At 45.7% G+C, this 106,796-nt stretch overlaps 1 protein-coding gene and 1 long non-coding RNA gene across 2 annotated transcripts; both read right to left on the reverse strand.

The window, feature by feature from the left end:
• Positions 1–210: 210 nt before the first annotated feature.
• FA2H (fatty acid 2-hydroxylase) lies at positions 211–53,438 on the reverse strand. The gene is made up of 7 exons (XM_008534110.2): positions 52,551–53,438; positions 23,406–23,498; positions 12,703–12,845; positions 11,999–12,105; positions 4,638–4,810; positions 2,935–3,187; positions 211–1,684 (listed from the first exon to the last, which is right to left on the reverse strand). The coding sequence occupies exons 1-7, from the start codon at positions 52,818–52,820 to the stop codon at positions 1,605–1,607; spliced, it is 1,119 nt and encodes a 372-aa protein (XP_008532332.2). The 5' UTR covers positions 52,821–53,438; the 3' UTR covers positions 211–1,604.
• A 10,616-nt stretch (positions 53,439–64,054) lies between these two features.
• LOC139082482 (uncharacterized) lies at positions 64,055–69,569 on the reverse strand. Its single transcript, XR_011538531.1, has 4 exons — positions 69,505–69,569; positions 68,908–69,131; positions 66,035–66,216; positions 64,055–65,379 (listed from the first exon to the last, which is right to left on the reverse strand). It is a non-coding gene; the product is annotated as an uncharacterized lncRNA (long non-coding RNA).
• Between the last annotated feature and the right edge of the window lie 37,227 nt (positions 69,570–106,796).

Here is a 106,796-nt window from a genome sequence, read left to right on the forward strand (position 1 = left end):
TTTTAAAACAGTAATAAAACCGAGTAAGAGGATGAGAGTTGGTCAGCTTTTTATCATCACCACGCCGCAGCCAGGCTACACAACCTGGCCAGTGATAAACACCCCTCTCTGCCGGACCGACCACCTCCCATCCCCCACCCTGCAGCCCCTCCCCAGCCATGATGACGTCTGGTGAGTCACCATCAACAAGTAGCAACTAATCTTTGTTGGTTTCTTTTTCAATGTTTTTATTTTTCAAAATATACAATTTATTTACACCTTTATTTCAAAACTGTAGTTTTTATATTTATTCCAAAATCTTTAAATAACTCCACAGTAAACAGTACAAATCACAGGATCGGTCAAACTGCTTCTCTTTAGCCTTTGCACACAGCGAGTTTTTAAAAAGTTTCAAGTAGTAGTGGTTTGTGGGTAAGAAGGGAACAAAAACAGGACAAAATTTTTTACATAAGCTCGACACGTAGAATTAGAAAGGACAATCTGAGCAGCTACTTGGTCTGGGGCCAGACTAAGGGCATTTATATAGTTTATAAATAAGACCCTCTTATGAGCAGTGAGGGTTTTGGTTACGAGGAAGAAAGGGCTGGAACCTCATCTGCCAGGGGGAGCAGGGAAGCAAAGAACGAGGAGATAAGGCACCGCATGAAGGCTCCTTCTTGGCCTAAGGAGGCTGGAAGGGTCTTCAGTGAGGGAGCAGGGGCCCACCTATGCCAGGTGGAGGTCAAGAATGGCCAGGGATGGAGAGGGGCTCCCACTCATGAAGAGGCCTCCAAAGCCTTGGGGAAAAGCTTTGTGGTTCTGGAGGCAGGGGAGAGATGGCTAGAGCAGCTGGTGTTTCCTAAAGAAAGAGGCCTGGGCTCCTGCCAGCCTTGAGGTGATGCCAGCTACCCTGCACTCAACTGCACAGGCAGGTGAGGGCTGGGCGTGTGGGTGCTGGATGTGTTGTAGCCTGAGGCACTTGGTGGTACATCTGGCATTTGTGATTGGCAATGGTCAAAGGCTCTGCTGTGGGATTTAGGGGTGGCCTGTGGGAGGCATCATGCTGTCCCTTCTTGTGAGAGCCCTTCATCCACCTCACTGTTCTCCATTCATTAGGAGAATAGCCGGAGCTACCCAATCCTCCCCAGGAAGGTGGGGAAGATGAGGGCCACAGGCCTTGCAGACCCCACTCTTCGCTGTGGACATCAGCAGCTCCACTGTAGGGGGTGGCTCCTAGGCATCCCAAGGTGCTAAGACACTGGTGGGACACAGGCCTGGCTCCAGGGGTCAGTTTCCTTCATTCCCCTTGAGAAATTCCCCATTGGCCAGGTCCTAAAGCAGTCCTGTGGGCTAAGGCTCTGCGCAGGGATGCTGGTGGAGAGGCCGGGATGCTCCAGGAAAGAGCTAGTCCCTGAGGGCCATTTGGCCACCAAGTGGATGTGACCCTCCTGTGGTGGGTCAGGAGGGCAGTCTCAGGGTCAGTCTCAGCCTTCAGGGTCTCCCTAGCACCCTCCACCAAGCCCGAGGGCCGGACAAAGCCCATCTTGCCTGGCCAAGCAAACCTTCTTTGCAGGGTCTAGATGGGGGTGGGGGTGGGGCAGGGGCCACAGCGGGGCTGGGAGTTGTCACTGCATCTTCGAGTGGGGTTCTTCCGGCATAAGGGTGTGGAAAAAGTAATCCCAAAATTTAGAGCTGATGCCAAATCCTAGAGAGGGAGACAAATGGGGAGAAGATGAGGCACTGTTGAAGGAGTGGGGGAAATTTGCTCAGGAAGGGAGTCTGGGTGGGGGACCGGAGCATGTGGGGAAGCTTTCAACATCTGTCCCTGCTGGCCTTCCCAACCCTCAGGGCCATTTTGGTAGAAGTCAAGAGCAGGGTACCTGTGCTTCTAGTCTTCCAAGAATGCCATTGGAATAAACCCAAATTCCTGATCTGGCCTAGTTCCTGGGAGATCCTGGCCCCTGCCTGCCTCTTCCTCCCTCTCTCTTACACTTCAGACTCTTCCTCCACTGTGAAGCTGTCAAGTTCATTCCCACTTCAAGGCTTTGCACCTGTTGCTCCTGGGATGCTCTTTCCCCAGACATTGGCTGCTGGCTTCTTTCAATTTAGGTCTCAGCTCTAATGACATCTCTGCAGCACACTTGCCTGGACCACTTTATCTAGCACTCTGCCCTCCAACATGGCAGCCACTAGCCCAAGTGATTACTGAGCACTGGGAATGTGGCTAGAGCTATGGAGGGGCTAAATTCCTAATTTCATTTAATTAACTTAAATTTCAGTTAAAAAACATACTTGATTCAGTTCCTGGAAAAACTTTAAGCACACTTGGAGCAACTCACATATGTGAATCTCCTTTTTTTGGCTGTAAATTTTATAAGTTCTAAATACAGATCAAGTATTTCCCAATGAAAATCTGACTTGAATTGAGATGTGCTGTAAGTGGAAAATATACACCAGATGTTGAAGACTTAGTACAAGGAAAAGAATGTAAAATACCTCATTAAAGAGTTTTTATATTGATTACATGTTGAAATGATAATATTTTGGTTATATTTGGCTTAATAAACTATATTATTAAAATTAATTTCATCTATTTATTTTTACCTGTAAGTGGGGCTACTAGACAATTTAAAATTACATCTGTGATTCGTATTATTTTATTAGACAGTGCTGGGCCCCTCTCCCCACTGAAATGGTTCCTCTAACATCATCTTGCTTTATTTTCTTTGTAGCACATATCACTGACTGAAATGGTATTTGCTATTTATGGATTTCCTTGTTTGTCGTCTCTGCACAGCCCCCGACACCAGTGAGTAGCATGGGAGGCTCAGGCTTGCCTTGCTGTCTATGTATCCCCAGTACCCAGAACTCTGCCTGGCCCTCACTAGGGGCTCAATAGTAGCTTCAAATAAATAAACGAACAAACAAGGGAGGCTGGGAGGAGCCGGTCCTCACCTGACTTCTGATGTGCAAAGTGATGCTTCACATGGTGGGCCTTCATCTTGTACAGGTAGGAGCCCTTGTGCGGCGAGCCGAAGTGCAAGTAGTAATGGGTCATGTCGTAGAGGACATAGCCCAGGAGGCCCCCAGCAAACACAGTGCCCCCCACCGCCTCAGGCAGGAGGAGCCGCAACACCATGTAGAAGAAGGCAATCATCAGAGAAGCTGGTACAGGGGGGAAGACCAGGCGGGACTCATCGAACGGTGCCTGCAGATGGAGAGGCTCACGTGTCAGAACACAGCCCAGGGCCCCTGGTCCCACCTGTAGTCACAGCATGCCAAGCCAGAAACGCTCCCCACAGAGGACGGGGCGGAGCAACCCAGACATTGCAGTGAGGGGGCAGCAACCTGTCCTGGGTAGGCTTGGCACTTTCAGTGGCTTTGGGGAGGGCAAGCCACCATACTTGAAAGCCCTAGAAAGACTATCCTGCTCTCAGTTTCCAAGCCAGGATGGAATCTGGGAAAACTGTCCAAGAACATGGGGATGGATGTGTTGTGGGCAGGATGCTCACGGTTCTGAGTTCTGCTTTATGTACAAGAGGCCACTTTGGCTCTGGAACTTGTTAGATGATAGAGGGGAGCCCCCCTGCCAAATACCACGTGGGGTACCTAGACTGAGGCCTGATGTTGTCCGGGAGGGCAACACATCAGTAAGCTGAGGTTAATGCAGACGCAAATGGTGGGACGATACTGGAAGTGTTAACAGATACATTCTCCCCAGACCCACGTGCTAATGGGAGTCATTCTTCCTTCCAAGGGGGTGTTGTCACAGCGAACTAGAAAACAAAAGAGCCAAGCCTTTGGCCCTGGAGCTTCAAAAGCCAAGGGCCTGCCATAGAGGTAAGATTTTAGAGACTGCTTGGTGAGTATTCTGAGAAGAGAGAGACCCTTTAAAGTCTGGAAGAGAAGAGAGAGAGAAAGCAGGTGATAGTCACAGAGCGATACGCTGGTGTGGGCTTCCCTCCTCTCAGACCCGGAGCACCTGGACCCATGGTGTGCCGGGAAACTGGCTCTTGGAAAAAGAAGACAGGAAGGGAGCGGGGAGGGATGCCCTGGGTCAGGCTAAGAACAGCCTGTGCAGGGACAGCGAAGCAGCCAGGGGATACAGCTTCCTCTGGGCAGACCTGGCTTCCAGTCCCAGCTGCTGGAACTGTCGTGCTGTCCTTAAAGAGCCCGGGGGGGTGGGTAGTTGAGAGCACAGACTCCGGAGACCACAGAACAGGGCACAACATCCTGGCTGTGCCAGCTGTGACCTTGGGCGAGTTCCTTAATTTTTCCGAGCCTGTTTGCGGCTCCACAGAATGGGGAGAGCTGCAGCACCATCTGCAGAGGAAGCTCCGTAAGGACCGGGTTCCTGACTGTTTTGTTCAGTGGTGTCTGGAACCGGACCTGGCACATAGGGCGCACTCAGTGAACATTTGTTGAATGAATGGAGGAGTTGTGAGGATTAAAGATGGCACGTGGAATGTACCTGCAGAGTGCCTGGTATTAACATGATGGCATACAGACACACAAGCTCACTCTGTCCATGCCCGGTTCAGACTAGGACCCAGTCCCCGCTCTGAGCAATATCAAATACCCTTGATTTCCCCTCAGTCCCAACCTGACTCCCACAAAGATGGGCAGCAAGGCCCTGGGTGGGAGCCCACCCTGCTCACCTTGTGGTGCTGGCCGTGCAAGACGAAGTGCAGCGTGATGAGGTAATAACTGTTGCTGGGGGGCTTCATGTGGAACAGGAAGCGGTGGAGGACGTACTCCACTAGGCTCCAGAGGAACAGGCCCAGCACGAAGAGGCCCGGGAACACGGACTCGGGCATGGCTACTGAGTACTCTGCAGGAGGGCAGGGGAGAGGCAGGGTCAGGGGGGATGGCCTGGGGTGCAACAATGCCTGCTGGCTCCAGACATCTCACCGCGCCGGTCACCGTGGGAGCTGCTGGACAGAGGGTCTCAGACAAAGGGGCCACTGGCCAGAGGTCTGAGCTCTTCCTGAGAGGGACTGTAAGAGGAGTACTGTGGCCGGTGTTGGACCTCTGCTTGGTGCTATGGTCTAAATGTGTCTCCCCAAATTCATACATTGAAACCTAACCCCCAAGGCGATGGGAGTGATTAGGTCATGAGGTGACTAGATCAGCGCCCTTTTTATAAAAGGGGCCCGAGAGAGCTCCTTTCCCCTTTCTGCTACATGAGGACACAACAGGGAGTCTGACCGGGAAGAGAGCCCTCACCCAACCATGCTAGTGCCCTGATCTTGGACTTCTGGTCTCCAGAACCGTGAGAAATAAATTCCTGCTGTTTATAAGCACCCAGTCTGTAGTGTTTTTTTATAGCAGCCTGAACGGACTAGGACACGGGTGAAGGGTGACCTTGCCTCAGTGGCGTGGGGGAGTGGGAGACGTGATCCCAACGATACCAGTAAAGCTGGGAGATTATGGATGGGGGCAGGGGAGACAGGAACCCCCAAGTAGAGAAATCTCAATGGGCAAGACTTGAGATCATAGACTATGAGGATGATGTGGAAAAATGGAAGATGATTAGTCTGGAGACCAGAAGACCGGAGAGATTAATGAGACCACGTGTGAGGTTCCCAACACCCAACTCTCGGGTGACAGCCTGCAGTCCTTGACGTTCTTGTTTCTTTTCTCCACTTCATTCATCTTTGACTTCACGGGACTTCAGCCCTTGTCACTGTTTACTCCATGTCTGTCCTCACCCTCTTAGCTTGACTTCTCTTTTCCATAAGCCATTGCTTTGGCCACGCTTTCTCGTTCTTTTTAAAAATAACAGCTTTATTGAAATATAACTCACATATCATACAATTCACTCATTTCAAGTGTACAATTCAATGCTTTTTAGTACACTCAGAGTTGAGCACGTCACCACGTCACCACAATTTTAGAGTATTTTACTTCCCTGTACCCATGAACAGTCACTCCCCATTTTCTCTGACCCCCAACATTTCTCAGACCCAGGGAACCACTAATCTACTTTCCCTCTATTGCATTTGTTTATTCTGGATATTTCAGATCAATGGAATGATACGATATGTGGTCTTTTATGACTGGCTTCTTTTAATTACATTATTTTCAAGGTTTATCCATGTTGTAGCACGTATCCAAACTTCATTCCTTTTTAGGGCTGGACAATATTCCACCATATCGACATACCCCATTATATTTATCCATTCATCAGCTGATGGACATCGGGGTTGTTTCTATTTGTGGCTATTGTGAATAATGCTGCTATGAACATTCATGTGCCAGTTTTTGTGTGGACCTATGTTTTCAGTTGCCTTTGGTATATGCCTAGGTGTGGGATTGTTGGGTCATATTTTAACTATGTTTAACCTTTTGAGGAACCACCAAACTGTTTTCCAAAGCCAGCCATTCTCTTTTGAACTTTATTCCATCTCCCTTGCCTGCCCCATGAACTCCTAACCCTGGATCAGGACAAGATGTACAAGCTGCTGAGCATTTGTGTAGCCATGGAGAGTTGTGTAGCCATGAGTCTGGTACCTTCAACCTCAGCTAGACCTCAAACACTGCCTGGTGATCCTTTTATGTCCCCAGGTCCAGCTGCCTCCTCACTGCCCTCAAACATCCCCCCCTTCTTCTAGCTAGCCTCCTATTTCACAGAGAAAAGAGGCCTTGGGAGGAAGAGAGGGAGAGGGAGAATGGCTTCCTTCACAGCCTCCCTTCCACCTTCAACCATATCCAATCCTGCCCCCACCCTGGAACTTCCTTCTTGCTCTTCAGGGAAGAGGCGTGCACCCAGGTACCTGGGCACTGGATGGTGGTGGTAATGTTAACAATAATCATTGCAGATGTGTATTGATCAGTACCTACATGCCAGGCACCATTCAACTGCTTTACATGGATTCTTTCATACTTCATCTCACTCCAACCTTACGAGGGAAGCACTAGCATTGCCCATATGAGTGAGGATGCAGAGGTACAGACAGCTTCTATTACTTGTCCAGCTCAGCCCACTAGGTGGTGCACAGCCCTCAGCCTGCCTCCCGCAGAGCCCCTCCATCCCAACCAACCCCTCTGGGCATCTTCAACTTCTTCTCCACCGGCTCTTCTGCTCATCTTTAAGACGTTCCTATCATAGACTCCGTCCCTTCATAGCCAAGCCTCCTGAAAAGGTAGGCTAGACTCAAGTCTCTACCACTTTCCGTTTGCTTCTCAAGCCCCTAAAGTCTATCTTCTGCAAAGAACTATGAAAGCCATTCATGATGCGTTTCTTGCCAAATCTAAGCAATTTTTTCAATTCATCTCTAACTTGGCTGTGGTATATGACCTTGGTAACTACTCTCTTCTTGAATCTGCAACTGGATAGGTTCCTAACCTGAGGTTTATGAACACCCAGAGGGTCCTCAGTTGGATTTCAGGGTGTCTGTGAACATGCTGAAATGATATCCCAAACGATACATCTGTGTGCATTTTCCTGAGGAGTGAGTCCACAATTTTTCAGATTCTCAAAGGACCTGAGACCAACAAGGTTAGAATACACACCTCCACTTCCTGCCTTCTGGGACACTTGACTTTTCTCCTCTTCTCTACATGCCCTTTGTCAGGCTCCACTGTAGAAACTCTGCCTCTGTTCCCAGGGTCAAAGCCTTGACCCTCCACTCTCACATGCTCTCTGCTCTGTCCAGGATGTCAGCCACACTCACCTGCTGATGACCCCCAGATCTATACCTCCAACCCAACCCTGGACAGCCACTTGCTACTGAGCATCTCCACACAGCTGCCCATGGGCCCCTCAAAGTCAACAGCTTCCAAACGAGGCCAGTCATCTTCCTCTTTCTTCCTGCCCACCCAATTACCCCAGGCTGCTCCTCTTGGGTTCCTTCCCCAGTGAGGGGTGTCGACATCCATACATTACCAAGGCTTAAGTTATCCCTCTCTCCTGCATCCAGTCACCAAGCTCTATCAGCTCCTCTCTTTACTATCTCTTGGCAAAGCAAAAGAAGCCAGACACAAAAGACCACATATTGTATGATTCCATTTGTATGGAATGTCCAGAATAGGCAAATGTATAGAGATAGAAAGTAGACTGGTGGTTGTCGGGGACCACGGGAGGAGGAAATGAAGAGTGACTGCTCAATGGGTATGGTGTTTCCTTTTGGAGTGATGAAAATGTTTTGCAACTAGACAGAGGTGGTGGTTGCACAGCATTGTGAAAGTACTAAATGCCACTGAATGTACTCAATGCCATTGTTCACTTTAAAATGGTTAATTTTATGTTATATATCTCACCTCAATTAAAAAAAATCTGTCTGTCTGTCTGTCTATCTATCTATGTCTTGGGTCAGTTCACTGCTCTTAATCCCCCACTGCCGTATCATCTTTTGCCCAATGACTGCTTCAGCCTCCCACCCCAACTCCTTGCCTCTACACTCTCTTAAAACCTTTCTATGATGCCTCTTTACCCTTAGACAAAGTCCAGACCCCTAGCATGACACTTATGGTCCCTTGAGACCCGGCCCTGCCAGCCACATCCCTGCCTTGTCTCCCCATCACCCTGTACGGGGTCAAAACAAACCACTGTGGCTTCTTAGAGCACCACGTTCCTCACCCTTCCCCACCCCTCCCCTGCATCCTCCTAATCTTGCTCATGCTTCCTTCACTGGAATTCCCTCCCTGCCTTCCTCATCCTTGGAGATTCAGCCCATGCGTCACCTCCTATGAGAAGCCTCTGCAGACGCCCTTCAGCCCCACCCAGGCTGGGTTCAAGGCTCCCACCCTGCCCTCCACATCACCTTTGTCACACTGAACTGTGGCTGCCGTTTTACTCATTTCTCTCCACTAAGTTATGAACATTTTATGGGCATAATTCATTTTATATCTCCAGTGCTTAGCCCAGCAGGTGCTCAGGCACATGTTGGGAGATGAATGGGTGGACACCAGCTTCTCTGAAGGGCTGTACACGGATGAGGTTTGATACGTGCTGTTCCGCGCAGAACCAGGTCCAGAAGGAGGGAGCTTCTGGTTCTGTTTAAGGAAGCACTTCTGAAGGGGTGTGCCCAGCGTGCATGACCACAGGTGGCTGCTGAGGAAGGAAGAAAGCCCAGGAAGGCAGGGAGGTGACCTCCAGCTCTTTGGACCAGATTCCAGGCCCAGTGCCATTCTGACAAATCGTTCCAAATGAGTCTGTGTGCAACGGAAAGATTTTTCATGCCTCACCTGGAAACTAACATGTGATGCGGCTAAGATTCAATCCCTAAAATGTCCATCTCTCTCAAATCAGGTGTTAAACTGGTCTGACATCTCCCATCAGTGGGACCTGCTGTGTCCACACCCGGTACAAGATGCTTGCCTAACAGCATTGTCTGCGAGTGGCCGTTTGGCCTTGGCTGGGCTGCTCTGGTTGGCCAGAGGCTCTGCTTCCAGGGAAGCCTTGACACCTCTGGGGTCCTTCAGAACAATCTGGTGAAGTGCAGACAGCACAGGCTTTGGATTTGCAGACCTGGGTTCAAATTCTGGCTCTGCAGCAGCTACGTGTTCTCTCCACAGTAAAGTATCCTACCCATTGTGAAGGACTGTTAGGGCGGAGGGAGTATAATCCTTGATCATAAGATAAGTATATATATCATCTTCTAAGAATATACTATTATGTATTAATACCTATCATAGTAATATAATACTCCTCATATATAACAAGTAGCTACTAAAATTTTTAAATATAACGAGTCAAATATATCTAAGTTCCAATCCACAGTCCTCCTGTGCCCACCTTCTCTTGTTTCTCCTTGTCGAGCTCTGGAGGGTGCCTGGTTGGGGGAGAAGGAGCTTCTCAGCCCCCTGCCTCCCCACTGCCCAGAGTGCAGGAGCCCGCCATTGCTCCTTAGCTCTCTTGTCGGCAGGGAAAGCACTGGACACACAGCAGCATTCCCTGGCCGCAGACTTTGGCTTGACCTTTGCTGGCGCTCCCACTACACAATCCCCTTGGAGGTCTGCATCCTCACCCAGGATGCAGCTCGGCAATAGTTGCAGCTTGGGAGTCACTCTAACCAGCTCCCAGGAACTTCTCTGGGGCCATCCTGAACATGCAGAAACTCTCTGCTTTTCAAGGCATTTTCACACATGCATCTAGGAATGCCAGCCTTGGACTGATCTCTCTGTTCAGCTTCCACTGCTTCTTGGCACCCTGACTCTCCTGCATTTATTCCAGTGAGCCTTTTGTCCAGCAGCTGCACTGGGACCCTGCTGAGGCCCCTCATCTTGCTTTGTGGCTCTTGTTTTCTCTGCCTGTGGCCAGTGCCTTGCCTGATGAGCTGGGGGCGAGGGAGGCCTGTGCATATTTCTCATGCCACCATCGCTGGCATCATGTCACAGGCCCACTAACCCTCTACACTCAACCTTTATTAGACAGCACGTCAGCTCTCTGAAGAGGCCTGTGGTTCTGACCAAGCCTCAAATCACTCTCCCTGCCATGCAGAAGAGTCTCCTCCTATAGGTCAAGTCTCCGCCCGCCCCCTCACCCCAGCATCACCCCTGTCGGCCCATCAGGCCGGAGCTGGTACCGAGTGGCATCTCTGGAGGAATCTGCAGAGGGACCTGGGCCAAAGCTCCGGCATCCCCTGCCCCCTCCAGCCGCCAGCCCTGGCGGCCCTGCCTCTGTTGGTGATTGTTAGGGGAGCACCAGGCAGACAGTAGGCAATTCAGTGAGCAGGCCTTCTGAGCAACAAGCCCTGTGCTGTGCCTGAGCTATTCAGCGTGGGCAGAAAAGGGTAACCTTGGCTCGTGGGGTACACACACATTAACCCTTGGTGACTGGGAGTAGCTCTGGGCTCTGGGGGACTTCCTGCAGTTTGCTTATCCCTGCCCCGTCCTGGATCAGGTGGGATAACCAGGGCTCCCATTGCCGTCACTGTGGCCCTTCTCATTTAAACCATTCAGCCTTCGATTGGCCACTCCCGGGAGAGGTGGGCAGGAGAGAGCCTCAGAGCGTGGAGAGGAGGAGCCTGCGTCTGGCAGAGGGAGGAGGGTTCAGAAGGCTCCAGTCAGGAACATGGTGTGTGACCAGGAGATGGAAGCCCACCTGAGCTCTCCCAGCACCCCTCTGCTGTCTGTCCCCTCAGCCTCTATCTGAGCCACCTGCCATGGGCCAGCACCTCCTTGAGGCAGGCTCAGCCAGGACGGACAGACCACCGGGCAGATGGTACGAACCTGGAGGCCCAAGGTAGGCGCTGAGCTTGGGAGGCAGGCTGGCAGAAGAGGCCACACCAAGCCCACGGCTGCCCTGAGAGACTCAGTCCTATAGGCTCTTTGGAAGTCACACATGTCAGCCCCTCTCTCTGTCCCCTGCCCCCTGAAGCTGAGGGGCACCTGGCCTCCTGGCCACGTGACCCTGAGGGGCACCTGGCCTCCTGGCCACGTGACCCTGAGTTGCTCACTTGACTTCTCTGAAGCTCCGTTTCCTCGTCTCTCAAAGGGCCTGATGACAGCACCTTTCTCGTGGGGCTGTTGGGGGGCTTCAGTGAGATGGTCCCCAGACAAGGCATGTGGTAAGGGCTCAGTAGAGGTTAGTGGGGTGGCTACTCTGAGTCAGGGCTTCTGCCGCATGGACCTTTGCCTAGGAGACACTGTAGGACACTCCTGGATCTTTCTTTCTCAAGTTCTAATCTGTGCTATGTTCACGGGCCATTCTGGGTCCAGCTCTCAGCTGTGCCACCTGCTGAAAGGATTTCATTTAGTTTCTTGACAAACAATCCCAGAGCTTACATTTCCTAGTATTAGACTCAGTAAGAAATCCCCTTCTCTATTGCTACGCCACCTGATAAAATGATTTCCTTCAGTTTCTGCTAACGTGTTGCTGGCTTTTTAAACCATTTTGTGGGGGAAGGATCTGACATTTCTCTTTGGAAGACTATTTCTACAGATAAGACTCCTTTGAAAATGTTTGTGATGTGGTTTGCAGTTCTGTGTTCTCAGAAACTCAGGACCAGGGTGAGCGCTGAGTTCTCCCGCCTCCAGGAGCCACGGGAGCAATTCAGGAAGGAACCGACATTACCTGTGGTGAAGGACGTGAAGAGTCGGACGTTGCCCTGGGCGAGGGTTCGGTAGTAGGACCAACTGAGGTACAGGATCAGGGGCATCCAGACGATGGGGACGCTGTACCTGCAGGAGGGCCATCAGGGTGAGAGAGATACAGGGCTTGACAGGGTCCGGCTTCCCTAGAGACACACCTCTCAGAGGGAGGATGACATGACACCAAAGCATGTGCAGAAACCATGTGGAGACCTGGGGATAAAGGGACACTGCTGTGGGGGTGGGGAGGGGAGGAGGAGAAAGAAGAGAGTCACTGTGAGTCCATTTGCCCCAGTCTCTGAGATGAGTTATTGGCAGAAAAGAAAGGTGTTCCTGTGGCTACTGACTCTGTGCAGCTGGATAGATGCTGACCTCTTGTGGCAGAGGTACTAATTGCAGGCAAAATTGTTCCCATGGGCGTTGGGGGCTACAAACCCCTCCTAGGCATCTGGAATACAACAGGAGTGACACTCAAAGTGGTTTCTGGCTACATGTTAGGTTGTCACTTACTCGGTAGACAAAACCATGCATAGGAATGGATTATGCCTATGGCCTGTTCCACTATCCCCAAGAGCTTACAGTACAGCTCTGGCCTCTTGGGAGGGACCCAATTGCCCTTCCTCTTCATATCTGGCTGGCACCATCAGGATGAGGGACAGCCCACCATAGGCTCAGGACAGGGCTCACCAGACAGTCTTGGTGAGGGACTCGATGAAGTCTGAATGGAAGAGGCGGATGGGCCTGGTCACCGGCTGGTGGACCCACTCATCGTACTTCTCACCCAAGTGGCCTACCTGCCACAGTATGGGCTTCCGCCAGTCCACCAGGTCCTGCAAGAGACAAAGTGAAGTGGACACTTGATATTCACACCTGTGCACAATCATTCTTCCATCTCCTAGTTACAGTATCCCCATCCCCACCCCCCACCTCAGCTCACATGGTCTGTATGGAGCTACCTACCCTCCTGCTTCAACGATCCAGAACTGATCAAGCTACTCATCTCAGCCTCCTGGCAACAGAAATGGGAACTAGGACAGGCTCATGCACCTAAGCTGATGCAATGAGCTGTCAGACACTCTCTCTTCCTACTGGAGTTGCTAAATTGGCAGGGCATGACCCTGGAGTTGCCAGCAGAACCCTCTGAGGACTCAGTCAACAGAGAGGATGGCCAAGCCAGGAACTAGAGACACCAAACCCTGGTGATAACATCTGAGCACCCAGATTCAGCAGTGCCTGAGGCTTAAAGTCTTCACTAGGACTCTTTAGGTACAGGAGCCAAAACACTCTGTACTAGGAATGAAGTAGGCCCTTTGCCTTCCACCATGGGCTTTCTTCTTAGTGTTGGCCTGGGCAATTCATTCAATCATCCACTCAAAAATTCATCCATTCAACACTTTTGCTTGAGATATATATATAATATATTTATATGCTAGGTGCGGGGAAGAATAAACAGGAATATAAGAGACAGTCTTTGCTTCATACAGCTTAGTGCTTAATCAGAGTTCAGACTCTGCAGTCAGGCTGGGTACAAATCCTGGCTCCGTCACTTACTGTGTGACCTTGGGCAAATTACTTGAATTTTCTGAGCCTCAGTTTCCCCAGCTATGAAATAGAAGTAATAATAATGGTACCTGCATAAAGTGCTCAGCAAGATGAGACATGTCAAGCAAGATAGTTTAATGGTGATGCAGGCAGGCTGAGGTCAGGAGGTAGAACGATCGGTACAAATGCCCGGGTCCAGGGTAGGAGACGAAGGCTTTGAAAAGAAGCTGACATTTGGGCTGGAGCTCATAAAACATGGAGGACTTGGAAGGGGGAGAGGGGAAAGGAGGTGGGGAGGGAGCGTGGGCATAGATGTGGAATTGAGAATGACTGTGGACTATTTGGTACCTTGACACTTGATCTGCACTTGATCTGCAGGGCAGCAGGAAGAAATCTGCTGAGGGCTTTAGATGACAGAACACCCAGTACCCAGCCCAGGAGCTGGCATTTCACCCTCTAGGCCTGCTCTCTCCAAGGTGGGGTGTATGTGTGCCCCAGGGGTACTCACAGGCTGATCCCCAGAGGTGGGGAGAAAATATTCGAGACTATTTTTGATGTATTTGTTGCATCTATAAACCATATCTGAATGTTTCCTAATGTACATAATACAAGAGCACATTAGCACATACAAATAATTTATAGATAATTAAAATGGACATAATGGAGAATGTGTTCAAAACCTTTTACTTAAAGGGATGCAAAGGTCAAAAAAGTTTGGAGGCTGCAGGTCTAGGCAATGGGAAGCCCTTGAAGATTTCTGATGAGTCAGCGTAGTGAAGAAGATTAATCTGGACCAAAATCAGTAAACCAAAACCAGTTAAGAACAACGACGTTACAGTCAGGGGACCATCTTCAAAGCCTGGCCCTGCCATTTATCAGCCATGAGATCCTAGGCAACTGTCTTCATTTCTTAGAGCCCCTTGGCTTTCCCATCTGTAAAGCCAGGTGTGCCAGGACCCACCACCCATGATATGCAGTGATGTGTCCAGTGTCTGGTGCATGGTGAGTGTCAATAAATCTCCAATACAAGGAGTTAGGCAGCCACTGTAGGTGAGAAAGGAGGTGGTGTCAGGAAAGGACAGGAGAGGAGAAAAAGATATATGTGGAAAGAGTCAACAGTAACTCAGAAACCTGCCTTCCTATAGCCCTGGCTAGAATCTCATCCTTGCACAGGCCTCCATACCAAAGCTGGCTCGGCCTCAGCAGGTCTTTCAGCTCTGCTGGAGATGAAGCTAGCCCCACCACCACAGCCTTGGAGCAGAGGTCTGGGGGTCACAGGGCAAGAGGGGAAGGTCACTGAGCATTCTCTCTATGTGTGCAACCCGGGGAAAGGCCCAAAGATGGTTGTGGTTCCAGCCATGTGAACTTGGCAGGTCCCAGGTGCTGGCTGCCTTCCTGTTTCTCAGGCTGGAAGATGATCCCGGTCAGCCTGGAGCTATCCCATCCAATACCAGTTAAACCAGGTAATCATCCAAACCTCACCTGGTCACTGTTCTCTTCCTGGCCCCAGTTGCCATGTCTCCTTGACTTCATCCCTTGGGTCTAGCAGCAAATGGATTCATTGGGTGCATGTTGACTCGTGCCTTACATTCCTCTGCCTTAGGTCTCTACACACACACACACACACACACACACGCACACGCACACACAGCATACCACCACCACCAGGAAAAAAAACTGGAGGAACAAGCTAGCGGCCTGTTTACATCTCATCTTTCAGCAGCCTGCAGAGCCCCACCTCAGAAGAAGCTAGGCCAGGGTCACAGAGAGATCTTGAGGCTTTGTCCCAATTACAACAACCTTGGGAGCTAACACTCATAGAGAATTTGTTATGTGCCACGCATGGTTCTAAAAACTTTACATGAATTCAATCATTTGATTCTTACCATACCCCTAACTAGGCAGGTACTATTATTATTGTCATCTCCTGCAGATGAGCAAATTGAAGCTAAGTAACTTGCCCAAGGTTGCCCAGTTATGTCTTTTTGACAAATTGGCCCTTTAGTCATTGGGAAATAGCCATTTTGGTCCCTGGTAATGCTCCTTGCCCTGACAGCCACTTTGACTGATGTTAATAGTGCCACACTGGGTTTCCTTATGCTTGGTGTTTGCATGGTCTATCTTTTCCCATCCTGTTGCTTTCTACTGTGTATGTCTTTACATTTCAAGTGCATCTCTTGCAGACAGCATATAGTTGGGTCTTGCTTTTCTATCTAGTCAGACAATCTTTGCCTTTTAATTGGAGTGTTTAGTCCATTTGCATTTAATGTTGGGGCAGGTCTACCATCTTGCTATATATTCATCCTTAACTTATCACCATCTATCTTGAATGAAACCCCTTGTTTTTATATGTTCCACTTTTGAACGTTGCACATCATGCTCTGTCACTGGTTTTCATTTGTACACTTAATTTGGACTTAGCTACCTTAGAGAATAAACATTTCCAACTATAGCATGGGGGTGTGGCCAGGTGGGCCTTTTTCTCAGCTAAGCAGTAGTTTGGGCAAATTTTTACCTGATGATCCATTTTGCCCTTATTTCATAAAGTGAGTAGAAAATAGCATAAGATTCATAATTAATTCAGTTAAGACCCAGGAAGAAATGTCTAGATGAGCAGCGAGCAGGGATTCCAGCCTGAATCTTATACCCTATTGCAAAGGGAACAGAACAAAAGGACAGAGGAGGTGTGGAGAGCTGGAACTAGATTGCTGAAGAGGTGTTTGTTTACAGCTATGGTGGGAACGTTGCCAGCCCCCCTCCAACACAGGGGTTTCTCGTTTGACGTCTTGTTGCCCATTTGATCTTTGGACATGACTTTGGTTCTTCCCTTGGTAAACCAGTGGGTACTGGTCACTGGACAAATGGTGGGCTTGCTGCCTAGAGTTGGTCCCAAGGGTCTTCTGACTTGCGCCCTGGCCTTGGAGGGCCTCGAACCCGGGCTCTGTGTCGAGCTCACAGTGCATTCTGTGAGGTAGCCCTCCTTGGTGCCCAGGGAGGGTCACTTCTCCCTGGGAGCTGGAGGACCACCCTGGAGGGATCCCAAGAAGGCTCGCCCTCCCCTCTGCAAACATTCCCCTCAGTACTCAAAGGCCGACACCTACACTTCCACCACTGGAGCCTCAGTTCCGCTATTCCAGGGGAAGTAAAGTGAGCCTCCCACGTAAGTACAGAAATCAGGCCTGCTAACTTCCTCTGCATTTTATAGACAGGCACCCTGAGGCCCAGAGGTGTTAAGTGCCTCTTGAGAGTAGATTGGTTGGTCCCGAAGTGGGAGTTTCCCTTCTGGCCTCCCCCTGGCTGAAGCACCCTCCACACAATCTCCCAGGAGCTGGGACATTCACCGTATGCTCCACCTTCGTTTAGATGGTACATAGAACGACAGGGTGTCTTTTCTCAATTTTCTTCCAGTCCTGATCACTGATGAGAATGTCTCAGCTGGGTGCTAATATATTCAATACTTCTCACTTGCTGGTCATTTCCAACATGGCAGCCAGCTTGGAACTGGTTTGAGAAGGGAGGATGGCAAGAGATGATGGCTGGGGATCCAATGAGGTGGGAAGGGACTCAGGATAAATTTCACTTCCTACTTTCCCTGGCCAAGGACCCCTTGGCCCCTTAACCCTCACACACAAATGGCTCTCTTCCTGCCAAACTGGTACCTGGTCCTGGCCCCTTCACACTCCTACTTCCTAAGGCTCAGGGGACACAGAAAAGGCATTGACAAGGGTCTGCTGGCCTCTGTAGGAGGTTAGGTGGGGAAAAGGACCAGGGAACAGACCAGTAATCACCCATCCAGTTCCCAGGCATCTAGGGGCTTCCATAGCTACCCTCACAATAGCAAATCTTCCTTTTACAGCTGTGGAACCTAACCCTCAGAGAGGGCAAGTGATTCATTCACGGCCACCCAGCTAAAGCTGGACTGCATGCTTGAGGGTGAGGATATGCCCAGAAACTGCTCTGGAGTGGGCTTGTTGGGGATGGTGGGGGCAGGGGGGTGTTGTCATTGGGTGAACTCAAAGACCTCATGTAACAGGCTGGGCCCCAGGAAGTACTTGCAAATTAGGGTGAGTTTGGCCAAAGCCTCTTGTGTGTCCCATTCCACCTCCCACCCCAGCTCTGCCCCTGCCCCAACAGGAGGGAGGAGGAGGGCCTCTCCCGGGCTATGCCAGGAATGCAGCTGCAGCTGGGCCAGCAGGGGGAAAGGGCAGCCTGCTGCTCGAGGGTGGGTGGAAGGGTGTGCTGCCACAGTGGGAAGGGGCCTCCTCTGCTTCCCCACCCACTCCTCAGGTCCTCCTCCTCCTGGGCAGCACAGGGGCCAGGTGGCATAGAACTCTCTCCAGGGACAGCCCCAGCTCAGGAGTGTTGAGCTGGGAATATGCTTCTCCCCAGAGCAAAAGACAAATGTGGCAAGATGGGGCAGGTGCTCTGTGCCAGCAGCTCCTCCCACCACCACAGCCCGGAGCCAAGGCAATTGTTTAAAGAAATGTGCACCCAGACCCCAGAGCTCACAGCTCCAGGGCAGCTTTCTGAGCCAGGGAGGCGGAGGTTGGGCTTCCAACCAGCAGGAACCAGCACGGAGGGGAGTGAGGACAATGAGCTTGCAAACCGGCCACTGTTTCTGTATCCTGCTCACAGGCCTCTGGGTGCAGAATTCATGTCTATTATCCTTCGTACGGCGTAATTTTGAGAGAGAGGGCCTTTGACAACCTCACTTACAAATGAGGAAAATGAGGTCAGATGCTCAGCTGTATATGCTGCAGGCAGGACCTGCACCCAAGTTGTCCAGAAGCCCAGAGTCTTGACCACAGGGCCAGGAGGCCTCCTATCAGCTGGCTCAGGACCCCCATGGCTATGAATTCTCTCGCACAGAGGCTGTGAGGGACCCAGCAGGAGAGTGTAGTGGCATATCTGGTGTGGTGGTCCATGGCGGCTCTTGGTGGCCTTGCAGGGGTGGCAGCAGGCCTGCGCTGTGCAGTCTAACTGGGAGCCCCCAGCTCAAATCCACAGAAGCAGTTCTGGACCACCTGCCTCCTCCCTGTGTGCCCTGTGACCCTCGCTGCACTCAGAGGAGGTCGCTTTGGGCTCCCCACCATGAGGGTTCAGGGAGATGAGAGTGGACAGGGAGCAGGGGCGAAGGGGCTGAGGCCCAGGGAGAGAGGAAGGAGGGCTGCGGCAGGCAGAAAGCCAGCGTGACTTGGGTCCTCGGGCTGTAAACAGCAGAGGGCCTGCCTCGTCCCCTCATCCTAAGGCGAGATGGGCTGGTCTTTCAGCGGCAGCTCACTGTCTGATACCCATGTCTACGTTCTATTAGATCCTCCCGGCAACCCCACACAATATGGGGCAGGAATAATTTCCTCCACCTTGTTGATGGAGAAGCAGACCAGAGCCGTTTGTGATCACCCAGGGGCACCTCCTGCCCCCTAGCCTGCCTTGTCCACTGCCCTTACAGGGACAAAGAGGACAGCACCCAGCCCACCTGCCTGGTTTCTCCTAGGAGGTGGGTATTTTCTGAGCACTGCTAAGCTTTTCAGAAGAGGGGCAGGAGCTCTGGGCGAGGGGACAAGCAGAGAGGAGACTCAAGAGGCCCTGGGCTGCCGCCGAGAACAGTCCTGGGGAGGTCCCTGCGGATCCCTTCAGGCAGCCAGACCCTCCAGACCCCTGCTCTGGGGCAGGTCAAGGGGAGAAAGGAGGCCCAAGGGGGCCCAAGGCGACTGGGCCAGAGCATTGGGAAGTGAGCCAAGCCAGCTCCCACAGCAATGAGGCTGGTCCTTCCCCAGAGGTGGGCTGTCCAAAGGGCCTTTGTTCTCATCCAGGTGCCACTTTCCTGAGTTCTCAGGGATGTCTCTGAGGGTCCCGAAAGGGTAAAACCCATGTGGCCAACATCAACATCTTTGCCAGGCCCTGGGGACCCTCGGAGCAGCCTCCGATGCCAAGGGTTGTGTATGTGTACATGCACTTACATATCTGCGTGTGTGTGTCTGGACAGAGGCCAGGGGGGTTGGAGAGCTGCATTTTGCTTTGTGACACACGTGGTGGCTGGATGAGTCTACCCACTGGTGCCTCCAGGAGCTGGAGTGAAGCAAGTTCTGCTGGAGTCTGGCTTAGCACGAGGCAGGATAGGGGAGATGTGGCCCCGCTTTGCAGACATCTCCTAGTGGCTGCTCAGCCTCCTCCCTCCCTTCTGCCACCCCCTCTTGTGGTCACAGGCCTTAGGGTCTTATTCTTGGCTAGCTATCAGGGTGGAAGCGCTGGGACACACAGAGGCAGGCAGGGCTGGGGAGGGGGGCTCAGCAGTAACCTCTAAGTAAGCCACTAAGCTAAATAGCAGAGTGACTTTGACTTTGGGCAGGAAACTTCTTTTTTTCTCCCTGAGGAAGATTTGTCCTGAGATCACATCCGTTGCCAATCCTCCTATTTTTTTGCTTGTGGAAGATCAGCCCTGAGCTAACACCTGTGCCGATCTTCCTCTATTGTTTTTGTATGTGGGACACCGCCGCAGTATGGCTGGCGAGTGGAGTAGGTCCCCACCTGGGATCTGAACCTGGGAACCTGAACCCCGGTGCCAAAGCAGATCGTTGAGCTTTAACCGCTTGGCCCCCGGAGCCGAGCTGAGCAGGGCCCTGGGCAGGAGACTTAATGCTCTTCCTCATCAGTTAAATCAGGATCATTATAATCCCCATCTCTTCCTGTTGTTGGAAGGATTAAATCAGATAATAGATACTACAGTTAAAGTGCTTGGCTCCCAGCGTCTGGCACGTGGTGAGAGCTGAATAAAAGAAGCGTTAATTCAGTGCTGAGGCCGCTGCCTAGGGGGATCTGGGCAGGGAATTCTGCAAACCCTTCAAATCACACCAGTTCAGTCTGGTTCCAGGAGGCTGGCCCCCAAAGTGGGAAGAGTAGAGGAGGCTGCCAGGGGAGGGCTCTGAAAAGGACACAGTGAAGCAGCAAAAAGAGGCAGCGGGACAAATGGGACAGGTGAGCCCAGAAGCCAGGAGCAGTGGGGAGACCCGGCCTCCTCTCCAGGGGCAAGCTCCAGGCTGGCTGTGTTCCCAAACAGGGAGAGACACGTAGGGTGTAGTGGGAGGTGTGAGGAGCCACAACCCGGGTTCTTGTCTCACAAGGAAGCTGGGTCCTGCCTGACCAGGGGATCAAAGGGATGATTTAGAAACTGTTTCAGTAAAATTCCAGGCAGAGCCTGAAAGTCAGACCACATCGTACCTCTAAGCAGGGCGGGGCACTCACAACCTGCTTCCTGGACCTTTCTGCTGTCTTTTCAGAACCTTCTACCCTCTGCCCAAGCTCCCCATCCCAGTTTCTCCTCATTCTTTCCAGTGAGACCCATTCTGGCCTGCAGCTTCTAGGACAAGGGAGGCTGGGCCATGAGAGCCCAAGACTCCTTTTCTCAGGAGCTCCGGGAGGGGTTCACCTGGAATGTAGAACTCAAAGGGTTAACTTTGACACATCCCTTTGTCCCTTTGTCCCTTTGCCCCAGGAGCCAGTGTGCAAATCCACCCCAAGCCCAAGGACCCTCAGCTGAGACAAAGCTGTTGCCCACTTGGCCTTTCTCCACAGCTCCTCAAGATCCAGATGCAGCCCCTGGCCTGAGTAAGAAACAAATACAACGCTTACGTTAGGCAAGGGGCTCTCGGGCTCTCCCTGTCTCTCTGCTCCTTGCAAAGGGGCCAGGATTGACCATGTAGTGGAGAAATAAAAAAGAAAGCAAACCACTCTTCACTCTCCCTGGGGAGCCCAGGTCCCAGAGCTGGGTCTTCTCAGGGTGCTGGTGGAGGAACCAAGCCGACCACATTGCCACCAGTGGGGTTGGGGGCTCCTTGCCAAAGTGGGTGTCTATGCCCTCTCTCTCAGCCATGGACACAGGAGGAGGGGTGGAAGAAGAGAGAAAGTGTGTGTGAGAGAATGACAGAAGGGTGGGGAAGGTGAGTCAGGCCTGAGCTGCCTGGCAAGGAGCCAGGAGCAGGCCCTGGGGGAAGTGGGGGATGGGAGGCCCTTCTTCTCCCCAGGTGGGGGCACAGGTCAGGGCTGAACAAGTTGGGAGTACTTGATCCCCCTGCCTCCTACAGTGACAGGGCCAGGGTCAGCCTTGAACCTGTGGCCCAGGGAGACTGGGAGGCCCCTTCCTCAGAGCAGGGCTGGCAATGAGGGATCTGCCCGTCCCTAGCCAGCCTCAGACGACAGCCCCTTTCCCTCCAGGATGAGTCTTTCTTGCCACTCTGCCCCGAGGGCTGCCCATGTTTATTCAGCCCTGGTCAGCTCTCTTAACCTCTAAGCCAAGACCACAGATGCTGGCCCCAAGGACCCCTCTTCTCTGCCCCTTCCACTAACATCCACTGGCCACAGAGCCCTAAGCCAGATGCACCAGCCAGATGCACCACAGCTCACTCTCTAGTCCTGCTTCATCCCCGTCCCTTTCTCACCTCCCACCGAAGCTCCTCCTTTTTCAGGAAGAGGTCCTGACTCCACCAGGTTCCAGGGTCCTTGTCCTCAAGCTGGCTGTCTCTCACTCCATCCTGCCCACATGCAGAACAAGCCCAGGTCCCCAGAACTTCCAGAGAAGTTGCCATTTGTACCAAGACCACCCAACCTTGGCCCCTGGCCTGGGCAATGAGCAATCGCAGCAGAGCCCAGGGGCAAGGTCAGGACACTGGGTTCTGGCGAGCCCTCTGGATCCTGGACACTGTCCGGCCTCAGCAAGCCTTTCCCCTTGCTTGTCTTCTATTTCCCTTTGGGTCATGTGCCTCCCTGAAGGAGGAGGGGCATGGAAAACCCATCCCGGCCTCTCTAATACAGCACCCAAAGGTGTCTTTGCCATGGCTGATGGGCTTCTCCAGAGGCAGTGGCAATTCCCATGTGACAGATGCCACTTGTGAGTCCTTGGGGTCAGGGCCTCAGGAGTCTTGGCTAAAGGGGCCCAGCAGACAGTCAGCTTTGTGGAGTCCCCACCTCTCCTCTGGTCACCTGTGTTGCCTGGGTGTGCTTCTCGCATCTCCCCATTGTAATAAGTGTTTATGGGAGGGCATCTGTCTTCCCTACCAGTTTGTGTGCTCCCTGGGGGCAGGGGCCTGACCTGTTTGTCTCTTGTCCCCTGTGTCCAGCACAAGTGGGGGACATTCATGGACATAGTCACTCGTGTCTATTCCAGGAGGAAATTGCAACACTATGTTGCGAGAGTCCCATGGCCCAGGTTAGAGGGAGATGTTACCCAAGTCTGGTTCCCTCCAGAGCCCCAGGCCATGCTGCTTCTCCCCCTCCCCACTGAGGGGCTCCACTTCCACCTGTGACCACTCAGCTCCCCCAAGACTCCCCTAACCAACAAATAGGGTCTGATTAATCACAGCAAGGTACTGGCCTCTGAACACCAAGACAGGTTTGTCGTCAGGCTCTGCAGACAAACGTCACAGATGGCCCAGCTCCATCTCCCCCGGCCTCAGCAGGCCCCCATGCCCATATCAGCCGCCGACCCTCGAGAGTGATCACTGGTACCTGAGGCAGCTGCTTTGTGCACTGCTCAAGCTGGGCATGTCTGAGCCAGCTGACCCTGTCATCGTGCCCTCCTCAGTTCCAGCGGTCTTTGTGGGAGACCCCCCTCTTCTCTGGGATGTTTGGGGCCCGGCCCTGCCCAGACCTCCCTGTGCAGTTTTCTTGCACTCACCACAACCTCAGCCTGGGTTTGCTGCCCCAAGTCATGTCTGTGAGCTGTGGGCACCTCCTTCCCTGGCTTTATCTTCCCGGGCAAATGTCATGAAGAACCACAGCCTTTAGCTCCACATACCCTCCCCTGGGCCCTGGGAACCCCCGATCATCATCCCGTCCCATTCTGTGCCAGCTACCTTGTCCCAATCCACCACTTTGAGCTTTGGCTCCATCGTAGGGTCTGTCTCCTGAGTGTTCACAGAGGTTACAGCCCCATTCTCCACGGAAGCCTGGAGAGAGAAGATATGAGGTGATTACCTACAGTGGGTGAGGGAAGAGAGCCCCCAGCCGCCCTGCAATGAGGAAGCCAGGAGTGATGAGAGCCCTGTGGTGGGGCAGGGTGGGCAGATATCAAGGGCGCTGAGCACAGCGAAAGCAGGCAGACACTGTTGTGGGTGGTATTAGTCTCTGTACTTTTCTTCTCCCTTAAAAAAATAATTTCTGCAAAAACAAGAGGCAGAAAGAGGTGGGAGAGAAAAGGCACTGGTGGAGGGAGTATAAGGAAACGAGAGCTGTTAGTGGGACTGCTCTGGGCAAGGAAGTCCCTGCCAGCCTCCCCTGGGTCCCTGGCAGGTGTCAGGCAGAGGGAGTCACAGGGAGTCACCTGGCGGGCTCACTGTGGCACGCCCGATGACTACCCCACCTCCCTCCCTCCCTGGTAATTCAGCAGAGCTTGTGGGTCACAGGCTGGGACATCATGTCCATGTGCCCACAAGAAAGAAAGGCAGCAGAGAGTGAGGGAGACGGTCCATCCAGGAACGTCCATGTGTGGGTCAGCCGCCACACATGGGGCAGAGCTGGCAGAGGACAGCCTAAATGGGCTCAAGGTTAAATCGAAGTAGCAAAGAGGTAGAGACAGAAGGAAATGGAATGTGTGGGGAAAATCACGTGGCCCCAGCTGGCCCTGACGTCACATAGGGTGAGGCCGGAGAGGGCAGGCCAGCACGTGAGTACAACTCAGGCTTCCCTACAGGAAGGGTGGGGAGAACACTTGCCAATGGGGGGCCTGCCCTCTGCACCCCTGTGACTAAAGGAAACCAGGGTGCTCGTGGCCGTGGAGGTGCCCTTGGAAGCTGGGTATCGGCAAGAGCCTGAGGGGACTGAGCAGCCATCTGGGTTTTCTCTTGTCACGATTCTTACATTTTTGCTTCCAATGAACCAAGAAAACCTGATGGTGACTGTGATGCTGGCATTTTCTGGGAAAACCCACATGTAACCCAAATAAAAGGGAGCTTTCGTGGTCCTTCCTGTCTTGATTGGGGAATCTCACTATTTTTAGTCTGTGTCACCATGCTAATACCTAAATTCCTAAAAACGGATCTCTGATGATCTCTTAAGGACAAAGAAAAGTGTATAGCATACCATACAATGACAATCCCTAAATATCCAGTGTAAACGTCATATGATAATCTTGTCCTAATTCTGTTCTAGCCTCAAAATACCCCCAAGTTTCCCCATCACTGAGCTGTTGATTCTCCCCCCACCGGAGAGTTCTTTGCACCTGGTCACCCCAAGTCCTTTCTTAAGGAGGGTGACCTAATCCTTCTCTGCACCCCTAACTCCATCCCTCTCTCAACAAAAGGTGCATCTTGGGGCCTGCGCATGCCAAGCAGGGAAGGAGTTATCCTGTATTGTTATTTAATGCTTTTGTCTGTGCTATACTATTCAGACACCCCTGAGTGGCAGACACAGATCTGTTTTGGGCACACCCACCTGAACAACCACTGGAAGCAGAGGAAAGGGCCATCGCCTCTTCTTACCGGGCACTTGGTACCCACGCTCCTGCTCACTCAAGTCTGGACTGTTTCCTGAGAGCTCCAGTCCTTGGGAAAGTCTCCCTTCTGCTCAGCTGGCTGCCTCAGTTTCCAGAGATCACTCCTGGCTCTTCCCCTCTAGGACTGTACAAGTTCTTTCTTTTTCACCTGGCAGGCTTATACATATATGAAGACAGCCAGTACCCCCCACGCCCTGCCATCTGCTTTTCCCCAAGGCCCTCTTAGGACATAACAGGGTCTCTAAGTACAACGGTTGGTCCGTGTTCCTTTTCCAGGGCAGGTGTGATGGGGCCAGGGCAGAACCCCGCAGGGCTCGCACCTCCCTCGTATAGAATGTCATACTTCAGGTCATGGAACTCCCATTGATCTTTCTGACTGCCATCTTACATGGCTCATTCACCTAGCTTATGTCCACCTGAAGCCTTTTTCGTGGACTACTGCTGCTGGTATGGAGTGTGGAGAGCTGGTGTGGTCCAGGAGGTGATTTGGACCTGCAGATCTGTTCATTGGAGGATCACAAAAGATGTGTGACGAAGACAGGGATACCCAGAGTAGTGATGAATGGGAGAGCAGTAGGCAGTGGAAAACAGAGAAAGCTTTGAGAAATGGGATCCTCAAGGGGAGTTTGCAGGGATGGGGAGCCCTGGCTCCATATCAGCCTCCTCTTCAGGGGCTGGTGGTCTCAGTGAAGTATGGTCCCCTTCCTTGTCCCTCAATTCTTCCTGCAAGGATCTCATCCATGGTTACTGCTTTCATCCACTCATCCACTGCCATACATGTTTGAACATCTGCAACGTGTCAAACCATCAGCTCAGAAGACTCTACAACAGCTCTCTCTCTGACACTGGCCCCACTCCTTGCCCTTGAAGAATGTTTCCAACTGCCCACATCATAGTCTGACCCAAGAGTCCTGCTCTCCCCTCTGATACCACATTCCTAAGAGTGAACTTACTATGGTCCACTGCAGATCGGCTTATCCTTGACTTCCCTATATTTTAAGTCTTTCCCCTGTATCCGGTATTCCCAAACTCCTCTTCTGTTATGCCCTTGGATTAACCCTAATTGTTCCCTCTAGTCAGCGTGGACGACTTGCCATTTCCCAAACATGCCTTGCATTTTCCTTCTTAAGTGTCGCCCTGTCCAGGATGATGACAGAGGTCACAAATTCACAATATTCATAAATGCTTACTACGTGCCCAACCATTTAATCCTCATAACTGTATGAAGTAGGCACAATTATCATTCCCACTTGACAGATGAGGGAACCTACGCATGGAGCAGCCCCACAGCTAGCGAGGGGTGGAGCCAGCAGTTGGACTCCGGAATATTCTCTTGACCACCATGCACTTCTTTCCTAACCATTCTAGACAGAAATGATCTCTTCATTTTCCGACTTTTAAAAAATCATACTTCCCACGTGTCCCAATGCCTCAGGTGGTCTTTATAATTTCCTGCCTCTTGTTTTTGTATGTTTGGGCAATTCTCTCATTTGTCCAATGGTGTTATAGATTCCTGTAAGGCAGAAAGCTACTGTTTTCTCTCTCTCAGGCTGCCTAGGATGGGCTCTTGAAAATATTAGATGCTGCACTCACATTTCTTTTTTCTTTTTTTTGAGGAAGATTAGCCCTGAGCTAACATCCACTGACAATCCTCCTCTTTTTGCTGAGGAAGATTGGCCCTGAGCCAACATCTGTGCCCATCTTCCTCTACTTTATACGTGGGACACCTACCACAGCATGGCTTGATAAGTGGTGTGTAGGTCCCTGCGTGGGATCTGACCCAGTGAACCCCGGGGCACAGAAGTGGAGTGCGTGAACTTAACCGCTATGCCACCAGGCGGCCCCACTCATATTTCTTGAGTGGACCATTTTCAACGTTGGGTCTTCGCAAAACAGCCAAGGTCCCCTAGACTCCTGCAGTGTGGTAGGCTTGGCTGCTGGGGCTGGAGCTCTGAAGATCTGCAGGGCTCATGCTCCTCGGAAATGTAAAATAAAAAGGGTCGACACGTCTGCTTAGATGAGCAGGGTGGCCCAGGATACTGAACACAGCATCTTAGCGCGCCACTCTGGGCTGTATAGGACAGTGCCCACATACAAGGGTCAAAATTACAATAATCTGGGCCATAGATTTTCAGTGCCGTTTGGCCACACACGGGATAGGCACAAGCAGAACTGAAAGTACACAAGACCAATATGAGAGTGCCAGCATTTTATTTTGCCAAATAAAAATATTTTTAAAAATTATCATCGGCAGCTTTTCATAAATGAAAGGAAATTTCAATACCAAATAGGTAGGAAACACATGCTTTCAGAATAAAAGGCAGCTCTTCCCAAGGAAGGGCATTTGGCAAATTTACACTAACATTAAAAAAAAAAGGTTCTATTTAAAAATATTTATTAACGCAGAACAATTGCAACTTAAAATTTTCCGTGAGTATTAACTGTACATAATTGTTTTATTGGTTCAAAGTGGTGGGTGTGGGGGCTCTAAAATCGATGTGTAACAGGAAGCAGATCAAATTTTCACTTTGTTCCTGTTCTGAGGTTTTCTTAAAAAATTACTAAAAATCCGGTTTTGCAGAGACATTGGCTAAAAGTGGGAAGAGGACGTTTAAGGTTTCCTCACTCAACTGGAAATCTTCCAGGTGAAATGAGGGAAGTGGCAGAGCCCCACGGCTCTCTGCCTGCCTCCTGAGAACCAGGAGGAAGAAGGGCTCGCACCCAGGGCATGGCCCACTGGCTGGCATCCCCAGCACGGAGCGGTCAGGGATTCTCTCAAGGTAGCTCCCTTGAATTGTGGACCAGCGCCGTCTGAGGGCTGGCGCTGGGGGCACAGTGTCTCTGGAGGATGAGGAAGGGAAGGGAGTAGGCACCGTTTCCTCCTTGTCCTTCACCCTCCTTCTGCTGCCCCAGCTTAATCACAACTTGAGAGTCCTGGAGCCACCAGGCAGTAATGTCGTGGGCGATATGCTTTTGGCAAATAAATCCCAGACTGACCATATAAGCAAGGTGCTCTCTGGGTGGCCTCATCACGACCACACCCCTCGCTGGCAGAAGCCCAGGTTATTAGTCACATGATCGCGCACACCTCCAATCTGGGAGGAGACTTCAAGGAGAGCCAGAGCGCGCAGCACGTTGGTGCCGCCAGGAGCAGAAATTCCCTCAGGTACAAGGAAGTGTCCCCTAGCGTGTCTTTCATTGATTGTTTTCTCAAGTCCAGTTGTGAGATTTCAGAAGGTCTGAAGACCTTTTTCCGCACACAGACAGGACATAGCCTCCCTGGAGAAGCTCTCCCATTCCTGCTCTAAGGGCTGCTCCCATCTGCACCGGGCAAGGTGGGGTTGGGGGGGGCGGGCAGGGTCCAGAACTGAGTCCGGCTGGGAGCCGCTGCACCACACACACTGATCTGGGCCATGTTTTCCAGGCTTCCATGCCCCAGTGTTTATTTTATAGTTGAGCTGGGCTCACCCTTGAATTCCACAGGCAAATACCATCCATGAATCAGAAGTGTGTAAAGGTCATTCCTGGGATCGAGGGTATGGCTCAAACTTTAAAATACTTTTTTAAAAAAAGAAAGAGTTGGTTCTTCGAAAGAATTAACAAAATTGACAAACCCCTAGCCAGACTCACCAAGAAAAGAAGAGAGAAATCGCAAATTAATAAAATCAGGAATGACAGAGGAGAAATCACAACAGATACCAATGAAATACAAGAGATCATAAGAGAATACTATGAAAAACTATATGCCAACAAATTGAACAACCTGGAAGAAATGGACAAATTCCTAGACTCCTACAATCTCCCCAGACTGAATCAGGAAGAAATGGAGAATCTGAATAGACCAATCACAAGTAAGGAAATAGAAACGGTAATCAAAAACCTCCCCAAAAACAAGAGTCCAGGACCAGACGGCTTCTCTGGAGAATTCTACCAAACATTCAAAGAAGACTTAATACCTATTCTCCTCAAACTGTTCCAGAAAATTGAGAAAGATGGAGAACTCCCTAACACATTCTATGAAGCCAACATCACTCTGATCCCCAAACCTGACAAGGACAACACAAAGAAGGAGAACTACAGGCCGATATCACTGATGAACATAGATGCAAAAATCCTCAACAAAATTTTGGCAAACCGATTACAGCAATACATCAAAAAGATTATACACCATGATCAAGTGGGATTTATACCAGGGACACAGGGATGGTTCAACATCCGCAAGTCAATCAACGTGATACACTACATTAACAAAATGAAAACCAAAAACCACATGATCATCTCAATAGATGCAGAGAAAGCATTCGACAAGATCCAACACCCATTTATGATAAAAACCCTCAGTAAAATGGGTATAGATGGAAAGTACCTCAACATAATAAAGGCCATATATGATAGACCCACAGCCAACATCATACTCAATGGACAAAAGCTGAAAGCCATCCCTCTGAGGACAGGAACAAGACAAGGGTGCCCACTTTCACCACTCCTATTCAACATAGTTCTGGAGGTGCTGGCCAGAGCAATTCGGCAGGAAAAAGAAATAAAAGGAATCCAAATAGGTAACGAAGAAGTAAAACTCTCGTTGTTTGCAGACGACATGATCTTATACATAGAAAACCCCAAAGAATCCACAGAAAAACTATTAGAAATAATCAACAACTACAGCAAAGTAGCAGGGTATAAAATTAACGTGCATAAATCAGTAGCATTTCTATACACTAACAATAAACTAACAGAAAAAGAACTCAAGCACTCTATCCCATTCACAATCGCAACGAAAAGAATAAAATACCTTGGGATAAACTTAACCAAGGAAGTGAAGGATCTATACAATGAAAACTACAAGACTCTCTTGAAAGAAATAGGCGATGACATAAAGAGATGGAAAGACATCCCTTGCACATGGATTGGAAGAATAAACATAGTTAAAATGTCCATACTACCTAAAGCAATATACAGATTCAATGCTATCCCAATCAGAATCCCAAGAACATTCTTCACAGAAATTGAACAAACAATCCTAAAATTCATATGGGGCAACAAAAGACCGCGAATTGTTAAAGCAATCCTGAGCAAGAAAAACAAAGCCGGCGGAATCACAATCCCCGATTTCAAAACATACTACAAAGCTACAGTGATCAAAACAGCATGGTACTGGTACAAAAACAGGTCCACAGATCAATGGAACAGAATTGAAAGCCCAGAGATAAAACCACACATCTATGGACAGCTAATCTTCGACAAAGGAGCAGAGGGCCTACAATGGAGAAAAGAAAGTCTCTTCAACAAATGGTGCTGGGAAAACAGGGCAGCCACATGCAAAAGATTGAAAATTGACCATTCTTTTTCACCACACACCAAAATAAACTCAAAATGGATCAAAGACCTAAAGATTAGGCCTGAGACAATAAGTCTTTTGGAAGAGAATATAGGCAGTACACTCTTTGACATCAGTTTCAAAAGAATCTTTTCGGACACTGTAACTCCTCAGTTGAGGGAAACAATAGAAAGAATAAACAAATGGGACTTCATCAGACTAAAGAGCTTCTTCAAGGCAAGGGAAAACAGGATTGAAACAAAAAAACAGCTCACTAATTGGGAAAAAATATTTACAAGCCACTTATCCGACAAAGGGTTAATCTCCATAATATACAAAGAACTCACACTACTTAACAACAAAAAAACAAACAACCCGATCAAAAAATGGGCAGAGGACATGAACAGACATTTCTCAAAAGAAGATATGAATATGGCCAATAGACACATGAAAAGATGTTCATCATCGCTAATCATCAGGGAAATGCAAATCAAAACTACACTAAGATATCACCTTACCCCCGTTAGATTGGCAAAAACATCCAAAACCAAGAACGACAAATGTTGGAGAGGTTGTGGAGAAAGAGGAACCCTCATACACTGTTGGTGGGAATGCAAACTGGTACAGCCACTATGGAAAACAGTATGGAGATTTCTCAAAAAGTTAAAAATAGAAATACCCTATGACCCAGCCATCCCATTACTGGGTATCTATCCTAAGAACCTGATATCAGATATCTCAAGAGTCCGTTGCACCCCTATGTTCATTGCAGCATTATTTACAATAGCCAAGACGTGGAACCAGCCTACATGCCCAGAAACTAATGATTGGATAAAGAAGATGTGGTATATATACACAATGGAATACTACTCAGCCATAAAAAAAGACGAAATTGGCCCATTCACAACAATGTGGATGGACCTCGAGGGTATTATGTTAAGCGAAATAAGTCAGTCAGAGAAAGACGAACTCTATATGACTCCACTCATAGGTGGAAATTAGTATATTGAGAAGGAGATCTGATTGGTGGTTACCAGGGAAAAGGGGGGGTGGGGGGAGGGTACGGAGGGGGAAGTGGTGTACCCACAACATGACTAACAAAAATGTACAACTGAAATCTCACAAGGTTGTAATCTATCATAACATTAATAAAAAAAAAAAAAATACTTTAGGAAAAAGAAAAATGAAAAAACAGGTAGCAAATGTAGCAAAATATGGAAAATCAGTGAATCCAGGTGATGGCCATCTGGGAGATTTAGTGTATTATTTTTTCTACTTTGGGGTATGTTTGAATATTGGTGTACGTTTGAAATTTTTTATCATGAAAATTAACAAAAACAATAAAAACAGAAATATTCCTGTCAAAAAAAAAAAAAAAAAAAAGTTTCTTGGAAACTTCCACAATGCATAAAAGACTCTCCTGATCCTGAAGGCATGCCAAAGGGAGCTTTAAAAAGCAAAAAGCATTCAGAAAGTGAAAAATATGTGTGTTCTTTTCCAGGAGGTGAAAATCGTTGAGCGATGCCTTCGGATTGGATGAAGTTCTGTATTTGTAAGGGAAGTGAGTAATTCTGTAGTCAGACTCATACTGGCTGTCACAAGAATGGTCAGCCCAAGTGTTAATGGATGAGGCTGGACGTGGGGTGTCCCATCCACCTGTGACAGGTGATATTCTTCTCAGAGAGTCCACCTGAAGGATACAAGACTATCCTGGGGCAACAAGAATGGAGCTGAAGACCCAGCCCCTTGTGCTGGCCCCTCTAGACCTCTCTACCTCGGGGAGGCAGGGAGCGGACCAGCTGGCTGCAATGCTTTTGTAGTCAGGCCCAAGGCTGTTTGGGGAGGAACCCAGTGAGTCCAGCAGGGTAGCCCCAGCTGAAAGCATCTGGCTTTCCTCCTGCATTGGCCTCTTTTTGTCTGCCAAGCTGGAATGTAAGTTCCACGAGGGTAGAGACCCTGCTGTCATGCGCACTGCTAGGTCCCTAGGAGCCAGCACACGGTCAAATACTTACTGAAGGACACATTAATGAGTAGATGGTGGCCTGTTTAGCTCTGGTGGCCCAGGCCTGGAGAGGTCCCCAATGTGTGTGGAGGCCAGGCAGGAGGAGAGCTGCCCCAGCGCCTTCCAAAGCTTGTGTGTACTTGGAGAGAGAAGGTCAATGTGCTCTGCCAAGGAGATTGGGTAGACAGGCCCTGCTCATTCTGAGCTGAGAACCACTGGACATGCTGGGCAATAGGGTGGGGGCAGTGAGGAGGGCATTTTGATGCCTTTAGGTCCTTCCAGCCACAGTCCGAGGCTTCAGGGAAAGAAGCCAGTGAGACAGCCATGTCAACCCAACTTTCTCCCAGCGTAGGGCCAATTCCTGGCTGGTCATGAAGCATGATTTCCTCTTGGGTCAGCCCAAGCCATGGCTCTCCTCTCATGGAGATGGTCCTGCTGACACCACTGTCCCTTCTCCTGGGCTCCCTCCTCCTCCCACCTCCCTCACACTCAGTTCAGCATCCTCAGATCCAAACTCACAGAGGATGCAGGAGTGGTTCCCTGCCAGCACCCTGAGGTTCCAAGCCAGTCTCCCCAACACATCTGTGCCTCAGGGAGGCAGCCCTCAGGGGGCAGGGGGAAGAATCCAGGGCCAGCCTTTAGTTCTAGACGCTGTGCATTCATCTCCAGGCTAAGGGACACAGTTCTCTACCAGGCTCCATTATCAACTTGCTGTGTGACCTGAGGAACTTCCTCTTGAAACAAGAAGTCGCTTCTCTCTAGAAAGCGCACCTCAGGTTCCTGCTCTGTCCTTGAAGGTTGAGCAGGTGACATCAATGAGTGAAGCAGGCAGGGTATGGTTCATGGTACGGACCCATTTTGTCTGCACATTAAACATGTAAGAATATTCTTCACTTCTGCAAGGAAAGATGCTCACTCAGAATTTCCTTAAAACATGAGGCACCAAGAAACAAAAAACCAAAACCATGAGGCACCCTTTTGCTAGAGACATGGGTACAGAGAAAAAAAGAGATGCAACAAGTGCAGTAATCAACAGTCATTGTCACTTGGTCTTGATATCAGGGAGGCTGCAGGGCACGGAGCAGACTGCAGTGAAGTGGAGGCATCAGGCCCTGTTAAAAGGGGTCAGCCCTGGGGCCGGCCCCGTGGCCAAGTGGTTAGGTTCGTGTGCTCTGCTTTGGCGGCCCGGGGTTTCGCCAGTTCGAATCCTGGGCGCGGACATGGCACCGTTCGTCAGGCCACGTTGAGGCAGCATCCCACATGACACAACTAGAAGGACCCACAACTAAAAATTCACAACTGGGTACTGGGGGGCTTTGGCGAGAAAAAGTAAAAATAAAATGTTTAAAAAACAAAAGGGGGGCAGCCCTGACTTAGGTCAGGTGAGGACAGAGTCCAGTGCTGTCAGACCTTCTGATTTCTCAGAAAAGCTGAAACACTAGATTTCTATGTGAAATCTTCAGGTTTTAAAATTTGACTTGCATTTAAAAGAAGCAAATGATGGGGACCAGACCAACCTGTCTGAATACAAATGTAACCCTTGGTCTGCTGGTTTGCAATGTCTGGGTGAACTGCAGCCTCCTGCCCCTGCTTCGGCCACAGAGAAGGGTGGGCATGGACAGGCAAGAATGAGGGTTATGCACCCCCTACACAATCCCCAGGACAGGGGATCCAGACAGGAGCCTGCATCCAGGCTGTGCCCCTATGGGGCACGTCTGCACAGTCAGCTGTACCAAGGCCCCAGGTAGGGTGGGTGACAGGCTAGCACCAGGGGGATCAAAGCCCCAGCAAGTTTCAATAACGGATGACCTCTTCCTCCCTCCAGATTAGCCAAGAGGATTGACTTCAGGAGGAAGCTGGGGGTGGGGGGCAGAAAGGGGTGGTGCATGCTGATTTCACCGGTTCTCCTCCCCTTGTGATATCTGGAGAGGAGACCAAATTTGTGAGGCTGAAGGAATCACAGTGGAGATGGAGGCCATGCACCAAGGATGTCACCTCCAGGGTCTTACTTCCAAGTATAGAGGCCCGTTATGGGTTAAATTGTGTCCCCACCACCCCCAAATTCATATGTTGAAGGCCTAACCCCAAGTACCCCAAAACGTGGCCTTATTTGGAAGCAGAGTCTTTGCAGATGTAATTAGTTACGACAAGGTCATCAGGGTGGGCCCTACTCCAACATGACTGGTGTCCTTTGTAAAAAAGTGTCTTTTGTAAAAAAGGGTAAATTTGTACACAGAGACACACGCAGGGAGAATGCCATGTTAACATGAAGGCAGAATCTGGGGTGATGTATCTACAAGCCAAAGAATGCCAAAGATTGCCAACAAACCACCGGAAGCTAGGGAGAGGCCTGAAACAGATCCTTCCTCATGGCCTCAGAAGGAGCCTACCTTGCCAACTCCCTGATTGCAGACTTCTAGCCTCCAGAATTGTGACACAAGAAATTTCTGCTGCCCAAGCCACCCAGCCAGTGGGACTTTGTTACAGCAGCCCCAGGAAACGAACACAAGGCCTCAACCTGTTCCCCTGGGGTCAAGTCAGGGCCACAGAAGGAGAAGGACTTCAACCAGGAGAGAGAACAACTGAGAGAGGCACCCATGGAGATGTGGAGACGATTCTGCTTCTCCTCCTGTGCTGAGAAGGCAGCAGAAACCAGGGTCTTGCACTCAACACAGCCTTCCTACGGGGCCCTCCTTAGCACAACCCTTGGCCTACTTTGCACCCCTCCCCACCCCCAGCCATGTGAGTCCTGGGACAGCCATGCCACCTCCATGGTGAGCACCATTACCACCCTACATGTGCGGCCAGCTTCTCATTGGTGTCAACACAATTTCCTCTGAGAGACTGGAAGGAGGTATTCCATAGATGGGGGAAACTGAGCTACAGAAGGACCAAGTCACTGATTCAAGAACTCTCAAATGGTTGTTGGGAGAGCCAGGCAGGAGCCCACTTCCCCTGCTGTCTCTGCTAAGATTCTTCATGCACCTTCCCCTGCCCCCTCTAGGAGGACTCACCGGATGCTCCCAAGCCCCTGGCAGGGACTCTGCCTTAGCCCCCAGCCATCCTCCAGTGCCCCAGACCCTGTCGTCCCCAGAAAGACTTTGCTTGGAGGGTGCATGAGGGGGAGAAAAGAGAAGAACAACAGAAAGCCTGCCCTCTGCACGGCAAACAAACAAGCCGACCACAGAGGCCTTGAAAGGAGGCAGTGTGCTGAGGGGCGGGGGCTGCGGGAGGCGGGGGAGCCGGCATAAAGGAATGTTGTTCGGGAAAGCCGGGGCTGGGCACCAAGGGATGGACAGATGGCCTTTTATCCCGCAGCCTGGGTATGGCCTGAAAACCCTTTTTCTGAAATGAGATGGTGCCCCGGGCCCTGTGTCCAGCTGCTCCCACCCCATGGAGGCCCAGAGGAAGGTGGGGGCTCCAGGTGCCTCAGCAGGCCTGGGAGCATGTGGCCCTGGGCAGGTAGGAAGAGGCAGGCCCGGGGAGGAAGAGGACAGTGCTGGAGCCACAGCTGCACCAAGTGCCTTCTTTGGGAGGAAGCCTTCTGTGTTAACAAGCCCCCCGGAGGACCTCAGGGAGCAGTCTCCTCAGAGCTGCTGGTTTTCAGTAGCCGGAAATTTGGGGCAATGAAGGTAGCAGGATCTGCTTACTTCCGTTTCTAATAAGGTCCAAATCAGAAGTCAGGCCCAGCTAGGTCCCGTGGCCAAGCCTATCCTCAGAACATGTAAAATAAACTCTTTACGTGCAAAAACAAAACTAAAACAAACAACAAAACAGAAATCATAAATGGCAAGTGACAAGCCACAGAACCCCAAAACATACTCTCTTCTCACCCACAGTTACTGCAAGGCTGTTAGCTCCACCGGCCATGTCCCCGTGTTCATGGTAGGAAGACGAAAGGAAAAGAGAAAATGAGGACACTGTGCCTGAGGTGGGACCAACTTCTCCTGCTCTGGACATGTGGGGATCCAGACAAGACAGTCTCATCCTCCTGGGACCTTGAAGTCAGTTTGCCATGGACCTGGCATTGCGTCTACTCATGAAATGATGTCCCTCGGATGACATCAGCAACAAACTTGTCACCAGAAGCAGAAGCCAGCATAGATGGGCAATCCAGGACATGCGAAAAGGGGGCCAGTGGATTGAAAACACTAAATTACAGCTCAAAACTCACCAGAGTGTGCCCAGCAGTTTTCAGGCTACCAGATCCCACCATGGACCATCCGCATCCACATGGATCCTTTCCCCTTGGCCTCCAACCTCAGATTACGGCACCATTTCCAGGAAGGCATCAAGAGTAAGTGGACATGTGGTTTCTTCCAATGAAAGCCTGACTCTGGGATTTGGAGGAGCCCAAGGGGAAAACCCCAGCTGAGAGCCCGGGATTGGAGGTGGGACCTGGTGGACAGGGGCTCTTCTCTGAGGCTCTCCTCCAGGTCCTGCCTTAGAAAATCCTGCCTCATGCTGCAAGGGTAGGAAGGGTGGGATGGGAGTTTCGACTCTGATGTACAGTATCGGCAGCCTGCAGAAAATGAGTTTCTCAAGATTCATCCTTCTGTAGATTTGATGGGACCTTTCTAGACTGCAGTCTATCAAGACTTAGACCTCACATTCTAGAGGTCTAGCTTATAGAAGGTGCTATCCACAAGGAAAATACACTTAAGCCATCTCCTCACTGACCCAACTTCTACAATGAGACAAATTTCAGATCTATCATATAGCCCTCCAATTTATAAGGATTATCTTCGAAATATTGTATTTTCCCTGTTTTTAAAGGAAAAATAAGCATTGATTTACAAACAACCTATATCACTCTTCCAGAAACAATATTGCTACGTTTTCCTTTTACAATCTAATAACTTAATAAAGAGAAATAATTGTCGTTCTCATCATTGTTTACAAAATGGCAAATGATTACACTGCTGAAAACAATAAAAGTCACTGAACTGTTCTACAAACAAAACAAAACAATAACAAAAAAACAACCTGCCTTACACTTACTACTTCTTTTTACTGATTCAACAATTCCCTCTCCCCCTGCCTGGACATGCAATCTTCTCCCATTTACAGTTGAGGATGTTTATGTTCAGCGAAGTTGACTGGCTTGTCTCCAGTAGAATGGTTAGTTCTGGAACACAGGACTGTTGGATTCTAAGCCTGTGTCTTCTTTTCCACTCTCATTTATCAAACCAGAACATTTCTTAAACTAGCAAAGTCTCCACAGTAAGCTCTAGAATTGATGTCTCCTCGTGAGCCTACACTCCATCTTTTATGCTTCTTAAACACCATGTCTTATATTTGTCACCATAATGGTGCTCCAGAACCAGGAGATGATGTCCTTGAACAACCCCAGGGAAAGCTGTCCTTCTGGGTGGTCAGTGCCTCTCTGATGTGGCCACAGTTCAGGGACATCACTAAATACACGATCTGGTGTGGTCAAGCAGAGAAGGCAAGAGGGAGCCATTTGTGACACCAGCTTCCCAGGCCAGAATTACCAGATGAGGACGCCATTATCCTAGAGAGAAATGCCTTGGGACTCTGGGCCACAGCTCTAGACCAACACTGCCCAACAGAACTTTCTGCAATGATGGAAATGTTCTATATCTGTGCTGTCCAATATAGTAGCCACTAGCCATATGTATCTACTGAGCACTTGAAACGTGGCTAGTGTGACCGAGGAATTGAATTTTTATTTTATTTAACTTTAATTAATGTAAAATTAAATAGCCGCATGTGGCCAGTGTCTATCACTTTGGACTGCACTGCTCTGGACTCATATATTCAACTACTATTTGAAATCTCTACCTGGATGTTTCCTTGGCATCTGAAACTTAATGTGGCCCCAGTGAACTCTGTCCCATCGCAAACCTGGGCCCCAATCCCAGGACTCATCATTTCTATAAATCAAACCACCCGCTTGCTCATGTCAAAAACCTTGGCAACGCCCTCAACTCCTCTTTCCCTAACTCCCAACATTGAGTCCATCTGCAAGTTCTAGTGGTTCTTCCTCCAAGATATTTCCGATTTCTATCCACTTCTTTCTGACCCAATGGCCACCCAGTCCAGGCCACTTTCCTCTGTCACCTGGACAACAGTGATGGCCTCTTTGCTCTCTTCCTGCTTCCACTCTTGACACTCTTCAATTTACCCTCCATATGGCAGCCAGAATCATCAAATAAAATGTAGACCAACTTTTTCAATCTTCTGCTTAAGATCCTCGAGTGGCTGCCCAATGTACAAGACCTAAACCCTTACAAAGACCCATGAACCTTATTGAGACGTGGCCCCTGCTCACCTCCCCACTTTACCCCACACCATGCTCCCCATGTTCACAATGCTCCAGCAACACCAGAGCCTCTTTTTGGATTCCTGACGTCACCAAGTCCGGTTATACCCCAGGGCCTTTGCACTTGCTGTTCCCTATACCTAGACTGGTTTTTGTTTTTTACCCCATTCTTCTAACGACAGCTCCTTTTCATCCATCAGATGTCAGCTCCTCAGAGAAGCCCTCTCTAACCACCCTCACCAGAAGCTGCAGCTGCTACTCTGTCGCAGCCCCCTGTTCTAAAATATATTACCTATTATGTTGTATTTGATATATAATACATGTATATATTACATATAAGATATATATACACAGACTATTTTATTTTTTTTAAGATTGGCCCTGTGCTAACATCTGTTGCCAATCTTCCTCTTCTTTTTTTTCCTTCCTTTTTTCCCCAAAGCCCCAGCATGTAGTTGTATATCCTAGTTGTACATCATTCAAGTTCTTCCATGTGGGACGCCGCCATAGCATGGCTTGATGAGCTGTGTGTAGGTCTGCGCCCAGGATCCAAACTGGCAAACCCTGGGCCGCCAAAGTGGAGCACGCGAACTTAACCACTTGGCCACGGGGCAGGCCCCCAGACTATTTTAAATATATATGTATATAGATAAACTGCATTCTGTTGTTGCCACCTGTAATTGTCCTTTCTGCCTCTCTGCCTCCACTGGCAGCTACACCTCGTGAAGGCAGCAGCCAGTCATCTTTTTCTCCCCAGCACCAACCGCAGTCCCGGCGTGAGGAGACGTCCACCATGTTTGTGGTTGGATAGAGGAAGGAACGGTGGGGAGAAGAAGGCAGCCTTGCAGCCTCCTGGAACCACTTGGGGCTTTGCCAGCCTCATTGTTGACAACTGTCTGTTCCTGGCCAGGGTGCATGCCTCCAGCACTGCTCTCATCAAGATGAAGATGGAATGAAGGTAGCAGGTTGATATAGACCCTACATGCTCTAGCTGAGGGAAGGGGCAACTCTGAGAGGCTAGAATGTCACCACTCTCCACTTCCTCCAGAGGGGTGAGTGGTCTTGCCCAAGAGGGTCTGAGCACATAGCAACTCAGGTTCTGAAAACATCCATCCCTCATCACCTAATAGGAATCTACCTTAGCAGACACTGGGGCCCATAAGCATTCTATTTCAGTGTAATCTATATGTTCTGTTTTACAGATCTCATTGCAGCCACACAAAGTCCTGTAGGGATGCAGGGAATAAGGAAACCAAGGCTGTGAGAGGTTAAATGACCCACACATTGTCACATAGCCAACAAGACCCAGAGCTAGACGCAGAGCATGGGGCTTGGGTTGCAGATCCCAGGCTCCTCCTCTCTCCCTGAAGGCAACAGAGTGGGCTGCCCATTCAACACCCACTGCATCACTGCTCTGTGCCGAGCTCCACGCTGGGAGCTTGGGGATGCTGATTCTCTAGTAATGCCAAGAGATCTGCCCACTGAGCCACTTTTAGTGCCTCCAGTTTTTCCATCTCCATTTTACCTCTGCCCTTAGCCCTCTAGAACAGCGGGTTGCAAAATTTATGGTGCTTCTGAGCCACAAAGAACGCTCGTTAAAAATACAGATTTCTGGGGTCTTGCCTTTAGAGATTCTGACTTTGTAGATTTGAGGAATGGCTCAAGAATACGGATAGATATGTGTGGATCTGTATGCTCATTAATTCTTTAATTTAGTTACCTGTGTGTTTTTTCACTCAAATGAAATATCAAACTTTTCACACAAGTCTTAAATATTGGCATCTCTGTCGCTACTAGAGTCACTTTTCTGAAATATAACACAGCTCTCCAGTGCGCATCATATCCACTTCCATCTAGGTTGTTCGAGCGGCAGAAGTTGTTTAATGATATCCAGCGTGGGAGGAATAGCACCTCTCACCCCGAACCCCCACCAAATTCGTGTCTACCTGGAATCTGTGAACGTGACTTCATTTGGAAATAGTGTCTTTGCATTAATCGAGTTGAGATGAGATCGCACTGGCTTAGGGTGAGCTCTAAATCCAACAGGACTGGTGTCAGAAGAAGAGGGGAAATTTGGAGACACAGACGCAGAGACATGAGGAAGAATGCCCTAGCACGGGTGCAGGCAGAGGCTGGAGTGACAGAGCTAAAAGCAAGAACACTAAGGGTTGCCAGCCCCACCAGAAGCTAGGAAAGAGGCAAGAAGAGATTCTTTCTCTGAGTCTCCAGAAGGAAACAACCCTGCTGACGCCTTGATTTTAGACTTCTAGCCTTTAGAACAGGGAGAAAAGAAATCTCTGTTGTTCTAAGCCACCCAGTTTGTGGTACTTTGTTACAGCTGCTCTAGGACACGAACACAGTTTCACTGGATACGGGATGCCTTGTTGCACATGACCATTCGCACACTGTTATTTCGTTTTATTTTATTTTTCCACTCAACCTTTAAGAACATGTCTGTAAGTGATGTCCACAATGTAACTTAGTATTTTTCCAACATTTTATGATGAAAAAATTCCAACACGCAGTCAAGCTGAATCTCACCATGAACAGTCGTAATGCCACCACCTACCACCTACTATTCACTTTACACTGTTTCTTTGTGTTTTTGGGGGGTTTTTTTTTTGGTGAGGAAGATTCGCCCTGAGCAACATTTGCTGCCAATCTTCCTCTTTTTGTCTGTGAGCCACCACCACAGCATGGCCACTGACAGATGAGTCGTATAGGTCCAAGCCCAGGAACCAAACCTGGGCCGCCGAAGTGGAGCACACCAAACTTAACCACTAGGCCACCAGGGCTGACCCCACTATTTCTTTGTAAAAATAATCTTTAAAGGCTTCTGTATCCCAACATCTAGCTCTTGCAGCCACGAGGGCGTATCCTTAGGAGCAACTCCTAAATATGAATTAAATTTATTTGCCTCTCCTTTTTTAAAAAAAAAATGGGTATAATTTTCATATAATAAAAAATTACCAATCCTAAATTGGATAAATTTTGACAATTACATGCCTGCTTGTAGCCAATACCCAAATCAAGATGTAGCACATTTCCATCATCCCAGAAAAGTCCCGAGAATTTAATAAGCTCCTCGGATTTTGATGAAAGGAAGACGGAGGATAAGTATCCAGGTCCCTCTGCCAGAGGCACAAGACGTTTGAGATTTACAGAAATTTCCAAGCGAGGTGCCAAGTTCCCTGTTTGCAAACACAACTGCTTCCCTGCTCTCCTAGCATCTGGCTGCTCACACACACAGAGAACTTGACCTCAGGCCCCTCCTCCAACCCCAGGCTGCGAATACAATGCAGGAAAGGTACACAGGACCCACCGGCATGGAGTTCCAGCGGCAAGGCTGCTTCCAGGAGCTCCCTCCACATCCCTCCCCGACCCTGCCTTCCCTGAGGAAATCGCTACCATTCCATGACCACCGCTTGGACACCCACTTTTGACACCCCCCCCCCCCCCACCGCCATGGGCTCACTCACTGGGGCTTGTCCCCTGTGTGGGCTTCCTTGAGCCACTTCCTGCCTGCTCTAGCTCCACACAACCTCAGGGGCCAGGGTGCACCAGGCAGCCCCAGGCCCTCAAAGTCAGACTCGATTGTGTCTCCTCAAGGCCAGCAACATGGCCCAGAAATAACGCTCAGCTCTGGTCCCGCTCTTTGCTTTCTCTAGTGGAGCAGGTGGGAGCAGAATCCCTGCTGGAATGAAGCAGAAAGAGGGGAAAAAAAACCACACTAACAGCTAAAACCCAATAAAAAACAAGTGATTTCACTGGTACAGAAAAGAGTCCAAAAATAGACCAAAATATATCCGTGAATGACTGATGAGCGATGAAAGTGTTTTTTAAATCAGTAGGAAAAGAAAGATTATTCCATAAATCTACTACGATAACCAGTTGGTCATTTAGAAAAACATAAACTTAAAATAATCCCTATTTTGTTCCTTATACCAAAAACGTTTCAGGTAGATAAAACATTTAAACAAAAACAAACAAACAACAAAAACATTAAAAATTATTAGCAGGATACTAAAGTATTTTTATTTTTGTGTATAAAATCTTAAAGTAGAAGTGGTCTTTCTAAGAATGATAAAACTTGATATCTTTTACTACATGGAAAATTTAAAGGTTTAAGTAGAGAAAAAAACATTAAACAAGTCAAAAGACAAATGAAAACTGGAGAATAAATAGTAATGTGTATGATGGAAAGTAGGCTAATGTTCTTTCTATATAAGGAATGATTATAAATCAATAAGAAAGAACAAATATCTAACAGAAAGATGGACAAAGGAAGAGGCAAGTTACCAAAAAGGTGCAAATAGTTTAGACACATGAAAAGATATTCAATCTCTCTCATAGTTCATATAAATAAAATTTAAACAGGGAATAATTTTTTCACCCATTGGCAGAGGTTAAAAATACTGGTAATACACAGCATCGGGTGAGCGTGTGGAGAAACAGGCATTCTTACATGTTTTTGGAGGAGTTTAAATTGGCACAACCTTTTTAGGTCAGCGTGTTTGACCCACTGATTAATCAGTAACGAAGAGCACAGAGAGTGAGTCACGTGTCAGGGCCAGGAGAGCCTGCTCCCCTCTGAGAATCTCCCTCACACGCATCCACCCCTCCCCGCACGTCACCCTAGAAGGCAGAGGTAGTCTATGAGGTCTAGAAAGCCATCCGATTCAGCTCGAGAGCCCCCCTCCTCTGTCTCCAAGGCCTGACTTCAGCCCAGTCAGAAGGATCAGAGGGAACCCTATACTGCACCCTATTGCTCTTAGCTCCCCAAGAAATGCATTTGCTTCCCATTGGTTCAATCTCACGCCTAAGATTTGTTCCTAATGGGTGTGCAATGGAAATTGACTGGGCACTTGGAGACCACATTCCATGATCTCTTAGCGCTAAAGGTTTCTAATCTATGAAATGGGAGAATTGACACCTGCCCCACCTATCTTATGGGCTCAAATAGAAATCAAAGGGAAAATATTTTGAAAAACATAAATTGCTATGCAAACTTAGGTGTGTTATTATTAGTTCTAAAAGGATCATTGTTATCCAAGTGTTCTTTATCTGAGTCCCTGGAGATTCAAGTTGCAAAGGACAGAAAAAAATCACCTTAATACTCAACTATTCATGAGTCAGCTGACCACTTATAAATTTATTTCCTCCTCAGATACTGACCACTACCCCCCAAACCTCCCAGTCCCCCTAGGAGAAGTGATGGTGGGGGCTGCTATCATCTGAGAAAATATGATGTAACAAAATGCAAACTGACCACAAAGGGAAATTGAAAATACAGGAAATTTCATGAGGCCAATGAAAGTGATAGAAACCGTTTTACTCACAATTCCATTGCCAAATAAAAATCTGGCAGTGTTAGGCCAGTTAACACTGAAAAACAGGCAATTAACAAAAGATGAGCTTCTTCAAAAGGATCAAGAGAAACCCTCAGCCCTAAAATACTCTTGCTAAAACAACCCTCGTTATGACCTCGTTATGCTGTGAAGGCCAGTGTGAAGTTTAGAATGTCACGTTGTGCTTTCACACCGTTTTGTTAGAAAAGCCACATGTGCACAAAAACAACACTCCTTGATTCATTATTTGCTCAATGTAAGAATGGGCATGCAGTTGCAGTCTTACTTTTGCTGTCAGGTTAAAATAAACTAAAAAAATATTTTTCAGTTTCGCTTTTCAGGATAATCAATTTCCCTCTTCCAACCTCCTGGCCCATTTTCTGTGAAATTTTGGTCTTCATTTAAAATAGATTCACTTTTCGAACTAGTGTTTTCAGGTTCTTTGGATAAATACTCAGAAGCGCAATTGCTGGATCATATGGTATTTCTATGTTGAATTTTTTGAGAACACTCACATGTGGAAGATAAACAAACAAACACATAGATGTAGAGAACAGATTGGTGGTTACCAAAGGGGAAGGGGTTGCGGGGAGGGTGAGAAGGGTAAAGTGGCACATAAGTATGGTGACAGATGGAAACTAGACTTTTGGTGGTGAACATGAGGCAGTCTATACAGAAGCCACAAGATAATAATGTACACCTGAAATTTACTCAATGTTATAAACCAATGTGACCTCAATAATAATAAAACAAAAGTAGACTCACTTTAAGTGACCTTTTATCCTAGGAGTCAAGGACTTTCCCACTTAGGTCCAACAAATGACTGAACTTTTTAGGGCACCCTATCTCCAACCTACACTGGGCACTCCAAAGGGTCCTGTCTGGGACGAGAGAGAGCAATCACGAAATCAGGCTGATCTGGCCTTTCCCCTGGCTGGGGGGATGCAGGATCATGGAAGCTGTATTTATTCAGCCCCTTATAGGTGCTCCTTATTCCTCCGGGACAGCCAGTCTCAAAGTATGTGCCTTGAATTGACTTAAAAATTTGAAGTCTTTCTTTGACCTTTGTGGATAAATGATGCCCATTTCATAGACTTTCATTATTACCTAAGACTAGGGGCTATTTATTAGCAACTAACTGAGTTATTATGGACTACTAACATTTGGCATTTATAAAACTAAAACTAGCCAGAGACCCCTAAAAACTCTGATTCCATTTTCCAGTGGGAAATCTGAGCATCATGAGATGCTAAGCAATGTTGAAAAGGTTCTGCTGGGCACAGAAGAATGTAGAGAACCAGAACTCTACACCTTTTAAATTTTATTGCTTTTAAAGGAGAAATTATGCCTAATTCACTTAGGTAATCATCAACCAAGTTTGTTGTAGATTGCGTGGTTCACTCTAAGTGTGCAGTCACATGTATTTGTGACGAAACTTCTGGCTACTTGTTTTCCTGTGACAAAACTTTAAGACATTCTGTACGCATCATAGTGCAAATATCTTACAACAAATCCCCCTAAATTTGCTTGATCTGGTAATGCTATTTAAATACCTTGCAATATACATCAAGGTAAGAACCAAAGTATTTGGATAATTATGTTTTGGGGCAATGCTTCGCAACACAAAATCCTGAATATGAGCTTTACATTTCTCAATAATAAACTTCACGAGCGTTGCCAGCATCAAGTTTGTTGTGCTCCAATTTTTTTACCATGACTGAGCTCTTTTTCCACTGGGGAACAGGAGCAGGTGGGGAGAGTGGTTTTTAGTCTTCTGCCATCTTAGACGAGCAGCAATTAGAGAAGAGGGAGGGAGAACCATTGTTCTGAGACTACTTGCTTTAGAGAAATTTACATAAAAATATACAGGAAGAGTAAACGGAGGTGGAAATCCAGGCAACCCGGGTCCTGCCCATGCATGTCATCCAGACACTCACAGCCCCATGGGGATTGGTCACAGCCCTGAGAGCAAGGAGGGCTCTTGGTTGGCATTTTCTATGGTTAACTTCACTCCTACCCTTGTAGGGGTCTCATGGGCAAGGGTGAACCGCAGTAGCCTGGTATGGAAGTAAATAAGTGAGGGCAAAGGCAGAAGTGAGTGACTCATCTGACAGCCCTTCATCCTTTCCATCAACTCCCAGCCCTTATAGCTAAGAAAGAAGAAACTGGAAAGAGTTTGTTTTTTTGTTTGTTTTACATTTTAATTCTAGAAGTATCTTGTGTGTGCTAATTTTACCATTTTCCTTTTCAGTTATGCACATATCTCAGTTTTTCAAGCAGCTCATTCATTCATTTATTCAGACATTTATTACTTCCTGTTGGCATGCACCAGTGTAATGGTGTGTCCTAGCGAAACCCAGATGAATCAGACAATTCCAGCGTTCAGAGCTTATAGTTTAGTAGAGAAGATAAGACGCGTAGTGAAAATATAGTAAGGAAGAACATTATGAACGCTGTAATGAAGGTATAGGCAAAGTGCTATGAGAGTTTGGAAGAAGGAGAAAATCAATTCTAGATGGGGAGGTGAGGAGAAGCTATATGGAGGAAACAGCATTTGAGCTGGACTTAAAGGATGTGGCAATGGGGAGCCATTGAAGGCTTAGGAATATAGCCATAACATAACCAAGTTCTCTTTAGAAAAGTTTACAAGAAATGGGGTGCAGAAAGCATTGACAGGTAGAGACCTGCCCAGGAGACTTCTGCCATAATGAGCATAATGGGGCTCTGGCCAAAGTAGGGTAGCAGTGGGGAGTTATCCGGGAAGGAAGACTAAGGAGGCTAATGGGATTAGCACATGGTCTGTCCAAACCATCGACACTCCTTTTTCCAGTTATTCCTCATTTTTCCCCTTCTACAGCCTATGGATTCTCTAGGGCAAAGCAGACAATGGAGACAGGTGCTGTTAAAGTAAGAAAAACACAGGTAATCTCCCAGACGTAGTATTGCGTGAAAGAAGCTGTACAGCAGAATGCACACTGGATGATTCCATTTAAGCTTTGTGCACCTTTCCGGGAAATGAGAAGCAAGAGAAACCAGCAATGGAGACTGAGAAGTAATGACCAGGGGTATAGGTGGTGAAGAAGGTAGAATAATGCACCCCCCTCCAAAGTCTATGTCCCAATACCCGGAACCTGTGAACGTGTTACCTTACATGGCAAACGGGACTTTGCAGACATGATTAAGCCGACCTTGAGATGGGGAAATTATTCTGGATTATCTGGGTAGGCTCACTGTAATCACAAGGGCCCTTATGAGTGAAAGATGGAGGCAGGAGAGTCAGAAAAGGAGAAGTGACAGGAGAGCCGAGGTCTGAGCAATAGCCGGCTGGGGGCCATGAGCCAAGGAATACAGGCAGCCTGTACAAGCTGGAATAGGCAAGAAAACAGATTCTGCCCTAGAGCCACCAGAAGGAAGGCTGCCCTGCCAACTCATTTTTGACCTCTGACCTCCAGAACTATAAGAGAATACATTTGTGTTGCTTTAAGTCACTGAGTTTGTGGCAATTCATTACAGCAGCAACAGAAAACGAATGCAGGTAGAAACCCAAAAGGAGGTGGTACCCAGAAGCCAAGTGAAGACAGTGTATCAGGGAGGAGGGAGTGACCTCAGTGACAAGAGCTGCTGCCAGACCAGGTGGATTAGGTGAGAATTGACCACCAGGTTTAGTGAGGTGAAGGTCCGGACGAGCCCGGCAAGGGCAGTTTCAGTGCTATGGGGGGTTTCAGAGAAAATAGGGAGCTTATTACATGTCCGTCTAAATTAATGAAGACAGCAGATGGCCCAGTGATGAGTGTGTGTCATAAGGAGAATAAACGAACAAGTAAGGGGAAGATGAGGGATGCTGCTCAGGCATCAGTTTGGGTTCTTGCCTGGGAAGATTTCCCAGGAAACCTTGGGATTTCTGTTTCTGGGATTCCTATTTGTTTCTTTATTTCCCCCAGAGAGTCCTAATTTCTGACCTTCCCCCCAATTTGCATCTCAAGGGCCCTTCATTCACTGATTTCTGGGATGACACTTGGGAGCACTCCTGGAGCCTGTGTTTACCCCGGTGTCATATGGAAACACAGTGACCTGGGTCCCTGGACCCTTTACCAGCTGGCCCTAAGTTCATCCTCCAGGTATGACTCACCTGGTTTCAAAGAATAAACTCATCTATGTGGCAAAATAGTGAGATTTGTAGGTAGAGATGAAAAGCCAGAGCTTGAAATTCCCTGGCAGGTAGCAAAGGATGGCAGCTGCTGATTGGCTAGGCAGGCTCAATGGGAAGCCCTTTTTGTTGGCTAAGCAGATCTCAACCCCCTTCAGTTAGCAGACTTAACATGTCCACTCCATTCTGCAGGCAGGAGCAGTCTGGCAAGTTTCCCAAGCATCAGCTTTTACTTGAATTCTCAACTCAGATCAGCTTTCCAAGTTGGGCTGTGCTCAAGATGGTCTGGAGGAGCCCCGGGTGGGAACCCCAAGTCTTCCTGCACCTAGCTCTCCTGCCTATTGTCCATCCCTATTTAATTACTCAGGTCCTAAAGCTCCGAATGGCCAGGCCCCAAAGCCTGGCAGAACCACATGTGACAGAATCTGTGGACTTCTCAGCCACTCAGAAAGAGATTCACGCTGTGGGATTAGGACCTTCAGACATCAGGGTTATCCCGACCGCAGTGGCTGGGGTGTCAAGCCGTGCCTTCCTCCAGGGTCTTCTCAAACAGAGGGTTTTTATCCAGGAGCATGGTCAGATGTTTGCCCACCAGAGGAGCTCTCAAGGTCTGTGTGTGTGAGGTGGGGAAGTATGAGCCGCCCTTTGACATTATTATCCTCTTGGCGGCAGGTTTGGGGTAAGGAAAGATTCCAGTTGGACTGTGACGAAAACTGTAGCTTTCTCACCAGAAAAATGCACCACCAGGCATTTTTACACACAATTTCATCTCTTTCATCAATCCCAGAAAATGAACCACAAACCCCAGAGTTAAAAAGTTCTGCTCCATATGTTTTCCAAGGTGTGATCAATATTCCACTGATGATGCCCAAGATGATCTTAGGGGATACGAGGATAAGCATTTCTGGTTTTAATAGAAATATTTATTTCATTTATTTTAAAGTGCATATAAAACCTGTGCTCTTACTGGTATTATTGCCTAGGGTAAGCAAATGGTAAAATAAAAAGTGAGTCTACTTAAAGATAAATATTAAATATAATAGTTTATGTGGTATGCCATTTCAGAAAAAACTGGGACAGTAATTTGTGGAGGACCTAAGTCTGAGAAACACAGTATCTACGGCCTTGGGAGGAGGTTTGGACCCAAAGTTCTCTCCTTTCCTATTTCTATTTTTCTTTCTTTTTTTTTTTTTAACAGAAATGCTAGTCACAGCTCAATAAACGGACTTCATGCCCCACTAATAAGGTGAGTTCTCCTACCTGAACTGGGAGTGAGGAGCTTGACCCTGCTGGCCCCTGAGGGCCAAGGCTCAGCCATCACTCTTTTACTTGCTCAAGGCAGGCAGCTCAGCTTCCCCAAGTCCAAGGCCACAGCCACAGCAGACCTTGTTTCATCCCCACAGTATGTTGGCCCAAACAAGTTTGACTTGTTTTGTGTGTGTGTGTGTGTCTTCGTGTTAGTGTGAATGTGTGTGTAAGTGTGTACACAGAGCGGGTGTGGCAAAGTGGGGAAGAGGAGAAACCAACGGGGCCAGGACTTCTCCATGGAAATTCCACAGCCGACCTCCAGGACGTTCCCCTCCAAGGACGACGCTTGGGAAGAAGCATCCCTAGGAAGGACACCATTCAGAAATGAGGCCCAAACAACAGAGCTGGTTCATGACACTCCCCTTCCCCATCAGCACCCCTCCTGGTCCTCACATTACAGGAACCGGGCTCTAACCTCAACAGGTGTCAGTACCCCTGGTCAGCATCCCTGGTCCAGCAGGAGGAGAGGAGAGAGGTGGAGAAGGTAGCATGGGGGTTGCTCGAAAGGCTTAGCTAGGGAGAAGAACAAAAATGTCTTGTCTCCATTCAAGCCTTAAGAAGAGGGCTTCTCTCCAAAAGGATACCCCTCTCCAGATTTCTCCTCTGACTACCTCTCTCCCCCAGTTTAAAGACAACCCTACACTATCTTCTAGAATAGAAATCTGTAGACAGAAGCCAATAGGCAACCAGAGTATTGGGCAAATATGGCCACTGGTCAAGTTTGGGCCATGGGTTTGTAAATATGTTGTAGTTTTTAGTTTTTTCCCACATCCTCAGGTTGGGCCCCGATATAAGAATGCCTGCAACATGGCCACACTGGGATTCTTGGGGTAACAGGTGAGTACAGGAGTAGGAAGCAAATTTGTCTGAGTCCTCCCTGAGGGTCAGGTAAGATGAAACAAAGCAAAACAAAATCAAACCAGAGTACTGGGTGGTTAGCGGAGCTGGCAGGTGGAGTCATCTAGGGCAGCTGGCCAGGAGTGATGCTCACGATGGTGCTGAGAGGAGAAGCCACACCCTAAGGCTCCTGTTTATAGGACACAGTGACAATGTAGGATGGCTCCCATGAGCCGTCACAAGCCTGGAAGTCTCTTGTATTCTGGTCCCAACCTCTCGTTTCCTACACTCAGCTTTAGTTATATCTATGGCTAAACCTTCTGCCCCTTCAGGACGACTCGACGCCAAACATCAACTTCCAAGATTAAATTGGGCTCCCACTGCACAATGCTGAGTCCTGGCATTTTACCTATGAAATCTCCCCAATTCAACCCCTTTCTCCCCTCCGTCGCAGCCACCATGGTGCAAGCCACTGTTACCTCTTGCCAGGGCTACACAGAAGCCTCCTGCCTAGTCCCTTACTCCACTTGTGCTCCCTCTATTCCTTCTTGGCACTGCAGCCAGGGTTCTCTTCCCAAGATGCAAATACGACCACGCCACACCCCTGCTTGAATCCCTTCCCTGGCTTCCCGTGGTCCTTAGAATAAAGTCCCAAATCCTGACCACAGCCTAGGAGGCCCTGCATGATGTGGCCCTGGCTGATCTCCGGCCTCCTCCCACATCCGTCTCCTTGCCCACCAGCCTCTGGTCACATTGGTTTTATTTCTCTCCCTTGACTGTGCCAAGCCCTTCCCCTTCAGAGCCTTCACGCATGCTGTTCTGTCTGGAATGCTCTTCCCGCCACACTTTACCTGGCTAAGCCCTATCCATCGAATAGCTCAGTGTAAATGTCACTTTCACAAGAAAGCTCTCCCTTGAACGCCTCCTCTCCAGCTCTGTACTCTGACAGCAGTAAGTAATTAAATAATTACTGTGCAATTAGTATGTTCCCTCCCCTTTTCCCCTTTCTTATTAGACTGTTAGCTCCATGAAGACCACATTGGTTTTGTCCATTGTTGTCTCTCCAGTGCCTAGCTCAGTGCTGCCAACCATTAAGGGACCAAGTGAGTGAGCGAATAAATGACTGAAGAATTAGGCAAGATGGCCCAGTGAGGAGCCACCTGGAACAATGAGAAGCAAGTCCTCTCATCCAAAGATCTAAAAGCACTTGCTGGGACCATCTTGAAAGCAAGAACTAGAAGCAGGGAACAACCGTTGGTTGTCACCAGTCCTACAGTCAGGCCCGGGGCAGGCCTGAGGAGTTGGTTCGCCCCTGGCCCAAGCCTATCTGGAGCCCTGTGGGTAGTGGCCATCTCCCCTGCCCAAAGACCCCTGGGATGGAGACAGCATCGATTTTGGAGTCAGGTACACTTGGCTTTTCCACTAACTAGCTGTTTGACCTTGGACAAATTACAGAGCCTCCTTGAGCCTCAATTTCCATATCCTAAAATGGGGATAACAAAACCTACTCCAGGGTCAGTTAGAGGCTTAAGGCCATAATGAGCTGTACTGCACAGCAGCATGCAGCTCAAAGTGAGAATCCCTTCTCCCTCCGCAAAACTGGCTCACCGCTGTCATTTCACTCTCTTAGACACCCAAGGCGGCACACCAGACAAGGAATAAAGGGAGCTCTGAGGGGTCGGAGGACACAGTGCACCCAAGACACTGCCCCAACCTCTCCACCCACCTAGGGGAGCGCTAGTGCCAGACTAGGGCGGCACCAGGAAATCCAAACTAGCTGAGAAGGGTGATATCCGTGCCTTTTGGAAGCAGGAGTAGGGTGAGATAGGAAGAAGAGGACAGGTGAGCTTGGAAGCTATTATTCAAACAGAAGTGAAGAGCGGTTGCAAAGAGGGAGAGGCTGATAAGGAAACAGGAAGGAAAGACCGGGCTTTTGAGGGGGCTGGGAAAGGTGATCCAAGCTGTCAGATTACAGAAGCTGCTGAAGAAACAAGTAGGAAGGAGGGGGTAACTCGGAAGGTGGGAGAAGCAGCAGATAGAAGAGGGTCGGGGGAAAGCTGGGAGAGGAAGGGCAAGGGCCTGAGAGCAGGGAGCGGGGTCAGTGACCTGTTACCTGGAGAGAAGAGAGGGGAAGCGGAGGCGAGGGCGGAGGCTTCACCTTGGGTCCCTCCTAGAGGGCAGGTGAACGGGGCTGGCTGGGGAGTAGAAAGTTGGGGGAGGGAGGAGGAAGGTGGAAGGTGTGTGACCCCCGGACGGGCTGTACCTGAGGGTCTCCCAGCAGGTCGCCCACGTAGTACTGCTCCAGCCAGCGGCGCGCGTTGGCCGAGTGCCGGTGCGGCGGCCCGTCCAGGTCGGCGCTAACGTCCTGGCCAGCCCGTGCCCGCAGCAGCTGCTCGCCCCCCGGGTGGTGCCGGACGAAGCCGGTGAGGTCGTAGAGGCGGGCCCCGCAGCGGACCCAGCAGTCCCCGGCCGCCAGGCGCCGCTGGACCTCGGCTGCGGAGAAGGAGGCGGCGCGGGGCGGAGCGGGGGCCATGGCGGGAGAGCGGAGCTCGCAGCTCGAAGCCCGGGCGTCTGCTCGGCGGCTGCCCAGCGCGCCTCTAACATCCCCTGAGCGCGGCCGCCTTGACCGGCCGGCCGCCACCGCACCTGCTCATTTGCATGCCGCGCTCCTATTGGCCGCCCCGCGGGACGCTGCCGGAGCCCGGAGGGGCCCCCTTCCCCATTGGCCGGCAGGCAGCCCGGACAGACCCGCGAGGGGCGGGCCAGGCGCTGCCCGGCGCCCGCCAGGTGGCCCTAGGCAGGTAGAGGGCGCTCCCGCCAGGTGTGTCCCCTCGCTGGAGAGCGAAGGGGGCGGGCGGATGCAGGCGGGGCGCGTCTTCCTGTCGCTGCGGCTGTCCGGCCCCACATCCTCGGTGGTCTGATCGCCCCTGGAATAACACTTCTGCTGCCTTATGGGAGAAACTTGCTGTTTTCGATCCTCAGGCTCCAGGGCAGGGCGAGGACTTGAGTAGGGCGGGTGAGGCACTGGCTTCCAGAGCAAATTTTAAGGGGGCGCCCCCAAATTCAGAAGTCACATTGCATAATATTTTAATATAATATTTTAAAAATCATATCGTTTCACAACAATATGAATGTACATAATGTCACTGAACTGTAAATTTAAAAAAGGTTAAGATGGTAAATTTTTTATGTATATCTTACCACAATAAAAATACATATAATAATTTTTTATAAATCATATTGGCAAACTAGAGCCTGTGGACTGGCCACCTGTTTCTGTAAATAAAGTTTTATTGGAACCAGGACTAGTGAGGCGATTGAGGCAGGGTGGTGAAAGTGAAGGGTTGGATCTTGTATTTAATATTAAAATTTTTTGGTATTTTGTTCATCATGGATTTTTGGCATTAATTTTGACTTTTTAAAATACCTCATTGAAATATTCTTTTGGGTTTTTTTTTTTTTTTTTTGATGAGGAAGATTAGCCCTGAGCTAACATCCGTTGCCAATCCTCCTCTTTCTGCTGAGGAAGATTGGCCCTGAGCTAACATATGTGCCCATCCTCCTCCACTTTATATGCGGGACGCCTGCCACAGCATGGCTTGATAAGCAGTGTGTAGGTCCACACCCGGATCCAGGCAGTGAACCCCCAGCCCCGGAGCAGAGAGCACCAACTTAACCACTACACCATGGCCTGTCCTCGTCATTGAAATATTCTTTATCTTGATTACTGAGTTTTTTGGCGTGCTCTTGAATTTTGTGCCCAGAGCGACTGCCTCGCTTGCCTCACTCTTGTCTGGCCATGGGGGTAGGACCCTGAGGGGAGAACAGAGAATCCTGTCTCCATTATAGAACGGGAAACAGGGACCTAAAGGAGTAAAGCCTCGGGGTCATGCTAGATGGAAAGGAAAACTGAGTGTGCTCATCCGGTTTTGTTTATAACAGGGAATAACTGCACACAACTTTATTTGCCCAGCAATTGGGGATCTCACTTGAACTCATGATTTGTAATCAAGGGATCCTGATACTGAGGCTGCTCCATTCAGTTGGCCTCTGTCTCTCTCAGGAAAAGGTATTTTTTGGATCACCCTTGTTTATACTTTTCTGGGAATGGGCATCTGTGCCCGGCCAGCGCTGTGGGGAAGTCTGGCCCAAGTGCCTCAGGGATCACCCCAATAATAAATGTGCCCAAGGTCAGGATATTTGTCCCTTCCTTCTCTCCCTTCCAAGACTTTCCTAGCTCACCCTCAGGGAGTAGGCAAGAGATGGGCTGAGTCTGTGGTTCTGTTATTGAACTGCTGTCCAACAGACCTGGAGACTTTAGGTGACTAATGTTGCTTTTCTCAAGTGGTGAATACCTTCACCCCACTTCCACGCCTACTCTGTTCCATATGCAAAAGCAATCAAGCACCCACTCCTAGGTGTCTTCGGGTACTTCCTGCTGAATATCTGTGGGACATCCCCTTTGGATTTCTCACCATTGTCTTCAACCCCTATTTTCTGAAGTTGAACAAACAATTTAGCCATCTTTGGAATTGTAACACGTCTCTTGCCATAGTAATTCCACTTGTAGAAATTTGACTTTACAGATAGACTGCATACAGGTGTATCCATAATGATGTTAATTGCAACATTGTTTATAGACTAGAAACAACCCAAATGTTCATTATTAGGGAGGACTGATTAAATTAATGATGGTATATTCAGACAGTGAAATACTATGTAGCCATTAGAAAGAATGAGGTAAATCTATATATACTGATATGGAACAATATCTAGGACACGGTAAATGGAAAACAACAAGAATGGCGTGTATGGTATGCTAACAATTATTTTGCTGTTTTTAATTCTTTAATCTTTAAAAACACTTTGAACGCAAACAAAAGAGTATATGTAAGTTTTAAAGCAAAAAATAGCATAATTGACTCACTGAATTTACCTCCCAACCAAAGAGCTAGAACATTACCAAAAACTTGCACCCGCTTCTGTCCTCCAATCCTTCTATCTTTCTGCCTTCTCCCAAGAAGAAACCACTGTCCTGACTTTTGTGCTTATCCTTCCTTTGCTTTTTTTTTTTTTTTTTTGAGGAAGATTAACCCTGAGCTAACATCTGCTGCCAATCTTCCTCTTTTCGCTGAGGGAGACTGGCCCCGAGCTAACATCCGTGCCCATCTTCCTCCACTTTATATGTGGGACGCCTGCCACAGCATGGCTTGCCAAGCGGTGCCATGTCCACACCCGGGATCTTAACCAGTGAACCCTGGGCCACTGAAGCAGAACATGCGAACTTAACCACTGCGCCACTGGGCTGGCCCCCCTTTGCTTTTTATTTTTAATATTTTTATCACATCTATCTGTATGCCTATACAATATGTTGTTTAGATTAGCTTGTTTTTGAGTTTTATGAAAATCACATGATACTGTATTTTGCTTTATGTGGCATTGTATATTTTACTCGATATCATTGTAAGCTTCATCCATGTTGCTGAGGGTCACTGTAGTTCATCAATTTTCATTGCAGTGTCATTTTCCACTATGTGAGTTTATTCACCCATTTTCCTTTATTATAGATAGAAATTTGACTTGTTTCTTTTTTTCTGTAATGAGCGTTCTTGTACATATGGGGAAGAGTTTCTGGAACCAGTATACTCAGGAATGTAGCTGCTGGGTCCTAGGGTATGCAAGTGTTCAAATTTAGAAGCCAATGTAAATTAAATTCTAAGTGGTCATCCATTTTACGTCTGCATGAAAGATGTATGACAATCCCTAGCCCTAAGTCTGGGGACAAGGTGAGGACGCCCAGTCTCCTCACTTACATTCACCGTTGTGTTAGAGGTCTTGGACAGCAACGTAAGGCAAACCAAAAACCCAAAACGTGTAAAGAGCAGAGATGAAGCCTAGAAAATCTCTCTACTTGCGGATAATATGACTGTTTACATAGGAAACCTCAACTAATTTGCAAAGCAACTAGAACTAATAAGTGAATTTAGCAAGTTCACAGGATCCAAAGTCAAAATACAAAAACCAATGTGTTTTAATAATTAGCAGCAATTAGAAAATGAAAATTTTTAATTCCATTTATAATAATGTCAAGAAGCATAAAATATGTGAGAATAAATTTGACAAAAAAACATCCAAGACCTCTAACTGAAAACTGTAAAACACTACTGAGAGAAATTAAACAATATTTAAATAAATGGAGTTCATGGATCTACCAAGTTCCAAGGTCACGGACTGGATGACAATATTAGAATCTCAAATCCTCCAATTTATCGAAAGATTCAACACAATCCCAATCATAATCCCACTAGGTTTTTTTGTTTTTGAAATGGATATACTTGTATAATGGAAATGTGCTAAGAGAATAGAACTTAAATGTTCTCCCCAAAAGAGAAAAGAAAAAAATTGATAAACTGCTTCTAAAATTTATACGGAAATGTAACGGACCTAGGCTACCCAAAGCAATACTGAGAAAGAACAAAGTTGCAGGATTTACACTTCCTGACTTCACTACTTAATATAAAACTACATGTTCAAGACAGTGTAGTACTTGCAGAAGAAACAACAAATAGATTAACGGAACAAAACAGAGTCCAGAAAAAAGACCCAAACACAGAAAATAATTTTGTCCTTTTATTTATTTGACTTTTTGTTGAGGAAGATTTGCCCTGAGCTAACATCTGTGCCAATCTTCCTCTTTTTGCATGTGAGCCACTGTCACAGCATGTCCACCGACAGAGAAGTGGTGTAGGTCTGCACCCAGAAACCAAACCCAGGTCACTGAAGCAGAGTGCGTTGAGCTTAACCACCAGGCCACCACGGCTGGCCCATTTCGTTCTTTTGTTTAGGTATAATTTACATACAGTAAAATTTGGCCTTTTTAATGCAGTTATACGAGTTCGGGGCATCTTCCATCCTGTTGTGAAGATCAGGTTTGTCTTGTGAAGATCAGGTTTGTCCCTACCACACTGTCTTCATTATTATAATAAATCTTGATATCTGGTAAGGCTGCTACCTACGCCCTGTTCTCCTTTAAGAGTGTCTTGCTTTATACTTGGATTTTCTCTTTTTTTATATACACTTTAGAATCATTTTGTCAATGTCCATGAAAAAGCCTATTGGGACTATGCAAGGAATTGCATTGAATCTATAGATTAATTTGGAGAATTAATATGTTTGCAAAGCTGACTCTTCCTATTTATAAACTTGAGCTATATCTCTACTTATTCAGGTCATATGTAATATTGTTCCATAAAGTTTAAAGTTTCCTGCATATAGGACTTGCACATATATGTTAAATTAATTTCTAAGTATACTTTATAGAGGGTTTTTTTTTGCTATTGTAAATGGCTTCTTTTTAATTTTTTTTTCTTTTTGAGGAAGATCAGCCCTGAGCTAACTACTGCCAATCCTCCTCTTTTTGCTGAGGAAGACTGGCCCTGAGCTAACATCCGTGCCCATCTTCCTCTACTTTATATGTGGGATGCCTACCACAGCATGGCTTTTGCCAAGCGGTGCCATGTCCCCACCTGGGATCCAAACTGGCGAACTCTGGGCTGCCGAGAAGCCAAACGTGCACACTTAACTGCTGCACAACCGGGCTGGCCCCATGGCTTCTTCTTTATTTTTCCTTTTTCTCCCCAAAGCCCCCCAGTACATAGTTGAATATTCTTCGTTGAGGGTCCTTCCAGTTGTGGCATGTGGGATGCCGCCTCAGTGTGGCTTGATGAGCAGTGCCATGTCTGTGCCCAGGATTCAAACCAATGAAATACTGGGCTGCCTGCAGCAGAGCGTGCAAACCCAACCACTCGGCCACGGGGCCAGCCACCCCATGGCTTCTTTTTAAAGTAAGCTTTTTGTTGAAGTATGACATCCCTAGAGAAAAGTACAGAAAATCATAAGCATACAGCTCAATGAATTTTCAGAGAATGAACATATGCTTACCAGAAGATAGAATTCTAACAGCCCACAGAAGTCTCTCTCATGCCCTTTTCACAGCTACGGCCTCCTTTTATCCCCGAAGAAAGTCACCATATTGGTTTCAAAAGCTGTACATTAGTTGTGTCTGCTTTTGAACTTTGTATTAAAGGAATCATACAGGGTGTGTATTCTTTTGTATCTACCTTTTTTCACTCAAATTATGTTTGTGAGATTCATCCACGCTTGGGGGTGTAGTAATCATCTGTATATTCTTAAGGCTGTGTCGTATTCCACTCTATGAAGATGCCACACTTAACATATCCATTCTATCATTTATGGCTATTTGGGTTGCTTCCAGCTTGGGGTTATTAAAAATGGAGTTGCAGGGGCTGGCTCTGTGGCTGAGTGTTTAAGTTCGCACGCTCCACTGCAGCAGCCCAGGGTTCGGATCCTGGGCATGGACATGGCACTGCTCCTCAAGCCACGTTGAGGTGGCGTCCCACATCCCACAACTAGAAGGACCTGCAACTAAGATATACAACTATGTATGGGGGGTTGGGAAGATAAAGCAGAAAAATAATAATAATAATAATAAAAAAGAATGGAGTTGCAAGGCCGTCCCAGTGGTGCAGCGGTTCAGTTCGCATGTTCTGCTTCTCAGCAACCCGGAGTTTGCTGGTTCAGATCCCAGGAGTGGACACGGCACTGCTTGGCAAAAGCCATGCTGTGGTACGCATCCCACATATAAAGTAGAGGAAGATGGGCACGGATGTTAGCTCAGGGCCAGCCTTCCTCAGCAAAAAGAGGAGGATTGGCAGTAGTTAGCTCAGGGCTAATCTTCCTCAAAAAAAAAAAAAAGAATAGAGTTGTTATGAACATTCTTGTATCTATCTTTGGACAAATACTTGAATGCACTTCCGTCAGGTAGATATCTAGGGATGGACTTGAGTATGTTTAGCTTCAGTAGACTCTGCCAATCAGTTTTCAAAAAATGTATCAAATTAGCGGGGCTGGCCCCGTGGCCGAGTGGTTAAGTTCGCGCACTCCGCTGCAGGTGGCCCAGTGTTTCGTCGGTTCGAATCCTGGGCGCGGACATGGCACTGCTCGTCAGACCACGCTGAGGCAGCGTCCCACATGCCACAACTAGAGGAACCCACAACGAAGAATACACAACTATGTACCGGGGGGCTTTGGGGAGAAAAAGGAAAAGATAAAAAAATCTTTTAAAAAAAAAAAGTATCAAATTAGGCAGGGGATATGAACAGATATTTCTCCAAAGAAGATATAAGGATGGCCAATAGACACATGAAAAGATGCTCATCATCACTAATCATCAGGGAAATGCAAATCAAAACTACACTAAGATACCACCTTACACCTGTTAGAATGGCAAAAATATCCAAAACCAAGAGTGACAAATGTTGGAGAGGTTGTGGAGAAAAAGGAACCCTCATACACTGTTGGTGGGAATGCAAACTGGTGCAGCCACTATGGAAAACAGTATGGAGATTTCTCAAAAAGTTAAAAATGGAAATACCTTATGACCCAGCCATCCCATTTCTGGGTATCTATCCTAAGAACCTGAAATCAGCAATTCCAAAAGAACCATGCACCCCTATGTTCATTGCAGCATTATTTACAATAGCCAAGATGTGGAACCAACCTAAGTGCCCAGCAACTGATAAAGAAGATGTGGTATACATATACAATGGAATACTACTCAGCCATAAAAAAGGACAAAATCGTCCCATTTACATCAACATGGATGGACCTCGAGGGTATTATGTTAAGCGAAATAAGCCAGACAGAGAAAGACGGACTCTATATGACGCCACTCATAGATGGAAGTTAACATATAGACAAAGAGAACTGATTGGTGGTTACCAGGGGAAAGGGGGGGTGGGGTGAGGGCACAAAGGGTGAAGTGGTGCACCTACAACATGACTAATAATGATGTACAACTGTAATTTCACAAGGTTGTTAACTATCATAATCTTAATTTTAAAAAAGTACCAAAAAATGTATCAAATTACACTCCTACCAGCAGTATATGAGAATTCCCATTTTCCCACACTTTCGCCACACTTCATATTATTAGTCTTTAAAAAAAGCTTTTATTTAGCCATTCTGGTGGGTACATATTGCTGTCTCACTGTGATGTAAATTTGCATTTCCCTAGGGACAATGAGATTGAACAATTTTATTTTTTTGGTTATCTCTGGCCCATTTTTCTACTGAATTTTACGTCTTTAAAAAATCAATTTATGTGAGTCTCTTCTCTTCTAAATAGGAGTTCTTTGTCAGTTATGTGTATTGCAAATATTTTCTGCCAAACAAGGCTTATCTTTTTTCTTTCTCGATACTATCCTTTGAAGAATATGGTTTTGTGTGTGTTTTTCTTTGTAAAGATTGGCACCTGAGCTAACAACTGTTGCCAATCTTCCTTTTTCTTTTCCTGCTTTTTCTCCCCAAATCCCTCCAGCACACAGCTGTATACCCTAGTTGCGGGTCCTTCTGGTTGTGGCACGTGGGACGCCGCCTCAGTGTGGCCCAATGAGCGGTGTCATGTCTGCACCCAGGATCCGAACCGGCCCAAGAACATGGTTTTTTAAAAAATTATAAACTAGTTTAACTTCTCAGTCTTTTATTTTATGATTAGAGCTTTTTGTGTCCTGTTTAAGACCTATTTGACTACCCCCAAATCATAAATCTATTTTTCTATATTATTTTCTAGAAGATTTGTTGTTTTACCTTTCATATTTAGATCTATGATCAGCTTGAAGTTGATGTTTGAGTCTGGTATAAGGTATGGGTCAAGATTCATTTTTTCCATATGGATATTCAATTTATTCAGCAATAGTTATTGAAAAGACCAGTCTTTTCTCCACTGCTCTATAGTATTGCTTTCATCACGAATCAAATATAGGAATATGTGTGGGTTTTTTTCTTGACTCTCAAATCTGTGCCATTAATATATTTTGTCTATTCTTGTGCCAATACCATACTATCTTAAGTACTGTAGGCTTTTTATTTATCTTTTTGCTGAGGAAGATTAGCCCTGAGCTACCGTCTGTTGCCAATCTTCCTCTTTCTTTTTTTTTTTTGCCTGAAGAAGATTAGTCCTGAGCTAACATCTATGCCAATCCTCCTCCACTTTATATGTGGATCACTGTCACAGCATGGCTGATGAGTGGTGTAAGTCTGCGCCTGGGATCTGAACCTGCAAACCCAGGCCATGGAAGTGTTGCACACCAAACTTAACCACTATGCCATGGGGTCAGACCCCTTTTAGACTTTTAATAAGTCACAAAATCAGGCAGGAAAAGTCGTTCAACTTTGTTCTACTCCTTCAAGACTATCTTGGCTGTTCTTGCCCTTTTCATTTCTACGTAAACTTTAGAATCAGCTTGTTCATTTTCACCTTAAAAAGCTGATGGGATTTTTCTTCTTTTTGGCCCTGAGCTAACATCTGTTGCCAATCTTCTTTTTTTTTCTTCTTCTTCTTCTCCCCAAAGCCCCCCAGTAATAGTTGTAGGTCCTTCTGGCTCTGCCATGTGGGATGCCACCTCAGCACGGCTTGGTAAGCGGTGCTAGGTCCACTCCCAGGATCCGAATCAGTGAAATCCTGGGCCACTAAAGCAGAGCCTGCGAACTTAACCACCTGGCCATGGGACCAATGGGATTTTGATTGGAATTGCGTTGAATCTATAGATCGGGGAGAATAGACAATTTTACACAATCGAATCTTCTAATCTGTCAACATGGCACATCCACCCATTTGTATAAGGCGTCTTTAACTTACCTCAATGATTTTTGTAATTTTCCACGCCAAGGCCTTGTACATCTTCTATGAGATTTATTTCCAGGAACTTTATGTTTTTTATGCTGTTATATATATGTTTTTGTGCTATTATTTTTATATTATATTATGCTATTACTTTATGCTATTATAATACCCCTGATATTGGTAATTTGGCCTTCCTCTTTTTTATTGATCAGTATTGCTAGAGGTTTATGGACTTTATTAGTTTTTTCGAAGAACCAAATTTTGGCATTCTTGATTTTCTAGATCACACTTTTGTTTTCTATTTCACTGATTTCTGGTTTTATTTTTATATATCTTCTCTTCCACTATTCTGTGGTTTGATTTGGTGTTCTAAGTTCTTGAGATACATACTTAAATTATTGATTTTTAGCTTTTCTTCTATTCTAATTTTGGCTAAACATCACCAAGAAAAAGTTGGTAAAACCTTCCACCACGATCATAGCATTGTCTATTTCTTCTCTTGTAGTTCTGTCAGCATTTGCTTAATATATTTTGAGGCCGCATTATTAGTTGAACAAAAATTCGAAATTGTGACAGGGTCCAGCGAGTCTGACCTTCCAGCAGTCTGAAGCGACTTTCTTCATCTCTTGTGATGACTTTGCGTCTATGTCTGATTTTGCGGGCTATTTAATATTCCTATCCCAGCTTTATTTTGGTTAGCCCAAGCTTAGTACATCTTCGTCCCTGCTTTTTTTTTTTTTTTACTTTTAACTTTTTCATAAACATACGTTTAGATTTCTCTCTTGTAATCAGTGAATAGTGGGTCTTAAAAATGTTTTGACTGACAGCCTGTGTATTTTACAGATTGGAAAGTTTAAAAAATTATCACAAAGCAAAAGTTAAACTCAGCTTTCTCTTAGGTCAGTGGCTCCTTCCAGATTGCCTTATTTCTGCCCATGACACCACCGCTCACCCAGCCCTGACATCCGAAACTTTGGACTCAGTCATCCAAGATCTGTGCTCTAGCCTCCTCCTTTAAAACACATCTTCTCTACTATTTCCTCTTCATTTTAGAAATGTTAGAGTTAAAAGTGATCCAAGCGAGGGAATATGGCTCAGTCTTGTCTTTTGATGGATGAGGAAAGTGAGACCTGCTATCGCACAGCTAGGAGCCAAGCTCTCTTCAACTTCATGTTTAAGGCTGGTTCTTCTATTGCCACTAGACATGAGCAACTCAAGGGCAGAGACCATCTCACCTACAGCGTTGTTGCTTTGCTCCCAACAGAGCTTCTGACATGTAGTAGGTGCTTAGGAAACATTTGTTGAAATTGTCAGATGCTCCCCTCATGCCTAGACTAGTGCAATGGCCTAACAGCCTCTCTTCCTTCAAGCTCCACTTCTTCCAAGCCATCTTCAACACCACTGAAGAATTGAAATTTAATTTAGTGCGTGTCGTCACCCTGCTCAGAAACTGTCAGAGGTTCCCTCTTGCAAAAACAATGGGATCCAAATTCAACCTGGGATGCAAGCCCTAACTACCTCTTCAAACTCACTTCCCTCGGCTTCAAATGGGAAGATTCTTACATCTCTCTGCCTGCAGGTCTGACCCCTAGATCAAGGGCCATCTCTCCGTAGAATCTTCTCTGATTCCTTCACTGCCTATAACACTCACACTGCCCTCGGCCCACAGTGGCCTGTACTGTTACTCCCTAACTAGACCAGAAGTGCTTGAGGGCAGAGACTGTTTCTCCAGTTAGTTTGAATCTCCAGCACTTAGCACACAGTAGAAAATCAACAAATATTTACTAACAATTATACTAGTAAATTTGCCTCACAAAGTTGCCTAAAACATAGGCACACTCACAGAAAACAAACATATAGGCACATATTTTAAGCACTCTTTTGAACGTTAAACATTTCGCCTATCTTAGGAAATCTGAAAGTAATATCTCTTTCTCCTACACGTTATTGAATATGTACGTCATTCATTGTGGGACAAACCCTAGGATTTTTGTGGGTTTTTGTTTGTGGGCTGGTAGGTTGGTTTGCTAAAAGGCAGCATTGTGTGAAACGAAGCGTTGGTTTTTTTCCAGTTTTATTGAGAAGTAATTGACATACATCTCTGTATGAGTTTAAGTGTCTGTATGATCTCACTTATATGTAGAATCTAAAAACAAAAACCTAACTCATAGAAAAAGAGATCAGATTTGTGGTTACCAGAGGCAGAAGCACTGGTTTTTGAGTCAGAAACCCTAAATCTACTATAGGTCCTAACCCTGGTGACTTTAGCAAGTTTCTTAAGCTAACAAACACTAGTTTCTTTTTTTCTTTTTTAAAATTGAGTTAAGGTTCACACAACATAAAATTCATCATTTTAACCATTTTAGCATGTAAAATTCAGTAACATTTAGTACATTCACAATGTTGTACAACCATCACCTCTACCAAAATATTTTCATCACCCCCCAAAAAAACCTTAAACCCATTCCCTTCTGGCCCCCGCCCCCACCGCAGCCCTGGCAACCAGTAATCTGCTCTCTGTCTCTATGGATTGGCCTATTCTGGATATTTCATATAAATGGAATCATATAACATGTGGCCTTTTGCGTCTGCTCTCTTTTACTTAGCATAATGTTTCGAGGTTCATCCATGTCATAGCACGCATCAGTACTTCGTTGCTTTTTAAGGTTGAATGATATTCTACTGTATGGATATACCACATTTTGTTTATCCATTCATCAGTTGTGACTATTGTGAATAGTGCTGCTATGAAAATTTGGCTTCTTTCTATGTAAAATAGGGATTAAAAAAAAACTCCCTGGCCTGGATGCCTCAAGGGAGCCATGTATGTCATGGGAATTGCCGGCGGTGGAATATTATGGATATGGTTATAGGCAAGTTCACCTGTTCTGGCCTCAGGGAGAGAGAGACAGCCTTCTCCGGCCTCAGCCTTCCGTGCCATCTTATTACCCAGTGCCTTGCTGGCGGAGACCAGCTTCTCATAGCTAAACCTGGACATCCATGGTTGGCCATTTCAGATAAAGCAACTGGGGCAAAGAGCCAATTGTCTACAAGGACAGTAACTTGCTTGGAGTTCTGAGTCATAATTCAGCCTTGCTGTCGTGGGGCCTGAGTTATTCACAGGTGAGTAGGATAATATCTAAACAAATCTGCTGAGCGGGGTGCATCTGGACCAGGTAGGATGGGCAGTGAGTGACTGGGGTTATTGAGAAACTCATTAGTGCTCTGTGCTAGACAAACCTGCAGTAATATATTATATTAATATATTTTGAGGCCGCATTATTAGTTGAACAAAAATTCGAAATTGTGACAGGGTCCAGCGAGTCTGACCTTCCAGCAGTCTGAAGCGACTTCAAGCTCCACTTCTTCCAAGCCATCTTCAACACCACTGAAGAATTGAAATTTAATTTAGTGCGTGTCGTCACCCTGCTCAGAAACTGTCAGAGGTTCCCTCTTGCAAAAACAATGGGATCCAAATTCAACCTGGGATGCAAGCCCTAACTACCTCTTCAAACTCACTTCCCTCGGCTTCAAATGGGAAGATTCTTACATCTTCCCATTTACATGCAGTAAGAGGGTGACCTTCATTTCCTCCTTCTTGGCCAAGTGCCCACTCTCTCCAGAGCCAGGCACACGAAGGAAAGGGAAGATATCGTCCGTATGCCTCCAGACAGGAGGAAAAGACCATGTGAGGTTAGAGAGTGTTTGGAAACACTCATTTTCAAAACTGTCTAAACTGCTATGGTGCTAAGTACAGAGAGAGAAAGAATATACACATTAAGGAATGCTAGTTGCGTGAAATCAGTTAGAAAAGGCCTCCAGGCAGTGGGTGCTCAGGTGATTTAGAAAAAGGAAAGCTGGGATTGGTGTAAATTTCTTGAACCATCCCAGGGGGTTTGCCTGAGGGTCAGGGTCCCCATCTGATCTTTTGTGATACCTACACACTTGCTGGGACACCTTTGGTGTGTGAGGTTGGCGTTCTCCCTCTGTCCACCAGATGGCTGTAGCATCCACACCGCCCACCTCCTTGTTTCCACACTCACCTCCCAGGTCGAAGACGGAGAGGGAGAAGGGAAACCAGAGCACGGAGTCTCGGGTCCTTGTAGAGAGCTGGGGGCCTCTCCTCTCTCGCTTCCTACAGACCACCTTTGGCCCCACTGCACTGATGCGAGTATGTCCACCGGTGTCTTACAATGGCAGCTCTTGTCCTGCTGTCACTCCTTGGCTGTGGAACACAACCTTCTTGTGGATTCTGGCCCCTACCCTGACACTCACTCTCCTAATTCTTTGCCAGCCTCTTTGATGGCAACTTCTTTTTTCCCACCACTGGCATATTTTCTTTTTCCTACTATGTCTGAGGTGGAGATATTTCATAAGGTGGCCTCCACGTCTCCATTCTTCCCTGTACTCTTTCCCTTGGTGACTGTATCCACTTTCTCGACCTCAACAACCATCTCTAGATGTTGAATTCTAAGTCTGTAGCTCCATCCCGACGTTTCCAGTGTTTTGACACCTCAAACAAAGCAGCAGTGAGTAATCAGCTTGTCAGAGCCCAAGTGCCTATTAAAAATAGGTGGCAACAGGGGCCACCCCGTGGTGTAGTGGTTAAGTTTGTGCACTTCGATTCGCGGCATGGGGTTTGCAGGTTCGGATTCCAGGTGTGGACCTACACACCACTTATCAAGCCATGCTTTGGTGGCATCCCATATACAAAGTAGAGGAAGACTGGCACAGATGTTAGCTCAGGGACAATCTTCCTCAAGCAAAAAGAGGAAGATTGGTAGATGTTACCTCAGGGCCAATCTTCCTCACCAAAAAAAGAAAAAAAAGCGGCAACATTTAAAGAGAAGATTTCACACCCACCCATCTGGAGGGCTATTTCTGACCACCGTCTGAACCTTCTACATGCCTAACATGCCAAACCCAAATCCACGAGCTTGCCCCTAAAGCCAGCTTCTCCTAATTTCTAGAGTAACTTCATGAAACTTTCAATACTCAGCAAGGAACCTCAGAATCCACTTTTATTTCTCCTCTCCCACACTCCCTGAACCAATCAGCTGCTGAATTGTGTTGCTTCTACCTCTGGGACGTCTCTCATCTTCACCCCACCTTCCCCATCTGTGCAGATGCTCACATCACTCGCCCGGACCATAGAACCTCACATCATTCCGCTCAGTAAAGAGTCTTGGGATAACTAGTTAATTACTAGGGCAAATTAAACTATGTGCAGCAATTTGGAGGGTAGGAAGCAAACATATTAGAGACATGTGGTGGAGCTGCCTGGTTCGGCAGAGAATCTATCTGAGGAAGTTGGAAGAACATGCACCAAGATGTTATTGAAGGTTAGCTTCCTGTTTCTATATTTACGTTTCCTGCTTTTTTTTTTTTTTTCTGAAATGAGCATGTGTGGAGGAAAAACAACCTTATTTAGATTAACATATTTATTTATACAGGTGATTTACGAATGTATTATTATTATATAAAAGTTCTACAAGGGACAAAATCAGATCAAGGATTGCGGCTGAGGGAGAGGACTGACTGCAAAGGGGCATGAGCGACCTTTTTGGGGTGATGGAAATATTTTATATCTTGATTTTGGTGATGGCAATATGACTGTATGTGTTTGTCGAAACTTATAGAACTGTATACCTAATAGCGCTGAATTTACCGCGTGTACATTATACCTCAATAAACCTGACTTTAAAGAAAAGAGTTAAATAATATAGACGTTTATAGAGTCTGTGAGGCAAGTCCTCTTTCAGCCATCGCTCTACCAGCCTGGTCTCCCCAGTGTCACTTCCCTGACAAGAGGCAGCCACCAGTCAGAGTTTGGTACATTTCCTTCTAGTTCTCTCCTTACCCCTACTCCTGCCCCACATTCACTTCCTAAAAATTGAGATGTAATTGACATATAACGCTGTATTAGTTTCAGGTGTACAACATAATGATTTGATATATGTATATATTGCAAAATGATCACCACAAGAAGTTTAGTTAACATCCATCACCAGACATAGTTATAATCTTTTTTCTTGTGATGAGAACTTTTAAGATCTATTCTCCTAGCGACTTTCCAATATATGATACAGTATTGTTAGCTATAGTCACCATGCTGTACATGACATCTCCAGGACTCATTTATCTTATAACTGGAAGTTGGTACCTTTTGCCCACCTTCCAAAGGTACAAACTTTTGGGGAGTGGGCAACATCTGGCAAGTTAAAAGGAGAAGAATTTAAATGGGAAACGATTCCTCCCCACCTCACTTTCCATGATTCTTACAACCTACTCATTCTTATCCTGCTTCCTCTTGTAATCCATTCTTCTATTAGCTATGTTGATGGCTTATGAGATTTCATTCATTCATTCAACAAACATTTACTAATTCACCACCCCTATCCTTTGGGTATGCAAAGATGACTAAGTTATTATTAGTTGTGATTCTTGATTGCAAGCAGCAGAAACCAACTCTACACAAAAAGAGAATATTCTGGAAGAAATAGATGGGAGGCAGGAGAACTGGGCTTGGAAAATGGACAGGAAACAGGGCAGGTGTAGAGGGCCAGCGAACAGGAAGACAATCACCATTTTTTAGCAGAAACCATTAGGTTGGGATACTAACACCACTGCCACCACAGGCCGTTGCTGGATACCACCATCCCCATGAACAAGGTCTGTCTCCTTCTCTTTGAGTCACCAACTCAAGATTCTGTGCCCCAGTTGGGAGAAGTGATTGGCCAAGCCAGGTCCTGTGTCCTAGCCCTGGTGGCTCGAGACAGGGCAAGAGTGTTTCATGTCCTTTTATGCTTCCATATGGGAACGTAAACTTATACAACGCTAGGCGCAGGACAGAGCTCAAAAATAGGAAGGACCTTGGCAGACAAAAACTACACATTTCAATAAGAAAAGCACTGACCTTGTCTTTAAGAAGTTCCAAGTCTTGAAGGAGAGGCACACGATAAATAGGTCAAACCCAACAAAGAAAAATAAACATGATAAAAGAGCCATGGTCAGGAAAACGTCCAGTGCCAAGTTCCGGGCACAAACTCTGCAATCAGATGAACTGGGGTTAGATCCTGGGTCTGCTGGGTGCAAGCTGTGTGACCTTGAGAAGTTTTTAACCTCTACTTGCCTCCTTATCTGTAAAGAGAAGTTAACAATAGTAATCTCTTCAGAGGACTGTTATTAAATAAAGTATGCAAAGCAGCATAGTGCCTGGTACGCGGTAACATCCCAATAAATGCTGGTGATGACTATTAGCATAGAGGGCCAGGGGTTCTACCAGAATTGGCTGACAAGTCCATTGTTCACTCACATAAAACTCAGACCAAAGGGCTCTATCCTCTCACATCTTTCCAGAAAATAGATTAATTAAATTTTGCCTTTGGAAGCAGATAAATGAGTCTGCCTAGCGCAGGGACACAGACTGCCATCACAGCTTCCAATCTTTTTAAAGTTCTTCATTTAATTCATAGAAAAATGGGCTGGGCGGTGGGGAGACAGGTCATAATACCTCCAACAGATCCTCAGGTTTAGCGACTTCAGAACAAAGTTGGGAGCCTCCACGCTAGAAGGAAGCTGTGCAGAAAGAGCTTTTGAGAAGCATGAGGTTAGTGGAGGAACTGGAATTGTACGTGCATGCCCAAATATGGATGCCCCAAGAGGCCAGTGGAAGTTTTAAAAACATTACCCCCGTTCCACGGCCCTCTGTCATCCTGCCATTATCTAATACTCTGGGATTGTTTAAAAGAAGAGCATTTCTTTATGGTTCCACAGGCTTGTCCTGTAATCTCGGTCAAGTCAGAGAATCTTTTCAAAATGTCTTGCTTTCATCCTCCAAAGCAGTGCCATCCACTAAAACCTTCCACAAGGATGGAAATGTTCTGTATCTTGCTATCCAACATGGTAGCCACTAGTTACTGAGCACTTGAAATACGGTTAGTATGACTGAGAAACTTAATTTTTAGTTTTAATTAATTTAAATTTAAATAGACACATGTGGCTAATGGTTACCATGTAGGATGGTTAATTTTATATGTCAACTTGTCTGGGCTAAATGATGCCCAGACAGCTGGTAAATCATTATTTCTGAGTGTGTCTGTGGGAGTGTTTTGGGAAGCAATTAGCGTTTGAATCAGTATACTGAGTAAAGAAGATCGCCCTTACCAATGTGGGTGGGCATCATCCAATCTGTTGAGGGGCCCAAATAAAACAAAAAGGTGGAAGAAGGGCAGATCACAGCACAGCCTTTAGGATTTGGGAGCAAAGCCCTACCATCCTCTGCAGATAACTACTCTCCTTTTGAGAAACAGCTCTTGGCCTGCAACTGGGCCTTAGGAGAGACTGAACGCCTGACCATGGGTTAGCAAGTTACCCTGTGACCTGAGCTGCCCATTATGAAATGGGTGTTATCTGACCCACTAAGCCATAAAGTTGGGTGTGCACAGCAACACTCCATCCTCCAATGGAAGTGGTAGATACGTGACCTGGCCAGAGCAGGCCCTGAAGGCACAAGCAAGTTACACAATGAAGTGACTCAAATGGCCATGGTCCCCACTCCTGCTACACTGCCTTCTCTCTCCCAGGCTGCACCCATAACTTCACAGGGAGTTCCCTATAATCAGCTCACAGAGGAAGAAAAGACTTGGGCCTGGTTTACAGATGGTTCTGTATGATATGCAGGCACCAGCAGTAAGTGGAGAGCTGCAGCACTACAGCCCCTGTCCGGGACATCCTGAAGGATAATGATGAAAGGAAATCCTTCCAGTGGGCAGAACTGCAGGCAGTGCATCTGAGTGTACACTTTGCTTGGAAGGAGAAATGGCCATTTGTGCAACTATATACCAATTCATAGGCTGCAACCAATGGTCTGGCTGGATGCTCAGGGCTTTGGAAGGAACATGATTGAAAAATTGGTGACAAAGGAATTTGGGGAAAGAGGTATGTAGATGGACCTCTCTGAATGGGGAAAAAAAAAAACATGAAGATAGTTGTGTCTCATGTGAACGCTCACCAAAGAGTGACCTCAGCAGAGGAGGATTTTAATAATCAAGTGGACAGGATGACCCATTCTGTGAATACCAGTCAGCCTCTTTCCCCAGCTGCTCCTATCAGCACCCAATGGGCTCATGAACAAAGTGGCCATGGTGTCAGGAATGGACGTTATGCACGGGCTCAGTAACATGGATGTCTACTCAGCAAGGCTAACCAGGCTACGGCCATCGCTGAGTACCCAATCAGCCAGCAGCAGGGACCAACACTGAGCCCTTAATATGGAACCATTCTCTGGGGTGCTCAGCTAACCATCTGGTGGCAGGTTGATTACACTGAACCACTTCCCTCATGGAAGGGGCAGCATTTTGTCTTTGCTGCAATAGACACTCACTCTGGATACAGAGTTGCCTTTCCACATGCAATGCTTCTGCCAAAACTACATCCATGGACTTACAGAATGTCTTATCTACCATCATGGTATTCCACACAGCATCACTTCTGATCAAGAAACTCACTTCACAGGAAAGAAGTGCGGCAATGGGTCCATGCTCATGGAATTCACTGGTCTTATCATCTTCCCCCACCACCCTGAAGCAGCTGGCTTGATAGAATGGCGGAATGAGCTTTTGAAGACTCAGTTACAGTGCCAGCTGGGAGGCAATACCTTGCAGGGCTGGGGCGAGGTTCTCTAGTAGCCTGGATTCATGGGTCCAGGAATCAAGAGGTGGAAATGGGAGTGGCACCACTCACTATTACCCCTACTGACCCGCTAGCAACATTTTTGCTTCTTGTCCCCACAACTTTATGCCCTGCTGGCCTAGGCATCTTAGTTCCAGAAAGAGGAATACTTCTACCAGGAGACACAACAATGATTCCACTGAACTGAAAGTTAAGCCTACCACCCAGCTACCTTGGTCTCCTCATGCCTCTGGATCAACAGGCAAAGGAAGGAGTTACAGTGTTGCCTGGGTGATTGATCCTATCCATGAAGGGGAAACTGGACTACTATTCCACAATGAAGCTAAGGAAGAGAATGTCTGGAATAAGGGAACTCCCTTAGGGTGTCTCTTAGTATTACCATGCCTTGTGATTAAGGCAGATGGAAAACAATCCTTTCCAGGTAGGTTGACTAATGGCCAAGACCCTACAGGAATGAAGCTTTGAGTCACCTCTCCAGGTGAAGAGCCATGACCAGCTGAGGTGTCTGCTGAAGGCAAAGAGAATACAAAATATATAGTAGAAGAAGGTCATTATAAATATCAGCTATAGGGGCTGGCCCCGTGGCCGAGTAGTTAAGTTCGCGCGCTCCGCTGCAGGCGGCCCAGTGTTTCGTTAGTTCGAATCCTGGGCGCGGACATGGCACTGCTCATCAGACCACGCTGAGGCAGCGTCCCACATGCCACAACTAGAAGGATCCACAACAAAGAATATACAACTATGTACTGGGGGGCTTTGGGGAGAAAAAAGGAAAAAATAAAATCTTAAAAAAAAAAAAAAATATCAGCTATGACTGTGCCACCAGTTACCAGTTATAGAACAAGGACTGTAATTGTCAGGAGCAGTTCCTCCTTATTGTTATGAATATGTCTGTGTATATACATATATTAAGCAAATATCGCTGTTTATATATATATATATATTTATATATCGTATGTGTTCATCCTATTGATTCTCTTTCTCCAGAGAACCATGACTAATATAAGAACCAAGAGTCACAAGTCAGGGCCCCCAAGGAACCCTTAGTAAGGACAGTATATGGCTTGGGTATTGGCAGAACAGATTCTAATAAGCTCAGTGGGGGACACACATTCTGATGATAATAATAATAACGGCTAATATTTTTGATGCTCCTACTTTGTGTAGACCCTGTTCTAAGGATTTTATGTGACACATTTTTCTATAATAGCTTTATTGGAATATAATTCACATACCATACAATTCACCAGCCTAAAGTATACAATTCAATGGTTTTTAGTACATTTACAGAACTGCAAAACTATCACCACAATCAATTTTGGAATATTTTCATCACCCCAAAAGGAAACCCCGTATCATTAGTATAGTCACTCTCCATTTTCCTCCCAGCCCTCCAGCCCCTGTAAACCATTAATTTGTCTCTATATTTGCCTATTTTGGACATTACATAACACATTTTAATCTTCACAACTACCTTATGAAGTGGGTACTGTTATTGTCCCCATTGTACAGATAAGGAAAGAGAGGCACAGAGAGATTAAGTAACATGCTACGGGTAACACAGGTAGAAAATCCTGGAGCTGGGCTTTGAACCCAGACAGTCTATCTCATGTCCACATGACATCCCCCAGTTCCCATCAATATGAGCAGCTCTTTGATACTGAGCTGGGTTTGACTAGGCCACTCCCTGTATCCGAAAGAAGTTGGAGATAACACACAATATAAACCCCATACACCAAAAAAGGAATAACATCTAACATGTTCGAATTAAACACTGCCAGCCAAGCACTAATAGTACAAAATAATCCTATGATGGAGACAGCCTCGGTTGACCAAGGGGATTGCTCCTGTCCTCCTTCCTAACAGATGCAGCTCTATTAACAGTCAAGAGCAACCTACAGAAAAGTCAAAATGCATATCCAATTTCACTGTCAAATTTAGGATGCTAGTTGGGGAAGAAGGGATATCCTAGCTTGAGTCTACACTCTGTTCCACCACTGAGATTCACCTGTGTCTAGACACATCTTTGGAAACGTTTGGGGAAGAGAAGGGCTGGCAGCCAGAACACCAAGTAGCTGTTTGCATGAAGGGCTGAGGAGCTGACAGGAGAGGCTACCCGTTGGTGAGAACTCCATGCTCCACCCAAAAACAAAGCTTTAGCCACAGAATTGAGTCATCCCCAGGACTGCAAGCCACCTCGCCCTCCAATGTGCCCTTGGCCCAATTCCAAGACCCATGCCTACATCCTAGGGAAGGGAACAATTCGCTTGGTTGGTTTAAGCAGGGCTATTTGAGACAATGCACTAGCAGCCTTGCTTCAGGCCCTCCTATCAGCGATCAGGAAGAGAGAAAGTGAGCACACGTCCCTACTTTGCCTCAGGCCACGAGATAGTGTTGGTATCCCCAGGGTTCTGGAGCATCACTAGGACCCTGCTGGGAGTGGTGGGAACAGCAGCAGGATGTGAGGAGCAGCTGGTTTCCCCAAGCACAGCTCTGAAGTGGGGGACTGGGATATGATGAATGGAAATGAGTTTGCACCCATCTCCAGAGTCTACGAAGGGGATACCTTATGGGGACCAACCAGACTGTGTATGTGTGTGCGCGCGCACACAGATGAGATGCCCCTGGGAGCCTCTAGAAATGCTTGGGGCAGGAACTACTGGATTTGGGGTTATAACTGCTAATGTGACACCTTGAAACTTTCAGTACCCAGCCTCTGACTAGGTTTTAAGAAACACAGAACTGATTCTAAACAGCTTTCCTATTTAATTTCTTCTTCCTCTGGAAAACTTTTTATACTTCACTCTACATTTTATTGGTTCAGCCAACATTTGCTAAAGCACTTCCCACGTGCCTAGGATTGTGCTAGGCCTGAGGATTCGGAGGTGGATAAAAGTGGTCCTTGTCCTGGGGGAGGTTATAGTCTAGGAAAGGAGGATGCAATATGGGCAGGACCATGCTGGGAGGGGAGGATGCACAGGGAGCAGGGGTGAGAGGCAGCGACCCTGGGGACGCAGGGGAAGCACACATCCACCAAGGAGCTCTCCTCTTTTGACTTCAGAAAGCCAGTTTTCCCCCTGGAAACTTCACTTAAGAGCTCAGAAAACCCACTCCATGGCCTTGTTCCATGGTTTCATTCTTACCGTCACCACACATCACCTAGTCTATTAGAATGAAAAAGACTGTACATTATTGTCATCAAGTTAACAAGTGGTGGAGGCTTAAAAAGAGGTAGAAAGAGTTACAGAGAAAGAATCATCAAAGGCTTATTCTACCCAGAAGAAAGTAAACCTTGAGTAATATTGTCATCATTTTCTAAGGTGGCAAGAGTCACCTTGAGCTTATCAATACCACCCGCTTATCTGCATGACCAGCGATCTTGGCTACAGTTCTAGCTTTTGAAAGTCTCTCCTTGTTTCATACATCCTTGGTCGTTCATTTCTCCTTCTAAGAGCTGGCCAGGCTACATCAGACAGGACAGTCACCTTCTGTGGAGTTCAGGACTCTCGCTCTCTCGTCCCTGTCTCAATGACCTTATCCTATATTTTCTGGGCCAGGGGAAGAACCTATAACAATCCTTTTCATTTTTTGGTTTAGCGATATAAATTTGTTATCTTACAGTTCTGGAGGTCAGAAGTCCAAAATGAGTCTTTGGCGCTAAAATCAATGTTTTGGCAGAGCTGTGTTTTTTCTGGAGACTCGGGAAGAATCTGCTTCCTTGCCTCTTCCAGCTTTGAAAGGCCACCCACATTTCTTGGCTTGTGGCCCCTTCCTCCATCTTCAAAGCACGCCCCTCCAACATCTGATTCCATCTTTATGTCTCTTCTCTGCTTCGGATCCTCCTGCCTCTGTCTTATAAGGGCTCCTGTGATCACATCGGGCCCACATGGTTAATCCAGGACAATCTTCCCATCTCACAGGTCTTAATTTTATAATGTCTGCAAAATCTCTTTAACCATGTGCTGTAGACGGAATGTTTTTGTCCCCCTCAAATGCATATGTTGAAACCTAACCCCTAATGTGATGGTGTTAGGAGGTGGGGTTGGGGAGGTGATTAGGTCATGAGGGTGAAGCCTCATGAATGGGATTAGTGCTCTTATAAAAGCGACTCCAGGGAGCTCCCTGGCTCCTTCCACTATGTGAGGAAACAGCAAGAAGACAGCTGTCTATGACCCAGGAAGCAAGTTCCTAGCAGACACTGAATCTGCTGGCACCTTGCTCTTGGACTTCCTAACCTCCAGAACGGTGAGGAATACACTTCTGTTGTTTATAGGCCACTCAGCCTATGGAATGTTGTTAGAGCAGCATGAACGGACTAAGACACCACAGAAGATAACAATTCACAGATTCCTGAGACTAGGACGTGCACATCTTTGTGGGGGCCATTATTCAGCCCACCACAGTGAGATTTTATACGGTAAGGTCCCTACAATAATGCTTTTACAAATGAATAGAAAATAGAATTTTAGTTCTCGTCTTGATTTTATCAGCTCAACTCTTTTTGCCCAATTTGGCATATAGTAGCCAGAGCTACCAGCCAGGGGAACCTCTGAGAATGTGCAAAATCCCTCTAGGGTTGAGTTGCATAAATATCACCTGAAAAGGCTACAGGCACAGGGTGCTTATGGCCTCCCCATTCTATGAGCTGGCCAAGGTGTGGCTGGTTTACTCCGAGAAATTTCTAACTACACTCCCAAGGTCACACAATGATCCTAATGACAAAGTCTTAAAAAAAAAAATCAGAGAGAGGAAGATCCAAGATGGCGCCATGAGTAGTCCTCTTTGTCTCTCGCCCTTTGAGTCTACAATTATTTGGACACTTATCGCTTGACAAAGGATATCCAGACAGCATCTCAGGACATCTGAGACACCCACGTGACTATACATCGGAAGGCGGACGGACTTTCCTCCGGGAGGATGTGGAAATAGGTGAAAACTCTCCGACCCCGACGGGCAGCCTAGTACCCGCAAGCGGCTTTCTTCCAACGGACGCCCCCAGAGGATCCACACACACCTGGGGCAGGAGCGAGAACACAACAGAGGAGCGACAGTGGAAACAGGTGACCAGAACCCTACCTAAACCCCCTGCAATTACTCCTAAACGCAGAGGGAAACTTTGGAGTTGCACACCTGAGCCCGCGGGGAGAGTCTCTCCCCACCATTGGCGGGGAGACCCAGCCTGGTGCTCGGGGCTCCCGGAGGGTCCCAGAGAGAGTCACGGAGGGTACGGAGGTCTCCCAGCTGCCGTTGCCCGCCCCGTGGGACTAGGGATTGCCGGAGATCTCGGAGAGGACCGGGGCAGGGGGAACTTTCAAAGGCCGGTTCTGCGACCTGGAGGGGAAGCACCGGAGCTCCGCCCAGGCAGCAGACAAAACTCTCTGTGTGCCGTTAGCAGAGGGGCCACACCGAGCATTCATGGCTCCGGGAGAGGCCCGGAGAGAATCCCAGAGGGCGGGGCGACCCCCAGCTGCCGTTGCCCACCCCGTGGGGCTAGAGATTGCCAGAGATCTCGGAGAGGACCGGGGCAGGGGGAACTTTCAAAGGCCGGTTCTGCGACCTGGAGGGGAAGCGCCAGAGTTCCGCCAGGCAGCAGACAAAACTCTCTGTCTGCCATTAGCAGAGGGGCCACGCCCAGCATTCAGGGCTCCCGGGAGAGGCCTGGAGAGAAGCCCAGAGGGCGGGGTGACCCCCAGCTGCTGTTGCCCACCCCGTGGGGCTAGAGATTGCCAGAGATCTCGGAGAGGACCGGGGCGGGGGGAACTTTCAAAGGCCGGTTCTGCGACCCGGAGGGGAAGCGCCGGAGTTCCGCCAGGCAGCAGACAAAACTCTCTGTCTGCCATTAGCAGAGGGGCCACGCCCAGCACTCAGGGCTCCCGGGAGAGGCCCGGAGCGAAGCCCAGAGGGCGGGGCGACCCCCAGCTGCCGTTGCCCGCCCCGTGAGACTAGGGATTGCCGGAGATCTCGGAGAGGACTGGGGCTGGAGAGAGTTCCAGAGACCCAGCTTAGTAGCCTAGGGGGAAACCCTACAGGCTCACAGCAGCCTTAGGGAAAGCCTCTGCACAGCACCAGTAGAAGGCACCCAGCCGCCAGCCACAAGGCTGGAAGACCCCAGGGCAAAAGCAGCATAGCTAGGTGTACTAACCACAGACTGTAGAAGATGCCAATAGCTCTCCTGCGACCCATAGAGGACAAGTGAGATTCAGTGGGTGCCGACAGCAACGGAGCGACAAATATAAGTGATCCCACCCCTGGCCGCTGGAAAAGCCCATAACACCGTTGCAGACCCCAAGGAGAGAGCACATCTAGGTGGGCTGCAACAGTAGGCACCTGCAGCCTGAAGCCCCCCTGTGACGGCCCCCACGGCAGAGGAGGGAATCCAAAGGGCCACTGTGGCTACGAAGAGGGGCCCAGGCCCAGTTAGCAACTACGGACAGGGTTCCTGGTTGGTGAAGTATAAACAGCTGCTCCCCCGACTGCAGCAGCTGAAACAAGTGAAAGGAGCAACTAAACTCTATCTCCATGCGGAGGCACAAATCAACAACATCAAGCAATATGAAAAAATACATTAAATCTCCAGAACAGAAAGAAAGTAACAAATACACAGAAAACAATCCCAAAGAAAATGAGATATATAACCTAAATGATGATGACTTCAAAACAGCCATCATTAAGATTCTCAATGAGTTAAGAGAGAATTCTGACCGTCAACTCAACGAGTTCAGGAGCTATGTCACAAAAGAGTTTGATACGATAAAGAAGAACCAAACAGAAATATTGGAAATGAAGAACACAATAGAGGAGATTAAGAAAAATCTAGATGCTCTGAACAGTAGGGCCGATAATATGGAGGAAAGAATTAGCAATTTGGAAGATGGCAATATAGAATTGTTGCAGGCAGAGGAGGAGAGAGAAGCAAGACTTAAAAGAAATGAAGAAACTCTCCGAGAATTATCAGACACAATTAGGAGATGCAACGTAAGGATTATAGGTATACCAGAGGGAGAAGAGAAGGAGAAAGGGGCAGAAAACCTATTCAAAGAAATAATGGCTGAGAACTTCCCAAATCTGGTGAGGGAGATGGATCTTCAGGTGACAGAAGCCAATAGATCTCCAAACTTTATCAATGCAAGAAGACCAACTCCACGGCATATAGTAGTGAAGCTAGCAAAAGTCAACGACAAGGAGAAAATATTAAGGACAGCCAGGCAAAAGAAACTAACCTACAAAGGAACCCCCATCAGGCTATCAGCAGATTTCTCAGCAGAAACTTTACAGGCTAGAAGAGAGTGGAATGATATATTCAAAAATCTGAAGGACAAAAATCTACAGCCGAGAATTCTCTACCCAGCGAAAATATCCTTCAAATACGAAGGAGAAATAAAAACTTTCCCAGATAAACAAAAATTAAGGGAGTTCATTGCCACAAAACCTCCTCTTCAGGAAATCCTCAGGAAAACCCTCATTCCTGAAAAATCCAAAAAAGGAAAGGGGCTACAAAACCAAGAGCAGAGGAGATAAGTAGAAGGACAACAACAGAGAGTAGCAGCTCTACATCAGAACAGATTAAACCATGGGACGAGAAACAAAGGAAACTGAAGAAAACCGGAAAACAAGACACAAAATGGTAGTGGTAGGCCCCCACGTCTCAATAATCACTCTAAATGTAAATGGATTGAACTCCCCAATCAAAAGACACAGAGTGGCAGGATGGATCAAAGAACAAGATCCAACAATATGCTGCCTCCAGGAAACACACCTCAGCCCCAAAGACAAACACAGACTCAGAGTGAAGGGATGGAGAACAATACTCCAAGCTAATAATGAACAAAAGAAAGCAGGTGTCGCTATACTAATATCAGACAAGGTAGATTTCAAAGCAAAACAGATAAAGAAAGATAAAGAGGGACAGTATATAATGATAAAAGGGACTCTCCACCAAGAAGACATAACACTTATAAATATATACGCACCCAACACAGGAGCACCAAAATTTGTAAAGCAACTCTTAATTGAACTAAAAGAAGACATCAACAACAATACAATAATAGTAGGGGACCTCAACACACCATTAACACCAATGGACAGAACATCCAGACAGAAAATCAACAAGGAAATAATAGAATTAAATGAAAAATTAGACCAGATGGACTTAATAGATATATATAGAACACTTCATCCAAAAACAGCAGGTTACACATTCTTCTCAAGTGCACATGGAACATTCTCAAGGATTGACCATATTTTGGGAACCAAAGCAAACATCAATAAATACAAGAGAGTTGAAATAATATCAAGCATCTTTTCTGATCATAACGCTATTAAACTAGAAATCAACTACAAGAAAAAAGCAGAGAAAGGTGCAAAAATGTGGAGACTAAACAACACGCTTCTCAACAAACAATGGATCATTGAAGAAATTAAAGAAGAAATCAAATATTATCTGGAGACAAATGAAAATGAGAACACGACATACCAAATCATTTGGGATGCAGCAAAAGCAGTCCTAAGAGGGAAATTAATCGCAATACAGGCTCACCTCACTAAACAAGAAAAAGCTCACGTAAGCAACCTCAAACGACACCTAACAGAACTAGAAAAAGAAGAACAAACAAAGCCCAGAGTCAGTAGAAGGAGGGAAATAATAAAAATAAGAGCAGAAATAAACGATATTGAAACAAAAAAGACAATAGAAAGGATCAATGAAACAAAGAGTTGGTTCTTCGAAAGAATTAACAAAATTGACAAACCCCTAGCCAGACTCACCAAGAAAAGAAGAGAGAAATCGCAAATTAATAAAATCAGGAATGACAGAGGAGAAATCACAACAGATACCAATGAAATACAAGAGATCATAAGAGATTACTATGAAAAACTATATGCCAACAAATTGAACAACCTGGAAGAAATGGACAAATTCCTAGACTCCTACAATCTCCCCAAACTGAATCAGGAAGAAATGGAGAATCTGAATAGGCCAATCACAAGTAAGGAAATAGAAACGGTAATCAAAAACCTCCCCAAAAACAAGAGTCCAGGACCAGACGGCTTCTCTGGAGAATTCTACCAAACATTCAAAGAAGACTTAATACCTATTCTCCTCAAACTGTTCCAGAAAATTGAGAAAGATGGAGAACTCCCTAACACATTCTATGAAGCCAACATCACTCTGATCCCCAAACCTGACAAAGAAGGAGAACTACAGGCCGATATCACTGATGAACATAGATGCAAAAATCCTCAACAAAATTTTGGCAAACCAATTACAGCAATACATCAAAAAGATTATACACCATGATCAAGTGGGATTTATACCAGGGACACAGGGATGGTTCAACATCCGCAAGTCAATCAACGTGATACACTACATCAACAAAATGAAAAACAAAAACCACATGATCATCTCAATAGATGCAGAGAAAGCATTCGACAAGATCCAACACCCATTTATGATAAAAACCCTCAGTAAAATGGGTATAGAAGGAAAGTACCTCAACATAATAAAGGCCATATATGATAGACCCACAGCCAACATCATACTCAATGGACAAAAGCTGAAAGCCATCCCTCTGAGGACAGGAACAAGACAAGGGTGCCCACTTTCACCACTCCTATTCAACATAGTACTGGAGGTGCTGGCCAGAGCAATTCGGCAGGAAAAAGAAATAAAAGGAATCCAAATAGGTAACGAAGAAGTAAAACTCTTGTTGTTTGCAGACGACATGATCTTATACATAGAAAACCCCAAAGAATCCACAGAAAAACTATTAGAAATAATCAACAACTACAGCAAAGTAGCAGGGTATAAAATTAACGTGCATAAATCAGTAGCATTTCTATACACTAACAATAAACTAACAGAAAAAGAACTCAAGAACTCTATCCCATTCACAATCACAACGAAAAGAATAAAATACCTTGGGATAAACTTAACCAAGGAAGTGAAGGATCTATACAATGAAAACTACAAGACTTTCTTGAAAGAAATAGGCGATGACATAAAGGGATGGAAAAACATTCCTTGCACATGGATTGGAAGAATAAACATAGTTAAAATGTCCATACTACCTAAAGCAATATACAGATTCAATGCTATCCCAATCAGAATCCCAAGAACATTCTTCACAGAAATTGAACAAACAATCCTAAAATTCATATGGGGGAACAAAAGACCGCGAATTGCTAAAGCAATCCTGAGCAAGAAAAACAAAGCCGGCGGAATCACAATCCCCGATTTCAAAACATACTACAAAGCTACAGTGATCAAAACAGCATGGTACTGGTACAAAAACAGGTCCACAGATCAATGGAACAGGATTGAAAGCCCAGAGATAAAACCACACATCTATGGACAGCTAATCTTCGACAAAGGAGCAGAGGGCCTACAATGGAGAAAAGAAAGTCTCTTCAACAAATGGTGCTGGGAAAACTGGACAGCCACATGCAAAAGATTGAAAATTGACCATTCTTTTTCACCACACACCAAAATAAACTCAAAATGGATCAAAGACCTAAAGATTAGGCCTGAGACAATAAGTCTTTTGGAAGAGAATATAGGCAGTACACTCTTTGACATCAGTTTCAAAAGAATCTTTTCGGACACTGTAACTCCTCAGTTGAGGGAAACAATAGAAAGAATAAACAAATGGGACTTCATCAGACTAAAGAGCTTCTTCAAGGCAAGGGAAAACAGGATTGAAACAAAAAAACAGCTCACTAATTGGGAAAAAATATTTACAAGCCACTTATCCGACAAAGGGTTAATCTCCATAACATACAAAGAACTCACACTGCTTAACAACAAAAAAACAAACAACCCGATCAAAAAATGGGCAGAGGACATGAACAGACATTTCTCAAAAGAAGATATGAATATGGCCAATAGACACATGAAAAGATGTTCATCATCGCTAATCATCAGGGAAATGCAAATCAAAACTACACTAAGATATCACCTTACCCCCGTTAGATTGGCAAAAACATCCAAAACCAAGAACGACAAATGTTGGAGAGGTTGTGGAGAAAGAGGAACCCTCATACACTGTTGGTGGGAATGCAAACTGGTACAGCCACTATGGAAAACAGTATGGAGATTTCTCAAAAAGTTAAAAATAGAAATACCCTATGACCCAGCCATCCCATTACTGGGTATCTATCCTAAGAACCTGATATCAGATATCTCAAGAGTCCGTTGCACCCCTATGTTCATCGCAGCATTATTTACAATAGCCAAGACGTGGAACCAGCCTACATGCCCAGAAACTGATGATTGGATAAAGAAGATGTGGTATATATACACAATGGAATACTACTCAGCCATAAAAAAAGACGAAATTGGCCCATTCACAACATCGTGGATGGACCTCGAGGGCATTATGTTAAGCGAAATAAGTCAGTCAGAGAAAGACGAACTCTATATGACTCCACTCATAGGTGGAAATTAGTATATTGAGAAGGAGATCTGATCGGTGGTTACCAGGGAAAAGGGGGGGTGGGGGGAGGGTACGGAGGGGGAAGTGGTGTACCCACAACATGACTAACAAAAATGTACAACTGAAATCTCACAAGGTTGTAATCTATCATAACATTAATAAAAAAAAAAAAAGAAAAAAAAAAGAAATTTAACCTCAAAAAAAAAAAATCAGAGTCTATGAGGAAAAGGAAGCTATTACAGTCAGAAAGAAAAATAAAAGCTCTTTACCTAGTCACCTCTATGAAAATAATAATGAATGCCCTAGGCAAGGATGCCATAATGTAGATCTATCTTGTATTCTGCTTTAAAGAAGTATATAGAACTTTTAAAGCTACTCTAGAAAATTAGGCAAGTATATAAATTTATTACATTTAGGAGTTTCCAGAATAGGTTATTATTTCAAATGTAATAGAAGCTGCAATTGTTTCTATAAGACAAGGGCAAATCAGCAATAGAAATGAGCAGAATGAGCCAAGAGACAACAGTAATCTCCATCTTTAGACTGGAAATTTGTTGCTTAATAGTAAAGGGAGTAATAGTTTACTATTTATTTATTGTTTTTGAGGAAGATTGGCCCTGAGCTAACATCTGCTGCCAATTCTCCTCCATTTGCTGAGGAAGGCTGGCCCTGAGCTAACATCCGTGTCCATCTTCCTCTAGTTTATATGTGGGACACCTGCCACAGCATGGCTTGCCAAGCGGTGCCATGTTCGCACATGGGATCCGAATAGGCAAACCGCGGGTTAACTGCTGCGCCACCAGGCAGGTCCCAACAGTTTACTTTAAATGTTACCTTTACCTTAAAGCCCCATGGCCCATTCCAAGAAGTCAAGTGTGTCAGTATTTTACATAACTGAATGAGCAATGACTGTGAGGATATTCTTCTGTTCAGGCATGCAGATGTCATAATCAATTTGTTACACCACAGTATTTTCGTCAATGAGTTTTTCCCCCACAGTGATCTCTCACCTATAGATATGAAGAAATGGAAGAGTAGAAGGTAAGGAGTTAAAAGTTAGAGAGACAGGGCATCCAGCCCGTAAGTCAAATTACCCAGCTGTCAGTTGTAAAACAAATACCCAACAGCAGCATCCAGGTCACGTATTGCCTACTCCTGACCTAGTAAGATGGTGGATAGTCCTGGCTTTTCAACTGAAAACTCGTCATGAGAGACATTTGCTTAATTTCTCGGTGGCTATTCGTTTACCTGAAAAATAGCAATAAAACTGAGAAACTTGACAAAGGGGACACATTTCACATTTTATTTGGAGTTCTAAGTTCGATTTGTCACCAGACAACTGTGGAATGGGGGCTGATGGTTGGGTCCAGAAGCAAAACCTAAAGAGAAGGCAGAATTCAATGAGCTCTTCACAGGCAGCAGGTAACCCCAGTTGGGGGGGAGGGAAGAGCTACCAAATTCCATCTACCTAAATCAGAAAGTAAAGATTGGTAGGAATGAAATTTGAAATGTACGATGCTCTGGGCTGAGAAAGTTATAATTAACTCCAGTTCGATGTGGACTTGAGAGCTAGACGCTGAGAAAAGCTGGTCCACACGTGGTTTGGTGGACCCAAGTCCTCGTGTTCTGGCTCTCCTTGACCAGCTGCCCTGAATGACCCAGCCGTGGGAGCAAGCGCGTGATGCTTACTTGGCTCCCCTGAAGTGGATAAGTGAGTTTGCAATCCTAGAAAGACATAAACAGTAAACATATAGATGACGAGGAAATAAAGTTTTGAACATAAACTGTGTCCTTGTGCTTCTTTTTACAGACTATTGAGTTTTCAGTGGCTTGAAACATTTCAGACAATCTGATGTACTAGAGAATTTAACATAATTTTAATTGTAATCCTTAGGAAGATTTAACTAATTAAGTGTGCAGTCAATATTTAAATATGAAGAGTTCTGATTTTTTAAATGTATAAGTTTGACTTTTAACATAGAGAAATGCTTTAAATTTTTTATCTTACTAAATGTATATTTCGATTTATTGGATTTACGGGTTACCTAAATCCCTACTAGCAAGACATTGTTAGCTTTATAAGGGTCTCTCTTGGGTGTCTGCAAAATTCGGACTTAAGGAAAGAGCTTAACTTTCCTACATAAACCGTACAGGAGAATAAGTTCTTTGCATAGAAGAATGCTGGCTACTGAATGCAAGGGGAATGATAGACTTGGAAAAACATCATTCCTTTAAGATTTTTTTTTGTTGTGGTACCATTGGTTTATAACATTATATAAATTTCAGGTGTACATTGTTATATTTTGATTCCTGTGTAGATTACATCATGTGCACCACCCAAAGACTAATTAGAATCCATCACCACACACGTGTGCCTCATCACCCCTTTTGCTCTCTTCCCTCCCCGCTTCCCCTCTGGTAACCACCAATCCAATCTCTGTCTCTATGTGAATGTTTGTCGTTGTTTTTACCTTCTACTTATGAGTGAGATCATATAGTATTTGACTTTCTCCCTCTGACTTACTTCGATTAGCATAATATCCTTAAGTTCCATCCATATTGTCACAAACGGCCGGATTTCATAGTTTCTTATGGCTGAGTAGTATTCCATTGTGTATAAACACCACATCTTCTTTATCTATTCGTCCCTTGATGGGCACCTAGGTTGCTTCCAAGTCTTGGCTATAGTGAATAATGCTGAAATGAACATAGGGATGCATGTATCTTTATGCCTTTGTGTTTTCAAGTTCTTTGGATAAATACCCAGCAGTGGGAAAGCCGGATTATATGCTAGTTCTATTCTTAATTTTTTGAGAGCAAACCCTAAAAAAGTAATGATTCTGGGCAATGACCATCACCTGCCAAAATCACCAGGTGAAAAGCTGAGGGGTTATACTAACAATGGATGCATCCAGCTGAGAAAACCTGAACCCGTGGATCATTCTTCCCATCACAAAAAGAGAAACAACCAGACATTACGTATCTCCTGATGGAAATACACAACACAATATTCAATGTATTCTTGCAAAAAAACACACCAAAAAACCCTGATATATATACAATGGAATACTACTCAGCCTTAAAAAAAAAGATAAAATTGTCCCATTGACCACAACATGGATGGAACTTGAGGGTATTATGTTAAGTGAAATAAGCCAGAGAGAGAAAGACAATCTCTGTATGATTCCACTCATATGTGGAAGATAAACAAACACAAGGATAAAGAGAACAGATTAGCGGTTACCAGGGGGAAGGAGGGTGGGAGGTGGGCACAAAGGGTGAAGGGGCGCACCTAGAAGATGACCGACAAATAGTAATGTATAACTGAAATTTCACAATGTTGTAAACTATCATAACCTCAATAAAAAACAAAAAGTAGGGCTTGGCAAACTGCAGCCCATGAGTCAAAAAAAAACAAACCCTGAATGTGATCAAGTCTCTAGATTATGGTTGCCAAATTTAGCAAGTAAAAATACTAGATGATCAAATATTGCATGAAACATTCTTACCCTAAAAAATTATTCATTGTTTAGGGGCCAGCCTGGTGGCGTAGTGGTTAAGTTCACATGCTCCGCTTCGGCAGCCCCAGGTTCATGGGCCCGGATTCCAGGTGTGGACCTAGCACCGCTTGTCAGGCCACGCTGTGGCGGCATCCCACATAAAGTAGAAGAAGATTGGCACAGATGTTAGCTCAGCGTCAATCTTCCTCACACACACACACACAAAAATTATTCATTGTTTACTTGAAATTCAAATTTAACTGAGCATCCTGTATTTTATCTGGGAACTCCACTGTAGCTCTACCTACCAGTTCACAGGAAATACACAGGAATGCAATCAGCAAAATCTAGAATGTAGAAAACGCCACAGGACAAATGTCCTCCAGCAAGTAAACTGCAAAGCGACAATAGTTTGTTAATTGGAAGAAAAAAAGATTTATTCTTTGACAGACAAGTTGCAAGAATGAATCAGGGAGGAAACCTATAGATCCTTTAGATTAAAAAAGGCTTGAGAGGTATAGCAATAACTTTAATGTGTGGACTTTGTTTGGATCCTGATTTGAATAAACATTTGTGAAATTTGAAAACTAACTGAATATTTAGGAATTGTTGTTAAAAGTTTTAGGTATCCTGATTGTGCTTCACAAAAGAATTTTTATCTTTTAAGGATACATACTGAAGTGTCATGAATGAAATAATATGTTGTCTGAGATTTGCTTCACAACAATCCTGTGGCAAGGTGAGAGGGGAAAGGTCACTCAAATAGAGATGACATACTTACATAGAGATGACACAGACAAGCAGATGCTGACAATCATCGAAGCTGGGCGAGAAGTATGTGAGGGTTCATTACACTATCCAATGTTTGTACATATTTGAAATTTAAAAAAGTTTTTAAAAGGGAGGCGTTTAACACTTTCTACTGATCAAGCATTTCTTTAAAAAAGGAGTTTCTAGAAATGTTCTATTTTGGTTTTTTTTTTCCTTCTTCTCCCCAAAGTCCCCCAGGACATAGTTGTGTATTTTAGTTGTGGGTCCTTCTAGTAGTGGCATGTGGGACGCCGCCTCAGCATGGCTTGGCGAGTGGTGCTAAGTCTGTGCCTAGGATCCTAACTGGCAAAACCCTGGGCCTCCGAAGCAGAGCGCACGAACTTAACCACTCGGCTACGGGGCCGGCCATATTTTGTTTTTTTTGTGTGGCTATTTTAATAAAAAATGAATCCTCCAGAAACACAAAAGTGCATTTATCTAACATTTCTGTGAATTTTAAATGTTAGGGAACTAGTACTATTATAAAAAAAAAAAGGGAGGTGTTTAAGAAAAACTAAGATTTAAGTGTATGATTTAAATAGAATATTAATTAAGATGCAATCAAGTATAAATTTGCATGCTTTCATAATAATTGAAAGGAATGATAAATTTAAATTATAGTTTAGTGAAAATAAATTTGCTATTTTTTCCCCATCTGTTTACACACCCCTTAATCTACCCAGAGACTCCTCTGGAACCCGGAGGGTCCATGGATCTCAGATTAAGAACTCCAAACTCGAGCAAAACCAAAAAAAGCTCTTGGAGGTTCCCAGGAATGGAATCGAAATGTACATGGGTAGGGCCAACTTAAAGATGGAAACTAATGGAAGAAACATGACGGAAACAGAAAAATGTATGCCACACATTCTTTAATTCCACAATGGCTAGAAAATATACTGAAGTCAGAAGCTTCAAGATGCAATTAGCACTTACTGAGAAAACTAGAAAATAATAGCACTATTGGTATACTATCACACCTGGTTAGATAAAGGACAATTTAGCAAATATTTGCAAATAATTTCCCACAATATTTAAGTTATGATACCATAACTTATGTATGATACTATAATGGCAGATACATGTCATTAGACGTTTGTCCAAACCCATAGAATGTACAACACCAAGAGTGACCCCTAATGTAACCTTGGACATTGGGTGATGATACGTCGATGTGGCTTCATCAGTTGTAACAAATGAACCACTCTGGTGGGGGATGTTGATAATGGGGGAGGCTGTGCACGTGCGGGGACAGGAAGTACATAGGAACCCTCTACTTTCCACTCAACTTTGCAGTGAAGCTAAAATTAAAAATAAACTTTTTTTTAAAAAGTGAGGTTCTCTTTGGCCATCACTGCCAAACTTGGTTTCCCCGTTCTTTGAGCGAACCATAGTTACTGTTTTAACATGTGTCCTTCCAGAATGTTTTCTATGTTTTTATACATACATGTACCATAGAAAATGCATAGCACCATATTGTGTGTTTCTGTTCACTCGTCTTGAGATCCTTTCTTGCTGTCATCTGTGAAATGACCCTTGACTAAAGGTTAAGTGATCACTAAGAAACTGCCTGATACCACTTTGCTCTGTGACCCTTTTATCCATCATTTGTTAAAAACAAAAAAAAATATAACTCTTGAGGATAAAAAAAGCTACCAAGATGTTAAGGATTTGGTTGAGTAGGTAAAAACTTGGTTTAATACTTTGAAAGTGGCATTAGTCTGAGAAAACTTGTTGTAATTGTGGGTGAGACAGAGGAATGCAGCTCCTGACGCCCAAAGGCTGGCCTGGCACCCTCAGCTAGGTCCTGCTGTTCTTCTGGTGATCATAAACAGTTTCATGGGACATCAACCTCGGACAGGGCCGCTGTGAGACCATAACGGAGCAAGACGAAAACAAAACTACTTGGAAATCACGTCTGAACACCATCCAAACCACAAAATACTAACCATCCTCCTTTCCCAGCCAGTGTGAGTGACAGCTGCTTCTTTACCCAATACAGCTCTAGTCTTACTCTGGTCTCCTCTTCCTATAATTAAGTTTTATTCACGTATCCAATCATAGAATTGCTTCCAACAGGAACGTAACATCCAACTCAAAGCAAACCTCCGCTTCCATGAACCCACATCAAAATCACCTAACTCAAGTGCAAATCCTGTAATAAGCTCCATATAGCGCCCTCTCACTGAGACGCCCTGGAGTTCCATGCTGAGCGCTCTTCCTCTCCGCCAAGAACAATAAACCCAGTTTTTTCACCTACAAGCGTCTTCCGTCTTCCTGCTGATCTTCAGCTGGACGGTATTGATGGGGGTTTTCTTTAAAACTTTAAGAACATGGATCCCGCCCCCAAATACTTATAGGTCAACCCTCATTAATGATTGCTCCCCATGGTGTATTTCCTGATCACCTTCCCAACATCCAGTTCCCATTTCTCACGGTAATCACCATTAATTTCATTCTTTCAGGAAACCACTCCCACACCTGTTCAACTCCTTGGCTTCCAGGGGCCCCAGAGACTCAGGTCTTCTATATGAGGCCAGTGTAGACCTCCTCTCAAGGGCCCAGGGAGCTTCCGGGTTTACCCTGCAGGGCCCTTGAAGTGTATGCCAAGCACTTACCCCAGGGCTGGGTGGACCCAAGTCCCCACTACACCCAGCAGCCCGAAGGCCTCAGCAGCTGCTTGGTATAGGAGGGGCAGATAGGCTGGAGTTGGAAATGGGATTACTATTCCATGATTAAAAAGAAACATTTTTAATATGTGCAGTTTTTTTGTTTAACAAAATTGGAATACTAACATAAATATAAGCTCTTTATCATGTCTTTTTTACTTAATATATTATCATTATTTGCTCCAAATTTCTCCAAACTAATTTAAATTTCTTGGAACTGACTTCAGCTAGCCTTTTTGAGGTAAAATCTGTCTTTTCTTTTACTCTTTACAATCGTCCTTCGAGACTATTTTGGAAGAAGAGTCAAGTTCTCTTAGGTGGCATTATTATTCCAAGGACTACATAATATACATAATGCCAAAGCTCTTTAGAGAAGGACTTTTAAAATATGATGTTAATTGTCACTACCTATTAACTAAACTATTAACCCTAAAGTAATGACAGGCTGATTACATCAGACCCAATTGATATCGCGTCTGAAGTGTAAGACACATCCATAAAATTCACCTAGTGATAAATCTGTTCAATAGAACTCTTAAAAATATAAGCACATATTCTCTGGGTGTGTGCTTTTTGGACCCATTGTAGACATTTTGCCCTAGGCACAGCTATATTGTTTTAAAACAAAATTAGGAACTGAAGTGGTTTGTACCCAACTGCTTCCAATACACAAAATCCTTCTCAATCATGCGCTGAGCAGCCCACAAAAACTTCTTTTTATATTTTAAAAAAGTTGCTTTTTTGTTTGTTTTTTGCCAAAGAAGCCTTACCATATTTAACTAGTTTTTTTACATTGAAAAGTCCAAGCTGGGGCCAGCCCAGTGATGTAGTGGTTAAGTTTAAGTTCCTCAAACAAAAAGAGGAAGATTGGTAACAGGTGTTAGCTCAGGGCCAATCTTCCTCACCTAAAAAAAAAAATCTAATCAATATATTAAAAAAACAAACAGCACAAAAAAATTAACAATAAGTAAAACTCTTTCCCACCCTATCCCATCCAGGCCTATTCTCCAGAGAACATTCCTATTAATAGCGCATCCTTCCAGCAATCTTCTATGCATCTATAAATGTATATGTACATATATCATTATAAAAACAGAAATAGGACCACACTTTATATAAAGTTTGTCAGTGTGTTCTTTCACTTAACCATACATAGGGCAGCACACAAAATCTGCCTCCATGTTTTTCCAATGGTAGCATAATGGTGGTGGGGATTTGTCTGATGTTTTTCTCATGATTGGACTGGGGTTATGGGTTTGGGGGAAGATGACCACAGAGGTAACATGCCCTATTTCATCATGTCCTTCCAACTATTACATTACACAGTCTACAGGACTAATTCCATTGTATGAACATAACACCATTTATATAATCAATCTCCTATTGATGAACATTTAGGTTGTTTCACTTTTTTCCATTATAATAAACAATGTGAAAGTCAACATTCTCATACAAACATTTTTGTGCATTTGTGTACGTGCATCTGTGGAATAAATTCCTACAAATGAAATGGAGTCAAAGGGTTGGGTATCGAACAGTTTGAGGGCTGTTATCAAATTGTTTCCTGAGAAGGCGGCAGCAGTTCACACTCCCACCTGCAATGCATAGTGCTGCATGCTTCCCCACCAGTGATTAACCTAAACGCTGTGTATTTTCGACTTTTTTATCTTTGCCAGACTGCTAGGCGGAAAATGGTACACACACACGCACCCACGTTTTTAGCCAGCACATAACAAGTCCACGGTTGCTGCCATTTCTGAACATGGTGACCCAATTCAATAAAATCAGGGTAGTAACAGCGACGGGTGCTATTTCAAAAGTTTATCCTTGTTTCTAAGAATGATTAACTGGCTTTGCAGCCTAAACTGGAAAGATTAATTGTATATTGAGTGGCACTTCTGTGCTACTTTCTGATGACTCCTTGATCTTTAAAATATCAGGCTAAGAATTAAGAGAAATATCCAGATAGCATCAGGAATAATTACAATTTTGATTCAATTATTTATAAATGTCAGCATATGTCATTTGAAATCTTGATGACGATGATAATTCCTATTGTGTGTTTATGTGAAACACACAGTCTCAAGGACAGGCTAACGAGAGAAGCGAGCAAGGTCAACCTTTGCTTTACCTCTTTTTTTTTTTGAGGAAGATTTGCCCTGAGCTGACATCTGCTGCCAATCCTCCCCTTTTTGCTGAGGAAGACTGGCCCTGAGCTAATATCCGTGCCCATCTTCCTCTACTTTCTATGTGGGATGCCTATCGCAGCATGGCTTGACAAGTGGTGCCATGTCTGCACCCGGGATCCAAACTGGTGAACCCCGGGCCACCGAAGCGGAACACGCGCACTTAACCGCTGCGCCACCAGGCCGGCCCTCTTTACCTCTTATGAGTGGTTTTGGAAGAAAGCTATACTGCCACTAAGAGAAATTTTAAATCCTTCGCCGAAATACATTTAAGTAACCTTTTTTTTTGGAGAGTTTTAGACTCAGAGAAAAATTGCAAAGATAGTACAGACAGTTGCCATAAACTCCACACCCAGTTTCCCTATTAATTAACAACTTACATTAATATGGTATATTTGTCACAATTAATGAACCAATACTGATTCATTATTACTAACTAAAGTCCTTTATTCTGATTTCCTTAGTTTTTCCCTAATGTCCTTTTTCTGTTCCAGGACACCACCTTACATCTAGTTGTCATGTCTCCTTAGGATCCTCCTGGCTGTGACAGTTTTTCAGACTTTGTTTTTGATACCCTTGACTGTTTTGAGGAGTGCCGATCAGGGATTTTGCAGAATGTCCCTCAGCTGGGATTTGTCTGATGTTTTTCTCATGATTGGACTGGGGTTATGGGTCTGGGGGAGGAGGACCACAGAGGTAACATGCCCTATTCATCACCTCGTTCCGACTATTACATCACACTGTCAACATGATTAATGACTGTTGCTGCCGACCTTGATCACCCAGCTGAGTGAAATATATTTATTAACTTCCTGTGTGGACCTACGCAAGGAGACAGCACGTGATGAGTTGAGTCCTGAGGATTCTCAAAGTAAATCGTGGTGGCGAGGCTTAGGGGGCGGGGGCAAGTTCTCTTCAGGAGACCCTGCCAAGGGAGCAGAAAGAACTCTGTGCCAGAGCATAACGAAAGTTGAGGCAAGCCTGACATCCCAGCCCTGCTAGAGTTTCTGTGAGTTACTTCTCCTTCACAAGCCTCTTCCCTGCTCAAAACAGCTGCGGTGGGGTCTGTTGTGTGCCACTGAAACCTCTTACACCATGACCCTACCAATATGGGAAGACGAATGGGAGAGCCAGAAGGCTGAGTGTTAGGAAAAAACGGGTGAGAGGGTACACAATTCTTTGTGTAAGAGAAGAACAGTGCAATGTGCTTAAACTGCACAGTATCTTTCTTGAGACTTCCACTTTAGGCGTCATTATGAAACAAATCGTAACATCTGCTTGCTTCATGTATTTCTTGTGTGCCTGAACTCCATAAGCTTGGGAATTTACAGCACCTGGAACAGTTCTGCACGTTTACTTTATGGATGAGTAATCAGAGATTTACAGAAGTTCTGCGGCTTCCTCACAGTTAGTTACACAGCAAAGCTGGGGTCAGAACAGAGGTCTTCGATTCACAGGCACTGTTCCCACTCCTAACTCAGAAAACCCTCATTATAATAAGCATAGTGCATACTAATATGTAAGATCATAAAACAGCAGGCATCATGTCTAATTAACAAGTGAGTCCCTACAAAGGGCAGAGACTGCCTGAAACCAAACGGATACTTGTTAAACGGAGGGATGGAAAAGCAGAATCAGGCCTTTAAAAAAAATAATCCATTATTTAAGTATTAATGTATTGAGGCACATTAAATTTTTGCCAACCCAAAGTTGACCGTTGAATGAAAGGACGTAAGGAGGCAGGAAGAGGGAAAGGCAATGAGTTTCTTTCATCTGATCCTTATGGCTCATCTGGTACTGCCTCCCAACCAAGGCAAGAATTCCCTCCATGACACCCTCAACAGATGCTACCAAGGCAACTCCTCCAGTGATGGGAGCTTGCTACCTTGTTGCTGGACAGTTTTGTCTCCTCTAGTGTAATCTAGACATCCGCAATTCCTCCACCCTGTCCTAGTCACCTTTATCTTTAAGATCTAAGTGAGGCAGGCTCTGGGCTGCCTCCCCCAACATTCTCATGGAACTCTGGGAAACCAGTATTGATCTGGTCAGTCCAGGCTGCAATTTGTTTGTTCACACCTCAACGCCCACAGTCATTGTCTTCTCTGATAGATTACTTCACTCCATCCTGAACCTTATTTCTCTTCTTTCATTCCCCTAAAACCCCAGTGACACAAAGTGTCACTAACTGAAGGGTTAGTAGCAGTTGAGAGTAATTATGACACAGAACAGGAAACAATTTCAAATTGAATGTTAAGTACCACTGCTCCAAGAATTGTTTCAGCCACTTTCCTCCTCAGCACATCTCTCACTCAGCGTGTCCCTCCAGGGGGCTAGACCTTCTCCCAGATTTCTCTCTCCCCAACCCTCCTCACATTTCTCCCTTCTTTCCATAGCTCCCCACGGAACATGAAAATTCCTCTTATCTCATTAGACAGGAAAATTGAGCTTTATTTTTTGTATCTTCTCCTCTCTGACCACACCAGAGGCAGCTCACCTGTCATACCCAAGAGCCTCATCCCAAGGTTATTTCCCTAAACAGAAATACTCTGAGTTATGTGATACCCATCCTATGTGAGAGTCACTACAATCCATCATTTTAATTTTTTTTCCTGCCACTCTTATATACTGAGCTGAAATCTATTTCCTTGTAAATCGTTTCTGCTAATCCTACTTTTGACTTTTGGAACTATGGAATAAATCCAATTTACTTTCAGCCATGTCTTTCCATATCTTTTCCTTACCAGGTCAAAAATTTCCAATTTTTGTAATAATTCTTCATTTGATATAGTTTCCAAACTCTTCACCACCTTGCGTATTCTTTGAATACTGTTCCTCTAAAAATGCCCCAGGATTGAACAGAATGATCCACAGTGGGCATAAATAGGACTATTACCTCTCTCCATCCAAACAATGAAGTCTGAGATTTCATTCACTTTTTGGCCATAAATGCACACATTATTGGCCCATACTTAGCACACAATTAGCTAAAATCTCTAGGCCTTTTTCATATGAACTCCCTCATCCCATACTTGTATAGTTAACTGTTTCTAAGCAACTGCAGACATTCCATTCATCTTTCATAAAACGCATTTTTTCAGTCTGGATCCATGACCATAATTTGTTGAGTGTTTTTAATCTTGATTTGATGCAATTATCTAATATACAAATTATGCATCTCAGCTCTGTTTCATCAACCAATCTTTTTTTAATTGAGGTCACATTGGTTCATAACACTGTATTAGTTTCAGGTGTGCATCATTACATTCTGGCTTCTGTATAGACTGCATTGTGTTCACCACCAAAATTCTAGTTTCCATCCGTCACGGTACACATGTGCCCCTTTACCCCTTTCGCCCTTGCCCCACCCCCTTCCCCTCTGGTAACCACTAATCTGTTCTCCTTATCTATGTGTTTGTTTATCTTCCACATATATGTGAGATCAGATGGTATCTGTCTTTATCTGACTTATTTCGATTAGCATAATACCCTCAAGGTCCATCTATGTTGTCACAAATGGCACGATTTCATCTTTTTTATGGCTGAGTAGTATTCCATTGTGTGTGTATATATGTGTGTGTGTATATCTATATATCTATATCTATCTATATCTATATCTATCTATCTATCTATCTATCTATCTATCTTCCTTATCCATCATCCATTAATGGGCACTTAGGTTGCTTCCATGTCTTGGCTATTGTGAAAAATGCCGCAATGAACATAAGGGTGCATATATCTTTTCAAATTAGTGTTTTTATGTTCTTTGGATAAATACCCAGTAGTGGGATAGCTGGATCATATGTTATTTCTATTTTTAGTTTTTTGAGAAATCTCCATACTGTTTTCCACAGTGACTGCACCAGTTTGCACTCCCACCAGCAGTGTATCAGGGTTCCCTTTTCTTCACATCCTCTCCAACATGTTATTTCTTGTCTTTCTACTAATAGCCATTCTGATGGGTATGAGGTGACATCTCATTGTAATTTTGATTTGCATTTCCCTAATAATTAGTGATGTTGAATATCTTTTCATGTGCCTGTTGGCCATTTGTACATCCTCTTTGGAAAAATGTCTGTTCAGACTCTCTGCCCATTTTTTGATTGGGTTTTTCAAATTTTTTTGTTGTTGAGTTGTATGAGTTCTTTATATATTTTGGAAATTAACCCCTTATCGGAAATATGATTTGCAAATATTTTCTCCCAGTTGGGGGTTGCCTTTCCATTTTGTTCACGGTTTCCTTTGCTGTGCAGGAGGTTTTTAGTTTGATGTCATCTCATTTATTTTTTATTTCCCTTGCCTAGTGAGACACAACATTCAAAAAGATACTGCTAATACTGATGTCAAAGAGTGTATTGCCTATGTTTTCTTGAAGGAGTTTTGTGGTTTCAGGTCTTCCATTCAACTCTTTAATCCATTTTCAGTTAACTTTTGTGTATGGTGTAAGATAATGGTCTACTTTCATTCGTTTGCATGTGGCTGTCCAGTTTTCCCCACACCATCTATTGAAAAGAGTCCTTTCTCCACTGTATGTTCTTGGCTCCTTTGTCACTGACCAATCTTATACAAGTATGTTTTCTTGTGAGCCATCCATCAGGGATTCCTGTTCATTCTTCCTGTTAAAGCAACGTGACAGGGGCTGGCTCAGTGGTGTAGTGGTTAAGTTCCCACACTCCACTTCGGCAGCCTGGGCTTCGCAGGTTCAGATCCCAGGCGCGGACCTACACACCACCCATCAAGCCATGCTGTGGTGGTATCCCACATACAAGATAGAGGAAGATTGGTACAGATGTTAGCTCAGGGACAATATTCCTCACACATATACAAAAAAGCAATGTGACAGAGTGAAATAAGTCAGGTTAAAGTATAGGAAACCTGGGTTCTAATCTCAGCTTTGTCATTCTTTCTGTGACCTTGAGCAAAAGGTCTCTGGGCCTCGGTCTCACCCACTGTAAGATGGGCTGTGTCCCTGGTAGGGTTGGCATGAAGGTCAACGGGGAAAGTACATAAAAAGACATACACTTTTCTTCAGTTTACATTTTTATTTTTCTCCTGACTTCAGCTTCTGCCTTTCTCATTCACTTCTGGAATTGATATTGGTAGAACCCTTTGAGCCACCTTACTGACCAGGCTCTTAGATTTGGTTTGACCACATCCATCTTCCTTATTAATAATTGTATTTTAACCAGGTTTCTCATGTAAAAATGCAATTTAAAATTAATATGAAAAGCCCAGATTTTAGCAATAACGAGTGAGAAGTGTTCACACTCAAGAAGGTGAGGGGAGGATTTCAGATGGCTTTCCCGATGGTGTGCGTTGGCTCAATTACGGGATCGATGAACCTAGGGTGAATTACAGGTAAGCAGATCTTTCGTTTCTAGAAACTAGAAAGACAGGTGTAGACTCATCTGGATTAACCTTTATCCTTAACCTCATTTCAGACTGAGGAAGCCATCAGATTCTCGGAGTCTAGATCTCTGCTGCCCCCTAGTGTTAATCATTTTTCAGCTTTAAAGAGGTAAATATTCCAGAGCGCTCTCTCTAAAAATTAACACCGGAGCTCCTTTGGCCATCTCTATTTCAGGATTTCCAAATCTATCAGAGCCTTTTATGAGGAAAACAAGAATGAATATATTCACTATTTTTACCGCACAAATGTTTAAGCTCTTGTATCAAGTGTCCAAAATATTTATAGAAGGAAAAAGAGTTGATTCCTTTAAGATACAGATTGGCACAAGCCTTTAAAAGCCAGCAAGCACATTAGTTTCTGGGACATTTTCCCGACTGGAAAGAAAATCCACCTATTTTGGACACCACCGTTAATCTTTTCTTTTTCTTCCATTTCTGATCTTCTTTAGGAAAAGAAGAAAAAAACGTAGAGACACTTCTTGGGGGTGCTCCCCATCAATGACTCTCTCTAAATTAAGAAAGAGGCAGAAGAAAGTAATGTCTGGCCTGGCCAAAGCCTTTAAACCAGAGTTACTCCCAGTCTGAGTACAAAGGCATCCGAGACCAGCAATGTGGGCCAGTTTATGCGGGCAGAACTTTCAACCTTCCGAAAGCACCAAGGGTAGGAGAGAGTGCCTTCCTGAACGACAATCCAGAGTGACAGCAGAGAGCCAAGCTCCAGGATTTTATCTTGGCTTAACACAGCAAAGGAAAGGTAGCAATTAGAGATTGTTTTGAGATTTATGTGATTAAAAGAGGAACATTTTTAGGATGAAAGGAAGAGCAGCATATTCATGTCTGTGCTTTTCTTATCTTTCTCCTGTTAGTCCAATCTGAAAGTTTATCCTTGGGCCTTCCCATACCAGTATTCTCCCTGCTGGTAGCATTAGGGATTTCTGATATCTGGTCTCCCAGGATTAGTTGTATGTTTTCAAAGTGATGGCAGACATCACATTTGTCATCTATTCCTGAAAGTTGCTTGGGTTTTTTTTTTTTTTTTGAGGAAAATTAGCCCTGAGCTAACATCTGTTGCCAATCCTCCTCTTTTTGCTGAGGAAGACTGGCCCTGAGCTAACGTCCATGCCCATCTTGCTCTACTGTATATGTGGGACGCCTACCACAGCACAGCTTGACAAGCGGTGCCATGTCCGCCTAAGTGGAACGTGGGAACTTAACCACTGTGCCACCAGCCTGGCCCCTATTCCTGAAAGTTTTAATCGCTTTTCACCCACAGGTATTACTGAATAATAATTACAGCCACCATAAGGGAACAAAGCAGAAGGACTAAAATTGGAATGAGAAACGAGATATGCTTATTAAACATCAGTCGCCCCCTCTAATATCGACAAACCCAGGCTGAACTCAATCCTGCTGAGTCCAGCACCTAAATGTCCGACTCTCCCACCCTCCTCTCTATTCCTGCTACTTATTAAAGTGCATTGGGCACTCGAGGCAGACAGCCTGGCTTCACACCTGATTCTGCTCCCTTACGGAAAGCCTTGGTTAAGTCACTTTAACTGCTCCAAGCCTCAACTCTAAAACACGTCTCACTATCTTTAAAGGAAAGACAAAATTCACTACAGTGATCGCACGTGAGCCCTTAGTTTCTTTGCTTGCTGGGCAAGGGAGCACACACCAGAGGGTGGCTCTGCCCGAGGATGGAGAAGTCACGGTCCCGGGATGTGTGTTAGGAGGTGACTGTGCTAATTAAGGATTGAATCTTGCTCCCCAGGGAAGGAAACCAGAATACATCACTCCAACATATCCCTATTTAACATAAGAATTATTTTGAGCTAAAGGCAATTAAGCAACAGCAAACGTAGGAAAAAGCTCTCTGCCCTCCCCCTATTTGCCTAAAAGGAGGATATAAATTTACAAAGGTGTCTCGCCTCCTGTCTCTACCAGGAAGGATAAAAGTTAATCACCAGAGACAACTTTAGACCCTTATCAGTCTGGAGGACACCAAGGAATCTACATAACAAACTTTACTAACTAGGCTTTATCTACCATTAGTTTCCCATATGGGGACAAAGAGGCTTCCTGAGCCAGGCACCTGCTGAGGTGACATTTCCCTTGCCAGTGCCCCCAGCTACCTGATGTCTCAGTGGGGGAGCAGGGGGGATGTCTCACCAGGTGTCTTTCAGTGGGGAGGGGAGTCTCAGACCCAGAGGGGAGGGAGGGCGCCTCCCCAGCTGCTAAACCTAAATGAGGGCGGCCCAGCTATTGGTGTCAGTCGGCTCCCAGAGGTCCCCGTTGCTGGTGCTCCCCTGGCACTGGTGAGGCTCTCGTTCTACCTTGCTGCCTTCTACTGCCAGGTTGGGAGCTGAGACCTGCTGGGTGTAGTTCACTTTCTTCTGTTGTGGGGGGTTTATAAAACGTCCTCCATGTCGTTTCTCCAGCCCTGGTGTCCCAACCAGGTCACCTTTCTTTTTCCACCTTTCAGAGTTCTCTGGTTCTCTCGAGATATTTCCAGAGTGAACAGTTTTGTACTTTGCATGGAGAAAAGTACCCCATCCTGTCCAGACCAGAAGTCCCAGTCCACCACCATATCCAGTTTTGATATTTCCTAGGGAAGTGCTGCTGCAAACGGAAAGTGATTCTTTCACGTTGCATCCATTGCTGGAGGAACATCATAATGTATACTCAAGTGAGAAAGGCTAACGGCAGGGTCAAGTGTATAATATAACCACATTTTTCTACAAACGAAAAACTCGTTCTAGTATTTGTTTGCACATTTCTATGAGAGAAAAGTGTGTAAGGATAAGCACAAGGTTGTCAGCACTGGTTGCTGAGGAGACAGGAGGAAGAGTATTAATTTTATCTATTTCCACCTATTGTTTTACTGATTGCAATGAAAGGTTTTTCAAGAAGAAATTTACAAAATGATTTTCAAAACTCAATTCTGGAAACCGGAAACAACTCAAACGTCTTTCAACCAGTGAATAGTTAAACACACTGTGGTCCATCCACACCACGGAGTATTCCGCACAACACACAGGGACAGACTATTGCTACACACTGCAACTTGGCTGGATGGCAAGGGAGTCACGATGAATGAAAAAGCCAATCTCAAAAGGTCCCAAACCGTCTGACTGCATTTATAGAACATTCCTGAAATGACACAATCATAGATCTAGGAAACAGATTAGTGGTTGCCAGCAGCTGAGGGAGGTGGAGCGGAGGGGAGGTGACCGTGTCTGTAACAGGGCTGCATGAGGGATCCTGGCTCCATATCTTGACTGTGGTGGTGGATATTTACACGTAATAAAACTGCAGAGATAAATTCACATACACGCACAAGTGCATATAAAACTGGTGAGTAAGGCTGACAGACAGTACCAAGGTCAACTTCCTGGTTGTCTTATTTACTACAATTATGCAAGATGTTACCATAGGAAGAAACTGGGTGAAGAGTATATAGATCACTCTGTATTATTTCTTCCAATTGCACATCAATCTATAATGACCTAAAAACAAAAACTTAAAAGAATAAATTCTGGCACAATAAGATGGTGGAGCGGTACAAGCTCCCCAGGCTTTTTCCTAACCACAGCTGCTCTCACTCTGGGAATGAGGCTGACTACACATTTTCTTCTTAAAGAGATGGTTGTCACCTCTTTTTGCCTGTGTGTCTGTATTTTTCCAATTTGTGAAAATAAAATAACCCCCACTTAGAAAACCATATGGTGACAAGGTGGAGAGGACAAAATAGTAACAAAATTTAAAATGTTTCTATAATTAGAAAAAACTAAATAGATAAAAATCTTCTCTTAAAAACGTGTGGGTCAAGTAACAGAACTGTGTGTGAGCTGAGACACTAGTTTCCCTCTCTGGGCTCTAGCTGTCCTTCCTCCTGTGCGACGAAGGGCTGAAGGGGTAGAAGCAATGAGGAGGACTATGTCTCAACACTGTCCCAGGCAGGCCCAAGGGGTTGGGGGGCTCCAGGAAGCCTGGCTAGATCGTAGCCACCTGGGAGGTGAGTGGTTAGAGAGGAGGCAGAAACCCAGGAAAAGGCCCCCTCAGGGGCTCCTTGCCCCAAAGGAAGACACATCTCAGGTGCCTGGTAGGAAATCCCAGATGCAACAGCGTACAAAAGCACACTGGAGAGGTGGGGATGGAGCCTGAGGGCCTGTGGGCAAGAGAAAGGTGAGGCCTCCTGGATGTGAGGCCAGCGAGGGAGTCTGCCCTCATGGTGGATGGGTGAGTAAGGGGCAACAGGGAAAGGATTGCTCAGGGACAGCCATCGGTCACCCCTCTTGTGACCTCACACTCAGGGCTGAGCTCAGTGCTGCCAATCCTCCTCCCTAAAGATCTCGACTCTTTCACCCTCCTCTCCACTCCCACTGTCGCTGTTGTAATGAAGGCACAGAAATAGACTCCTAACAAGTGTCGCTTTCCAGTCTCTCCACCTCTAATCTGTACATGGTCAAATCAAAACCTGACTGTGTCACTCTCCCACTTAATGCTCTTCAACGGCTCCCCACCTCCCACACCAGTTACCTCTCAAGTGAGATCCTCAAACCAACTGAGGTGGGAGTCGAGCCTTCCAGGGGAAAAAGATAAAATAATTTGGTGTGTGTGTATTCTTTTCTCAAATTTCACGCATAATATTAACTATGACTTTAATAAATAGCTCATTTCTTAATTAGTATATTCTCAATCACATCTTCAAAGATGGCACGTGAGCATAAAGACTATGTTGGCCATTTCATCTCGTCTATCAAATGACTGTGTTATCTACTCAATTTGTGTTTCCCTATTACCAGTGTGTAGCACATCGTCAATTTACAAAAATGGATCAATGGCTCAAAAAGGTTAATTGAAAAATAAAAATAGTGATAAAAGTAGTAATCAACACTCGGAATGCATCCTACATGTAACAGGTAACTGGACTTAACTGGACTTCAGAGAAAACACAGACTATGACTCTATGTGTTGGGACAATCAAATCTCTAAGTGCAATCATGTGGAGTATGTAACTGAAAAGAAGATTATGAATAGGAGTACGATGATAAATACCTGAAATCAGATTTTATTGAACTAGTTATCCACTTACACCTATTCCCCAGTGTGTATTTATGAAATTTCCTCAAATCATGGCCATTATCACTTAGAACTAAATATATGGCCTCTCTGGAAAATCAATCAAGTGCTTTTCAGACCAAGTGCAAAAAAATATCAGTATAAAACAGTTTAAATTCATCAACAAAGATGGGGAAGAAGTTGTATTTAATGTTGAGGTTATCAGTGTTCTTAAGAGTGAACTGTGTTCTAAGTGGTTTGATTAATGAGTATTTGAGTCTTCCCAAAACCTGATGATTTTCTTTACTTGTTAGAGAAAGGAGCAGATGACATTATTACTGGGCATATTTCTAAAAGTACAGCCAAATGCCACAACAGAACAAAGAGGGGATTGGGCATCCAATTATGGCTCTTCCAGGTTCTGAGAAATATGCTCATTTGCCCATCGAACAAAATGCTGAACGAGGTCTTTGGGAAAAAAACCTCTCCATAATTTATCATCCATATATGATTCAAAAATATCAAGAATTTTATATGAAAATATCAAGAGACTGCAGACAAGGACACTGATTAGTGTTCAACAACACTTGCTTACTTGTTCTCAATGACCTATAACGACTTCCAGATTTTCCTATTTAAACGGGGGGGAAAAGAGAAAAATTAAAATAGACCAGATACGGAACCTCACCTATAGCTTATGTTATACACTATCAAGCAAATATAAGGAAATCTTGGTGAGAGACGTGGTCTTTGATGATGCGATTCATTTAAACACTTTTTTAAATGAGTTTTTTTTTAAAGATTGGCACCTGAGTTAACATCTGCTACCAATCTTCTTTTTCCCTTCTTCTCCCCAAAGCCCCCCAGTACATAGTTGTATGTTCTAGTTGTGGGTCCTTCTAGTTGTGGCATCTGGGACGCCGCCTCAACATGACCTGATGAATGGTGCCAGGATCCAAACGGGCGAAACCCTGGGCCGCCAAAGCGGAGTGTGCAAACTTAACCACTTGGCCACAGGGCCGGCCCCCCATTTAAACACTTCTGTCAGTGATTTTTAAAATTTAAGATTGGTGGTCCGTATTTGTGCAGAATACCCACTATGCAGTCGGTAGCCGATGAGATTGGGGAGCCCCGGCTTACAGGTAAAGCCCAGAGCACAGCGTGCAGGCCCCAGGGTGCACTGACTCTGGCCCTGCTCCCCAGCCTCCTTTCTCAGCCCCAGCCTATGCTCCACCTGCAGGGAACCATGTACAGTGCCCCCAAGCGCCACGCCTTCTTGTCCATCCTTGGCTTTGCCCTTCCCTGTGCCTTCCTGCTCTCCCCCAGCTGAAGGACACTTACCGTTGAACTCAGCCACAGCCTCCTTCTCTGAACAATCTCTGCCTCGGTGGAGTTACTCTCCTTCTCTTGGAGGCCAACAGCACACACTGTGGTGTAAGCATTTACGTAGACACTTAAATTCCAACTAGATTCTGCGTTCCAGCAGGGCAGAGGCCACATTCTGTATATTTATTCATCTTTGTCCAAGTGCTCACCTCATGTTAAAAACTTGATGAGTTTAATCAGACCTTCTTAGATTTAAGGAAAAAAAAATCAAATCAGTGATACTGTGGTGAAATACACTTGCTAGTATTATGGAATATCAATGTGATAGATTTATTTGTGAGTCTGATAAGGGCAGCAGGTTCTGAGAATGAGGAAACCCAGGTGTGTGCTTTCTCCCCTGGGATCATCCTTCGAGTGTGTGCATAGGACCCTTCTGCCAACTCTGAGAAAGGTATGAAAAGCTGAGCCATACAGTAGAGGGGGTTCTTTACAACCCTGTTTTCTGAACTATTTTTCCGCAGCTAGCAAAATCCATCTTCTAAGAAATTGTTCTGTTGCATAGAGACCACTGATGGGCTCCCTGACCCTTCAGCCCAAGTGGGTCCAGCATCACTCTTCTGACAAAATGAGCGGCTCTCGTATTTCCCTCAAATTCCTGATGCATTAAGCCACTGACAAGGATCCACCTTTCTCCTAAATCCTGCCGCCACCCAGGGAATCACCGAATAAGGGAAGGCGCTCCTAGCGTGTGAACTCATCGTCTTCAGGCTGAACGTATTTTTCTATTAGATGACATTTAAAAAAGATTTTTTTAAGCAACATTGATTCTATCTATGTGGCATTACCCAAGAAAGCATCACGGCTCTTGTGTTTTAGGGGGGTTTGAGGACAGGGGCACAAAATCTATTTCTGGTGCATAAATAAGGTTGCCAACTCTGTTTTCCTTGCCAAGTTCACAGGTACTTTAGAACATTGTATCATTTTTAAAAACAAACAGAAAAGGGGGCTGGCCCCGTGGCCGAGTGGTTAAGTTTGCGCGCTCCGCTGCAGGCGGCCCAGTGTTTCGTTAGTTCGAATCCTGGGCGCGGACATGGCACTGCTCATCAGACCACGCTGAGGCAGCGTCCCACATGCCACAACTAGAAGAACCCACAACGAAGAATACACAACTATGTACCGGGGGGCTTTGGGGAGAAAAAGGAAAAAATAAAATCTTAAAAAAAAAAAAAACAAAAACAAACAGAAAAGGACTTAGGTGCTTGAGAATCCTGACCATGGCCAGTATCCAAACCGACGTGTTTCCAAATGTGAATATATTTTAAATATTAGACTTGTGTTCTAGTAGCTTGGAAATTCAAAAGGAATACACATATTGAAAGAAGACATTGTGTAATGCTCTAAGCTTTAAATTTCTTCGCACTCGTTACTAAAGTTTTTCAGTTTTAGAAGACAAGGTTCCTATAACAATAAACGAAAACAATAAAACCATTTAATTCTTTATGGGGACAGACAGGGACAGACTTTTACATTAGCTTGCGGGGTGCGGAACAGGAGAAGACTGTTCTCTGCAAATGGTGCGATTTCACTGAGGAACACAGCAGACCCCTTATCTCAGTGTAAATCAGTCCACCTACTCTGTGGTCGCCGTCACTGCAGCGTCAACACAAGCAAGTGGAAAGCAGAGAGTGAACAAATTCAGATTGCAGGGGCGGCCTCCTTCATCAGCTTCCCAGTGTCCCTGCTGCAGCCAGTCGGCCAGCTCACTCTGCGGAGACGCTGGCATCTGACCTCAGATCAGAGGCCAGGGTTAAACCTCTGCTCTCAGTGCACGAGACCTAGGCTTTTCTCATGTCGGGGTGTTTTGTGTCCAGTAACACAGGGGACAAAGAATAAGCATCATCCAAAACAGTGTTTTGAAAATGTTCTGACCGCAATTCTCAGTAAGTAATCGATTTACACTGTGATCCATTACACGTGTGCAAGTGTGTGCGTATACACTCGTAAACAAGTTACACAAAACAATATTTATCCTAACTCTGTATGGCACATTCTGATCATTTATCTTCTACTCTATTTCTTTTTTTTTTTAACTTTTTATTGAGATTATGATAGTTTACAACCTTGTGAAATTTCAGTTGTACATTATTGTTTGTCAGTCATGTTGCAGGTGCACCACTTCACCCTTTGTACCCACCCTCACCCGCTCTCCCCTGGTAACCACTAATCTGTTCTCTTTGTCTACGTGTTTAATTTCCTCATATGAGTGGAGTCATACTCTATCTGGCTTATTTCACATAACATAATACCCTCCAGGTCCATCCATGTTGTTGTGAATGGGACGATTTTGTCCTTTTTTATGGCTGAATAGTATTCCATTGTGTGTGTGTATATATATATATATATATATATATATATATATATATATATACACACCATATCTTCTTTATCCAATCATCAGTTGATGGGCATTTAGGTTGCTTCCACGTCTTGGCTATTGTGAATAATGCTGCAATGAACATAGGGGTGCATGGTTCTTTTGGAATTGCTGATTTCAAGTTCTTTGGATAGATACCCAGTAGTGGGATGGCTGGGTCATATGGTATTTCTATTTTTAATTTTTTGAGAAATCTCCATACTGTTTTCCACAGTGGCTGTACCAGTTTGTATTCCCACCAGCAGTGTATGAGGTTCCTTTTTCTCCACAGCCTCTCCAACATTTGTTACTTTTTGT

This window comes from Equus przewalskii, chromosome 3 (assembly GCF_037783145.1).
Source record: "Equus przewalskii isolate Varuska chromosome 3, EquPr2, whole genome shotgun sequence".
NCBI lineage: Eukaryota > Metazoa > Chordata > Mammalia > Perissodactyla > Equidae > Equus > Equus przewalskii.

Excerpts from the sequence above, each read along its gene's own strand:
- FA2H (XM_008534110.2), bottom strand. The coding sequence starts at position 52,820 with ATGGCCCCCGCTCCGCCCCGCGCCGCCTCCTTCTCCGCAGCCGAGGTC. Across the intron at positions 23,499-52,550 it reads ACCTGCTGGGAGACCCTCAG|GCTTCCGTGGAGAATGGGGC; the intron begins GTACAGCCCGTC and ends TTCTCTCTCCAG. Across the intron at positions 12,106-12,702 it reads TCCCTCACCAAGACTGTCTG|GTACAGCGTCCCCATCGTCT; the intron begins GTGAGCCCTGTC and ends GCCCTCCTGCAG.